Consider the following 115,000-nt stretch of genomic DNA (forward strand, 5'->3'; position numbering starts at 1 on the left):
AAGAGTCTGAGAGTGTTGTGACAAGTCTCTGATTTTCAGTAACTAGCATCAAGTGACACAGTCACCTTGCACACTTTTTCTACTTGAAAACTCCTCCAGCTGAGCAATTTCACAGGCAAGCGAGTGTTAACAGATATTGTCATTAGAGGTCCTTCTGTATTCCCATTTCAAAGCATAATGATTGGATAGAGTGATAGAGGACTGCTGTCTCACTATGGAGCAGATTGAGAAAGGCAGTATAGAGCACAGCAGTGTTGCATAGATTTGGGTTTGCTGCCTGGAACTCCTGTGACTGATTAGAGCTCTGGCCTAGATTGAGTGAAGTTATTTCTGGCACAAATTAACACATGAGGAAAGTATTGCCTCCTGAGCTTTATATCTCCTTCAGTACTGAGAAAAATATTTCAAAGCACAGAAAGAAAACTGGATATCCTATATGAAGAGCAACAGAGGCACAGTAGGAATGAGACTATTGTATGAGGACTTTGAGGAGGGATTTTGTATTTGTAGATGGTAGAGGAGATGGGATGCAGGAATGAAGAGATGGAGAAGCACCCTTCTTTTACCATCCACCCTCACCTCTCCATCTGTAGGTTTACAGCCCCAAAGTATAGCGTCGATTTTACCTTTACCTTCCCCAATTTCTCACAGTGTTATCACTGTTCAAGTCACTTTCTTTTTAAACACTTGATGTGAGTGTGACTTACCACAAATAGCTGTGTGTGTGTGTGTGTGTGTGTGTGTGTGTGTGTGTGTGTGTGTGTGTGTGTGTGTGTGTGTGTGTGTGTGTGTGTGTGTGTGTGTGTGTGTGTGTGTGTGTGTGTGTGTGTGTGTGTGTGTGTGTGTGTGTGGGCAGTCGGGTGTTCAGCACAGCTACAATTTCCACAGGATTGGAAAGTTTATCCACCTGACTGACATGATGAGAGTATCCTTATTCATACTGCTATGCATGGTAGTCTGCCAGCCCCTCCATAAAACTAATTATCAGATACATGGAAGTTCAATTTGGACTCAAAATGTACATACATTTTTAATATGGTCAGCAGGGGTGAATGGGTGTCCGGTCACATTTTGGCTTGGGTTGCTGCTCTACCTGTCTCTCACCTTTGACCCTACCAGACCAACCTGACACTGTGAAGCATTCAATTTTTCTCTAGGTGTGTATATCACGCATGTCTGAGCTGTCTGAGCCATATCATCTAACTTATAGGCTACTATTCATATGTCTCAAACCGTCTTGTTTCAAATATATTAAGGCATTGAAATCTTGGGGGCAAGTTTGAGGCATTGCGTAGTGCACTGTGCAGTTAGAAAAATCCATAATACCTTCTCTGTTGTCACGCATTCTACATTTCTGTGCCATGAATTACTGTTAAAAAAACGTTCAAAAACATGATTTCCTGTGATTATATATATATATTTCCACACTATGAGGTTGAAACAATACTGTGAAATTGTGAACATTATGATAAAGCATTTTTACTGTAAGAGAAAAGACCACACGAAATTTCATCCTGTTTCTCGTGGGATGCCGTTTTGGCTTGCCTAGTGACATCACCAGGCGGTAAATGTGTCAATAGACCAATAAGAAAGAGAGTTCCAAACTTCTCTGCCAGTAACAGCTCATTTTCAGTTTTCCCCTCCCAACTCAGACCACTCCCAGACAGTCCTAGCAAAATTCTTGCTTGAAAATTGCTCTTTGCTAAGAAGCTATTTTTGTTTATTTGACAATTTTAATTGAAAACAATCACAGTAAGGTACTTATTTGTTACACATAAATTATTTGATATTGAGATTTAAAAAAAACAGCTGCATTGGACCTTTAAACGTGTTTTTTTCCCATCTCTTTGTTACACAACAAACACCTACGCGTTTATTAACGGGACAACGGTGTAAATTAAGTTTAATCTTTTTGCATTTTGTTAGAGACAGACAGTTTTACAGTATAGTGATGGTGTAGCCTACGAAGATTGTCTAAAATGACAATTCGAAATTACCCTTAAAACAATACATAAATTCCCATTGAATAAAAAGGGAACTTCTGTAGCGCGCCGTTTTTTGGCAATGGTCGTATGTATTGATAATGACTATTAATCCCCAGTTTAATTTACTTGTTGAATCCTTGTGCTGACTTTGAATGTTTGTTCGAGAGTAATCATGTGTTGTAGTTCTGTCTAGACACGGGACTACTACGTACCTGCCCGAAAACTGATTTCACTATCGGGTGCAGATTGGAGTCATGTTCAGATGGAGCTGTGCTGAGTCTTTTGGAGGTGCGGCTGGTAACGGGGCCGGTAACTGGCGTGGCCGTTGCGGGTGGGACCGAGTTTAAACTCGTGGACGACCCAGTATTTATTCTGTCCTTTGATTCAAAAAAGTACGCAGTATCGTCGGATTGTTTAGTATAGGATGGAGTTGGCGAAGACCTCCGCCCCGGACGTGCGTTGCCGTGGTGATGCGCTGGCGGCAGGTCACATCTTGAGGTGTTGTGGTGGTGGTGGTGGTGGTGGTGGTGTGGGTGTCTAGACGACTTACTGCGGTCTTTCCCGCTCCGATCCATCCGCTCTCTAATTTCTTCCTGGCTGTAGCCGTCATTGTAGTGGCTGCTTTGTTGGTGGGAATGTCCCCGTTTATCACATCCATTCCTGTCTGTCCTGCCACCAGCATGCCTCGGTTGACAAAGGGGTCTGCGTGCGCTTGCCTCGCGCTCATCGGTCCAACACGGCTCGTCAGGTACATCTTTACCTCCGTCGGGTTGGTGGATGTGACTACAGTGGCTGCGCGACCCATGATGCTCAGAATGTTCGGACCTCCGACTCACCGGCACGGCCGAAGCTCTCAGCAGAGAGGTGGTAGATTCGCTTTTGGGAAGAGAGGAGCTCATTGTCGTATGCCGTTCCCTTAATGTATTACTGTGTGCAGATACCAGGACTAGACAGGAGGTCGTTTAAGACAGATGCACCTGTGTGGTCGTGCTGAGCATTTAGCCAGTGTGTAGTCAGGGCAGCCTGTTGGATCACCTCAGAGTAGCCTATTCGCGCGTCTCTAGCCTAGGCGACAATACAAACTAGGAACACCCACCTACACTCTCACTTGTGAAATTATAAAGTTCTGAATGCAACCTGCTCGCGCAATTGTAAAGATGTCCTTACGTGTCAGGCGAAGTGAGGAATCAGTCGCTTCTATAGTAGGGTACTAGGGGGTAACTAGCCCCCCCCCCCCCCCCCCCCTAAGAACAATGTCTAATTGCTGACACAAAAAAAGCACGTTTTGAAAAAAATTGGTATGTGGATGAAGATCATGCTTAGGCGAATACAATATAAAGGGAACTAAATGGCCACAGTTTACACTTTTTTTTTCTATTTCATGAAATGTTTTTAGAAAAGGAGCGTTACCCTGGTAGAAGAATATTTACATTTACGTAATTTAGCAGACGCTCTTATCCAGAGCGACTTACAAGTACATACATTCATACTTTTTTTGTACTGGTCCCCCGTGGGAATCGAACCCACAACCCTGGCGTTGCAAGCGCCATGCTCTACCAACTGAGCCACACGGGAATATGGCATAGAGTTTCACACAAGTGTGTTAAAATCCATTTGATCAGTTTTATTTAGAAATTCTTTAGTAAGTAATACTGAAAATTTATGTCTAGTTGTCTTATTTTAATGATTTACATAAAATATTGGGAGGGGGGTAATGGTGTTGCACATGTCACCATTAATATCCTCACTATGAGGAGATGTGATGTAAAGTCCCTCTATTTAACTCACTTGTACATTCATTTTATTTGTTCTTTCTGTGTTGAACCTTTTCCATGCAATCCATGATGTACAAATACACTAAATATGATTTGAATACTGCAAGATTTTAAATCCCAGCAGTCTTTAAAATTACATTCAGGAGCAAAAGGTTTTGAATAGTTGTTTTTAATTCATATAAAATATATAATATTGGAATGGAATATAAATAATAACGCTGGAATATAACATTTGATTACAATAACTAATTTACTCAGTGTAACATTGATATGGAAACTCTATTATGCTATGCTATTGCACAATTCTAATTTTAAAGACAGGTGGTAAGGGTAGGTAACAACTAGAGGTCGACCGATTATGATTTTTCAACGCCGATACCGATTCTTGGAGGACCCAAAAAAGCCGATACCGATTAATCTGACAATTTTATATATTTATTTATTTGCAATAATGACAATTGCAACAATACTGAATAAACACTTATTTTAACTTAATATAATACATCAATAAACTCAATTTAGCCTCAAATAAATAATGAAACATGTTCAATTTGGTTTAAATAATGCAAAAACAAAGTGTTGGAGAAGAAAGTAAAAGTGCAATATGTGCCATGTGAAAAAGTTAACGTTTAAGTTCCTTGCTCAGAACATGAGAACATATGAAAGCTGGTGGTTCCTTTTAACATGAGTCTTCAATATTCCCAGGTAAGTTTTAGGTTGTAGTTATTATAGGAATTATAGGACTATTTCTCTCTATACCATTTGTATTTCATATACCTTTGACTATTGGATGTTCTTATAGGCACTTTAGTATTGCCAGTGTAACAGTATAGCTTCCGTCCCTCTACTCGCCCCTACCTGGGCTCGAACCAGGAACACATCGACAACAGCCACCCTCGAAGCATCGTTACCCATCGCTCCACAAAAGCTGCGGCCCTTCCAGAGCAAGGGGAACAACTACTTCAAGGTCTCAGAGTGAGTGACGTCACCGATTGAAACGCTATTAGCGCGCACCCCACTAACTAGCTAGCCATTTCACATCGGTTGCACCAGCCTAATCTCGGGAGTTGATAAGCTTGGAGTCATAAACAGCTCAATGCTTGAAGCACAGCGAAGACCTGCAGGCAAACGCACGAAATTGCTGTTTGAATGAATGCTTACGAGCCTGCTGCTGCCTACCATCAGACTGCTCTATCAAATATCAAATCATAGACTTAATTATAGCATAATAACACACAGAAATACGAGCCTTAGGTCATTAATATGGTCAAATCCGGAAACTATCATTTTGAAAACAACACGTTTATTCTTTCAGTGAAATACGGAACCGTTCCGTATTTTATTTAACGGGTGGCATCCCTAAGTCTAAATATTGCTGTTACATTGTACAACCTTCAATGTTATGTCATAATTATGTACAATTCTGGCAAATGAATTACGGTCTTTGTTAGGAATAAATGGTCTTCACACAGTTCGCAACGAGCCAGGCGGCCCAAACAGCTGCATATACCCTGGCTGCTTGCACGGAACGCAAGAGAAGTGACACAATTTCCCTAGTTAAAAGAAATTCATGTTAGCAGGCAATATTAACTAAATATGCAGGTTTAAAAATATATACTTGTGTAGTGATTTTAAAGAAAGGCATTGATGTTTAGGTACATTGGTGCAACAACAGTGCTTTTTTCACGAATGCGCTTGTTAAATTATCACCCGTTTGGCGAAGTAGGCTGTGATTCGATAAGAAATTAACAGGCACCGCATCGATTATATGCAACGCAGGACACGCTAGATAAACTAGTAATATTATCAACCATGTGTAGTTAACTAGTGATTATGTTAAGATGGATTGTTTTTTTATAAGATAAGTTTAATGCTAGCTAGCAACTTACCTTGGCTTCTTGCTTCCCTCGCGTAACAGGTAGTCAGCCTGCCACGCAGGCTCCTCGTGGAGTGCAATGTAAGGTAGGTGGTTAGAGTGTTGGACTAGTAACCTGAAGGTTGCAAGAACGAATCCCCGAGCTGACAAGGTAAAAATCTGTCATTCTGCCCCTGAACAAGGCAGTTAACCCACCGTTCCTAGGCCATCATTGAAAATAAGAATGTGTTCTTAACTGACTTGCCTAGTTAAATAAAAGGTTAAAAAAACAACGTCCACAATCGGTGTCCAAAAATGCCGATTACCGATTGTTATGAAAACTTGAAATCGGCCCTAATTAATCGGCCATTCCGATCAACAACACATCCCCCACGCTGATCCTAAACACGGGGGACGCTCAGGGGTGTGTGCTCATGTCCCTCCTGTACTCCCGGTTCACTCATGACTGCATGGCCAAGCACGACTCCAACACCATCATTAAGTTTACCGATGAAACAACAGGGGCAGGCCTGATCACCGACAATGATGAGACAGCCTATAGTGAGGAGGATAGAGACCTGGCCGTGTGGTGCCAGGATAACAACCTCTCACTCAATTTGATCAGGACAAAGGAGATGATTGTGGACTACAGGAAAAGGAGGACAGAGCACGCCCCCATTCTCATCAACGGGGCTGTAGTGGAGCAGGTTGAGACCTTCCTTGGTGTCCACATCACCAACAAACTATCATGGTCCAAACATACCAAGACAATCATGAAGAGGGCACGACAAAGGCATGGGTCCTCAGATCCTCAAAAAGTTCTACAGCTGCACCATCGAGAGCATCCTGACTGGTTGCATCTCTGCATGGTATGGCAACTGCTCGCCCTCTGACCGCAAGGCACTACAGAGGGTAATGCTTATGGCCCAGTACATCACAGGGGCCAAGCTTCCTGCCATCCAGGACCTCTACCAGGCGGTGTCAGAAGAAGCCCCTAAAAATTGTCAAAGACTACAGCCACCCTAGTCATAGACTGTTCTCTCTGGTACCGCACGGCAAGCGGTATCAGAGCACCAAGTCTAGGTCCAAAAGGCTTCTTAACAGCTAATACCCCCAAGCCATAAGACTCCTGAACAGCTAATCAAATGGCTACCCAGACTATTTGCATTGCCCGCCCCTTTTACGCTGCTGCTACTCTCTGTTTATTATCTGTGCACAGTCACTTTAACTATTACCTCAATTACCTCGACTAACCAGTGCCCCCGCACATTGACTCTGCATTGGTACCCCCTGTATATAGCCTCGCTATTGTTATTTTACTGCTGCTCTTTAATTATTTGTTACTTTTATTTTTTAGATTTTGCGTATCGTTTACTTAACACTTATTTTTCTTAAAACTGCATTGTTGGTTAAGGGCTTGTAAGTCAGCATTTCACCTGTTGTATTCAGCACATGTGACAAATAACATTTGATTTGACCTGTAGGTCACAATTAAAGCTATCCCCAGTAAAATTGGAGCTCATGAGCCCACCTCCTGCACTACTCACACCTAATCCAGTCTCCATCTGTGACTGAAAATGGGGTGAGATACCAATTGAAAAGCTCTCTCTTAAAAACGTAGATAGCTATCTAGCTATATGATATAACATGCTGTGTAAAATAGCTAAACGGCTATGAAGTTGCATTAACTGTAAAGCTATCAGTCACTAGTGGAATCGTTTGCAACTGAAATTAAGTTACATTATCTTTTTTAATGTATTTTACCTCAGACGATTGCTAGCTAGTACTCCTAGTAGCTTATGCTAACTAGCTAGCTGGCTAGCTTTTTACTTCTAATGAAGTTGCTAACTAGCAAGTAGCATAAACAAGCACTAACTGGGCTAGTCATTGTCTAAATGACAGGTAAAAACACATTCATAACCTTAAGGGGGGTAACTGGTCCCCAACACACTCACCCAACATATTACTACTTTACAAAAAAATTCTCAAAATGTTTCTCTCTTTTAACACGTCAATTATTTATCTTAAGGCTTTTTTACTTGTATATTTTAAAAAATATATAGAGATCTAAGTTCATTGGAATATTTATATCTACAACTTTTTCAAAATGGCATTTGTTTTAATCAACTTACCACAAAATCATTTTGTTGAAATATCTCAAAAGGTTGTGATGACACAAAGCACATTTTTTGTTCAGCAAGAACAGTGACAGCCAGGGAAAGTTTTGGGGAAATTATTTTGTGAAATCTTGTGGTCTTTGTGTGAATTTCAGGGGCGGGGGGCAGTTACCCCAGGGGGCTAGTTACCCCCTATTACCCTATACAGTTGCATAATGCATCAGTGAATTTGAGTGCCTTTGGATGGGGATTTATAGTTGCTTCCTATACGGCATGCTGCGCACTATCCTAGCGGAAAGTTTGTTTAGTTCCACGTCAGCACAGATTATAATGAACAGTAAAAGAGTTGTATATCATCAAAATTGGTCACTGCCTGGGGGTCGGGGGGGGTGGACAGTGGTAGAACACTGACCAATCACTGTACAAGTATTTTGGTCAGTTATTGATTATAGGCAACCTAAGTGGGACCTCATCTCTTGGACAAATACATAAGGCCTATTCATGTCAAAGGGAAATACCCTGAACAAAAATATGAACACAACATATAAAGTGTTGGTCCCTTGTTTTATGAGCTGAAATAAAAAATCCCAGACATTTTCCATATGCACAAAAAGCTTATTTCTCTCAAATTTTGTGCACAAATTTGTGTACATCCAGGTAACTGAGCATTTCTCCTTTGCCAAGATATTCCATCCACCTGACATGTGTGGCATATCAAGAAGCTGATTAAACTGCATGATCATTACACAGGTGCACCTTGTGCTGGGGACAATAAAAGACCACTCTAAAATGTGCAGTTTTGTCGCACAACACCGTTTTGAGGGAGGTGCAGTTGGCATGCTGACTGCATGAATGTCCACCAGAGCTATTGCTAGAGAATGTCATGTTCATTCCTCTACCTTAAGCTGCCTTCAATGTCGTTTTAGAGAATTTGGCAGCGTATCCAACTGGCGTCACAACCGCAGACCACGTGTAACCAGTATTTCTGTCTGTAATAAAGCTCTTTCGGGGGGGAAAAACTCATTCTGATTGGCTGGGCCTGGCTCCCTAGTGGGTGGCCTGGATTCCAAGTGGGTGGGCGTATGCCCTCCTAGGCCCATCCATGGCTGCACCCATGTCCAGTCATATGAACTCCATAGATTAAGGCCTAATTTATTTATTTCAATTGACTGATTTCCTCATGTGAACTGTAACTCTTTAAAATCTTTGAAATTGTTGCATATTGCTTTTATATTTTGGTTTGTATACATTAATATCATCACAGTATTCTCAATTTCATAATGGGTCATACTGCAGGGAAGGAATTGTCTCTTCTCTCCTCTACATCTTTTGTCTCGTATCTTTCCGAGGACCTTTGGGAATTGCCATTGTAGCCTTCCACAGTAGAAAGTTGACAGCCTGCAAGGAATTCCGAGCCAAACTCCCCCTCCCCAGTCCTATCTAACTATATCCCAGCTTTCCATACATCTTGTATAGCCTAGCCTACACTAAACATGTTCAAATGATCGAGCTGGTGAAACCCTAGAGGCTCAATGGCCTCAAAAAAAATCTATATATTCATTTTCATCCACAATGTCTAAATAGGCTATTACCACTCCTGTTGGCAGATTGCTCTTTTTTCAGTGACCTCAGTCATTCTCTGGCCTCTCCCCCTGTGTGCTCCCACTTTCTCTCTAGGGTAAACAGATGCTCTCAAGCTGAAAGTCTTATGTAACATTGTACCTTCACCTTTCAACCCAATTTCCACACTGTAAAACATATTTGTTGACTCAATTTACAAAAGTTTGTTATAAGTCCAATCAGGATTTCATGTTGAGGTAGCTTAATCTAAAGTTACTTCAACCTAGTAAAGTAAGTGGAACTGACACATTTGGATTTAATAGCTTGTTGAGTGATCATGATACTTGTAGTCAAATCAATGTGCTTCAACTGTTTGTTTTAGTTGTGCTAACAAAGTTACTTAAGTTGTTTTGGCAAATTACTTGGTGTAAAGGGCAAGTATTTGCTAGTCAGAAAAAAAAAACTATTAGTTGTTTCAACTCACCAAAGTTTGTCACAATGCTGCCTTACCATTTTAAGTTGTGTCAACTTCCAAAACAGTTAAAACAACAACTTTTTTTAAATTACACATTTCTGAACTGGGCTGAAATCTTTTAAATAATATAATAGTGATTTCAGTAGGGAACATAATGCTCCCATCTGTCTCTTGCTCATGTGTGAGCATTTTCACCCGTTTCAAAACTGACAGTGAACTCAGTAATGTCAACTAACCAACACCACTTTAACTACAACATGCTAAGTAACCGTTACAGAAATGTTTTACTTGTTCGTTTTAACGTGGTTGTTTAACTACCTTCATTGAATTTTGACATTGCTCTGGATAAAATCTGAATTAGACATTTGTTATGTTGCTTCAGTTGATTTGACTTCTTAGTTTTCAATTTATAAGTTGCGTAAACATATCGTTTTTTGCTAACTCAACTTGAGGTCATAAATTAAGACTATTTGATGCGTTGTAGTTATCTTAACTTGACATTTCTGTTCAGTTCACATAGCCTTTATAAAGGCCTCCTTAATGTAAAGTGCTTTTGAACAGCACCATTTACTCAGTATGAGTGTGTCAAAATTATGGAATTCACAATACATTCTTGACCGTAAGTATTTAATGAGAGACCAGAAGATACAACAGGTGAGGGACAGTAGATATAAAGCTCTTTATCATAAGCAGTTCTTCAGATAAGAAACGTATAACCTATTTCTGTTTATGATTGCATCATTACATAATGAAAGAAAAACTATGCTGTTTAGCCAGATAGTTGCAGTAAAACCTGACAGTCTTGCAGACCCATCTGCATGCCCATGGTCTTGAATCAGAGCAGATGTCCAGGGATTCAGGGCAGAAGTACATATGTGAAGGATTTTTATATAGAGACCCAATTAGACATACAACCTCTCCCTCCTAACTGTGTTTGAGTGTGCAGTCCTAATCCAGGCTCTTGTCATCTCCTTTCTAGACTACTGCAACTCTATGTTAGCTTGTGCCATCAAACCCTTGTAACTTATCACGAACACTGCAGCCCGCCTGGTGTTCATTCTTCCCAAGTTCTCCCATGTCACCCGCGCCTCCGCACACTCCACTGGCTTCCAGTCGAAGCTTGCATCTACGACAAGCCCATGGTTCTTGCCTATGGAGCAGCAAGGGGAACTGCCCCTCCCTACCTAGGCTATGTTCAAACCCTAAACCCGAGCATTCCGTTTTGCCACCTCTGGTCTCTTGGCTGTCCAACCCTTACGGGTCAGTTCCCGCTCAGCCCAGTCAAAGCTCTTCTCTGTCCTGGCACCCTAATGGTGGAACCAGCTTCCCCCTGAAGCTAGGAAAACAGAGTCTCTGCCCATCTTCTGAAAACATCTGAAACCCTACCTCTTCAAACAGTATCTTAAATGACCCCACCCCCCCACAAAAAAATATATATATTCCTACTGGCACTGACTTTGCTGATAACTACTTTGTTGAGTGGAAATGTACTTGCTATGTCTGTAGTATGTGGTTGTCTCACCTAGCTATCTTAAGAGGAATACGATCTGGATAAGAGTGTCTGCTAAATGACTAAAATGTCAATGTAAACTGTAAATGGACTCTGTCTCCTCCATCCTCCTTCCCTCTGCCCCCTGTCTCTCTGACATCTGTTTCTCTGTCTCCATCCTCCTTCCCTCTGCCCCCTGTCTCTCTGACATCTGTTTCTCTGTCTCCTCCATCCTCCTTCCCTCTGCCCCCTGTCTCTCTGACATCTGTTTCTCTGTCTCCTCCATCCTCCTTCCCTCTGCCCCCTGTCTCTCTGACATCTGTTTCTCTGTCTCCTCCATCCTCCTTCCCTCTGCCCCCTGTCTCTCTGACATCTGTTTCTCTGTCTCCTCCATCCTCCTTCCCTCTGCCCCCTGTCTCTCTGACATCTGTTTCTCTGTCTCCTCCATCCTCCTTCCCTCTGCCCCCTGTCTCTCTGACATCTGTTTCTCTGTCTCCTCCATCCTCCTTCCCTCTGCCCCCTGTCTCTCTGACATCTGTTTCTCTGTCTCCTCCATCCTCCTTCCCTCTGCCCCCTGTCTCTCTGACATCTGTTTCTCTGTCTCCCCTGCTCCAGGGATAGGCAGCAGAATATCTCGCTTATCTTTTCGTCTCTTTCCCATCCCCTGTTTTCCTCACCTTTTCCTGTTCTTGTTCATGCTATTTCTAATTTTGTCATCCTCTCACCCGCACTGTCCTGTTTCTATGTGTCCTTCTTTCTTTGTAGAAAGTCTACAGCCCCCTTGGAGTTCTTCATATTTTATTGTGTTGTAAAGTGGGATTAAAATCGATTTAATTGTCTTTTTTTCCAACGATCTACATAAAATGCTCTGTAATGTCAAAGTGGAAGAAGAATTCTAACATTTTGTAAAAAATGTATGAAATACAAAACACGAATATACAGTGGGGCAAAAAAGTATTTAGTCAGCCACCAATTGTGCAAGTTCTCCCACTTAAAAAGATGAGAGAGGCCTGTAATTTTCATCATAGGTACACTTCAACTATGACAGACAAAATGAGAAAAGAAAATCCAGAAAATCACAGTGTAGGATTTTTAATGAATTTATTTGCAAATTATGGTGGAAAATAAGTATTTGGTCAATAACAAACAAGCAAGATTTCTGTCTCTCACAGACCTGTAACTTCTTCTGGTGGTAAATTACCTTTTAATGGCGTCAGACCGAGGCTCTGCATCTGTCATCGTGCTACTAGACCTTAGTGCTGCCTTTGATTATTATTTGACCATGCTTGTCATTTATGAACATTTTGAAAATCTTGGCTCTCTCTAATTCTCTCCTTCTCTCTTTCTTTCTCTCTCTCAGAGGACCTGAGCCCTAGGACCATACGTCAGGACTACCGGGCATGATGACTCCTTGCTGTCCCCAGTCCGCCTGGCCTTGCTGCTATTCCAGTTTCAACTGTTCTGCCTGCGGTTACGGAACCCCTACCTGTCCCAGACCTGCTGTTTTCAACTCTTAATGATCGGCTATGAAAAGCCAACTGAAAATTATTCATGATTATTATTTGACCATGCTTGTCACTTATGAACATTTTGAACATCTTGGCATAGTTCTGTTATAATCTCCACCCGGCACAGCCAGAAGAGGACTGGCCACCCCTCATAGCCTGGTTCCTCTCTAGGTTTCTTCCTAGGTTTTGGCCTTTCTAGGGAGTTTTTCCTAGCCACCGTGCTTCTACACCTGCATTGCTTGCTGTTTGGGGTTTTAGACTGGGTTTCTGTACAGCACTTCGAGATATTAGCTGATGTACGAAGGGCTATATAAAATAAACTTGATTGATTGATTCTTGGTAAGCAACTCCAGTGTAGATTTGGCTTTGGTATGATTCCAGGCTGTATCACAACCGGCCGTGATTGGGAGTCCCATAGGGTGGCGCACAATTCGCCCAGCATCGTCTGAGTTAGGGTTTGGCCAGTGTAGGCCGTCATTGTAAATACAAATTTGTTCTTAACTGACTTGCCTAGTTAAATAAAGGTTAAATAATAAATTCTTTAAAAATATATAGTTATGTGTGGTGGATGGTACAGTATGTGTGGATGGTGTTCGTTGTTGTCCATGTAGCCCTCTCCCTGCTGTCTGTCTCTTATCTCTGACCACATTTTGCACCCCCATTAACCCAGTCCCCTGGTACAGTTTGCACCCCCATTAACCCAGTCCCCTGGCGCAGTTTGCACCCCTGAAACATTTATCAGTTGCTTTATTAATTAACCACACACAAGCTTATGGCATATACAATGAGGACAGAATGTGAATGAACGCTCTTATCTGATACTTTGCTTCTCTGGTAGAAGCAAATCTCTACAGGTTGAAAAGACACTGTCACTGAAAGTGACATTATTACTAAGTGCCTGCATGTGCTCACAAATAATGATTACTGCAATATAATCTACTGATTAGTTTAGAGGGTTTTAGTTTCTATTGTACTATATCATGATTTATAATTGAATAAACTTTTACTTTTTACTTCTACTTAAAATCCTTTTTAGTTCAGTCCTCCAATAGCTTGTTATTTCTTTCACACTGTTTTGTGTACTCTGTTTCTCCACTGCCCCAGGTTCTAATCTTTCCCCCTCTCTCTCGCTCTCTCTTTCTTTCCAGGAGGGATTCAATTGGATAAATATTCTTTCGGAACTGTATTTCCGCCTCAATGGACGAAAAGCTGATTTTCACTCATCCGTTTGGCTGTTTATCTGCTTCCAAGTATACTCTAAAGTAATGCTTGTTGGCATCTCATTAAAAAAGATCCCAAATTCCCAGAAAAACAAAAGAGCAAACAACATTTTTAAGTGTTGAAGAGAGGAGAAAGTGGTATATTATTTAGGATTAACGGAAGAAGTGAAGGGTGATTGAAAACTGACATCTAAAGGAGAGGTGGGTAAGAAAGGGGGGTTGGTGGAGATTTGGAATGCAGAATAATAACTAGTGCTATTTATAGAATCACAGAGACCTTTATCTCTGCTAAAACACATCCTACCCCGTCTCTGGGTGTTCTTTTGAATGGTAAATAATGCATGGGGCTTGCAGATACCCTCGTTTTAATGATACTAGGTTAACACATGGGCAATTTACTTTGTAATTATACTATTATAAGGGCTTAATTACAATATTTACTTCAATTGAAAGATTTTTGTTGAACGAAATCCTCCAATCACTCTGTAAAAATATCAGCCTTAAATTGTAAGGTGCAGATCACCATCTTGTGCATGTTCCAATTACAAAGCTACACACCATCTCCCCCTGGTGTCAAGATCCCATTTAAGAGTAGTCCAACAGAGAAATACAGTACAGGTCCGTGGGGCGACGCACAATTGGCATAGCGTCGTCCGGGTTAGGGAGGGTTTGGCCGGTAGGGATATCCTTGTCTCAGTATGTAAAAATGTAATAAAATGTATGCACTCTACTGTAAGTCGCTCTGGATAAGAGCATCTGCTAAATGACTAAAATGTAAATGTAAATATAGGTAACTGACAAAATAATGGAAACACTTGCATAAATGAGGGCTACGAAGTATACTGAATGCAGGTGCTTCGACACAGGTGTGATTCCTGAGTTAATTAAGCAATTAACATCCCATCATGCTTAGGGTCATGTATAAAAATGCTGGGCAGGCCAATACTTTGGCTTCCATGGCTGTGCCCCCATAGTATGACAACGAACCCATCCACAGGGCACGAGTGGGCACTGAATGGTTTGATGAGCATGTTAAGATAATATGCCAAGGCCGACTCAGTGAGCAGTTCTCAACCCAATTGAACCCTTGTGGGAGATTCTGGAGCGGCGCCAGAGATAGCGTTTTCCACCACCATCAACAAAACACAAAATTATTGAATTTCTCATGGAAGAATGATGTCGCATCCCTCCAACAGTTCCAGACAATTGTAGAATCTATGCCAAGGTGCATTGATGTTGACGTCATTAAAAATATATATATTCTCCTCTTTTCTACCGTAGCTATATAATTCAAATGTTTTTTATTCTGTTGTTGCTAGCGATATTCATATATATAATATATGTATTTATTTATTTTTCGCGGACCTCCTGCAGTGCTTCCGTCTGCGGACCACCGGTTGAACACCCTGGTTTAAAACATGGATGAAGATAAGCCTATGACATGTATAATATGCCACATTCCCTATAATGTCATCAAATATCTGACATGTCTCAAGAGAATACCACATTTACTTGAACTTCTTGAGCACTGATTTCTTTTTTTTTTACGTGTGGGGGAGGGGGATTTGGTGCATAATAAAGAGGGCTCATTGGCTACTGTACCACGCGCTCCTGTGACGGGCCTATACAATACCATTCTCCGCTGGGCAGAAAGTGTTATTGGAAAAGTTTTACTCCTGAAAGTATGGCCAGATATAAGCCCTGGCAGTTTGGTTGCTGTCTCTGTATTGGCTTATTGGGTGCTATAATATCCATTTGTCTCTGCATAGCCTTCGATGTATTTATCCACCGAGGATGCTCGGAGGACACCTTCAAGAACGCAGCAGTTTCTGCGGACTCTCAACTTTGCTCAGAGATTGGCAGGTAAAGTAGAGTACGGTTGCTTTGCTTAGTTAGATACGCTCTTAGAACAAAGAGTTCCAAAACGGTTCTTCAGCTGTCCCCATTGGAGAATCATTTTTGGTTTCAAGTAGAACCCATTTTGGTTCCAGGTAGAACTCTTTAGGGTTCCATGTAGAACCCTTTCCACAGAGACTACATGGAACCGAAAAGGGTTCTTCCTGGAACCAAAAATAGTTATTCAAAAGGTTATCCTATGGGGACAGCTGATAAACCTTTTTAGGTTCGAGATAGCACCCTTTTTTCTAAGAAGGTACAGTTTATGAGGATTTATTTTAAACATCTTATTTGAAGTTTTCACTGTTATCAAAAGGTGTTTGGTCTAAACAGGTGTTTGATGGCTCTGTAAAATGTCTCAACTGGTCTCTTTAGGCTACAGGTTCAAGCCATGTGCGTATCCTGTACTGTACAACATAAATTGAAATGTCAATATTGCAGGGATACTCATTCTTTACTGCGGGGATTAGAATCTTTGTAGACTATTTATTTTCAACCGAGCCAAGGTGCAGTGAGATATAAAATGTAGACTAGTGAACAGTAAACGGATTAAGAGATTTGATAGGCTGTCATGGAGATTATGGGCTGAAGAACATTTCATTGTATTGCATTGAACCCAAGTGACTTGATTCAACTGTGACTGATCAGATCTATAGCTTTACTTGTATTACAAAAAAAAAACAAATTTAAGTGTGCCAGTCAACGGCAATGTCTGCAAATTCAGAAAATGTACTACAATAAACATCTGTTCTGTTTTTTTATCTGTGACTTTTTCCATGTATTTTACGCACACTGACATGTTTTGTGTATTCAGTTGCTTGAGCTATACGTTCCTTCGATATTATCCCTAATTTGGCATGACCATTTTGTAAATGTGAGGGCTACCATGACCTTAAATAAGTAGCATCAAATCAAGCTTGAAGTCAGCTCCCCAAGCAACAGAAAATATTCAGCTTTGTTAGCCGAACAGGTAGTGGTAGAGCACACACCATGCTTTTCTGTGTTGAAGGCCATAATATGTCCCCTATTGGCGAGATGCATCCCCTGAGCAAATAATTACAGGAAAGAAAATTAGGAAAGGAAAGGAAGAAGGAAAGGAAGCAAGGAAAGGTGGAAGGAGCTTGAAAAGAAAGGAGATACGGAAAGAGAGTTAGGGAAGGAGGAGAGAAAAGGGAGGTAGGGAAGATGAAAAAGTTTGAGATCCCATGCTTTAAAACGCTCTGGATAAATTATGTAAATGAGTTCTCATGTATGTGATAGGGATTAACCACAGCCAGTAAATGCCGATATTATAGTTTTTAGTGACAGGCTAGTTTTAGTGACAGGTTGCTGCGGGGCTGCAGCTAGATACTATTACTATCGGCTTCAAAAGTTGTCGCTCTTCATCAATCCATTTCCTTCTTCAGTTGTGTGAAACGATCTTTATCCTTCGCAAACAATGAGACATGAAGACACTCTAGGGGTACAGATTACCCAACATGCACCACCTGACTGGAGGAGAGAGGATGTAAGGACTGTTATAGTTGGACATACTTCTGTCTGGTGGGACAGTCCCACTGAATGTATATGTACAAGCCAAACAAGCTGTGTGATGACTCCATGGCCTCAGATCCCCATACTGTCCCCTCTATTGTTGTTTAACAAAGAGAGGAAATGAGAAAGGACTCAAGGCTTTTAATACCTGGGTCATAATATTTTTATGACCCTATTTTAATGACCCAGAAAAGTCCCGCCAGACATCAATAAGGGGTACTGGCTTTCATCTGGATTCACTTGGTCAGTCTTTATCATGGAAAGAGCTCGTGTTCTTATTGTTTTGTATGCTCAGTGCAGATGCAGGATCTGTTTGTGAGCGAGCCCATGCCAAAAATGATGTTCCATTAACAGGAAATGGCGAGACAACAGTAGAAACAGATAGAATTGCAGTGAATGCTTCACTTGACCCTGTGTTCTTAGACTGAGGAGAAAAGTCTTCAAAAGTTTTGAATTCTACTCCCATAGAGAGAGGTTATATAGGCATATTCAATTATTTTACTGGGTCCTCTTTGCTTTCTATCTGAAAGATATATATATATTTTTCATTCAATGACCCCCAGGCAAATTCATCAGTTGGCAAATGTTTGTCATCCTCAGTGATTATGACCATCTTTAATGTAACCCTGATCCAACCTCTGATTTAAAATATCCATATGTAAAATAAAAAGATTAAATAAAATCCTCAAGCGACCAAAGTGAAAACAAGGACCCATATAAAAGTAACGTGTTAGATATGATGAGTAGTATTCAGAAATAGTCGGTTTCCTCTGTTAGCTGTGCTCTGGGGGTTGAGACATGGTGCATGGCCCAAACTTGCCTCTTGGCATGGGATTTGACATTCTGACTTTCCCTTGAACTTAATAACATAACTTAAGTTTCAGTAAAATTACTCAACTACAGGAAGCTGTGACATGTGTGTGTGTGTGTGTGTATGTGTGTGTGTGTAGCCGTTGCACACACAGTCAGTGTTATCCTGTCAAGTATTGTTTATAGTGGAGCATTGAAGTTATACTGTAATGCAGTGTTTCCCAAACTCTGTCCTCAGGACCCCAAGCGGTGCATGTTTTGGTTTTTGCCCTAGCACTACACAGCTAATCAACTAATCATCAAGCTTTGATAATTTAAATCAACTGTGTAGTGTGTCGTGGAAATTCTAACCAATAAGAAGAGACTTTGTTATTTCTTCAAACAATCATACTTTAATATCGATTAATTATTGCAATAATGAAGCTGGTCAACGAACCACCCATAGGTGATTCGTCGAGAGCCCGAGAGCCCGATGATACAGGAAATGATGATGTGTTATATAGTAGACCTAAAAATGCTTAGTCATGGCTCGTTCCACCCCTCGCCAGCAGATCAGGGCATCATAAGCTACCTTGTTTTCTTCTTGTGGCTGTGTGTATCTGGTGTGTGAGGTCATAGCGTACGAACAAGTGACAACGTTAGTTCTGTTACTCCTCTCTGTTCAAGCAGCCTCTGTTCACCTCATATCTCCACACAGAGTCAAAGTGAAAAAATGCCAGCTCCTTCTTACAAGACAGTGGAAATGTACAGGTTTAAGGCTCATACAGCGCATGTGCATAACAAAGTTAACCAGTAAGAAATATGAAATTCATTATTCATTACACTGTCTCTGCTAAACAAGCTTAAAGAGCTTATACAGGATTTTTCGCCTTACAAGTGTTAGGGCAAAAACCAAAACATGCACCCCTTGGAGTCCTGAGGACCGAGTTTGGGAAAAGCTGCTGTAATATGTGCTGTGTTTCCAGAGACATACTGCTACAAGGAGGGTCGGCAGTAGATGGGGCCATTGCAGCTCTGTTGTGCACCTCACTGGTCAACCCTCAGAGCATGGGCCTGGGAGGAGGCTCTATATTTACTGTTAGGGATACAGTTGGTGAGTCTGTTCTTTACTGTTCTTTGCTTCTGTGTTACTGTACCGTGTAGGGTTTAGCCAATAATGTTTGTGGTGGAATTGTGTTACCTCTACATCTCTTTATCAATCTATTCTCAGGTAAGGTGAAAACCTTCAGTTCGAGAGAGACTGTCCCACAGTTATTCAAAGCTGACCTGCTGAAGCGATGTCCCACATCTGTCACATTTATCACAGGTAGGTAGACTTGCCAATCGATGGAGGAATTAATGAATGGATTGATGGAAGGATCAGTATACAGTATGAATATGTAAACATTGCATGACAACAACAACTGATTCAAATTCAAATTACTCCAAGACCACTAAAGTAGTAATGTCTTCTAGTCTTTCTAACATCAAATGTGAACAAACCACAAGCCCATGTCTGTACAACTTTAATTTTGCTCTCTGTCCTGGAGTGTAGCATCACATATCTCTTTTTGCTCGTGCTTTACACCTCTTCTGCCTCTGTGGCCCCTGGTAGGTAGTCAATGGATTGGCGTTCCTGGAGAGTTGCGTGGGTATGAGGTGGTTCACAGACAGTATGGGAAGCTGCCCTGGGCCAAGCTGTTTGAGCCCACCATTAGACTGGCCAGAGAGGGATTCCCTCTGCCGCCCTACCTGGGACGCCTCCTTAACTTCCCAATCATAGAAAACCTGGTGAAAGCAACATCACTCTGGTAGTACAACATCTCACACTGACACACAGGAACTCAAATGTGTTCCATTTGTTTTCATTCTAACTGTACTGCTACCTAAAACAGGCATTTTCCCAAATGAGAAGTCAACAAAGTTGTTTCAAAGTGCATGCATGTATCTCAGTCAGAGAAGTCCAGATATCCTGTCCTATTACCCTAGCAATGAAGCTAATAATAAACTTGCTCTGCTGTAGTCTTTATCTGTTGGCTCAGACCAAGTTCTCATCCGTATGGTTGTGCGGTACTATACACAGACAGACTGCAGAGGCTTTCCTAAAGCCCAGCCCTGGGATTAACATCAAAGGGGGTTGTCTCCCCTCAGCTCCCCGCTCTCCTCCCCTCTCTCCTCCTCTTACATAACAGAAGTCTAAGCAGTAGCACAAGATCTGCATAGAGAAAGTGCCCTTGGCACCCCAGCAGATGGACAGGGGGATTCACATATACTCAGGGATCATTTGAGATGCTAATGGGATTCCACAAACTGCTTAGGGAGGGAGATATTTATGAAATGAGGTGGTAAACAGAGATGTAATGTTTGTTGGCGGTAGCTACTTCTCTGTTCTATCTCTGTAATCCAGTGAAGTCGCGTAATAGGCTATGGCATTGGCTACATGTGCATGTTTATGTTTGTTCTCTTGTCTTTTCCCAGATTATGGTTGCTATGGTATAATGAACGCATTCCCCTCTTACAGTGAGGTGTTCTGCAACAAGAACAAAACGGTGCTGGGCATGGGGGACATATTGAAGTTCCCTAAGCTGGCGGAAACCATGGAAACCATTGCAGAACAAGGAGCAGATGCCTTTTACACTGGCCAAATTGGACTTGACTTGATCCAAGATGTAAAAGCAGCAGGTGGGTGAGGTTTGTATGTGTAATTGAGAGAGAGTGAGTGAGAGAGCGAGAGAGAGAGAGATAAAGAAGGAACAAACTATATCCCCCAAAAATGTATATGAAAACTCCAGCTTGTTATTTTTTCTTGTCTGGATTGCTCACATGGATAGACATACTTTGTTCCCCATTATATTCTAGGTGGGACCCTAACCATGGAGGATCTGAAGTCATTCCAAGTCAGAGTGGAAGATGCCTGGACTGTTCCTCTGGGAGATTACCAGATGCACATCCCTCCACCTCCAGCAGGGGGAGCCATGCTAGCCTTTATTCTCAACATCATTAAAGGTGCATGATCAAATACTTTCTCAAGTCTTTCAACTAAAATCATCGTGGTAGCTCACAAGCATTGAACAGCTCCAAAATGTCCCTTCATCGGGTAGTAGAGATTTGAATGGCTGTTTGTGACCTTTCCCAGGGTTTAATCTCACCCCCAGGTCCATGGAGGGGGACCAGAAGGTCCTGACCTATCACTGCTACATTGAGGCAGCTAAATTTGCTAGTGGACAGAGGAGACGCGTCCGCGATCCTGTCTTCAACCCTAAAAAAGTAAGGATCTGAGAAGAACTGCCTCTCGTTAAGTGTATTCTGTACTTTTCACCCACTTATATGTGAAATATTTTTTTTCATGTAGGATGCATCGTATATGGTGGACTCAGATTTTGCTGATCGGATCAGGGTATTGATCAGTAAAAACCGTACCTATAACAACTCCTACTACAACATCACACCTTCCCCTGACCGCTTTGGGACCACACACGTGTCAGTCCTGGCTGAAGATGGATCTGCAGTCTCTGTCACAAGCACCATCAACCAAATGTGAACCTTTACCTTCGCTGAGATAGAAAACATTGCAGAACAGTAGCTACATCCCTCTAAATAGAACACTGTCTACTGTATTAGAACACAATCTCCTTCTAAATATGAATATGATGGCAGTCCTGACGGCAAACAAACCAGCTAATACTGCAGCTTTTGGAGTTGTGTACTCTTCACTTGGCTAACAAAACAGTCTTTCTTTCTCTCCTCGCAGTTTTGGTGCAGCGATTTACTCTCCTAGAACAGGCATCATCCTCAACAACGAGCTGGCGGACTTCTGTTTTAGAGCAGAGAGAGTCAGTGCAGGTAGATTAAATGTTTTTAAATGAATGTATCACTTAGGCCTACCTGTCTAACCTCTAACTGGTATTCATGGGGTGATATCTTATCATATAAGTCTATAGGGGATATCTGTGTATATGATTCTATCTAATTTCTCACAGGTGAACAACCTCCCTCTTCAATGGCTCCAGCTATACTGAGCTCCAGCTCTGGAAAAAATACCCTTGTAATTGGGGGATCAGGGGGCAGCATGATCACCACAGCCATGGCCCTGGTGAGTCTAGATTCAATTTCTACCAATTTCACAAGTCTGACTGTTCCTTCTCAACCCATTACCAACTGAAAAACTGAGAAAGGGATCCAAAGGGCCTCATCAACTCTCTCTCGCTCTCTCTCGCTCTCACACTCTCTCTCTTGCTCTCTCTCTTTCTTTCTTTCTCTCTCCTTTCAGTCAATCATGAACCACCTTTGGTTGGGGATGAGTTTGAAAGAGGCCATTGCTGCTCCTGTAGTGTTTGTTGACGGCAACAACAACGTGAACTTTGAGCCTGCCTTTGATAAGGTAATTCCCATGTTCGTATCCTCTCAGTAAACCAATGAAAATGACAGCCAAGGTTACTGTAATTGACTGCCTGAGAGCAGTGACCATTTGAGAAATGTACGGAACTTGTATGTCGGCCCTGTATTAAAGAACATAAATGGTTAAAGAAAAGTGTGATAAATAAAAACATATACCAATTTCATTTAAGGACCATAAAACTGACAGCTGTGCCATATAAATTGCAAAATAGTTGGGAAGAGATTTTCGATGTACCCATTCCATGGCACATGGTTTATGAATTGATACGCAAAACAACGCCGGATTCAAAACTTCAAATTTTTCAATATAAATTACTGTACAAAATTCTTGCAACCAATAGAATGTTATATATATGGGGGATACAATCTTCCCAGCTCTGCAGATTCTAATGTGAGGAGGCAGAGTCATTAGATCATTTATTTTTGTATTGTCCATATGTAGCTCGTTTTTGGTCATATGGCAAATAGAAATCCAAAATGGATGATGTTGAGAGATAGATGGGAGGGGTTGAACGGAGCTGAAGGGTGGTACTAATAACCAATGTAAAACATACGGGGTCTGTAAAATGTATATAGGTTCAGAACTTTTGTGAAATAGCACAGTTACAAATAGAAATCAAACTGGATGAACATCAGAAATAGAGGAAGGACTAAAAACAAACAAAATATAACTATTGTAAAATAGATTGGGTCTGTAACATGTGTATAAGATATATAAACTGAAGGTAGAAGCCTAAGTGTTTATTGGTTTACACCAATTGGGGGAAGGGTGGTAGGGTTTGCGGGGAATAATAAAGGTAAAATCAACAAAAAAAGGTATGTCTATACATGTGTATATGTATATGTATGCATGCATGTATCTTAATGGATATATATTTACCCCAAAATATATGGGGGATTGGAAATTATGCAGACAATTACATTGATGGAAGCAACATTCTCTCCACAATATTAAGCTGATCCACCCCTAAAATTCTTTTGCAAAAATAAAAATGTACACTGAGTAAGTGTTGCTTCATCGCAATCAAACCATGACGTGGAATAGATAAGGATTGCGGGTGGTGCTTGTTTTACCCTGACTAACTATCTGTCTGTGCTTTCAGTCTGTGATAGAGGCCCTAAAGGTAATTGGACACAGAGTGACAGACTACCCATACTTCTTCAACGTGGTCAATGCTGTGGCCAAGGAGGACAGATGCATCACAGCCGTGTCAGACGGCAGGAAGCAGGGCAAAGCTGCTGGCTACTGACCATAAGAAAACCAGAACATTAAGAGGTTACCAAGACCAGGTCTTCCCTTACTCAGGTCTACAGCCAAGTAGTGGGCCTCAGGACACTGCAGTAGATCCAAGGGGATCATCATTTTAGTGAGATGTAATTTTATAGTTCATTTATCTTTATATATTAACTATTTTTCTAAACCAACAGTCCAAAAGCCTTAAGAAGAATCAAATGTGCCTCTTGACAAAATAGTTTGAGCTTTTTTGGGGCCTCTCACTTTGGCACTCAAATGGATAGAGTTTTACATTTTACAAAGTACATATAGTACATGTTTGTTCTTTCAGGACTTACTGTACAGTACGCATACAGTATAGTGAGGTCCTGAAGGAACTGACATGGGAACAGAAGGTCAGTACAGCCTGTCAGCCTGTGGTAACACGGGGCTCTTGCTGTGACCACAAGGACCTGTCAGATTCAGGCAGAACATGTAACAACACAATCCTCCAAGTTAATTTATTAGTCCTTCTCTGGAGTGTAGTAGCAGTACTATGAGACTCACACATTCATAAAGATTAAACAGGCTTTCTGCGGCCCCTTTCACAGTGCATTGTAATAGAATCAACATCTGAAATAGCAAGTAAATCGGTTAAAGGGGCTGAATGAATACTGGTGCAATCTTACAAAAGCTATAATGGCACATATTACCAAAATGTGAAAAGTAATGTGCACTGATGTTGATACTGTGAGAGTACTGTGTTAGCTTTTTATGTATTTAATTGACCTCACCAGGGCCTGTTGTCACAAATGTACAGATTTATATAGGTCCCCTCCAGGTCTATTAAAACTTCAACCAGTGTTAACTTTCAGCATGTTGTGTCTGAGATGAATACTAATTAGATCTACTTTTTCTGTTTGCCCTAAAAGAGGTGAGAACAGCTTTCCCACCCCCAACGGAGACAAAGGCAATAGTAATGAGATGTGTTTCAATAGTGGAGCTTATGAATGAGTAATGATCTCCGAAGTGGATCCTCCCAGGCGCTAGATGTGAATTATGAAAACATGCAAATCTGCTACCCAGTGTTAGGTGCTAGTGTCTGGTGTTCATGTGGGATCATTTGGAGTAAAGGAGCTCAGTCTTTGGTATGTGGCAGAGGGTTTCATCAGGTTTAGCTGAATGATAATAAGGCTCTCGTGAATCAGACCATCTCGAACACTCGTGGAAATGCTTGACTAAAGCCTTAGTTAATCAACTCTCCAATACAGCATATTCTCTGTCCAGAACATGCCAAAGCTGTAAAATAGTTGTTAAAAGCTTTGCCTCATCGTTTTGTATCCTGCTCTCCAAACGTTTAAGTGCTTTATGTTCCTTTGCCTCCAATAATACAGTGAGAGATGTGGTATGACCCTGTCTGAAGAGACAGTATTGTTGAGGTCATGTCATGAGCGTTTACTGAACTCTTGTTGGTGGGAAATGATTGTTACAGTCATAAACTGTAGCTCTGCAGCACATGCTGTTCCCACGTTCACTTTGCCCGTTGACCGTAGTATGTCACATAGACTATGTCCAAAACATGACGCTAAAGACAATAGACACAGGTTCAATATTTTCTGACAGACCGTGTCCCTTTCTGTTTGCTATATTTGGTCGTAGAGTATATGGTCTATGTTACGCATTCACTATATCCCTGAGTGGCACTGAGAATAGTTTCAGGTTTGGTTTACATTAGTTTTCTTGTTATCCTCTATGCCATTATGACATAATGGTTTCATGTTTACTGTCCAAATAACATGCATCAAGTAAACACATGCAATATATCGTTTTTTTTTAAAGTGTGGGAAAAAGTTACGTAACACTTAGCCTTACAAGATAAAAAATGATCATCAATAAATATGTTGTCATGGTATAGGCAATGTGATGCAGAAATGTTGGTGGTTTAGCCAATAGATTTCTGGTAGCTTATACAGTGCTTTTGGAAAGTATTCAGACCCCTTGACTTCTTCCACATTTCTTAACGTAATAGCCTTATTTAAAATGTATTAAAAAGTTTTTCCCCTCATCAATCTACACACAATACCCCATAATGACGAAGCAAAAATAGGTTTTTAGAAATGTTTGTAAATGTAAAAACTCAAATATCACATTAACATAAGTATTCAGACCCTTTACTCAGTACTTTGTTGAAGCACCTTTGGCAGCGATTACAGCCTTGAGTCTTCTTGGGTATGACGCTACAAGCTTGGCACACCCGTATTTGGGGAGTTTCTCCCATTCTTCTTTGCAGATCCTCTCAGGCTCTGCCAGGTTGGATGGGGAGTGTCACTGCACAGCCATTGTCAGGTCTCTCCAGAGATGGTAGATCGGGTTCAAGTCCAGGCTCTGGCTGGGCCACTCAGGGACATTCAGAGACGTATTCCGAAACCGCATTGTCTTGGCTTTGGGCTTAGTGTCGTTGTCCCGTTGTAAGGTGAACATTCGCACCAGTCTGAGCGCTCTGGAGCAGGTTTTCATCAAGGATCTCTCTGTACTTTGCTCTGTTCATCTTTCCCTCGATCCTGACTAGTCTCCCAGTCCCTACTGCTGAAAAACATCCCCACAGTATGATGCTGCCACCAACATGCTTCAGCATAGGGATGGTGCCAGGTTTCCTCCAGATGTGACGCTTGGTATTCAGACCATAGAATTCAATCTTGGTTTCATCAGACCAGAGAATCTTGTTTCTCATGGTCTGAGAGTCCTTTCGGTGACTTTTGGCAAACTCCAAGTGATGCCATGTGCATTTTACTGAGGAGTGGCTTCCGTCTGGACACTACCATAAAGACCTGATTGGTGGAGTGCTGCAGTGATTGTTGTCCTTCTGGAAGGTTCTCCCATCTCCACAGAGGAACTCTGTAGCTGTCAGTGACCATTGGGTTCTTGGTAATCTCCCTGACCAATGCCTTTCTCCCCCGATTGCTCAGCTCTAGGAAGAGTCTTGGTGGTTCAAAACTTCTTCCATTTAAGAATAATGGAGGCCACTGTGTTCTTGGGGACCTTCAATGCTGCAGAAATGTTTTGGTACCCTTCCCCAGATCTGTGCCTCATCAAAATCCTGTCTCGGAGCTCTACGGACAATTCCTTCAACCTCATGGCTTTGTTTTTGCTCTGACATGCACTGTCAGCTGTGGGACCTTATATAGACAGGTGTGTGAATTTACCACAGATGGACTCCAATCAAGTTGTAGAAACATCTCAAGGATGATCAATGGAAACAGGATGCACCTGAACTCAATTTCGAGTCTCATAGCAAAGGGTCTGAATACTTATTTAAATATGGTATTTCTGTTTTTTTATGATTTATATAATCAATTTTAGAATAAGACTGTGTGCGACTCTTTATTAGTATAGCCTACATGGTGTATTTGACCAACATAAATTAACAAATGGCAAACAAACATTGCACTTTGCAGTCGTGTCATGAGAACAATTGAACCATGAAGTAAGCCCTCTTTTATTATTTGAAATTTGTTTCTGTCTTCCTGTGTTTTCATTGTTGGTCAATGCTTATAATATTGTTGCAGTCTTACATCATAAAACTTTTATATGGGTATGGCTTGTGAATTATTAATCTTGAACCAATAGCATGTCTTCTCAAAAGTAACACAAATAATATACATTTTTTTACTGAATATAACATTTGGTTTAAGGCAAACAGTGATTATAATAATATATTATCTCAAAATGAAAATCCTGACTGAAAATCCATGAAAGATTGCAGTGAAAGAAAAACATTGATATAGTGTTGGCACAGTTACTTTGAATAAGAAATATTGAGATGGTACACATAGTACCGCATTGTAAAGCAGAGTGGAGGAGGACTGTGGAGAATGAATAGCTCTATCTCAGCATCTGGATCTCAGACTGAGGCACTGGAGGGATAGGAGACGTTGGAGGGTAGCTTCTCTCCACTTTCTTATGACACCAACGAGGGAGAAAGGTGACCCTGGTTTACCAGAGAGGACTAAGGTCATACTGTAGGTCGTAGGTCTTTGCTGAGATGACAGGAATCTGAATGTTTTTCTCTTGGTTTGTAATATAGTCTATAGAGTAGGGCCAGGACGATACCAGTATCGCAAAGCGGATTAACTTCTTCAGGAAAACAGGCCTAATGTTGGAAACAACCATCATTATGTTGTCATCCAGAGTCACATGTATATGTTTCCATCTACAGCACACAATATTTTACATACAGTACAGCAGGTTTTTAAAGGACCAAAGAGATCTGCTTCGTGTATTCATTTTTGCCATGGAAAAAATATTGCGATACTGGTATTGTCACAGCCCTATTGTAGAGGTGGCTTTCATCTGAATCAGAAGCCCAATCAGCCAGCCTGTCTGTGGGAGCAGAGGTGTGTGGTTTGCCTCAGTTCGTGGGAGCTGGGGTCTGTGGTTGGTCTCAGTACCCAGCAGCGTAGCCCCATTTCCTGGGGTCGGATTCAGCATGGAGCCGGTCCCCCTGGCGCACCACTGCCTGAACCACAGCCCCTGTGGCTGTCAGGAACTCTGTCTCATGGTTCTTCAAAGCCAGACCTGCCATCACCATCTGAAGGAAAGCATACTCATTGTGACACTCCTTTTTATGCACTGTAGAGTATGTGAATTCACTGTCGTCAGTCATCTAACCCACCTCGTCAAACCCGGGCTCTCCCAGTGTGGTGTTGGGACTCAGCTGGTTGTGGATTCTGGGATCTGCCACAGCTTTCTTCAGGTCGTAGTTAAAGAACAGTGTGTTGAGAATCACCTGCAGAATGAACAGCCAACAATTCAGTCACAGACGACAACTTGGTAGAATGCAAAGAAAGTATTAGAGTACTTTCACACAGCGATGAAAGGGCATTGTAGCCTGATGTACCGTGGCAGTTGACGTGGTGATCTTTGTTCCTCCTGAGCCCCCCACCACCATCTTGACATTGTTGCTCCTCTTGTCAAAAAGAATGGCTGGACACATAGAAGACAAGGGCCTCTTACCTGGGGAGAGATAACAGGGCAGTTAGGCCCATCCTTACCCACCATCAAGTACCAATTTCTGGCTATTAGAGCCGGGTGGTGAACTGAAAAGTGTGGCGTCTGTACAGATGTAGCCCTTACCTGGTCTGATGAAGTTGTTTGGTGAAGGAGGCACTCCAAAGCCATTGGTGATGAGGGGGGAGCTGAAGTCATCCATCTCATTGTTGAGGAGGATTCCTGTAGATCGTGACATGACTTTGGAGCCAAAACTAGGGAGGAAATAGAAAATAATGATAATGAGGACTAGCTCCAGTTCATTTTTCCAATCAAATGTTTAACTGGGACATGATTCCTACAATTGGTTGATGGTGCTGGTGGCTGCCACTGCACTCCCGTCCTCTGCCACCACAGACAGATGTGCTGTCCCGTGGTTCTCGGGGACAAAGTACTCCGGCTCATAGTAGTTCATGTGATGGGTGGTATCATCTGTAATCTTCTGACGGAGGGCATCGGCAAAGTAATCTGAGGTCATGTTGCGGATGAGCTGAAGAGGCGAGGGGACAGGAGAATGAGTCTTAAATGAATGCCAAATAATAAAAATAACCATTTAGAACAGTCTAAAATGACGAAGCTGTGCTGGTTTGCATGTACAGAAATTTCAACATAGCAGCTGTACAAATAGTCTCTTGGCAGACAGAAGTTCATTTCAATCAATAATCCAATCAACTCTCTTATATGAGCATATTTAATAAAAGGGCTTACCAAGAAAACAGGATTTTACCATTAAATCCATAATGTTGCTTCATCTATGATTAGGCTATTAGCTGGCCAAATGTAGGCTACATTAAAAGTGCAATACATTTAATATAACCATGTATTAGTGTGGGTTTTCAGTGAATTTATGTAAATCACGAAGCTCGTCTGTATTTCCTTTGGTGCAGGTGTAACCGATGTGAAATGGCTAGCTAGTTAGCGGTGGTGCGCGCTAATAGAGTTTCAATCGGTGAAGTCACTCGCTCTGAGACCTGAAGTAGTTGTTCCCCTTGCTCTGCAAGAGTCTCGGCTTTTGTGGCGCGTTGTGTAACGATGCTTCGGGGGTGGGTGACTGTTGTCTGTGTGCAGAAGGTCCCTGGTTCGGGGACGGATGAAAGCTATAATGTTACTGTTACACAGGAATAGAGGTTAAACTACGATTTTTCATTGTCCTCGTTTCCATAATGTTGCCATGATTTTTTGGGTCTCTCTACCGCTGTTTTCACAGACACCCAAATATCACCTTTGTTCATTTTGATATGGCCTATTAATCAACGAGACACCTGATATTTGTTACTATTATTTTGTGTTAGTATTAGCCATTGACACTGTTATGTTTAATTTCACATTTGTTTCTCAATAGGCCACTAGGCTAAAAATAGGAGTTGAGTGCAATTGTTGGGTCAGTCACCTGTAACTACTCATCCAATGGATTAAAGCTGAGAAAAATAAATCCCTGCCTTTTTTGTTGAGTGCTCCAACTCCTTTCTACTTGAATTAGTCCTTTTGTAAGTTTTTCTTGGCAAGCCCTTTTGTTGGATTTTTTTACATTGTTGCCAAGCATCCCTCTTACCTTTATTTACTTGCTGTAGCTCGGAGGCCTACCTGAAATCATATCCATATTAACTGTCTCCAATGAACATGAACTTATTGACCCATGACATTCCAACACATACAGTACTATGAGCCGTTGATTGAATATGATCAGTAAGTGATTGAGAGTACTATTGAATATAAACTCTGATAAGATGGGGGTGAGACTTACATCAGAGATGTTGAGGAAGTTTGGATCTCCCAGCATGCTTCGCTTGGCGTAAGCAAATCGGAAGGCCTCGACCATGCGGTGGTACGTGAGGATCTTCTTCTCAGTGCTGGAGACACTGTCTGAGGTGAAGTTGTATCCTGAAAACAGTAACCAGTGTAACCATAGCCACCATCTTTACATTTATTAAACAATAATACAGCACATTACATTTGATCAGGTGAAGTTGACATTCAAAGGGTTTACTCTCAATATCAAAGTTCTGTTCATTCTGTTTCCCTATTCCAGACTATCACTGTTAGAACTGTTTTAGCTCACAGCCATAGAGGAGGAGAGGATGGAGAAAAACGAAAGAGAACTGTAACCAAATGGAATTGTTTGATGAATTTCAGCTGACAGGCAGTAGCAGAAGTCATGGTGAACTGTCAGGATGAAGGGCTTGAGCGGGCCCTGGCATGCCAGTGTTATGTGATTCCCCCACCACTCGTCGGTGTCCAATTAGAGGTAAATTGGTCAGATTATTGTTTGCGGTAGAGGCAGAGAGCCACTGTTAAGTGGGGCGGCCAGGCAGAGGAGCCACAGGAAGAGACGGTTTAGTTTAATTAGGGAGTTTAAATACTCTGGAATAAAGTTTCCATCTAATCCCCCGACAGACACTGTCATATTATATAGCTACTGTACTGGGAACCAGCAGAGAGAGGGAGTCTGGAGGAAGTACTCTATTGACTAGATATCCAATAGACTCCGGGCATTAATGTGAAGCTGAAACAGAGCTGGGGATGAGAAGAGGAGATGTATTTCTACACCCCAATTACTGGTCAGTCAGCAGCACCACCACCGAACAGAAGGTGGTTATTTATCTGAATATGCATTATCAAGAGAGAGACATGGAGCATACAGTAACGGGATGCGATAGACCAGGGCTGCTATAATGGTAATGAACAGTTCAGCATCATTTTCCGCAGTTAACAGTGCTGACGGAGCACCAGGCCTGCAGAGCAGAGCGCCTCGGGTGTGATGGCTCAGAAAACAATTATCTTTGGTTCTTAATTACTCCTATCTTGAGCAGCTGCCACATCTCTAATACATTTGTACTGTAGCACGAGAGTGACAGGCTGTCCAAATGTGACTCAAATATTTTTCCAAACCTCCTTAAATAGAACAGACACAGTTTGATGTTGAATACAACTCTCTGTCATCAGGCTTACCATCCAGAATGTTGAGTATGAGGGACAGGACAGGGCCACTGGCTGGGGCGTTGGGCACATACATGATGTACTCCCCCACATTAGTATTGAGAGGACTCTCATCCAAAAAAGGCTTGTAGTTCTTTAGGTCATCCAGTGTGATGATACCATCTGAAACACATACCGGTAAACAGACAATAAGACACTGTTTGTGTTAAGATGTTCAGCCAGCAGACCCTGAATGAAATTCTATCAAAATTGCAGCTTGTTAATATTTGGTAGATATAAGGGAGAAGCCAACCTGCTGACTGAATGTCCCTCACAAGGTTCTCTGCCAGTGGGCCTTCGTAAAAAGCATTAGGTCCCTTATTTGCTATTGTTTCATAGGTGTCAGCAAGTTTAGTAAAGGTGATGGTGTCGTTTTCCTTCAGGATGGCACCATTTTTGTCACAAAACACCTCACTTAAAGAGAGATCAAAAACAGAGATGTCAGAGACAACATATGAGACACTGAGCTCTCATGTTTGGGAATAAGGGCAAAAATCATCTTAAAAGGGAAGTATCTCCTCATGTGAAAACTTGACCCTCTGTACAGTAACTCAGATCACCACTCCATATTATGTCTCCTTTCTAGGCATTCTTACCATAAAGCGGTGTCACCAGTGATGGTTTCCCTGTTCTTGGAGATAGCAGTTGCCAATGCCCTGCCCAAAGGAAAGCCTTTCCGTGCCAACTGGATTGCAGGCTGGAACAGCTCTCTCCATGGCAATTTTCCATGGCGATTGTGTGCCAGCTCGTACCCACGGATCTCCCCTGGTATGGCGATGGACAACCCTCCTGCCAAACGTTACTGCCAAACATTACTGCCAAACGTTCCTATCAACTCTTACCTCTGTATCTTTGACTATCGCAAGGCCATCACTCATCGTAAACGTATGCCTTTCATCCATTTTCTGGTGTTAGGTAACTGGTAAAACATTACCTTTCTTGGCTAACTGGGTGCTATTGCCAAACATGTTCTCTGTCGCGTTGGCGGGAGCCGTCTCCCTGGAATCAATGGTCTCTACCTTTCCTTTGAAGGAAGTCAAAATCATCTTTACAACATCACACCAAGGTTTTACATCTCCTGTTTTTAGTTCAGGTGTCGTTGTTGGAATTGTTGACATCATTAAAGATAAATATGGTGTAGTTTTAAGTCAAGGATTAGGGCTCTGACTGTACCAGTTTTGGCATCATAGATAGTGAAGAAGAGTCCTCCTCCAATGCCCATGCTGTGGGCGTTCATCAGCCCAACACACAGCAAGGCAGCAATAGATGCATCCACTGCAGAGCCACCTTTCTGCAACGTGTCTCTGAGATTTACAGACACACCCACGCCGAAAAAAGTTTATATTCAGTGGCCCTAATTTGCATACAAATGCACTAGTTCATAAAGAAACAGCAGGCAGTTTACACAGACAGAATGAATTATCATGACAAAACGGGAAGGATTTGAGATGACGGAGGAACATAAATAGACTCAGAAGCAGGAGCATATTTGTATGTTCAGACCAAGAAAAACTTGAGCCTGGTTTCTGCTATTAGGCCTGCTTGGAACAGTATGCTTTGAAACCGGTATCTTTGTGTCTGGATGTCTACAAAAACATTTAAATGAGTAATTTGTGTGTGTAGAAATGTTTGAGACTGGTACTGTATATACTTTATGTGTTTGTGTGAGAGTTCTTACCTGCCGATTTCTGAGCATGGGCCAGCATCAGCTGCCACGGCAGCCCTGGAGTAGGGATGGTCATTTGAGGTCGACCTGCTGCCCAGCCCAAAGAACACACCCACGAAGGTGCTCACGGCAGCCACCAGCAGCACCACCAGACCCACCACTATGGACTTATGGACCATCTTTCTGTCAGGGAAACACAGGAAATCCTATTACAGTCAATCTCAATTGAAGGGAGTTATATAAACACATAGAAACACCCCCACACAAACGTACTCTCAAAATTGCAAAACACATGAGCAAAGGCAAAAGTCAGTGCAACACAATTGTACAGTGTGAGTTGATGATCAATTCTTACATTCTGTTCAGGTATGAAACCATGCCATTACTACTCACCTCACTCCTCACTGACACAAATGACTGATGATTGGCTAAAATGCATTTATAATAATACGATTGTGGTAGCTTTTTTGTTGGACTTTAGTGCAGCTTTTGATATTATTGATAATAACCTATTGCTGAAAACACTTAAGTGTTATGGCTTTACATCCTCTGCCTTATCATGGATTGAGAGTTAACTATCTAACAGAGCACATAGGGTTTTCGTTAATGGAAGCCTCTCTAATGCAATTAAAGTTGAGTGGTGTACCGCATGGCAGCAGGCTTGGGCCATTATTGTTTTTCTGTTTTTACTAATGACCTTCCGCTGACCTTGAATAAAGCCAGTGTGTCTATGTACACTGACAACTTAACAGCATACATGTCGGCTACGACATTAAAATAAATAACTGACACCCTTAACATAGAGCTCCAGTCACTTTTAGAATGGGTAACTAGCAATATGCTGGTGCTAAATATATTTTAAAAAGCAACATTTTTGGAACAAATCACTCACTCAAACCTAAACCTCTAGATATATATCTAGATATATTATTGAATAATGTGGTGATTGAGCAAGTTGAGGAGACTAAACTGCTGGGTGTAACCCTAGATAGCAAGATGTCATATAGACTCAGTGGTTGCTAAAATGAGAAGAGGTCTGTCCATGATAAGGCTTGCTTTGCTTTCTTCACATTGCTTTCTTCACATCTCAGTCAACCTATTTTTGTCGCACCTGGCCTACTGCCCAGTTGAAGAAGGACATAGGCAAACTGCAGTTGATCCAGAACAGAGCAGCAGGTATTGCACTTAGAATTAGTAACATGAGAGCGAATGTCAGTAACATGCATGTCAATCTCTCCTGGCTCAAAGTTGAGGAGAGATTGACCGCATCACTATTGCTCTTTGTGCGACGTGTTGATATGTTGAAGGTACCGATCTGTCTGTTAAAGCAGTTGGCACACAGTTCAGACACTAGTCTGTACCACACAAAACATACAACCTGAGGTCTCTTCTAAGACCCCAGGTCCAGAACAGAGGCTGGAAAACGCACAGTATTAAATAAAGCCATGACTACATGAAACTCTCTGCCACCCGAGGTAACTCAAGCAAGCATTAAAAACAGATTCAAAAACAGATAAAAGAACTCCTTACGGCACGATGGGGACTGTGAAGAGACACAGATATTTTTATGTATTTTGTATTCTATTATGTATTGTAATGATATGTGATACTTGGTTGTCTCACCTGGCTATCTTGAGATGGGAGCATCTGCTAAATTACTAAATTGTGATGTAAATGTAGTGCAATGCACACTCATCTATTTCATTTGTTTTGTTTTGAGTTCTGTTTGCCTCGGCAGCAGCTAATTGGAGATCCTAATAAATACTAATACTACTACTATTCAACAGTGTCCTAACCTTATCTAGAGAGTAAACACAATAGTACTCCTTTCAGTATATCAACCCAACAAGATACACTTTTCCCCTAACTACACTGAACAAAAATATAAACGCAGCATGTAAAGTGTTGGTCCCATGTTTCATGATCTGAAATAAAAGATGCTATAAATGTGCACCTTGTACACAGGTGCACCTTGTGCTGGGGACAATAAAAGGCCACTCTAAAATGTGCAGTTTTGTCACACAACACAATGCCACAGAAGTCTCAAGTTTTGAGGGAGTGTGCAATTGGCATGCTGACTGCAGGAATGTCCACCAGATCTGTTGCCAGAGAATTTAATGTTAATTTCTCTACCATAAGCCGCCTTTAACGTAATTTAGACAATTTGGCAGCACGTCCAACTGGCCTCAAAAACGCAGACCACTCGTAACCACGCCACCCCAGAACTTCCACATCTGGCTTCTTCACCTGCAGGATCGTCTGAGACCAGCCACCCGGACAGCTGATGAACCAAAGGAGTATTTCTGTCTGTAATAAAACCCTTTTGTTGGAAAACAATAATTCTGACTGGCTGAGCCTGGTTTCAAAGTGGGTGAGCATGGCCCCCAAATGGGTGGGCCTATGCTCTCCCAGGCCCACACATGGCTGTACCCCTGTCCATTCATGTAAAATCGCTAGATTAGGGCCTATTTAATCTATATAAATTGACTGATTTCATTAAATGAACTGTAACAGTAAAATCATTGAAATTGTTGCTTGATGTGTTTATATTTTGTTCAGCATAATTTATTTTGTTGAAATCTGTGACTGGGTTTACACAGGCATCCCAACTCTGATTTCTTTGCCTAAATATTTGCAAAAGATCTGATCTGATTGGTCAGAAGACCAATTATTGGCAAAGATCGGAATTTGTCTGCCTGTGTAAATGAGGTCCACTTATTGAGGGCAAGGTTCACTTGACTAAAGAATGTAATAAAAAGAGGCATATTTATTTAAAAACAGGCATAAACATTTAATACAATTTGATTCTGACCTTGGGGCAATGCTAATAACAAGCTTTGACATGTTGCGATAAGAAAGTTAAACATATTTATATTAAACAGTCACACATTGGTGAGAGGGTAGTCTCTACCTTTTGAAAAGGAAGGTTGTTTTTGAAAAAAATATATATCTAGCTGGTTGGAAATTTAAATTCAGATAAGAGCCTTTTGATGTACTTAATGAGAATTTTCCAGAGCTTTTTAAAATTTATTTTTATTTAACCTATATTTAACTAAGCAAGTCAGTTCAGAACAAATTCTTATTTACAACGACGGCCTAGGAATAGTGGGTTAATTTCCTTGTTCCGGGGAAGAACATGTCAGGGTTGTGTGCGGCGAAGTAGCAGAGTCAAATGCAGGACACAGGTGTTGAGCGAAACACAAAACGTTTACTCAAAAATCACAGCAAAATTCCACAAAGGGAATAATAAGAAATAACAACAACCACTAACGTAACAAACAATCAAGGACAAAACAGAAATGAAAGCCAGAGGGTTAAATAGGGAACATAATAGGGGAATTGAAACCAGGTGTCTAATTATGCAGACCAAACAAAACGAAACAGAAAAATGGATCGATGGTGACTAGAAAGCCGGCGACGTCGACCGCCAAACACCACCCGAACAAGGAGAAGGGCCGACTTCGGCGGAAGTCGTGACAGAACAACAGATTTTTACCTTGTCAGCTCGGGGATTCGATCTAGGCAACCTTTCGGTTACTGGCCCAACGCTCTAGCCACTAGGCTACCTGCCGCCACAGCTTGCACTGTACTGTATGGATATTGTACATACAGTGCATTCGGAAAGTATTCAGACCCTTTCCTTTATCCATATTTTGTTACGTTACAGCCTAATTCTAAAATGGATTAAATATTTTTTTCCCTCATCACACACAATACCCCATAATGACAAAGCGAAAGTGTATTATTATTTATTTTTTTATACAGTATTTACACAAATATTCAGACACTGTGCTATGAGACTTGAAATTGAGCTCATGTGCATCCTGTTTCCATTGGTCATCCTTGAGATGTTTCTACAACTTGACTGGAGTCCACATGTGGAAAATTCAATTGATTGGACATGATTTGGAAAGGCACACCTGTCTTTGTAAGGTCCCACAGTTGACAGTGCAAGCCAGAGCAAAAAACAAGCAATGAGGTTGAAGGAATTGTCCGTAGAGCTCAGAGACAGGATTGTGTCGATGGTCAGATCTGGGGAAGGGTACCAAAAAATGTCTGCAGCATTGAAAGGTCCCCAAGAACACAATGGCCTCAATAATTCTTAAATGGAAGAAGTTTGGAACCACCAAGACTCTTCCTATAGCTGAATGTCTGTGTCTGTGTTGAATACAGAGCAGATTTGATACATTAACAACAACAGTCGATGAAAATGATGCTCTTTATCGCTGAATCAACACCCCAGTGTGTCAACACCCTAGTGTGTCACATTCATCAGTAGATACTAGCACCAGGTATAGGTGAGTTACTGTTGAATGTAGAATGATAAATTCACATACAGACACATCTCAGCTTCAGTGGGCAACACTAAACAGTCACCCACGCACCAAACTGCCCATCTAGTGTTGCCAAAAGATATGACCCGTTCTAGCTGACCATAACTCTCTCACCATTGCACATGATCACAACTCACATACACAACCCCCATAGTTAAATATTGTCATCTACAATGCTTTAAATAACATACAAACACATTATGTTTTCAAACCCTTTTTATTTTACAAATGTCATATCATAAGCTACGAATTACCCATCATTGTTAAGGAAGAATATTTCCACTGAGATGCAGACTTTTTACAAGGACTGACTGACACTATTAGCTATTTAGTTAAGGACATTTGGTAAATATATTGACACTGAATCATTTATTGACTTGACTGTTTCCCAGTAACAGAGAGACCTGTTAATTGTTAGAGAAGCGCGGATGTGTTGCCTGCATCAAACCCTACCTCACTGCAGAACTGTAGCTACAATATATGTGAGCACACTGTAATGCAGCACATCCCTCTTTGTGAAGCTTGTGCTGCCTGCGGCCAACAAAATTAAACCAGCAACACAAAAGACTGGAATTTCTCAGCCAGATAATACCTCCCTTCAGTGCTATGTATTTACTGCCATGCAAATTCCTCAGCCTTCAAAGCAACAGCGTTCAATGCGTGTAACATCTCTGGACACTTTCTTTAGCTTATGCAGCACAGGTGCGGTTGATGAAAATACACAAACCAATCAGACTGAATTATTCCCTGTCCTCACTCTTTATAGCATTTTCGTTGTTGTTGTTGCAACGATTGAGCTGTCCATCACCCAAATAGTAAAAGATCAGATCCTTCTCTTACCTTGGTGTCTCTCAGGCCTCTGGAACAGACTGGTTGCCAGTGGGTTTCTCACAGTCCTCTGAGCAAGTTTGAGCAGTACATAGCACCATGTAGGCAATAGCTCTCAATGTGTAACTATTACAATGCCATTAAACATTAACCTACGCCTCCATAAAAGCACCTCATCGGTGGTACTGTGGCAAAAGCAGACAAGAACATTCAGAAAACATTAAAATAAGACCCACCTCTCTTATGAGGGAAATCATTTACAAGTTAACATCAACATAAAACCATCTATGATGCCGTTTTGTTGCCCCAGAGACTGGATGTCTGACCAATAGGACAAATTATCTCTTTAACAAATAGACTGCTCTTGTGCATAGCTACACACATGGAAGATTAACCACATGAAGCAAAATGGTTGTTGGAGATGAATTCAAACAGGTTAACTGCCATGATTTGAATGTGTAATGTGCTTCTAGAAGCGCTATCTTTTAGCACATTACCAATGCAGCAATCTACCACATGAAAAGGCATAGCAGTGTGGTACATTGCTTGTAGATCTCTTCTCTTGTAGTCTTTTCTGAGAACAACACAGCTGGATTGGTTTTAATGTTTAAGTTCAATGGGTGCAACAAAGGTTGAGATAGTATAAAAATCTTTAATAACACTCCTATATTGCTGAGTTTTATAGATTCTTCATTTTTTTCATTCGAGAATGACAACATCACCTCATTTCACAACAGAATTGTGGTTTTATTTCTTCTTGACACGTAGAATATATTATACAGTAACTGCATAATTGATTTTCTCTTTAGGTTTAACTCGCTCATTAAATGTGATTACCAATAGTTAGTTAAATTATTTTACTTTTACATATTGACTGCATGGGAGTCTCATTCCCAGCCTGATTTACAGCTCATAATAAACATTCATTTATATTATGTCAGTATGTAATACTCTGGAAATACCCAACTAGCTAAATAAAAAGGTTGGTGAGGAAGAGAGTGAGATAGAGAGAGAGAAAGAATCTGAAAAGAATCTGCAGTGTAGGTCTGTAAGACAATATATAAAGAACGGAGGACGGAGCGAAAGACACATTTCCTTTATATTGTACCTTGTATGCATTGTTGTACTGTATAAACAAAACAAAAATATATACATTGATTAGCCTATGTGATAATATGGATTATGATCATTAAATTAATATCACAATTTACATTCCTGCACTCTAAAAAAGTCTGGGTAAAAAACAACCCGATTTGGGTTATTTGGTAACCCAGCGCTGGGTAAATTATGGACAGAACACACGCTGGTTATTTTTACATGGATTACCCAAATGGTTCATTTAACCAACAGTTTTTTTTAACCATCTGTTGGGTCGACCCAGCAGCTAGGTCTTTTTTAATGTAATCAATCGGTTATTTCAGGGGGCGTGGCCTAGTAGGGCCGTAGCTTTCACATTATTATTTTTGGCCACCCGTAAGAGTAAATGTTATTCCTGTTCATCATTTTAAAGGTGCTACACCTAGAATCTCTCTTAATTTCTCCCCTATGTGGAAGCTAGGTGAATTGCAACAGCACTAGGCTACTTTCAAAACAAATCTCCCCCTAGTCAGCATCCCATTTCCCGTAACATGGTGGAGACTCGTGCTTGAGCCTTTTACTTTCGGTTTTGTTCCACCAGCTTCAAACAGCTGTTAAAACTATATTTGTTGTTATTGAAAATATAATTCACAGCGATTTAGATGGTACAATGATTCCCTACACTATTTAGTGATTGTTTTCTCACCAGGAAATTAGTGATTTCTACATTGGCCACTCAACCTAATTTCCACTAGATAACACAGCCACAAAGTCAAAACAGATTTTCCATTTTGACAACAGATGCCGTGCCGGCGGGAGAAATCAATAGGCAAATATCACACCCAATCACAACACTGGCAGGTAAGTAATACCGTGAAACACTATAATTCCACTGTTACTGCAGATATATTATGGACATTTTCTGAAAATACAATGCAAAATGTAATATATCCTATATGTAGCACCTTTAAGTTTGTACACTGCAAATTTCAATTTTCCTTTAATATTTTTGCACATAACATATTATAATATAACATTCATAACATTATTATTTACATATCCCAACACTGGGATATGCATAGGCTCCTGATTCAGAATTAGGAAACGTACGCATTTCCTATTCAAGTCTTTCCTATGCACTTCTCAGTAGTTGGTTTTCAGACTTACCTTAGGCAGGTGCGTAATGGGCTTTGCAGACATGGTTTCCTTGCGTGCGCTGAATAAACCCTCCCACTTGCTGGCCAACAGATTTTCTTGTGGAGTTTTTATTCAATAGTGTTTTCACTACATTTATCTAAAGCCATCCCTTTGAAATTGGTGTACCTTTAATTCGAATTTTCTCACCAGACTCACTAGAATATATGGAGAGAACGGTTCAGAATTCAAGGATCAGTGAAAGAAAGCCATCTAAATATACGCATATTCGTCTCCGTTTCAGCATTTCAGATTTAAAATACTCTGATTTTGTAGATTATTTGGGCAAATTTCAGGGTTAGGAAAGTATGTATGAATCATAAAATCATTGTTTGGAGAGCCTTTGCGCATGACATATATTGATGAATCAAATATATTGATGAATCAAATATACAGTGGTTTGATTCATCTTGAAAGTTGCCATATTCAAGTTTAATCCATTAAATATTGTAAGGTGTAAAAAAGAGTACAATAGAGGTTTAACCATAGTCCTATAAATCTGGTGTCCTGTGTGATTTTATGTATGCTCCCATTAATTCTCCCATCTCTCTCTCTCATCCCTGGAGGACCTGAGCCCCAGGACCATGCTTCAGGACTACCTGGCCTGACGACTCTTGGCTGTCCCCGTCCCCAGTCCACCTGGTCATGCTGCTTCTGCTGTTCGAAACCTGCTGTTTCGACCCTCACTCTCTCTCTCTTCTCCCCCGCACCTGCTGTCTCGACCTCTGAATTCTCAGTTATGAAAAGCCAACTGACATTTATTCCTGAGGTGCTGCCCTGTCACACCCTCTATAAACGCTGTGATTATTATTTGACCCTGCTGGTCATCTATGAACGTATGAACATCTAGAAGAACAATCTGGCCTTAATGGCCATCTACTCTTATACTCTCCACCCAGCACAGCCAGAAGAGGATACACTACCGGTCAAAAGTTTTAAAACACCAACTCATTCAATCATTTTTCTTGATTTTTACTATTTTCTACTTTGCAGAATAGTGAAGACGTCAAAACTATGAAATAACACATATGGAATCATGTAGTAACCAAAAAAGTGCTCAACAAATCAAAATATATTTTATATTTGAGATTCCTCACAAATCCACCCTTTGTCTTGATGACAGCTTTGCACACTCTTGTCATTCTCTCAACCAGCTTCACCTGGAATGCTTTTCCAAAAATCTTGAAGGAGTTCCAACATATGCTGAGCACATGTTGGCTGCTTTTCCTTCACTCTGCGGTTAGACTCATTCTAAACCATCTCAATTTGGTTGAGGTCAGGGAATTGTGGAGGCCAGGTCATCTGAACTCCAGGTCATCTGCGCCCCATCACTCTCCTTCTTGGCAAAACACCCCTTACACAGCTTGGAGGTGTGTTGGGTCATTGTCCTGTTGAAAAACAAATGATAGTCCCACTAAGACCAAACCAAATAGGATGACATATTGCTGTAGAATGCTGTGGTAGTCATGCTGGTTAAGTGTGTCTTGAATTCTAAATAAATCACAGACAGTCTCACCAGCAAAGCACGCCCACACCATAACACCTCCTCCTCCATGCGTTAAGGTGGGAAATTCACACCAACCAAAAATCTCAAATTTGGACTCCAGACCAAAGGACAAATTTCCTCCGGTCTAATGTCCGTTGCTCGTGTTTCTTGGCTCAATCAAGTCTCTTCTTATTATTGGTGTCCTTTAGTAGTGTTTTCTTTGCAGAACCTCGACAATGAAGGCCTGATTCACAAGGTCTCATCTGAACAGTTGATGTTGAGATGTGTCTGTTACTTGAACTCTTTGAAGCATTTATTTGGGCTGCAATTTCTGAGGCTGGTAACTCTAATGAACTTATCCTCTGCAGCAGAGGTAACTCTGGGTCTTCCATTCCTGTGGCGGTCATCTTGAGAGACAGTTTCGTCATAGCGCTTGATGGTTTTTGCGACCTTCATGTCTTAAAGTAATGATGGACTGTCGTTTCTCTTTGCTTATTTGAGCTGTTCTTGCCATAATGAAGCTGGTTGAGAGAATGCCAAGAGTGTGAAAAGCTGTCATCAAGGCAAAGGGTGGATATTTGAAGAATCTCAAATATTGTAATGGTCGTCGTAATGTGGAAGAGAGGAGGACCAAAGCGCAGCGTGGTAAGTGTTCATGTCTTTAATATAAATCCCAAAAACTGAACACAGGAACAAAAACAATAAACGATGATCAAACGAAACAGTACCGTGTGGCGACAAACACTGACACGGAAACAAACACCCACAAACCAAAAGTGAAACCCAGGCTACCTAAGTATGATTCTCAATCAGGGACAACGATTGACAGCTGCCTCTGATTGAGAATCATACCAGGCCGAACACAAAACCCCAACATAGAAAAACACACATAGACTGCCCACCCCAACTCACGCCCTAACCATACTAAATAAAGACAAAACAAAGGAAATAAAGGTCAGAACGTGACAAATATAAAATATATTTTTATTTGTTTAACACTTTTTTGGTTACTACATGATTCCATATGTGTTATTTCATAGTTTTTATGTCTTCACTATTATTCTACAATGTAGAAGATAGTAAAATGATGAAACCCTTGAATGAGTAGGTGTTCTAAAACGTTTGACCGGTAGCGTATCTAAAGCCCCACAGAGCAAGAGAGCAAGCAATGCAATTGTATAAGCACGGATGCTAGGAAAAACTCCCTAGAAAGGCAGGAACCTAGGAAGAAACCTAGAGAGGAATCAGGCTCTGAGGTCAACCCTCAGGGCCTGGTTCCATTCTATGTTACTCCCTAGGTTCTGTCTTTTCCAGGGAGTTTTTCCTAGACACCATGCTTCTGCATTGCTTGATCTCTGGGGTTTTAGGTTCAGTTTCTGTTTAAGCACTTTGTGACAACTGCTGATTTAAAAACGGCTTTATAATACATTGGATTGATTGGTTGATTGAGGACCACCTACCAGCGAAATAGTCATGATTCCACAAGCCTCTCGTTCACATGTCATTCCTCATAAAGGGCTTATTGGAGCTGTCATTTGTGATTGAGACTGTAAAAGCGTGCTTTAAACAATGTACATTTGTTGATTGCTAGGCCTACAAATATGATTATTTCTTGGTACATTTGATGAGATTGTAAACGACTCATGGCGGAATGCATTGCATGACTGCTGTGAGGGTGATAAGCACAATATCGTTGGTGAACTGCAGCACCCCAAACAATTTGTTCTCAAATTCGGGTTTGTTGAGCAAAGGCTGTGTAGGTTTAGGTTCTACAAAGCTGTGTATATCATAACATTCAAAAAATAATGAATTGCATTCATTCTTGCACAATGCGATCAATTATCAACCCAGAGCTTGAAGAAGTACCATGTGTAAATATTGAACAATCCAGGTATGAATTTAGAGATTTACCCAGAAAGACTCACAGTTGTAATCACTGCCAAAGGTGATTCTAACATGTATTATGAACTGGGTGGTTCGAGCCCTGAATGCTGATTGGCTGACAGCCGTGGCATATCAGACTGTATACCACGGTTATGACAAAACATATTTTGTTACTGCTCTAATTACGTTGGTAAACAGTTTATAATAGCAATAAGGCACTTCTGTGGTTTGTGGTATATGGCCAATATACCAGGGCTAAGGGCCGTATCCAGGCACTCCGCATTGGGTCGTGCTTAAGAATAGCCTTTAGCCGTGGTATACTGGCCTTATACCATTATTGCTTAATTGACTCAGGGGTGTGCATACTTATGCAAATTAGATATTTCTGTATTTCCTTTTCAATACATTTGCAAAAATGTCTAAAAACATGTTTTCACTTTGTCATTATAGGGTATTGTGTGTAGATGGGTGAGAAAAAAGATTGAATACATTTTTAATTCAGGCTGTAACACAACAGAATGTGGAATAAGTCAAGGGGTATAAATACTTTCTGAAGGCACTGTATGACAAGACAGTTGACCGTCAGAGCACGTCTCCACAGAGGAGCATGCATAGACATAGACAAGTTAGCTGACAACATCACGAAAATGATGAGTGTGCTGCAATGGGTGTTGTTGTGATTCTGGATGGCCAGATAGCTACTGTAGCAACAATGCCAAGAATCTGCCATGCAGGGAATCGTAGGAGGCTCGTTTCAGCAAGTTTTATCTTGTCTTGATACCATGTCTTATTTTGATGTGTTTTGTATGTGATAATATGGCAACAATTCTCTAGCTAGCTAACCAACAACTGTAACGATGTATTTGAGACAAGTTCTCATTGTGAAAATGTATTTATGTTTTCAATAAATATTGGAGACGAAGTATAGTTTACATGTTGACAACAATCTAGGCCAATTATGTCTGTTTTGCCCCATAGTTGCGCACCCGTCGGTTTTGTTACTAAACAACCTATCAATTAATCATGCTGTAGAATTCATTGCAGCCAAGCAGGTCAAACGAAGGACTGAACGAGTCCCTCAGAAAACCGAATCACGCCTCTCAGTCACTAAAAAGAGTCTTCAAAAAGAAGAAATCGTTCACGACCTACACATCACAACTCAATAACCCAGCATCAATAACCTAGCACCCAGCATCAATAACACAGCACTCTTTAAAGAAAACAGCCAAACTAAGTGACCCATAGCCTGCAACCCAGCAGTTGGGTCAACCAAACAACCATGCATTTTTGTGTGTACAAAATGTAAAAGCATTGAGTCAGATCTCTTAAATCGAGTTAGTTCATCATGAGCTAAACAACAAAATTAGCCTTGGACCTGTATGAAGAGAGAGTAATCGCGCGACTCTGATCTGGGCAGCGCGGGTTCTGATTGGAAGCAAAGACCACGAGCTCCGTGTGATGTTGTATTACTGCACGAGCTCTGCTGTGGCAGTGCGTGGTTATTACTGCAAGACGATGGAAACTATTTGAAGACGAATTACGAATAGAAAGCTATGCAATACTGACGGTGGGATTCTCTATATTTAATATAATAGATAATATAGTAATTTATCAACCTCTGCTTATATCTTCTTCCTTTGTTTTCATACTGTAAAGATTAAAGTACATGCGTGCGTTATTCAATTTCCAAGTTTAGGCTACTGTGCAACTGTTATGGCTACATTCTGCCAAACGTTAATGTTACATAGTGTCAAGGAGCCGTTGTTCAAGTGAAACATTATTCTGTGAAGTAATGGGTTCTAAATTGACCAGGCAGAGTAGTCTGGACCAAATAGAAACCACATTTTCCAAGAGGAGACGCCAGCGGCATGACAGCTCCAGAGAAACCGAGAGGAGTGGAGGCAATGGTGGCGGAGAGTTCTTGTTTACATCCCTGATGCTAAAGTCCGACAAGCTTCCAGGGATGCTGCGAAAAACCAACCACAGCCCCTACGTGAGACGGGTGGCGTGGATCCGGGAAATACAGAAGCTTATCCGAGAAGAGAAACAAGAACAAGCAGTCGAAGTGCTCAAATTGCTAAGAAAGGTAAGAGAGAACGTTTAACACTGAATAATAACTTCTTAACTTCTCAAAGACGTGCTCTCTGTAAGTCACCTGCTGCACCTGTAGAATATGATGCTGTTTGTTCAGCAGTATCCACAGGTTGTCACTCAAGTCAGTGCCTGATAAATTATTACAAATGTACTGGTAAAAATGCTGCATCTATTATTAGTATTAGATTATTATACTGTAGGTTTGTTTTTACGTTAGTTGGGTTCCTTCTTATTTTGGGGTTTCCCCGCTTTAAATTATTTTCTGTTTGTCTTTAAATGTTTTGGTTCATTTCATTGTCAACAATTATTAAGTGTCTTAGCTTTATAGTTTACTTTGTTCCAGGGTACAATTATTCAGTGGCTTGGCCCTTATATAATCTCAGAGCAAAGGTGTAACTGTCACGCCCTGACCTTAGAGATCCTTTTAATGTCTCTATTTTGGTTGGTCAGGGTGTGAGTTGGGGTGGGCATTCTATGTTTTTGTTCTATGTTTTCTATTTCTATGTGTTTGGCGGTTGTGGTTCTCAATCAGAGGCAGCTGTCTATCGTCTCTGATTGAGAACCATACTTAGGTAGCCTTTTCCCACCTGTGTTTTGTGGGCAGTTGTTTTCTGTCTTTGTGTCTGTACCAGACAGGACTGTTTCGTTTCATTCTCTTTGATATTTTTTTTAGTGTTCTGTTTTAATAAATTAACATGAACACTTACCACCCTGCGCTTTGGTCCGATGATTCCTCATCTTCAGACGGTAACTGCTTTGTCAGATTGCTTGCCTCAGGCTCAGGTACAGTGCCTTCAGAAAGTATCAATTTTAACATTTTGGTTATTTAGCAGATGCTCTCATTCACACCCGTTGACTTTTTCCACATGTTGTGTTACAGCCTGAATTTAAAATGGATTAAATTCAGATTTTTGGTCACTGGCCTAAACACAATACCCCATAATGTCAAAGTGGAATTATGTTTTTCAGAATTTTTACTAATTAAAAATGAAAAGCTGAAATGTCTTGAGGCAATGAGTGTTCCACCCCTTTGTTATGGCAAGCCTAAATCAATTCAGGAGTAAAGACTAGCTTAACAAGTCACATAAATTGCACGAACTCACTGAAAAACAGCTTCTATCTCAAGGCCATCAGACTGTTAAATAGCCATTACTAGCCAGCTACCACCCTGTTACTCAACCCTGCACCTTAGAGGCTGCTGCCCTATATACATAGACATGGAATCACTAGTCACTTTAATAATGTTTACATACTGATTTACTCATTTCATATGTATATATGTCACGATCGTCGTATGGTGGAAGAGAGGATGACCAAAGCACAGCGTGGTTAGAATACATTCTTCTATTTATTGTAGATGAAAATGAATAACACTATACAAACTAATCAAAACAATAACCGAGGAACGTGAAGCTATATAAACAATGTTCAAACATGCAACATAGACAATCACCCACGAACTACCTAATGAATATGGCTGCCTAAATATGGTTCCCAATCAGAGACAACGATAGACAGCTGTCTCTAATTGAGAACCAATCTAGGCAACCATAGACATACATACACCTAGACTAGACACTGCCCCATAAACATACAATAACCCCTAGACAATACAAAACACATACACCCCCCATGTCACACCATGACCTAACTAAAATAATAAAGAAAACAAAGATAACTAAGGCCAGGGCGTGACAATATACTGTATTCTATTCTACTGTATTTTAGTCAATGTCACTCCAACATTGCTTGTCATAATATTTTATATATTTCTTAATTCCATTATTTTACTTTTAGATTTGTGTGTATTGTTGTGAATTGTTAGTTATTACTGCACTGTTGGAGCTAGGAACACAAGCATTTCGCTACACCCGCAATAACATGTGATATATGTAAATGTGACCAATAACATTTGATTTGTGTGCAATAGTGTTTAACATGATTTCTGAATAACTACATCATCTCTGTACCCCACGCATACACATCTTGAAGGTCCCTCACTTGAGCAGTGAATTTCAACCACAAAGACCAGGGAGGTCGCAAAGAAGGGCACCTATTGGTAGATGGGTATAAAAAAAGCATACATTGAATATCCCTTTGACCATGGTGAAGTTATTAGTTACACTTTGGATGGTGTATTAATACACCCAGTCACTACAAAGATACAGGCGTCCTTCCTAACTCAGTTGCCGGAGTGGAAGGAAACTACTCAGCGATTTCACCATGAGGCCAATGGTGACTTTAAAACAGTTACATAAGTTAATGGCTGTGATAGAATTAAACTGATGATGGAGCAAGAACGTTGTAGTTACTAACCAAATTGACAGAGTGGAAAGAAGGATGCTTGTACAGAATAACATTTTTCCAAAACATGCATCCTGTTTGCAACAAGGCGCTAAAGTAATACTGCAAAAAATGCGGCAAAGCAATTCCCTTTTTGTCCTGAATATAAAGTGTTATGTTTGAGGCAAATCCAATACAACACATTACTGAGTACCACTCAGCATACTGGTGGCTGCATCATGTTATCTGTATTCTTGTAATTGTTAAGGACTGGCGAGTTTTTCAGGATAAAAAAGAAACGTAATGGAGCTAAGCACAGGCAAAATCCTTGAGGAAAACCTGGTTCAGTGTAATGTCGACGCAGGGAGTCAGGAAGCAGGTGTAATTAGTGAGTTTAATATGAACGAACATAGAACGATACAACACAAGAGACACATCTGACAAGGAAACAACCAATAGCGCCTGATGGGAAATAAGACGGAGTGTGTGATGGCGCAGGTGTGCGTAATGAAGGGTTGCCAGGACGGGTGGTTTGTAAACCGACGTGCGGCTCCAGGAGGAGCGGGCCGGATGATCTCAGATGATGTTGGGATCTAGAATGTTGTCCACCGGGACCCAACACCGCTCCTCTGGACCAGTCCACCAGGTACTGGAGCCGTCCCCCACAACGTCTGGAGTCCAGGAGGGATCTGACGGCATAGCCGGGACCTCCCTCGATGTCCAGCGGAGGTGGAGGGGTGTCGTGAGGGACGGCCTCAGCCAGGATCCGTCGCCCTGAGGAGAGAAACATGAAAGGAAGGTGAGATCCAATACTCAGTGGGGAGCTGTAATCTGTATGTCACCTCATTAACCCTCTAGGGGACCTTGAACGGCCCCACAAACCGGGGTCTCAGCTTCTTGAAGGGCAGGCGAAGTGGGAAGTTCCTGGTGGAGAGCCAGACGCGATCACCAGGATGAAACACGGGCGCCTCACTGCGGTGGCGATCAGCCTGCTCCTTCTGGCGGCGGACGGAGGGCTAGAGCCTCACGTGGACATCACTCCACACCCCTCTGTGCACTGGAACCATTCGTCCACCGCAGGGGCTTTGGTCTTTCTTCTATGGAGACCCAGGACACACCAGCTCCTGGTTCATCTTCTTCACCTGCCTGTTGGAATGAGGCTGGTACCCGGAAGTGAGGCTGACCATGACACCCAGTTTTTCCATACCCGTGATGTGAATTGGGGGTCACGTCGGAGACGATGTCCTCCGGAAGGCCATAGTACAGGAACACCTGCTGAAAGTGCCTCAGCTACCTGGAGAGCGGTAGGGAGACTAGAGGAATGAGGATGACTTTGTGCATGGGTGCAGTGATGAGGAAGGGAAGGCTTTCCTGGTGTCACAGTGAGGGTGAGTGGTGCTGTGATGGGTGTGACATTTCCAGATCCCAGTGCTCGACCATTCAACGCCTGAACCGGAAATGGAGAGAAGAGCGGGTATGAGGGGATGTTAAGTGAGGAGGCAAGGGCCTGGTCAATGAAATTTCCTGCGGCACCGGAGTCCACTAGAGCAGTAGATACAACATATGAGGGACAGCCAGCTAGTGATATTGATACTAGAAACGGTTTGGCGGAAAGTGAGGATGGTGGAACATTCACGCCAAACCCAGGAGAGGGATGATTACGGGACCGTCCCTCTGCTCTTGTGAACCCCGGGTTGGGACATTTCGGACACGGCTGAAGCTGATGCCCCTCTTGTCCGCAATAGGGACAGAGCCCCAGCTGTCTCTGGCAGTGTTGCTCAGCCACGGGGAGGCACGTGGACCCTACCTCCATGGGTTCAGGCTCTGACTCAGATTGGTCAATGAAGGAGGCAGAGCGGTGATGGTGGTTCCGACGCTCCTGCAGAAGGTTATCCAGACGGATGGCCATCACGATAAGTGCGTCCAAGAGAGTGTGTCCTCTTGGCACGCCAACTCTGTCTGGATCTCCTCGTGCAATCCTCTTTGGAATAGGGTGCAGAGCGCTGGCTCATTCCATCCACTGGATACTGCCACTGTCCTGAAGGTGAGGGCGTACTCCGCAGTGGTCTGGTCTTCCTGCCATAGGTGGAGTAAGCGCTCACCTCCATCTCTGCCCTCTGGTGGATGGTCAAAGACCTGAACAGAGCCATGAACCCTTCATACGAATCCAGCTCCTCCTCTCTTTTCTCCCAGATGGCCGTAGCCCACTCCAACTCACGTCCAATCAGCAGGGAAATAACCATGGCAACCTTGGACCTCTCGGTGGTGGGTGCTCCCATCTGAAGAGCGGAAATAGAGGGAGCACTGGATTAGAAAGCCACGGCATTTTGATGGAGTCCCATCGTATTTGTCCGAGAGGGACAAACTGACCTCTCTGACCTGGACGGACTGCTGGATGGGCTGGGATGCTGGCTGACTGGGTCGACACATAAGAAAGAATCCTCCGCCCGAGGGAGGTGACGCCCTTTGGGCAACGTCGAGACATTGAAGAACACGGAGGATCTTATCCATAGCTGTCCCCATTTGAGCCAGCTGGTCGTGGTGTTGGCGAAGTATGTCTCCCTGTTCGCTGACCATCTGGAAGATGCCTTGATCAACTACTACTTCCATGTGGTGAGGCATTATTCTGTAACGTCGACGCAGGGAGTCAGGAAGCAGGTGCAGTTAGTGAGTTTAATATGAACGAACATAGAACGATACAAAACAAGAGACACGTCTGACAAGGAAACAAGCAATAACGCCTGATGGGAAATAACAACGGAGTGATATATATATATATAAGGGGAGTAATCACGGAAGTGATAAGGTCCAGGTGTGCCTGATGATGAGCCACAGGTATGTGTAATGAAGGGTTGCCAGGACCGGTGGTTAGTAAACCAACGACGTCGAACACCCGTGGGGAGGAGCAGGAGTAGACATGACATTCAATCTGCTTTCCACCAGACGCTCTGAAATGACTTCACCTTTCAGCAGAACAATAACCTAAAACACAAAGCCAAATCTACACTGGAGTTGCTTACCAAGAAGACGGTGAATGTTCCTGAGCGGCCGAGTTACAGCTTTGACTTAAATCTGCTTGAAAATCTAAGTCAAGACCTGAAAATGGTTGTCTAGCAATGATAAACAATCAATTTAACAGAGTTTGAAGAATTTAGAAAATAATAGGCAAATATTGCACAATCCAGGTGTAGAAAGCTCTTAGAGACTTACCCATAAAGCACAGGAGGTTGGTGGAATCTTAATTGGGAAGGACAGGCTTGTGGTAATGGCTGGAGTGGAAATAGTAGAATGGTATCAAATACATCAAACATGGTTTCCATGTGTTTGATGCCATTCCATTCGTTCCATCCAGCCACTATTTTGAGCCGTCCTCCCCTCAGCATTCTCCTGTGCCAGAAGACACACAGCTGTAATCTCTGAAAAAAGTGTTTGTAACGCTCGTCGTTGGAATGAGAAGAGGAGGATCAATATACAGCGTGGTAAGTATCCATTTTAATAAGAATACTTGAACAATGAACAAAAACAATAAACTGACAAACAACTGAGACAGTTCCATATGGTGAAACACAGACACAGAAAATAACCACCCACAAAACACAAAGAAACAGGCTACCTAAATAGGGCTCCCAATCAGAGACAACAACTGACACCTGCCTCTGATTGGGAACCATACTAGGCCAAACACAGCAATAGACAACCTAGACATACAACATAGAATACCCATCCACATCACGCCCTGACCAAACAAAACATAGAAACATACAAAGCAAACTATGGTCAGGGCGTGACAGTACCCCCCCCCCCCCAAAAGGTGCGGACCCCGGCCGCAAAACCTGAACCTATAGGGGAGGGTCTGGGTGGGCATCTGTCCGCGGTGGTGGCTCTGGCGCGGGACGTGGACCCCACTCCACCATAGTCTTAGCCCACTTAAGTGGCGTCTTTGACACGGCGACCCTCGCCGCCGACCTAGGACTGGGGACCCTAATAAAGGGCACCACTGGACTGAGGAGCGCTTCTGGACTGAGGGGCGCCTCTGGCGGCTCCGGACTGAAGGGCGGCTCAGGCGCCTCCGGACTGAAGGGCGGCTCAGGACAGACGGGCAGCTCAGGCGGCTCAGGACAGACGGGCGGCTCAGGACAGACGGGCGGCTCAGGCGGTTAAGGACAGACGGGCGGCTCAGGACAGACGGGAGGCTCTGGAGCGTCCGGACTGGAAGGACACACAGGAAACTTGGAAACACAGGAAACACAGTACTCACCAGGCTGGAGAGATCTACTGGAGGCCTGGTCCTTGGACGAGGCACAGGATAGACCGGTCCGTGGAGGCACACTGGAAGTCTCGAACTAAGGACCTACACAACCCGTCCTGGCTGGATGTTGATTTTAGCCCGGTACTTCCGGGGCGCAGGCACAGGACGCACTGGGCTGTGCAGACCCACGGGAGACACAGTGCGTAGGGCTGGTGCCATATAACACGGACCGAGGAGATGTACTGGAGACCAGATGCGCTGAGCAGGCTTCATCGCACCTGGCTCGATGCCCACTCTAGCCCGGCCGATACGAGGATTGGCAATGTAGCGCACCGGGCTATGCGTGCGCACTGGGGATATTGTGTGCTTCTCCGCATAACACGGTGCCTGCCTGGACCACTTCACTCCACGGAAAGCACGGGAAGTTGGCTCAGGTTTCCTACCTGACTTAGCCACACTCCCCGTGTGCCACCCCCAAGAAATTTTTGGCGCTGCCTCTCGTCCCAGCCGCGCTGCCGTGCTGCCTCCTCATACCAACGCCGCTCAGCTTTCGCTGCCTCCAGCTCTGCCTTGGGGCGGCGATATTCCCCTGCCTGTGCCCAGGGTCCCTTTCCTTGCAGAATCTCCTCCCATGTCCATGAGTCCAGAACTCGCTGCTGCCCGATACCACGCTGCTTGGTCCTTTTTTGGTGGGTGGTTCTGTAACAGATTTCCTCTTCGTCTGAAGAGGAGTAGCAAGGATCGGACCAATGTGCAGCCTGGTAAGTGTCCATAATAGATTTTTAATAAATCAAAATGAACACAGAACAAAAATAACAAAACACGAACAAACAACCGAAACAGCCTCGTATGGTGCAAACCCTGAAACAGGAAACAACCACCCACAAAACTATATACTATCTGGCTATATACTGCGATTTCAGAGTACTCTCGCGTCTGAGTGCAAAAAATATTAATTAAATTGTTGCCAGCAGCACCGTTGCAGTCACCAACGCCCTGGATAACTTAAAAACAGCCAAACCAGCTCTGCTAGTGCAATTAAAATGGTCAGAGTGAGCTGTTCTCTCATTTGTATCCGGAAGTAGCTAGCAAGCTAAGCTAGCCAACGTTAGCCAGTTAGCTTGTTCGCGCTGAACGCTCCGAGAGCGAAACACTCTGAAATTATGAACAGACAATCTGACAACGCTCTTGAGTTTACAAATGCCCAGAGCACACGCAGGTACTCCTGATTAAATTTACGAACACACCAGTTGTAACGGCTTTCCTCTTCCTCTTCATCAGAAGAGGAGGAGCAGGGATTGAACCAATATGCAGCGGAGTTTGAAGACATATTTATTAAAGAAAACACGAACTCGATTATACACTAACAAAACAACAAACGACGTAGACGCACCTGAACATAAGAACTTACATATAACGAAGAACGCATGAAACAGGAACAGACTACATAAACCGAAAAACAAACAAACCGAAAACAGTCCCGTGTGGCGCAACGACATACACAGACACAGGAGACAACCACCCACCACGAACACTGTGAAAACACCTACCTAAATATGACTCTTAATTAGAGGAACGCCAAACACCTGCCTCTAATTAAGAGCCATACCAGGCAACCCATTAACCAACATAGAAACAGAAAACATAGAATGCCCACCCAAACTCACGTCCTGACCAACTAACACATACAACAAACTAACAGAAATAGGTCAGGAACTTGACATAACCCCCCCCCCCCATAAGGTGCAAACTCCGGGCGCACCAGCACAAAGTCTAGGGGAGGGTCTGGGTGGGCATCTGACCACGGTGGTGGCTCAGGCTCCGGGCGAGGTCCCCACCCCACCATAGTCAGTCCCAGCTTCCATTTCCCCCTATGAATGTCCACCCTCATCTTACCCCCACTAAATCCTTTTGGTAACATCGACAACAGGGGCAGCACCGGGACAGAGGGATAGCTCAGGACAGAGGGACAGCTCAAGAAAGAGGGACAGCTCAAGACAGAGGGATAGATCAGGATAGAGAGGTAGCTCAGGATAGAGAGGTAGCTCAGGATAGAGGGGCAACTCCGGACTGAAAGGCAGCTCCGGACAGAGAGACAGCTCTGGACTGAGAGGCAGTTCTGAATAAATAGCCGCTCTGGGCTGAGGGACAGCTCATGACTGGCTGACGGCTCTGGACGCTCATGGCTGGCTGAAGGCTCTGGACGCTCATTGGTGGCTGAAGGCTCTGGACGCTCATGGCTCACTGACGGCTCTGGCAGATCCTGTCTGGTTGGCGGCTCTGGCAGATCCTGTCTGGTTGGCGGCTCTGGCAGATCCTGTCTGGTTGGCGGCTCTGGCAGATCCTGACTGACGACTGGCTCTAGCGGCTCCTGACTGACTATCGGCTCTGACGGCTCGGGACAGACGGGCGGCTCTAATGGCTCGGGACAGACGGATGGCTCAGACGGCGCTGGGGAGACGGATGGCTCAGACGGCGCTGGGGAGACGGATGGCTCAGACGGCGCTGGGGAGACGGATGGCTCAGACTGCTCCTGTCTGGCGGAAGGCTCTGGCTGCTCCTGTCTGGTGGAAGGCTCTGTAGGCTCATGGCAGACGGGCAGCTTTGCAGGCTCATGGCAGACAGGCAGTTCATGCGCCGTTGGGCAGACGGCAGACTCTGGCCGGCTGAGACGCACTGTAGGCTTGGTGCGTGGTGCCGGAACTGGAGGCACCTGACTGAGGACACGCACTTCAAGCCTAGTGCGGGGAGCAGGGACAGGGCACACTGACCTCTCGAAGCGCACTATATGCCTGGTGCGTGGTACCGGACTGAGGGCACGCACCTCAGGACGAGTGCGGGGAGAAACAACAGTGTGCACAGGACTTAGGAGACGCACAGGTGGCTTAGTGCGCGGTGCCGGAACTGGAGGCACCGGGCTGGAGACACGCACCATAGGGAGAGTGCGTGGAGGAGGAACAGGGCTCTGGAAACGCACTGGAAGCCTGGTGCGTAGTGTAGGCACTGGGGTTACTGGGCTGGGGCGGGAAGGTAGTGCCGGATATACCGGACCGTGAAGGCGTACTGGCTCCACTGAGCACCGAGCGTGCCCAACCTCAACTGGTTGAATGGTCCCCGTCGCCAGACCAGTGCGGGAAGGTGGAATAACCCGCACCGGGCTATGTAGGCGAACCGGGAACACCATGCGTAAGGCTGGTGCCATGTAAGCCGGCCCGAGGAGACGCACTGGAGACCAGACGCGTTGAGCCGGCCTCATGACACCTGGCTCAATGCCCAATCTAGCCCTACCAGTGCGGGGAGGTGGAATAACCCGCACTGGGCTATGCACTCGTACAGGAGACACCGTGCGCTCTACTGCGTAACACGGCGCCTGCCCGTACTCCCGCTCTCCACGGTAAGCCTGGGAAGTGGGCGCAGGTCTCCTACCTGCCCTTGACCCACTACCTCTTAGCCCCCTCCAAGAAATTTTTGGGGTCTCCTCTCGGGCTTCCAGCCACGTCTCCTTGCTGCCTCCTCATACCACCGCTCTTGGGCTCTCGCTGCCTCCATCTCCTCACGAGCGCGGCGATATTCCCCAATGTGAGCCCAGTGTCCTTTACCTTCCAATACTTCCTCCCAAGTCCATGATTCCTGTGTAGTATTCTGCTCGACTTCGCGCCGCTTGGTTCTGGATCGGTGGGTGGTTCTGTAACGGTTTTCCTCTTCATCAGAAGAGGAGGAGCAGGGATTGAACCAATATGCAGCGGAGTTTGAAGACATATTTATTAAAGAAAACACGAACTCGATTATACACTAACAAAACAACAAACGACGTAGACGCACCTGAACATAAGAACTTACATATAACGAAGAACGCATGAAACAGGAACAGACTACATAAACCGAAAAACAAACAAACCGAAAACAGTCCCGTGTGGCGCAACGACATACACAGACACAGGAGACAACCACCCACCACGAACACTGTGAAAACACCTACCTAAATATGACTCTTAATTAGAGGAACGCCAAACACCTGCCTCTAATTAAGAGCCATACCAGGCAACCCATTAACCAACATAGAAACAGAAAACATAGAATGCCCACCCAAACTCACGTCCTGACCAACTAACACATACAACAAACTAACAGAAATAGGTCAGGAACGTGACACCAGTAGTATAAACCAGACTTTAGTCTTAAAATGTTTGGTTGTTTAGTACATAGCCTCACATGTGAATCCTTTAAGAGATGCTTAAGAGGGTGTGAGCGATGCTGAATAGGTGTAGACAAAGAAGACCTCTCCAGTATGCCTAGTTAAATAAAGGTTAAATAAAATAACAATGTAAAATATATGTACCAAAACATTCAAGGGCCATTTTCTCAAGTTTATCAACTTTCAAAGCAGAATTACTTTCCCAATGTTCCTCAATTGAGTTTCTATAGTCTATACTTTTATCCAAAGTAAAAAACACAATTTCAAATTTTGCTACATAAGACCGAATGGAGCCGATTGTACAAATAAAAAAAATGACAGTCCCACAAAAAATGCAACCAAGTGCCTATGCAAAGCCCTCATTCTCACTCCAACCTGGTCTCAGAGCATTTCATATTATTAAAAAATCGTGCCCAATTTAAACGGCCTCGTACTCTATTCTAGATCAAACAATATGCATATTATTATTATTACTATTGGATAGAAAACACTCTCAAGTTTCTAAAACTGTTTGAATTATATCTGTGAGTAAAACATAACTCATTTTGCAGCAAACTTCCAGACAGGAAGTGAAAATTCTGAAAATGGGGCTCTGTTTCAGGGCCTGCCTATTCAACTGGCTTATATTTATCGATAAACATGCACTTCATACGCCTTCCACTAGATGTCAACAGGCACTGGAAGGTAGAATGGGGTGTCTAGCTTGATCTGAGGTCGAACAAGAGCTTTTGGAGTGGCAGGTCAGGAATTTCCTTTCTCTACCTAGGCGCGCGAAGCACCTCGATATTGTCTTCTGATAAGCGTTCGGTTTACACGGCGGTTCTTACTTTTGCTCAGCAAAAGTAAGAACAATTTATGATGTTATTTCGTATTTCTGTGGAAAATGTTGATTCCCATTCTCTGCTGTTTTGGCGAGCACTGTCTCGCAATAACGCAAGCTGTTTGTTATGGTAAAGTTATTTTTTAAAAATCTAACACGGCGGTTGCATTAAGAACCAGTGTATCTTTCATTTGCCATACAACAAGTATTTTTATGTAAAGTTTATGATGAGTTCTTTGGTCAGATTAGGTGAGTGTCCAAAATATCTCTGGAGATTCTGGTGAATCGATGCTACGTATTCACAATGTATAATCAGGATTTGTAGCTCTAAATATACACATTTTTTAACAAAACATAAGTGTATTGTATAACCTGATGTTATAAGACTGTCATCTGAGTTGTTCAAGGTTAGTGATTAATTTTATCTCTATTCTGTCGGTTTTGTGCAAGCTATTTTGGCGGAGAGTAAATTGTGTTGTGTGTTTGGCTACTGTAGTGAGCTAATAGAAATATATATTGTGTTTTCGCTGTAAAACACTTAAAAAATCGGAAATATTGGCTGGATTCACAAGATGTTTATCTTTCATTTGCTGTATTGGACTTGTGATTTCATGAAAATTATATTATATGATATCCCTGTCCCATTAGGCTAGGCTATGCTAGTCAGCTTTTTTGATGAGGATGCTCCCGGATCCGGGATGGGTATCACTGAAAGGTTAAATCCGATAAACTACATTTTGTATGATATGTTACATTTGGTATGGTTACAGAAGACAGATAGTTACTTAAGGCAAAACCCAAAGGAGGGTGGTTGGATGGGTGTATAACGTGAATGTCTAGCAACCCAAAGGTTGTGAGTTCAAATCTCATCACAATGCCAACTTTAGCATTTTAGCAACTTTTCAACTACTTACAACTTTTTATCTACTTTGCAACAACTTACCATGTTAGCTTACTCTTCGCCTAACCCTAACCTTAACCCTTTTAGCTAAGCTTTCTAGAATTGGGTAGTATACCGTATACTGGGGTATTTGTAAATAACCACAGGATGGTTTTTAAATACTGTCAAAACCGTTGAAACTATTTCTTTGAAGTTTTTCAAAACATTGTAATATTTTAAAGTAAATGCCTGCAGTCAACTTGTGCGATGAGTTAGGAGATAAAGCAGATTGTGTTCTTATTTCACCTGTCACATTGTTTTACATTATGAAGCTTACTTAGGCAGTCACGTGTTTGTTTGTAAATAGTACAACAGGAGAAAGCGGGAGCATTTGAGTCCAGCGGTTTATTGACAGGGGTTGCGTTTTATTTTGAAAGTCAACAGTGTTTTTTTTGCTTCAATAGATGATCAGAGACGTGCAACTATAGTTTTCCTTAACAAAAAATACATTCTGCATAAAATAGCTTAATTTTCATCAGATGACAACAGAAGTGCAACGCTATTTGGTTGGCAGCCACGCAAGTAAATGATCTGACAATGAAAAAGCTAAAATTATGCATGGCCTTCGTATTTCTAATGTGTAGGCCCTTCATAGCCTGCTACATTTCTTAATGTTTTGCCTTTTCACATGTGGGTTCCAAATATATCTTAATTAACGGTCGCCCCCAGCGTGAGTTGTTTTATGCACGAGATGTCAGAATGCACTCACTGTTCCAAAATGTGATTGTTACGCAACAGGAAAGTTAACACGTGCTGCCTGATAATTATCAATAGGCTATCTTTCAGTTTGTCAATTTCAAATTATTTTCTAACAAATGTTATTTTCTAACAACAGTTTGAATTAAGGTGTGTTCCGCCTCATTAATTCAGATAGAAGTCGCCCATTTCACTATAGCGAACAATTTATGTTTAAAATATTTACTGAGCCGGACAAACTTCTTCTCTCTTCAACTCAAAGAGAGCCTAAGCACCTCCCCAGTGTTTCCACAGATCAAGTATACAGACTTTTGCTCAGTCTTGCACGAACTGGCACATTTTCTGGCCTTCTTTGTTGCTTTCCTTACAAATAATAACTTTGGACATGTGTGAGTTCCTTTCAAAGTAAGTGCCTTATTTTCTGTATATTGTGTTGGCGTTTCTACTGGAGTATGTATGTATGGAGCATAATGTATTTACAGATTTTTCACGTTTTCAAGTACTGGTGACAAATAATGCATTCTGATTATTGCATAGATTTTATTGGACACCTATGATGTGTGTAAAATACCTTTTTGAAGGTTGCATTGATTATGATGAGCTAATACTAAAATATTTATCAGCTATGTGTGGCACCATGTTTGTTGACATTTTACAATGCGTTCTTGGTTGTCACGTAACATAACTTTGTAAGTACTGTGTTTGTGCAAAATGTTTCTTTGAAAAAACAGTGTGGCCAGCTCAATCGCTGACCGTTGCGTCAATCGAAACTGGACCCTCTAAATAAGCTTTCTAATCACACCGGTTTGAGCGTACGCTGCAGGAACCACTGTAGAATGATCACACCCATTTGTTGGTACATGTGAAAAGGTTAATCTTGCATTTTACCAGAGAAATATAGGCTGGCTACACGAGAAAAGTATTGGAGGAAAGTAGCTACACATCAGTCAGAGCTCTGTCTGCTGATAGAATTCCCATTCATAAATTCTCATCCGAGTTTAGAAGTGCAAGTGAAGCACAACATTAGTCTGATGCTGAGCAGAAATTACAATAAGAAGCCTTTTTGATCTGTGTTTACAAAACGCAGCAAGATATTTTGTATGCATAAAAAAAAATCCTGTTTGGAAAATGCAGAATTATGTGTTAACACGACCCTGAGTTTAACTTGCTATCTAAGCAATTGGCTGAATCATTAAGGTGACGAGGCATCATATTTTGTTAACTTTCTGCCGTGCTTGAGAAGGCAAAGTCCTTTGGATGAGTTATTTGACCAGCTGCCACTTATATCTTGATTTTCATGCGTTTTCTCTCATCTTTGTTCTCGGCCCGTCTGCTCCTCCTCCATCATTTCCAAGCATAGCAGGCCTGTGACTCAGACTCCACACAGACACAGCGTGTAGACATGCTGCTGGAGAGCCATTACTGCATGCGTCAAAACTTTGTTAGTTTGTACAATGTCTATCGTTCACATTCGCTTGTAAATGTCCAAAATCACAATAAATGACATTCGGTAGTAGCTCCTAACTATATATGTATAACTTTATGAGCTGGATTGCCTGACTTTGCAATTCATTTATTTTTGTTTGGACTCGTTAGCATATTTAGCTAGCAGCCTCCATGTAAATGTGCTATTACTTGTGTAAATGTTGTTAGCATTCTGGTAATAGATGCCTAATGTGCTTTTTGCTGAGTTTTCTGGCGCCCCCTTGTGTATTAAACCGGTAATACCATATATCCCGGGGTGAGAGAAGGGCGATATGGAAATGTGGACACCGCCCAACCTGAAACCCTTCCCCTAACCTTTACCATTTAACCTAACTCCTAAACTTAATCCTAACCCCTAGCCTAGCTAATGTTAGCCACCTAGCCACCTATCTAGAAATTCATAACATATCATATATTATGCAAATTTGTAACATAATATACATTTGCAAATTCGTAATATATTGTACATTTTGTAAATTCGTAACATATACTGTAATACGAATTGTAATCTCTGACATATCATACGAAATGGGTGATGAAAATTCTCAAATTCATACATACCATACGAAACGTAACATATACTAAATGGAGTGGGCATATTTACGTACAGAATAATACGAAATGCTCTGAGACCAGGTTGGTCACACAAATCTTTGCCAGTGTGTGTGCATGTGTAGGCTACCTGCCCCTCGCTCTCTCCCCACCCGCAAAGTTTAAGTAGCATCTCGCGCCCTACACTTGTCTGACCATCACGTATGTAAACAACTAGCATGCATGTTCCATAGCAAACTGCTCTATCCACACTGATTGGTGAAGTAATTTAATGAGCTAAATGGAAAAAACTGTAGATTTCACAGGTTTAAAAGGAAAAGAAAGGAACAATATAAACCAGTCCTTTTTTGGGGTTCAAACCGGTTCAGAACTTTATTTTGCTGGTCGGAACAGTGGAACGGAACGGAAAAATTGTGGTTCTGTTCAGAACGAAACGATTGGAAAGTTTTGGTTCCAACCCCTGATTGAGTTGCCATGCAGAATGGGGCATGTCTATTGCACAAATTAGTAAACTATATCTGAGCCAAGTGCCACACATCAAACCTTAGCACCAGCAAAAAGCATAACCTTGTCTAAAGGACGTCACGCACTGACACTTCAGGCTGAATCATTTTCACACACCCCCTGCGCTACATTCACCCCTCAAACTTACTCAACAGTGACCCCAGCATTGAGCTGAGTGTAACTGTAAATCCGGCTCACGGCACCACTGTAAAGGACGTCACACTGCTTGCTTAGCGTGTACCACATCCTCCTGATTCAGCTCACGCTGAGGCTCAGACCTTGGACCTCTGCCTTGCTAGCACACGAGACCGCCCTCCTAAAGCGTCTTACCAGTCAGCGAGACACTTCAGGCTGAGTTTCACACATCCACATGTGCTACACTTGCACTGATCTGCTTCCCTGAAGTTACATTAATTAAAACATGCTCAGCTGCACCTTCTCTTGTCAAGTCCTTACTTTTCACAGATTCGCCACACAACTAACAGTGGGTATTTAAAGTCAGTGTCTGTAATTAATGGATCTGGGCCTTGCTGTGGGTTTTATTGCCCTTGGGTAGCCACTTATATTGATCTTACAGGAAAGCCTCTTAAAGTTCAGAGAAACACGTGCTTGATCAAGACAACTCCCTGTTGAGAAGACTCCCTCCCATCATTAACATACCACAGAGGAGACTAAATAGTACTGTACTGCCATACAGTATATCTCCCTATCTGAAGAATACTATACATCTATTAGGCAGGGCAAACATATTATCACGATTTCACATACACTGTATTTCATGAAAATCAATACATTATAGCACGTTTTTTTTGTCTCATTCAGTAGTTTATACCAAATTAAGTAGAGTTATTTATATTTCTAAAACATAAGTTTAACATGATACTGTGGCTGCTTCCTGTTTTCATGAATAATAGATGTATAGCCCAGTGTCAAAACATCGGTTTTAGATGTCCAAATTCAAAATCAATATGTTGAAATAAACTGTGATATGTTGAAGACAAGGAAAATTACCCTACACACACACGTCACTCTTGTAAATTCGTACCTTGTAAACTGCTTTCGCACCCATTTTTACCAGGGGGCCACTCTAGATTGGAATTGATGAGCTTGTTCTACTGTAATCAATAGCGTGTGCATATTAATCACAAACATCAATATTTGTATTGAAATCAATGAAACTGGTAAAGAAAAGCGTAGATATGTACCGCTTGCGCTCTTCTAACAGGCAAAACTCAATGGACTACATATACCAGCAGATAAATGAGAGCCTGTAGCAGCCATTTATTAACTCATATCTCTGTGAGAAAATGTTTACGGCAGACAGCCAATAAGAATAAGGTATCACAACACTCACTTTTTGACTGAACAATTTCAAGGAAATCAACACCTCACATTGGTTTCTAAATAGCGACAGGGGTTGGCTTTCATTTGAATGATAGCTTAACCCTCAAATCTGCAAATTCATGTGAGGCCAGAGATGTTTATCTAATATTTTCTTGCCACTATGGCCTTAAAGTCCCACTACAGACAGAAACACTTGTACTAAACCAAAGACATTGATTTGTTTTTGTAAGATTATGATGATTATTAACTTTTATACTAACACCACCAATCTGAGGTAAAAATGATATGTATTTCCTGTCATTTTTGTGTGGTGATTGTACTAAGACGTTCTGTCTACCATGGGGAAATTAGCCTACTAATTATTTTTTACGTATGTCAAAATAATTTAATATTTAGATTTAAGATTAATCACACTCACAGTTGTACATCTATTTCTTACTACTTTAACATGGAGAGAGTTTAAAAATGCTCCTAACCACAATTTAACAGGGCACTTCTAGACTAGCGCTTCCATAGTGATTGTGCAGCAGGCTGAACGTTTGACATCTCTATATCTATTCTGTACAACATAGATAGACAGTTAGTCTCTTCCCACTTGCTGTTTCGACCCATTACACTTTTGATCCGATGATAGATCATTTTAATGAACACATCAATGCAACTTGATAAGAAAACCGCCCACTAGATAAAAACACTGGTCCAGTCAGGTGGGAATGAAACCTATATCAACTCACACTGTTCCACTGATCCACTTTAACAACACAGTAGTTCTTGTAGCTCTGCTGTTTTTCCTCAATGAGTGGAAAAGCTGTTTTTTCTTTCAGGGAAGGCTGGATTTGGAGTTAACGCTTTGAGTCTGTATTTTAGTGCTTGTAACCCCTTTTAAACATCTATTTATTTTGCTTCCGCGGATACCAACCATTAGCGTGTGCGATTAACAGGGGCTGAAAGAGAGCGTTGTTTGTGAGACACGGGAGGATGTCCAATGATCTTCTATGTAAAATAACCCTTACCTTCTAACGACTCTTGTGTGGCTTGTGAGCGTCATAGAGCAAGACAGACGTGCGTGTTTTGTGAAAATGAAAAGCTGAGATTCTCACAAAACACGCACGTCTGTCTTGCTCTATGATGCTCACAAGCCGCACAATGGTCGTTAGAAGGTAAGGGTTCTTTTACATAGAAGATCATTGGACATCCCATGACCAAGTGTCTATCATACTGTCGTGCTTTATGTACAGTACCAGTCAAAAGTTTGGACACACCTACTCATTCAAGGTGTTTTCTTTATTTTTTATTATTTTCTACATTATAGAATAATAGTGAAGACATCAATACTATGAAATAACAGATATGGAATCATGTAGTATCCGAAAAAGAGTTAAACAAATCTAAATGTATTTTATATTTGAGGTTCTTCGAAGTAGCAAGCCTTTGCCTTGATGATAGCTTTGCAAACTCTTGGCATTCTCTCAACCAGTTTCATGAGGTAGTCACCTAGAATAAATTGATGAAAACGTTTTTGGGATAGGGGGCAGTATTTTCACGTCCGGATGAAAAGTGTGCACAGAGTAAACTGCCTGCTACTCAAGACCAGAAGCTAGGATATGCATATTATTAGTAGATTTGGATAGGAAACACTGAAGTTTCTAAAACTGTTTGAAGGATGTCTGTGAGTATAACAGAACTCATATGGCAGGCGAAAACCTGGAAAAATCCAACCAGGAAGTGGGAAATCTGAGGTTTGTAGTTTTTCAAGTGATTGACTATCCAATATCCAGTGTAAATGGGGTCAGATTGCACTTCCTACGGCTTCCAGTAGATGTCAACAGTCTTTAGAAAGTTGTTTCAGGCTTCTATTGTGAAAGGGGAGCGAATAAGAGCTGTTTCAACAAGTGGTCAGCCTGAAAGCCATTAGTTGTGTCTCGCGCGTGGCCGTGAGCGCGACGGTCATTCTCTTTGCTTTCTATTGACAACTGAATTGTCCGGTTGGAATATTATTGAAGATTTATGATAAAAACATCCTAAAGATTGATTATATACATCGTTTGACATGTTTCTACGAACTTTAATGGAACTTTTTTGACTTTTCGTCTGGACTTAGTGCATTTGGATTAGTGAACTGAACGCGCAAACAAAAAGGAGGTATTTGGACATAAAGATGGACTTTATCGAACAAAACGAAAAAAAATTGTGAAACTGGGATTCCTGGGAGTGCATTCCGATGAAGATCATCAAAGGTAAGTGAATATTTATAACGCTATTTCTAACTTTTGTTGACTCCACAACTTGGCGTTAACGGGATTTGATCCCTAAGAAGTTTTAACAGGTGTGCCTTGTTAAAAGTTAATTTATGGAATTTCTTTCCTTCTTAATGTGTTTTAGCCAATCAGTTGTGTTGTGACAAGGTAGGGGTGGTACAGAAGATAGCCCTATTTGGTAAAAGACCATATTATGGCAAGAACCGCTCAAATAAGCAAAGAGAAATGACAGTCCATCATTACTTTAAGACATGAAGGTCAGTCAATGTGGAAAATTTCAAGAACTTTGCAAGTTTCTTCAAGTGCAGTTGCAAAAACCATCAAGCGCAATGATGAAACTGGCCCTCATGAGGACCGCCACAGGAAAGGAAGACCCAGAGTTACTTCTGCTGCAGGAGATAAGTTCATTAGAGTTAACTGCACCTCAGATTGAAGCACAAATAAATGCTTCACAGAGTTCAAGTAACAGACACATCTCAACATCAACTGTTCAGAGGAGACTGTGTGAATCAGGCCTTCATGGTTGAATTGCTGCAAATAAACCACTACTAAAGGACACCAATAAGAAGAAGAGATTTGCTTGGGCCAAGAAACACGAGCAATGGACATTTTACCGGTGGAAATCTGTCCTTTGGTCTGATGAGTCCAAATTTGAGATTTTTGGTTGCAAACGCCTTGTCTTTGTGAGATGCAGAGCAGGTGAACAGATGATCTCCGCATGTGCGGTTCCCACCGGGAAACATGGAGGAGGAGGTGTAATGGTGTGTGGATGCTTTTCTGGTGACACTGTCTGGGATTTATTTAGAATTCAAGGAACACTTAACCAGCATGGCTACCACAGCATTCTGCAGCAATATGCCATCCCATCTGGTTTGCGCTTAGTGGGACTATCATTTGTTTTTCAACAGGACAATGACCCAAACACACCTCCAGGCTGTGTAAGGGCTATTTGACCAAGGAGAGTGATGGAGTGCTGCATCAGATGACCTGGCCTCCACAATCACCCGACCTCAATCCAATTGAGATGGTTTGGGATGAGTTGGATCGCAGAGTGAAGGAAAAGCATCCAACAAGTGCTCAGCATATGTGGGAACTCCTTCAAGACTGTTGGAAACGCATTCCTCATGAAACTGGTTGAGAATGCCAAGAGTGTGCAAAGCTGTCATCAAGGCAAAGGGTGGCTACTTTGAAAAATGTGTTTAACACTTTTTTGGTTACTACATGATTCAATATGTGTTCTTTCATAGTTTTGAGGTCTTCACTATTATTCTACAATGTAGAAAATAGAAAAAATCAAGAAAACCCCTTGAATGAGTAGGTGAGTCCAAACCTTTGACTGGTACTGTAGATGTTATTTATCTCTCTATATTGCTCCTATGGAATGCTAGCCTAGACATAGCAAGCTAGCTAGACGGCTGGTGGTGTCCTGTTAGAGAAGGTAGTGAGAAATACTCAGGACAGGAGGCGTAGAGTGACACAACAGATATAAGGTTCTCGAATAATATCGGTTTACTGACAGATGCGTTGGTACAGAACATTGGTGTTGCTCTTGCTCTAGTATCACGTGTTATCACAGATCGACCGGGATCAGAGCTAATACGAGCACACACCATTATTGTTTCATCCTAAATCACCTAAATCACACAACAATACTGTAATACGTTCACATAGTTGCTATCACAAACTCCACACAGTTGTCACTGAGTAGTTAGATATTCATTTCCAACTTATCCAACAATTTCTGTACTTACAGCATTCTTATACATGTATTTTCTATCAGGCAGACCTTATTTTTAGATTTACATTTGTTAATTAAACTCATGAATGCAACTGTTTATGTCAAATTGGTGTGTGTTCTACTTGTAGCCCTGGTTGTCCTGAAAATAAAATGGTAAAACACTTCAATGTGAGGCTAAATGAGGGCAGAGCAAGCAGATAAATTAAAGTAATGCATTTCAGGTTTTTCACTTAGGTATTGCCTGGGTCTAATAAGGTTTTAATCTACTTGAGATGGTGGATGATATTGGAGCATGCCTGATGTCTCCTTCAGAGCACAGCACAGCACAGCACACAGGAAGTCATTACACAGAGGAGATGCACAGAGGAATCAATGAGACCGGACTCTTATCTCCATCTCCAATCTCTCTTCTGGGCTATTAATGTTAATTACTTTGGACTTTTCTCTATGTTCGTCAGTAAACAAGGAATCAGCAAGCAGGCATTACGATTAAAAGCATTAACACAGAATATGTTTAGTGATGCAGGAAGCAAATACTAAAGTGCCCTTGAGGTTATAAAAGGCTAGATAAAATGACCATTGGAATGAGACTTAATAGGGCATCATTTTACTACCTCAGTTGTGTTTGAGAGGATTAGTGAGTCATTGTTGTTTGAAACGTAATGTGAGGTGCCACTTCTCCTGATAGTTAGATGTTAAGGAATAGGCTACCTACTAATCATGTATTATACATATGTACAGTACATTCGGAAATTATTCACATTTTGTTATGTTACAGCCTTATTCTAAAATGTAATGAATTACGTTTTTTCATCATCAATCTACACACAATACCCCATAATGACAAAGTGAAAAGTTTTTTTTTAATGTTTGCACATTTATTACAAATAAAAATACCTTATTTACATACTGTATATCATACACTACAGTTGAGGAACAATGGGAAAGTAATTCTGCTTTGAAATTTGACACATTTGTAACCTCTCTTTTAAGAACTGGAGAGCTCTTCTTTGTCTACACCCATTCATCATCGTTCACACCCTCTTAAGCTTTAGCCCCGCCCATCTCTTTAAGGATTCACATGTGAGGCTATGTACTAAACAACCAAAGATTTCAAGACTAAAGCCTGGTTTATACTATGTATATACACACCGTTTGTAAATTTGACCTGGAGTGCCAGAGTGTGCGCTGGCCATTCGTAAACTCAGAGTGATGTCAGATTGTCTGTTCCTAAATTCAGTGTGTTTCGCTCTCAGAGCGTTCAGAGCGCACACTGGACACTCTGGCCTAGGAGTAAGGTTGATCCGAGCATTCTGACCTAACAGCAGTCAAGCACCCAAGCTAACTGGCTAACGTTGGCTAGCTTGCTACCTATTTCCAGACACAAATGAGAGAACAGCTCACCATTTTACTCGCCCTAGCAGAGCTGGTTTGGCTGTTTTTATGTTATCCAGAGTGTTGGTGACTGCAACTGTGCTGCTGGCAACAATTTAATTACGCTTTTTTGCCAACTTTTACTGACACCGGCCATATTCAACGGGTGTTGAGCTTTCGTAAATGTGTCAATTATTCTGCGCTCTGGCACAATCAGACGAGAGTGCTCTGAAATCGGAGTAGATAGCCAGAATTGACCAGCTACAGCTATCGACAGTTGTCGCAGTGACATCATAAACATTCTATTGAAATAGTTACTTGCATAGCGGAGTCTTTTGTTTAGACATGTAGCTAGCTAATCAATGAACCATAATCCCAACTCATAACGTTACTACCCTGCATGAATCTGCAGGTAGCTAACCAACCAGGTTCAATGTTAGCTAGCTAACATCAGGCTATAGCTAGCCAAGCAAATGGCTCTGAGATATGAATAATATTACTACACAGATCTTACACGTAACATTAGATAGCTAGCCAGCCAGCTAAAATTAGCCAGATAACTAACAATACACTTTAACTTGAAATTAAAACACTTTCTGACAAAATTTGAAATGTGTAATATCTGAAAATGTAGCTAGCTACACTATCTTACCCATATGCATGAATGGACACTTCTCCCTCTCTATCATGGATGCCATGGTTGCCCTTAGTTTGAATATGTAATCTGGAGACAGGTGTTTTATACAACAGCCTTCTGTGTGATCTCTTTTCAACACTGTCTGCATATTTGCAATCAAACAGCAGAATTTTCTCCATCTCCTTAGCTATCATACTCTAATTCCACTGATTTCAAAACTCAGTCCTCCAGAAAGTGAAGAGCAACACTTATGCAGTTGTACTACGTGATATCTTTCAAAAAAGCAGCATTTTAAAGGATTACCTACACATACTGAGCAGCTTGTGTTTTAGACAGGAGCGTGCTACATGGCAGACCAATTCAAACTCATCTCTCGCATGTCCAGCCCACTCATTATCTCAGCCAATCATGGCTAGCGGAAAGGTTGCTGACTTTTTCTGTAGATAACCCAACTAGGCTTGTTTTTCTGTGGCTAACCCATCTAGGTTCGTAATTTAACTTTTTTCCCCACGTATTTACAGATGGCATACAAGTTTGTTATTAAGGAACATGATAGTTCACACGTTCCAGAAGGCATTTCTGCCAAAAAACGCATTTCAAATTTAAAAAAAGTTTACGTTCAAATGGTGCTCCTGTGAAGTCGTGACGTGCCTAGTTTCCTGAAACGAGTCACAAATTAGATATTTCAGTTGTTGTTTTTTATTATTTTGATAACATTTCTAAAAACCTGTTTAGCTTTGTCATTATGGGGTATTGTGTGTAGATTGATGAGGGAGAAAATATAATTTAATAATAATATAATAAAAATAAGGCTGTAAGTGTAACGGCGTTCCTCTCTCTCTTCAACTTCGGAATAGGAGGAATAGTGATCGAACCAAGGCGCAGCAGGTTGTGAATACATAATGATTTGTTAAATAAACAAAATAGACAAAGACGAAAACGAACTATACTGGATATAACTAACAAAATAACAAAACGATGTAGACAGACCTGAACAAACGAACTTACATATACACGAAGCACGCTGACACAGGAACAGACTACATAAACGCACGAAACAAACCGAAACAATCCCGTATGGTGTAACATCGACACAGACACAGGAGACAATCACCCACAAACAAACAGTGAGAACACCCTACCTAAATATGACTCTTAATTAGAGGAGAACGCAAAACACCTGCCTCTAATTAAGAGCCATACCAGGCAACCAAAACCAACATAGAAACAGATAACATAGACTGCCCACCCAAAACACATGCCCTGACCTAAACACATACAAAAACAACATAAAACAGGTCAGGACCGTTACAGTAAGTAACAAATTGTGGAAAAAGTCAAGTCGTCTGACTACTTTCCGAATGCACTGGATATTAAATGTCTATATTATACATCTCTCATATGGAGGCCAAATTGGACTGGTGTGGAGATTACGACTCTTGCTCTCTTCTATGTTGCACCACAATCAGTTACATTTAATTCCTTGCTCTAATGATCTGTCAGTGTTTGTTTAATGTTTATTTGGTAGCCTTCTGCCATTCATCCACAATTAAAGACTTGGTTGTATGAAAATGTACTCTTTCAGAACACAGAAAGTGTCACAGTGTTTTATGTTGTTATTCCCTTTTATTCGTTGTTTTTGAAAGGCAAGTGTTAGATGTGAGCAATTTTAGAGGATTATTATGTCTAATAATCCCACTTGTCAAATTGTCAAAGAAAACTCAAAGCAGGCAACAGACTCCGGGACTGGTTGTGGGGCCCTATCCAATACGTTTTAATAGGTTCCTAATGAGCTGTGGATGTGGGATGGGTGTTCTCAAATTCCAAACTCTCAGCACTCAATTCTTGGTTGAAAAGACAGCAATCATATTAGATATGCAGGCAGCCTACGGAGCAGGCTTTGTGGAGTGATCTGAAGACAACTTTCATGCAGAGACATCGACGCAGACACACTGTCAGTGACAAAATGAAACACCCTTCACACAGAGATGGTGGAACATGAGAGACGCAGTGGCACGTCAGTTATTCTGTCAAATTAACCCATGCAGTGTTGAGCCGCCACACCAATGCAGACATCACACAATGTTGTTTACTGTGAACCCAGAGAAAAAACATACCTAGCGTAATAGATTTAGAACCATGGCATTTTCTTCAAGGCTGTGCTGGGGTTCTTCCAATATTACACAAAATTGGTCATAGTTGACCTACTTGATGATTGAACACATTTTCAACATACTAATTTGAAAATGATCTACTATATAGGCCTATCTCTATGCTGTTGTTGTTTGGGACTTGTTTACTGTATTTTGTTGGGGTATGTTTCCCTGTCATAAAGGGAGCACTGGAGAATGGCCCGGAGTCAGGGAATCCCAGAGAGCTCAAGTGTAATAAATCAGCCAGAAAGCTGGAGGAGGAGTAGAAAGTGCTGATGGGAATTTGCCTCAGAGCTTTCACTGTAGCCTTCAGTGTTTGGCCTGTCAGAGTGTAGGTTTTGCTTAACATAGCATGAGTCCCCAGCCTCCTCCTATACAGCCTCTTTGCAGCAGTTTACATGTATATGCCCTCGCCTGATACTGTCTTCACATTGCATGTCCAGCAAGTAAACAGTCTACCAAGTAAACAGATTTACAGCAGCTTTGCACATACTGTAGAACAGAAGAGGAGAAAATAACATTTTGTATAATTTTTCTTGATATTATATAGCCCCCACATTTGATGCTGAACACATTAGTAAACCAAGTTATAAGCAAGAGGAGGAGAAATATTTTCCAAATTTCGTTTTTGTCCTCTGCTCTACTCCGCCTTAACCTTTCATTGTGGTGGATGTTTTGTTTTTGTCCTCTGCTCTACTCCGCCTTAACCTTTCATTGTGGTGGATGTTTTGTTTTTGTCCTCTGCTCTACTCCGCCTTAACCTTTCATTGTGGTGGATGTTTTGTTTTTGTCCTCTGCTCTACTCCGCCTTAACCTTTCATTGTGGTGGATGTTTTGTTTTTGTCCTCTGCTCTACTCCGCCTTAACCTTTCATTGTGGTGGATGTTTTGTTTTTGTCCTCTCCTTCACATATTGCCTGCGGTTTCAGCTCATTTGTTTCAGGACTTGCTGTGTCTGTTTGGTTGATGTCATCCTCCTCGGTAGGGCAGGTGGGTGAGGGCTACGTCGAAGACCCTTTGATGTGTCTCAAAGCGTTACATCTCAAACTCGGGTTCCCGATGACATCCCTCACCAGCAGCAGCCCTCAGAGCATTACCTGAAGTTGCAGATTCCTTTGCCTCAATATATTTACACTGTCACTGCAAGTAGCAGCCACCCTGCAGATTATACTAGTAAGAACAACCTCTGGGGATGTTTTCTCTTTCCTCATTTTATTAAACCAGTCTGCACATCACACCCGCCTGCCATTTGAATTCCAGAGAAGACGGTGAGGAACTGGAGTTCTGTAGACTTGAACCATTTCTCTCTAAGTGCCTGCGTCGTGTTTTTAGAGGATGTTCTTAGATAACTGGAGTGTGTTCAGTGCAGTATGTGTAAAGACCCAGGGCTTTAGGGGTGAATGACGGTACAGCACATCACTTTAGTTATGTATCTGTTGAAATGTTATTTGGGGAGAAAATGTCCTGCTTTATTAACCCCACATACCCCTCATGCCACACCCCAGCCCTCCCTGTGCCTTGTCCCATGTGACACTCTTACTGTAAAATCCTCAGCTTGATAAGTGAACATCATGAGGCAAGTGGATGATGAAATGATTATGTAAATACATTGACAATCTGTTACCATTAAGCAGTCCATGTCATGTCAGTTGAATGCATGACTTTCACTTTAAAAATATTGAAATTCACACTCTGTTGGACTTTGGAATGATTGAAAGGAAACACTAATGATTGATTCTTCTCTCCTTCTCTGTGTTCCCACAGGACTTGGGACTCCAGGGAACATCCCTTAATGATATCCTCTATAAGAACGCAGCCTTTCTCAACCTGGTGGATCCGATCTCCCATGAGCTCCTGCTCAGCCTGGCCAAAGACATGCAGTGCCCAAAGAGGGTAAGCCCGTCGTACCGTCTGGCTGTTCATCTGTCTGTCTGTCTATTTGTCTCGACCTCCTCAGCCGTGCTGTTGTCAGGGAACATCAAATGAGATCAGGCACAGAAAATAGAACGTTTAGGAATCCACAGCTGCAAGGGTCAATTCAAGAGCAAGTACATGACGGTCAGTCTTTTCGAAATGTGACTGCTAGGCTAGTTGGTTTGGTTCCAGCCTTCCAACTGCTGCCAGTATCCATACAGTCGTTATGATTAGGCTCTAAACGATGCCTGTGTGTGTGCACGTGTTCACTCTTGGGGTGCCGGAGACATGGGCACCTATTTATAACTAATGGCCAGAAGTAGGTCAGTCACAGTGTGGTGTCATTTCAACAAAGTACACAACTTACAACACAGTATCTTCTGTTTCTTGTTACTTTTTATTCAGTATTCACTTGCATGAAAACAGGTAATAGTGGACAATTGATCTAAAATAATGACTTTACTGCCAGGAAAAAATTAAGCAGACAATAGCTCATATAGTTTTCGGCCAGAAGTGTTTGCTCCTTCCTAAAAGACTTTGTTTTCATCATCTTCTAGTCTAAATGAATTTGCTGGGAGCTTGAATCTCTCAGATTGATGTGGTTGACCTTTCCCTTGCTTTAAAGATGTACCAGGCATCTTTTGATAAGCTCTTTTCCCAATAAATGGCTTCCCAGAAGAATATGCAGGGAAGGGGCTCACTTTCCAATAATAACAAAGACAGACAGCTGTGCCCAGCTAATAGGCTCATCTTGTTTAAACTGGTGCCCAGAGAGATCTAGCAACACATTGTGAAATACAGTAGATAGAAAAGTTGAACTATGAAGCACTTCTTCTCTTTAACAGATTATGAAAAATACTTTTGAAAAAAGGCTACTTTGAAATCAGATCATTCAATAAGGGCAGCATACCTATGGTGGTGTGTATTGTATTTTTGTATTTTTGGGGTGGTGAGTGGGTGATGAGGGGTTGGCAGGGGTGTTCTCCGCTGTGACCGCCTGGCTTCCCACTGGGAACAAATTGGTTGAATCAACGTTGATGCAACGTAATTTGTCAACGTATAATGACATGGAATCTATGTGTCATCATGGTAACCAAATTTTAACATAGACAACCTTGTATAAAATATGTTTACTTTTGTAGCTTTAAAACAACGTGAGATGTTCAACATTAAATCCACTATCAGAAGAAAAAAATAATAAGCTCAGCATTACCTCTTGCTGGAGAATTGATCTATCTACAGCTACCCTTTGGACTCCCATCCAGGGTTTTAACCAGGTCAAATGAAATGTGATGAAATGTGCATTTTCACATATGAAATTTGATACCCTGGTTTGGTTTCCTGGAGCGTTTGTGAGAATTCTACAGTATACGTTAACCATTTCAGGGTTTGATTAGCAAGACGCAAATTCTACATGACGTTATTGAGCTATCTTGTTTACAACGGGCAAAAAAGTTCCAAATACCTGCTACTTTTGTCCTGGATCTTGGACCCACTAGTCACGCAGGTCCAGGATTCGTTTGCGTTTCACACATGCTCTATAGCGTGGATCAGGGTACCAACCGGTCCAGGAAACAGATCAGAAGGGGATGTGTGGAAGCGCCCTTTATCACTCATATAACATCAATGATGCTATCTTTAACATCAATGATGCTATCTAGGCCTATATAGCATTTGCAAAGTCATCAACAGCTATTGTTTCAATTCAACCCAGAATTCAACACACAAAAAACAATACAATAGACCAAGGGTTTAAACCCCTGATTTCAAATGTTATGATATTCAGTGATATTGAATTGTGTTTGGTTGTCAACGCAACCAAACATCAACATTTGAAGGAGATGTATCTTCTGCTTGGATAGTTCCATCTGTTCCACTGACTTAGTCTGGCTTTAATTCCAGTTTGTCTACAAATTCATAATTGATATGTTGGATTCATGTCTCCATCTCAACCAAATATCTAAGTTAAATAATAGAAGTCATTCAAATCAAACTTGATTTTAAAGTGCATTTAAAGTTTGATTTCATTAGATGTATTTATATTCTTTAACTTAGATTTTTGGTTGAGATGGAGACATGATGTTGAAATGTTGCGTTGTCAACCAAACACAATTCAATATTACTTTTGCTAATACAGTAAATGGCCTAAAGTTAAGGCAAACTACAAACTAATGTAACATTCAACCTTAAAATAAGTCACACATCCATGGTCACATTTTGAGATTACTACACATTTCTTCTTATGTAATCATATAAGACGTGCATATTCAGGAAAGCATGCATAGGATATTGCAGGTCTATAGAGATCTTCACAATTGCTGTAATAATCTGCACAGAATCTGGAACGGCATTCATCACATGTAATCTCAACTGCAATCCAGGTCATTTGGTTGTGCTATTAGATGAAGCACAGTGATAACACATTAAGCTGTTGTATAAATAAACAAAATATCTGATTTGAACTTTGCTGTGCTTTTAAATGGTTGAAAGTGCAGTGATAACACATTGGAAATTCAACAAACTTTTGGCTGTCTTTTTGAGTGGGTGAATATAGGTTGTAGTCTCATTGATGAACGTCTCGACCAAAAAATGACATAATTATCTTGAAATGACGTGGTATGCCTAGGGGGTGGTGCCTTGGCAGGGTTAGTGAAATGTGACAGGGATTTAGTGAGTTGGTCTGCTGTGGCTCAGGGCCTCAGCTGCAGGTCCAGTCACGGTTCTTCCTCTACCTCTATGCTTCAAGGGATTGACAATCAAATGCAAACAACAACTCATCAAAACGCTTCACTGCTTCATTACTATTATTGTGCATTCAACTATAGAACTGTATATCTAACTCAAGAGCCCTGTGGTCGTCTAAGTCTATGAATATTCAGAATCGTGTTGAATTTGAGTGAAAAACATGTTTTGAACAATGTTAAACAGATTCCATGTTGACAATGCCCAAATTCACATCAAAGAGAAGAACATGTTATTTCCAGATTAGAGTCAATAGCTCGTCTAAGACTACTTCCATTCAGTTAACCCCTTTCCCACCAAGATTTAACATAACAAATACTGTAATGGTGTTCTCACTGTCATTTCATTGCCTGAAACGAAACGCCGGAAGGTTGGAAGTGTATGAGGCATGTTTTGTGCCACACAGAGTGGGAGGAGTGGGAATGGTTAATCGCCTGAAGTAAATTGCCCCTGTCTTTTTTCTCTTTTGCTGCATTGCCTCTTTCTTGTTGTTGTGTTGTACCATTAATTAGATTTACCCTGCTCTGCTCAACCCAATCCGTTTAAAGTCTTTGACAGAGGAAGGGAGAGCAAGAGAGAGAGAGAGGAGGGGGGGTGGAGAGAGAGGTAGCAAGAGCTGGAGCGAGACCAAGGAGGAAAAGAGAGGGAGACTGACAGAGATGCTAAAGCATATTTTTATGTATAAAATGCTCGAGGCAACCATGTTGGATGGACAAATGAGAAGAGCCTTGAGATCATTTGGTGAAAGCAGTCAAAAGGTTGGATTATTTGTAGAGTGATAAGTGAAGGGGATCAGACAATTATAAATAACTACCTTTTAAACCAACATTCTAGGAACAAAGGAAACAGCCCCCTCTCCACAGCTCAATGTGTCATAATAGGGGTTGCAAGGCCGTAAGTGATACAATGGTCCGTTGAAATATGTGTATCCAATATGTTCTGCCTTGGGCTTCTAAATGTATAAATTCATTCTATGGAGTCACAAGTTTACCTGTTGTGCTAAATGTGGTTAAGACTACCTTGAAATCAGAACAACAGATGCATTTGTTGTAAACACATTCCTAAGAGTTTTCAATCTCTTGCAATATATTCAGCACTGTATAATATGGATACGGTCATTCGATTGGATATGATTTAGTAAAGTTATGTACTTTATACATATACAATGTACATCACCTGGGATATTGAACCAATTCTCAACAAAGGGGTCAAATTCAGTTGTTCATGATGTCGGAAAGGAAAATAAGCATGTTTTCATTACATGAATTCACTTCAGAAAGTCAAATAGAGCAGTCATTTGATTATTCCTCTATTTGAAAGCCTGACACTTTTTAAGCCCTTTGAAACCTTTTGAGGCATTTTTTCAGCTGTAGCCGCCAGCAAAGGAGATTAAAGTGTGTGGGTTTGTGGGTTTTTGTATATGTGTGTATTACAGGAGAAGGACACCCTGAAGTCGTCCGACAAGATCTGCAGACAGCTGATATTCCATCTGACCCCTCACTCCAAGTGGATGAGACAGAGCGTGCCCAGGAGGAAGTCGCAGGCCTGGTGAGTCCGTCCGTCTGCCCGTTTGCACATCCACACACCGGGACAGCTACTGCCATAACACCGATGCAAACGAATAAACAGCTAACAGCAAACTGACATCAGAGCAGTGATACGGTACGCATGCCCTAGAACCTTCTACACCCACTAGCATCTCTAAAACAAGACAGTCTCGTGTTTAGTGTGTGTCAGAGATAAGTCACTCCTGACATTGGGCTAAGGCGCTTTACTATACAATACCTGCTAAGATTTAATGTGCTAGATCAGGGCTCTCCAACCCTGTCCCTGGAGAGCTACCCTTCTGTAAGTTTTCATTCCAACCCCACTTGTAACGAACCTGACTCAGCTTATCAACCAGCTAATTTGTAGAAGCAGGTGCACTAAATTAGGGTTGGGAGTGAAAACCTAGAGGATGGTAGCTCTCCAGGAACATGGTTGGAGAGCCCTGTGTTAGATAATTATACAGCAGCACCAGCTGCCACAAAGTCTAATAAGTTATTGTATTGGGGTCCTATAATATAGACCTGTGTAGTAGCCTATTGTTTGGGGCAGGATATCATGTTCACTTGGTCAGTTTCAGTTTCTTGGGGAGTGTACTGTCGCCTCACTGCACAGCTTGACAACTGCCATGGTGCCGTAGACTTATCTCACCCAGAAATAAATGAACAAATCAATCATAATGAATAACAGAAAGGTTTTAATGAAATAAAACATCAGACAGATTCGGCTGGAGAAACGCTGTGTAAAGAATAGACAGAACTGCAAATGGTCTCCAGCTCTAATTGCCAAGCAGGTGCATTTGAGGGGAAGGAGGAAGAAAACAATCTAATGATCTTCATGTGTTTCTATCTCCCTGAGCAATTAAACTAGTTTGTGAGATGTTTGACAGCCCCAGTCGAACCTCCTAGCCCGTCTCCTTGTTGCAACGTTTCAAAAGATGTCAACAATAACGAGGCTGGCTCTCCCACTGTGTTCATTAGCAGACTCTGCTCTGGCAGCAGGCTCCTCGCTGTAAACCGTCCTTCTTCTCATAGCCTCAACCCTCTTAGCAGACAGCCTCTCTTCTCACTACCTCAACCCTAACTAATTACCCAGACAGACAGCCTCTATCCTCACTGCCTCAACCCTAACTAACTACCCAGCCAGGCAGCTATTCTTCTCACTGCCTCAACCCTCACTAATTACCCAGCCAGACAGCCCCGCTCCTCACTGCCTCAATCCTCACTAATTACCCAGCCAGACAGCCTCTCTCCTCACTGCCTCAACCCTGACTACCCAGCCAGGCAGCCTCTCTCCTCACTGCCTCAATCCTAACTAATTACCCATCCAGACAGCCTCGCTCCTCACTGCCTCAATCCTCACTAATTACCCAGCCAGGCAGCCTTTCTCCTCACTGCCTCAACCCTGACTACCCAGCCAGGCAGCCTCTCTCCTCATTGCCTCAATCTTAACTAACTACCCAGCCAGGCAGCCTCTCTCCTCACTGCCTCAACCCTAACTAACTACCCTTGCCAGGCAACTTCTCTTCTCACTGACTCAACCCTCACTAATTACCCAGCCAGACAGCCTCGCTCCTCACTGCCTCCTCTCACTAATTACCCAGCCAGGCAGCCTCTCTCCGTACTGCCTCAACCCTCACTAATTACCCAGCCAGACAGCCTCGCTCCTCACTGCCTCAATCCTCACTAACTACCCAGCCAGGCAGCCTCTCTCCTCACTTATTCAACCCTCACTAACTATCCAGCCAGGCAGCCTCTCTCCTCACTTCTTCAACCCTAACTAACTATCCAGCCAGGCAGCCTCTCTCATCACTTCTTCAACCCTAACTAACTAACCAGCCAGGCAGCCTCTCTCATCACTTCTTCAACCATAACTAACTACCCAGCCAGGCAGCCTCTCTCATCACCTCTTCAACCATAACTAACTACCCAGCCAGGCAGCCTCTCTCATCACTTCTTCAACCATAACTAACTACCCAGCCAGGCAGCCTCTCTCATCACTTCTTCAACCATAACTAACTACCCAGCCAGGCAGCCTCTCTCATCACTTCTTCAACCATAACTAACTATCCAGCCAGGCAGCCTCTCTCATCACTGCCTCATTCCTAACTAACTACCCAGCCAGGCAGCCTCTCTCATCACCTCTTCAACCATAACTAACTACCCAGCCAGGCAGCCTCTCTCATCACTTCTTCAACCATAACTAACTACCCAGCCAGGCAGCCTCTCTCATCACTTCTTCAACCATAACTAACTACCCAGCCAGGCAGCCTCTCTCATCACTGCCTCATTCCTAACTAACTACCCAGTCAGACAGACTCTCTCCTCACTTCTTCAACCCTAACTAACTACCCAGCCAGACAGCCTCAGCCATACTGCGAAGGAACCCCATCAACCATGGTTCCGTTAGCTGGTAATAGCCGCATTTTGACCGATAAAAAATTGAAAAGCCGATAAATTACACCCGATAAATAAAATTGGTGGCGACCAATTGTCCGGGAGAAGAAGAAAAAATCTCATTGCGAAATGATGCTTTTTAGCCTATTCATTGATGGAAATACCAGTCAATGTACTTTAAATACATTTGACTGGTCATGTTTATTGGTGTATAGGTTAATTTGCATAATTTAGTGGAATTAAATTGGCACGTGTACAGTATATTGGTTATGTATCTTATTTATCACATGCGTACAGCATACAAATACAGAGCCTTTGAGTGGAAAATCTCAAACAGCAAATGCACAGGCAACAGAAGGCAGGCCTCATCAGCATCACACACCACTTTGCAATGAACTGGAGGCAGAATGCATTTTGAAAACATATACTGAATCGTTTGAAACCTGATCGTTTTAATACATAAACTCAGTAAAAAAAAGAAACGTTCCATTTTCAGGACCCTGTCTTTCAAACATAATTCCTAAAAATCCAAATAACTTCACAGATCTTCATTGTAAAGGGTTTAAACACTGTTTCCCATGCTTGTTCAATGAACCATAAACAATTAATGAACATGTACCCGTGGAACGGTCGTTAGACACTAACAGCTTACAGACGGTAGGCAATTAAGGTCACAGTTATGAAAACTTAGGACACTAAAGAGGCATTTCTACTGACTCTGAAAAACACCAAAAAACAGATGCCCAGGGTCCCTGCTCATCTGGGTGAACGTGCCTTAGGCATGCTGCAAGGAGGCATGAGGACTGCAGATGTGGCCAGGGCAATAAATTGCAATGTCCGTACTGTGAGACACACAAGACAGCACTACAGGGAGACAGGACAGACAGCTGATCGTCCTCGCAGTGGAAGACCACGTGTAACAACACCTGCACAGGATTGGTACATCCGAGCATCACACCTGCGGAACAGGTACAGGATGGCAACAACAACTGCCTGAGTTACACCAGGAACGCACAATCCCTCCATCAGTACTCAGACTGTCTGCAATAGGCTAAGAGAGGCTGGACTGAGGGCTTGGAGGCCTGTTGTAAGGCAGGTCCTCACCAGACATCACCGGTAACAACGTCGCCCATCTCAATCCCATTAAGTACATCTGGGACCTGTTGGATCCGAGGGTGAGGGCTAGGGCCATTCCTTCCAGAAATGTCCGGGAACTTGCAGGTGCCTTGGTGGAAGAGTGGGGTAACATCTCACAGCAAGAACTGGCAAATCTGGTGCAGTCCATGAGGAGGAGTACTTAATGCAGCTGGTGGCCACACCAGATTCTGACTGTTACTTTTGACCTAATTTTGACCCCCCATTTGTTCGGGGACATATTATTCAATTTCTGTTAGTCACATGTCTGTGGAACTTGTTCAGTTTATATCTCAGTTGTTGAATCTTGTTATGTTCATACAAATATTTACACATGTTAAGTTTCCTGAAAATAAACGCAGTTGACAGTGAGAGGACGTTTCTTTTTTTGATGAGTTTATTATGAGGCATGTCTTACCTTGCTTTCAAATAACCTAGCCAAAGTCATACCATATCCGTGGACAATGATTTAATATCAACTTTCTTTCATTGTCTTGTAGCCAAAGGCACAATACTAGTCCTATTAGCAACCCATGCTAGTTGTTGCATATTAGATCTCCCCTCTTTCTAAATGATATCTCTGTCACATGAAACCACATGCACGGTGCCCTTTTTAAAACTGTGTTTTCCCGCTAATTGCATTATGGAACAAACATTGCAGTGTGCATCACTGCGCTTAGCTATAATGTGAAGAAAGAATAATTGATCAACATTTTAAGCTAAACTTTCTGATCTGTTGCATCAGATTTTTTGCTATTTAATATGTAACCTAGGCCCACTGGTTGTATGAATTTGGGCACTATCGTCCCACAACTGTTCCAGAGTCTGTTTGGAATAGGCTATTTCTTTCTCCACAAACTGAACAATAGAATATGTCGATTTTGTTCTATGGGGGATAGTAGATTGACATAGGCTAGTGATTTTGCTGTTCATTACTCATCTTGTTGGCTGGGGGAAAGTAAATGTGGAAAGGAATTCTAACGTCTTCAAAGTGTACATCAGAATTCGGTAAGAAGTATCGCACATCGTTGCATCCTCGACTTGTATGTCCTGTTCATATGAATTACCATAATCAAAATGGGATTTCTGTTATTCTGAGCACCCTGGATGGACGCCCTAATCAGGTTACGCACCAAATGCATATGGGTCCGGTACATTTCTCAAGTGTGCGGTAAATGAAAATGCTGCCAGCGCCACCCTGCCGTCAACCCATTTCTATTCAAGTACATTTCCAGGCTTAATGAAAAATCTCAGAAGACTTTGAAAGAGTTTGTGCTGTGAATATACTAGTAGCATTTAGAATTCATAATGGTTTCACTGTTTCAATGATAATAGGTATTTAACAATGTTTGATAATAGGTATACTTTACATAAAGTGATGCTTTTCCTCAATTGATGTCTTTATGATTTTGAGTAATCTTCCCCTTTTATCCTCTTTATCTCTCTCTCTCTCTCTCTCTCTCTCTCTCTCTCTCTCTCTCTCTGTTTCTCTCACGCTCCCTCTCTCTCGCTCCCTCTCAGGTTGGTCCTATTTTAAAATCCTTTTTCGCACATCGATTTTTTTCTTTCTTTTAAGAGTCCATTTTGTTCAACAGTTTCCTCACAGAGAGAACAGAGTAGGTCTGAGCTGGGGCTCTAGGGAAAACCTTCTGTCATAGAGAGAGAGATGAGGGAGGGAAAGAAAGAGAGAGGGTGGGTGGGTGGGAGAAGGGAGGGGGCACTACAAGGTTACCCATTAGAACCCCTGTGTTTCTTTCATTCCTCCCACCTCGTCTTACAGTAAACAGGTTACAGCTATAGATCTGTTCTCTCATGTATAGGAAAGAAAATACTTATTACATGTGCAATAGCCTGCTTTCCAGCCACAGGAAATGTCATTATTTTCACAGAAGAGATGGAATAGAATCCATTGTATTCCTTTCAGAGCTCATGCATAAAATGTATTATTTCAGTCAGCTCAGTCCTAGAGCACTGTATAAGGTACAGAGCCATTTTGTCCTTTATTGTTTGGAATCGTGTCCCAGGAGAGTTGAAAGTCTATTTGATTAGTGTCCGCAATAGCATGTTATAGTGTCCTCCTTATAATAAATCACTGAGTCTCGCTGAACATGTTTATAAAGTTTTCTACATTTGCATTGGATTTCAAATTAATCAACTCCATATTCTTTAATACCCTGAAATTGCTCTTACAGCACAATCGGAGGAGAATTTGCTCATATAGCAGATGTTATTTCATTACTTATCTTTACTTCCAGGCAATCACTGACGCCGTCGCCGTCATCTGAGGTCTTAATAACGACATCCAGTGATGAATCTAGCTCAGTAAAAATAGGAAGAAGCCCTGCCTGCAGCCAATTAAGTGGATACCGTAAGACAACATTCCCCATGTAGTAATAAACGCATTGCACAGTACTAGCTGATGAGGGTTTGAAGTTATAAAGGAAGTCAGTGAATATGAGTTAAATGCTCTATGCTGTGTGTGCATGCTCAGTAAATAAATACTACTTCTACTTCTAACCCAATTGATACTTATTTTTATCCCTTTATATGGTACTACACTCATACTAAACTCATCATTCAGAAGCATTATCAGCTGCATGGGTCAACGGTTATCCAAGCAGCTCAATAGAAAGCATTATTAGCTTTAGGTCAATGGTTAAAAGAGTAAGATACTGGCGTTCAGTGCTTTAATGGCTGTTGGGCTGTTAGCAAATCAAATCAAATTGTATTGGTCACATACACATGGTTAGCAAATGTTAATGTGAGTGTAGCGAAATGCTTGTGCTTCTAGTTCCGACAGTGCAGTAATGTCTAACAAGTAATCGAACAACTACCTAATACACACAAATCTAAAGGGATGGAATAAGAATATGTACATACAGTTGAAGTCGGAAGTTTACATACACTTCGGTTGGAGTCATTAAAACTCGTTTTTCAAGCATTCCACAAATTTCTTGTTAACAAACTATAGTTTTGGCAAGTCGGTTAGGACATCTACTGTGTGCATGACACAAGTAAGTTTTCCAACAATTGTTTACGGACAGATCATTTCACTTATAATTCACTGTGTCACAATTCCAGTGGGTCAGAAGTTTACATACACTAAGTTGACTATGCCTTTAAACAGCATGGAAAATTCCAGAATATTATGTCATAGCTTTAGAAGCTTCTGATAGGCTAATTTACATAATTTGAGTCAATTGGAGGTGTACCTGTGGATGTGCCTCCAAAGATGTGGCAAAATGACTTAAGGACAAAAAAGCCAAGGTATTGGAGTGGTCATCACAAAACCCTGACCTCAATCCTATAGAACATTTGTGGGCAGAACTGAAAGGTGCGAGCAAGGAGGCCTACAAACCTGACTCAGTTACACCAGCTCTGTCAGGAGGAATGGGCCAAAATTCACCCAACTTATTGTGGGAAGCTTGTGGAAGGCTACCCGAAACGTTTGACCCAAGTTAAACAATTTAAAGGCAATGCTACCAAATACTAATTGAGTGTATGTAAACTTCTGACACACTGGGAATGTGATGAAAGAAATAAAACCTGAAATAAATAATTCTCTCTACTATTATTCTGACACTTCACATTCTTCAAATAAAGTGGTGATCCTAACTGACCTAAGACAGGGAATTTTTACTAGGATTAAATGTCAGGAATTGTGAAAAACTGAGTTGAAATGTATTTGGCTAAGGGTTATGTAAACTTCCGACTTCAACTGTATAAATATATTGATGAGCGATGGCCGAGCGGCATAGGGTAGGTGCAATAGATGGTATAAGGTACAGTATATACATATGTCGTGTCTTTGCTATCGTTAAATTGAAGACTTATAGTTTTTATAAAAGATTCCTGTAATTGGGGATTACGCTATCACTTGAGTAATAACGTAACTAATTAACTATGAATTCGAGGGCACCAGGGAAAGTTATTAGATTACAAAGTTATAATTTCCCAATATAACCTTTCAGATATTTTCATATCTGATCAATAGTCTTCTAATTAATGATGTATTTACTCTACCTCACGTTAGTCTCATTCCAAACGTCGTAAATTGTTGATTATCTGCACGAACACAGTCTTCACTATGAGTCATCCATACATCAATTGTCTTAAATCATTTATTTATTACTAACTAATTACTAAATGCATAAACAAACAAACAAACAAGCTTAAAATAGTTACATGAAATGATGGGAGCAATATGCCCTAGTGGGCTGAACCGGCATTGCGGCTGTTAGACAAAGGGAAAATGGCGTTCGACTAAGAATTCACTACAGAGTCCATAATTATAACAATTGACATGCTAATCCTTACACATGAACGCTCACTCATTCGGGAACAATTGCAATCAATATATACACTGCTCAAAAAATAAAGGGAACACTTAAACAACACAATGTAACTCCAAGTCAATCACACTTCTGTGAAATCAAACTGTCCACTTAGGAAGCAACACTGATTGACAATAAATTTCACATGCTGTTGTGCAAATGGAATAGACAAAAGGTGGAAATTATAGGCAATTAGTAAGACACCCCCAAAAAAGGAATGGTTCTACAGGTGGTGACCACACACCACTTCTCAATTCCTATGCTTCCTGGCTGATGTTTTGGTCACTTTTGAATGCTGGCGGTGCTTTCACTCTAGTGGTAGCATGAGACGGAGTCTACAACCCACACAAGTGGCTCAGGTAGTGCAGTTCATCCAGGATGGCACATCAATGCGAGCTGTGGCAAAAAGGTTTGTTGTGTCTGTCAGCGTAGTGTCCAGAGCATGGAGGCGCTACCAGGAGACAGGCCAGTACATCAGGAGACGTGGAGGAGGCCGTAGGAGGGCAACAACCCAGCAGCAGGACCGCTACCTTCGCCTTTGTGCAAGGAGGTGCACTGCCAGAGCCCTGCAAAATGACCTCCAGCAGGCCACAAATGTGCATGTGTCAGCATATGGTCTCACAAGGGGTCTGAGGATCTCATATCGGTACCTAATGGCAGTCAGGCTACCTCTGGCGAGCACATGGAGGGCTGTGCGGCCCCACAAAGAAATGCCACCCCACACCATGACTGACCCACCGCCAAACCGGTCATGCTGGGGGATGTTGCAGGCAGCAGAACGTTCTCCACGGCGTCTCCAGACTCTGTCACGTCTGTCACATGTGCTCCGTGTGAACCTGCTTTCATTTGTGAAGAGCACAGGGCGCCAGTGGCGAATTTGCCAATCTTGGTGTTCTCTGGCAAATGCCAAACGTCCTGCACGGTGTTGGGCTATAAGCACAACCCCCACCTGTGGACGTCGGGCCCTCATACCACCCTCATGGAGTCTGTTTCTGACCGTTTGAGCAGACACATGCACATTTGTGGCCTGCTGGAGGTCATTTTGCAGGGCTCTGGCAGTGCACCTCCTTGCACAAAGGCGGAGGTAGCGGTCCTGCTGCTGGGTTGTTGCCCTCCTACGGCCTCCTCCACGTCTCCTAATGTACCGGCCTGTCTCCTGGTAGCGCCTCCATGCTCTGGACACTACGCTGACAGACACAGCAAACCTTTTTGCCACAGCTCGCATTGATGTGCCATCCTGGATGAGCTGCACTACCTGAGCCACTTGTGTGGGTTGTAGACTCCGTCTCATGCTACCACTAGAGTGAAAGCACCGCCAGCATTCAAAAGTGACCAAAACATCAGCCAGGAAGCATAGGAACTGAGAAGTGGTGTGTGGTCACCACCTGTAGAACCATTCCTTTTTTGGGTGTGTCTTACTAATTGCCTATAATTTCCACATTTTGTCTATTCCATTTGCACAACAGCATGTGAAATTTATTGTCAATCAGTGTTGCTTCCTAAGTGGACAGTTTGATTTCACAGAAGTGTGATTGACTTGGAGTTACATTGTGTTGTTTAAGTGTTCCCTTTATTTTTTTGAGCAGTGTATATATATTTACGCTCGGTGTGTTGTCTTGATCGTTGGAGAGAAGTTTGTTTTGTTGGAGTTCCTTCTGTCGTAGTTATTGTGGAGAGTTCAGAGTGACATTCGTTATAGAATGGATGTTTCGGCGGTTGTCTTTCTTCGCGTCCAATGATACCGAATTCCTAGCTGCAGACTAGTAGTCAATATCAAAACGTGTTATTATTAGTATAAGAGTTTTAACCACGTGGTATGGTTAAAGATTCAGCAATGTTACATTAACCTTCGTTCTCCCCATTGAGGATAAACATGGTCTAAATGGTAATTTCTTAGAGTTGGCTTTTATTCAGATAGCAGAGAGGGGTGGTGCCATGGTCTCTGACCCAACTGGCTCAGGGCGGTCCTTGGATTTAGTTCAAATACAACAGGGATTTGTATTTTCCTTCATTAAACAGTTCAAAATCATATTACACAATTATACAAACAGTATCATACTCACTCATTCATTTTATACAACAAACAGGTGTAAACCTCATATCTGAGGTTATTATATAAACAGCGGTATGGTAATGTGGTCCCACAGTCTCTCCTGAGTTTCCCACATGGGGACAAATGGACATGTTAATAGCTGGGATCTTCACCGATCTTTCCTACTTTTGCAGGAACATGAAATATGTTCGTACCTCAAGTTCTGTGAGGTGGAAGAGAATTCCTTTGTCCTGAAAGTTTACCCTCTGTCTATAATACTGTTGGCCATGAGGAGATTCTCAGGAATTTACGACATCTCTCTGTGATCACCGCATGGGTTGTGGTAGGAAAGGGAGAGGCAGGGAGAGGGGGATGGGGTTTGCAGTACCCAAGCAGGCAACATCATGACACATATGAGATGAGTAATGTTAGATATGTTAACATTATTATAGTGGCACTGTTTAAAGTGACTAGTGATATATTTATTAAAGTGGCCAGTGATTTGAGTGTCTATCTAGGCAGCAGCCTCTCTGAGTTAGTGATTGCTGTTTAGCAGTCTGATGGCCTTGAGATAGAAGCTGTTTTTCAGTCTCTCGGTCCCAGCTTTGATGGACCTGTACTGACCTCACACAGGTCTTATCAGCTGTGCATGTGGGTGAATATATCCACTCTGACTCGATCTTTCTGCTACACGTGAGGCTGTCCACCAGGGGCTCTGATATCTGACCCAGACACAGGCTACAGAATCAGACGATTAGGTTACATATAGTACCAACCACGCATTTGACAGCCTGTTCCTCACTGCTATCCCTAGCACACTGCTGGCACTCTTACCTTTGCACACACAAACCTTTGCACAGACACACCCACACATCTAGACACTTCCACATACACTCTGGCTGTGACACGAGGTAACAGGTTTATCCAAGGCAGGTGGAGTAGGTAGGGTTTCAGTCAACTCAGCACGTGTCAAGCCCCGTTTGATTGACTGTCAATTTCACACTGATCCAAAGGTGTGAAACGACTTGATACAGTGCGAAAAAAAAGATACTGCCAAGGTTACTTTTGCACATCCCAAGCAATGTAACTTCATTGGTCTTTCTTGCCTATTTCTGTCCCTCAAATTCACTCATACACTCACAAGGACATTGTAGTATGCTTTTCATTGGCTTGCTTGTTCAGCTAAGCATGCAGTATTGTATACAGGTTGACGTTGGTTTACTCAGGCAGTTCAGGTTAATTAGCTACCCTGCTCAGGAGCACAACAGCGTTCTGTCATTCTATTGCTACCTGTTGTGTCACTACCATTGTTCAGTGACTCCAGTAGACTTGTGAGTCTAGGACAAAGTTGTTCATGATACTGAAGCACTTCTCCTTCATTGATTTATTTACATCACTCATCTGCCTGTTTTCCCGGTGTCAGCTGTTTCAATGTGTTTAACCTATTTCCAGAGAGTCTCGGCAGGCATCCCCTGAGGTCTCTCTACAAAAAGGTCATGACAACTCTGACTCATCCCTCCTGACCCTTTAATAACCTGAGAGACATGCTCAAGGTGAGAAAAGGAGGTGAAATGAGTAAACAACATGTGGGAGGAAAATATACATCTAAATATAGACTTCCTTTTAGAGTCGAGTGAAATGCTTACTTAGAATGAAATAGAGAATGAAAAAGGGAAATGTCTTATCAGGTCACAGAGTGGTATGTCATTGTAAGTACCTTATCTGAGAACATTGCCTCATGTTGTCCCTCCCCTACCCATTTGATTGAGTATAAAAGTCTCCTCCTCATAGATTAAGTAGTCGGTCTAGTTTCTTGTATACTCTAGGTAATCCAATCAATCTCTCATTGTTCTTTGCCAGCAGCATACCACCCTGCATCCCACTGCTGGCTTGCTTCTGAAGCTAAGCAGGTTTGGTCCCTGGATGGGAGACCAGATGCTACTGGAAGTGGTGTTGGAGGGCCAGTAGGAAGCACGCTTTCCTCTGGTCTAAAACAATATCCCATTGCCCTGTGTAGGGTGCTGCCTTTTGGATGGGAAGTTAAACAGGTGTCCTGCCTCTTTATGGTCACTAAAAAGCCCATGGCACTAATCGTAAGAGTAGAGGTGTTAACCCTGGTGTCCTGGCTACATTCCCAATCTGGCCTTCATACCATCATGGTCACCTAATCATCCCCAGTTTGCATTTTCCGCTGTAACTATTCCCCAGGTCATTGCTGTAAATGAGAATGTTTTCTCAGTCAACTTACCTGGTAAAATAATGGTTAAAATGTCTAGCCTCCACCTTGTAGAGAAATTAAAGGAGTCATCCATGGTCCTTATCCATAATGAATGGCACATTTCCCAATGAGCCCAGCATCGTAGGGCCTCTTTACACTACACTTCTTTGACGACACAAACTAGGTCCAGGAGAGATACTTGTGTAGTCTAAAGAGACAGATCTAGATTCAAATCTCTCTTGAAGAGATGTCTCCCACACTACCTCTGGAGATAGTGTGGGAGACAACTACACCACATACTCCCCTCTGAGTGGTAGGGCTCTCCCACACCACATGTACCTGCAAGAATGACCTTGATTACCTTAATACCAGTAGACAGCATTTTTGCTCTGTTAGCCAAATTCTAAATTAGGATATTCACATTCTCTGTGGTTTTGATCCATTGATTATATCTGTGAAAACATATTGATTTGATATTAGAGCTTTTGATTTGGGCCTTGCGTAAAAAAAACATTGGGGATTACAGGAAAATATGGAGGGAGAGAACCTGAAGAATGAATCAAAGAGCATTTTTGTTGCTGCCTGGTCTGACTTTTACACAGAGCAAATCCCTTTTGCCTCCCAACTACCATCAAGCACCACTGTGTTCCTTTGGAACACTGCACTCTAATGTTGGTTTCATAATCGGGCCTTGACATTGCAGACAGGGGCACAGTCTTCCATGATTTAGTATTCAGTATTTTATCAGGATAAAGCAGCAGCTACTCTTCCTGGTGTCCAGTTACAGTTATGTAATGCAAACCCTTTTCCATGGAAACTGAAAACATGGCAAATAGTGTAGATTTTCTAAGAGTGTAGAATACATGCTCACAGAGATATGTCTTAACACCTGTAGCTCTAGATACTGAGTAAGCAACTGTCAATGATTAACTTTATTAATGATTCACTTCATACATTCAATGAAAAAAACAACCAGCGAGTCTGGGAGAAAGGTTATTATGGTTTATAGTTCAGGGCTTTGCCTTACCTTGAATTGTGTTATTGTACGTGTGTTCCTTCATGTTGTGTTCTGTACCCTCACGTTGTTGTGTTGTGGTGCGTGTCGTTGCACACTGCGCTGAGCTGCCACTCCAGCCTGTGTTAGGGGAACACCGTGTTAGCGGTGGCGTGCTGGTGTCAGGAGGGCCCATGAGAAGTGGCTGATTGGCGGATTAGTAGAGGGAAGGAGGCGTTGGTTGGCACTGATACAGTCTGCTCCTCTCCTCCCTCTGAGACCTCAGTGCCCTTCTCTGGGCTAATTAAAGCACCCTAGCATACACCTGTGGAGAAGTCTGGGGGTCTCATAGAGCTGGATCATGAAGGGTTGGTGGGAGGAGAGGACTCCTTCAGAGGCTGTTGGAAGAGGCTTACTTAGCCGTGGGTTTAGTGGTGAAAGCCTGTGTGTATGTTTGTATGCGTGCCCAATCGGAATGATAGCTTGGCTCCAACCAAACATGTTGCTGGATGTTAGCTTCCAAGGCCCTGTGGCAAAGTTCTGAATCACTGCATGCACATCCATTTGTGCAACGGGCCCAGCAGCACTACTAAAATGTTGTCAAATATTTTCACTCTGAAAAGCTTCTCTGTGGTGTCCCCTTTTTAAACCACCCAGGCCTGGGAATCTGTGCCCTATCTCGCCAATAGACATGTGTCACGCCCTGACCTTAGAGAGCCTTTTTATTTCTCTATTTGGTTAGGTCAGGGTATGATTAGGGTGGGCATTCTAGGTTTTCTGTTTCTATGTTGGTGTGTTTGATTCCTAATCAGAGGCAGCTGTCTATCATTGTCTCTGATTGGGAATCAGATATAAGTTGTCAGTTTCCTTTTGGGTTTTGTGGGATCTTGTCTTTGTGTTGTTGCTTTAGGCACGACTAGCTTTACGTTCGGTTTGTGTTCATTGATTTCTCCTGGTGTTACGTTTTCAAATAAAGAGAGAATGTACGCCTACCACGCTGCACCTTGGTCCGGTCATTTATCATCCGACGACGAGCGTAACAGAAGATCCCACCAACGGACCAAGCAGCGTGTCCCGGAGAGGAGGACATCATGGACATGGGAGGAGGTAATGGCAGGGCATGAGAGCCTGCCGTGGAAACAGGCGGAAGCAGCGAGGGAGGAACGGCCCGGTGCGGTCTGTGCTAGCTCCCCGCATTTGCCGTGCTAGAGTGGGCATTCAGCCAGGACGGATTGTGCCGGCTCAGCGCTCCTGGTACTGTCACGCCCTGACCTTAGAGCCTTTTTATTTCTCTATTTGGTTAGGTCAGGGTGTGATTAGGGTGGGCATTCTAGGTTTTCTGTTTCTATGTTGGTGTGTTTGATTCCCAATCGGAGGCAGCTGTCTATCGGATCTTGTCTTTGTTTTGTTGCTTTAGGCACCACTAACTTTACTTTCGGTTTGTGTTCATTGTTTTTTCCCGGTGTTACGTTTTCAAATAAAGAGAGAATGTATGCCTACCATGCTGCACCTTGGTCCGGTCATTTATCATCCGACGACGAGCGTAACAACATGACACAGACTGAAAGAAAGAATAACATACAGCACAATGAGAGAATTCCACACCTGGTTTGGTGTTGAAAGAATAGATTAGTTAGCAGAAAGCCCTGGTTCTCGCAAGGCTCAGCCAACCTAGACCATCCATCATGTATAATACAGATACCCAGACCATTCATCATGTTTAATACAGATACCCAGACCATTCATCATGTTTAATACAGATACCCAGACCATTCATCATGTTTAATACAGATACCCAGACCATTCATCATGTTTAATACAGATACCCAGACCATTCATCATGTTTAATACAGATACCCAGACCATTCATCATGTTTAATACAGATACCCAGACCATTCATCATGTTTAATACAGATACCCAGACCATTCATCATGTTTAATACAGATACCCAGACCATTCATCATGTATAATACAGATACCCAGACCATTCATCATGTTTAATACAGATACCCAGACCATTCATCATGTATAATACAGATACCCAGACCATTCATCATGTATAATACAGATACCCAGACCATTCATCATGTATAATACAGATACCCAGACCATTCATCATGTATAATACAGATACCCAGACCATTCATCATGTTTAATACAGATACCCAGACCATTCATCATGTTTAATACAGATACCCAGAGGCAAAACAGCCTGCATCCATATCCTGAATAAACAACTCAGGACCAAAGCGTTGATGAAGCAGACATTGATCCAGCTGGATCCACCGGGCCTCTGGGATCGCATCCACGTCCAATGTTTCTCAAGTGCCTTTATTTCATTTGGCTGACATGAGTCGCGTGTGTCTTTGCATGCTCAGCTGAAGTTTAGCCGACTGGAGGACATTCTAATTAGTATTACCTAGTTAGGCCCTCTTCCCAGTTCCCTGAGAGACTCACATAGTGCATATTATTTATGCCTGAGCACCTTTTCGAGCATATTGCTGGAGTGTCCTGCTACGCTGGCAGGTAGCCTAGCGGTTAAGAGTGTTGGGTCAGTAACCAAAAGGTCACAGGTTTGAATCCCTGAGCCGACTAGGTGAAAAATCTGTCTGTGCCCTTGAACAAGGCACTTAACCCTAATTTCTCCTGTAAATCGCTTTGGATAAGAGTGTCTGGTAAATGACTAAGTGTGAGTTTCTGTAAGTCCACATCCATCATGGCAAGTCCTTACATTTACCATATGAGACTGAGTCATCCCACCATTGAGAGTAGATTTGGATATTTAAGTGCACAAAAACCGGTCAGTATGAATTAGTCTATATCCACTGAAAAACTATAACTCTACTCCCAGGCTCTCTATACTGATTTGTGGGGGTAAATGAAGGGGAATGTGTATTCTGTGGTTGGACAGATTTCAAGATTCCCTCGACATTTGCATTTATCACTCACCACCCACCCCCAGACGCTTTAGGTGTTGTGTGAAAAGTGTCTGGTAAAAGTTAACCACATTTCTTTCCAAATCAAGTTTTCAGTGGTGACAGAAATGTTCATCCCCCACTTTCCCATTTCAAGATAGATTGCGTACCTTGAGAGAGTTAAGTCGTGCCAGGGTTTTCCCAGGGAGAAATAATTGGGAGGGACAAAGAAGGCCAATGCTGATGACCACTTACCTTCTGTCCACCAGGAGAGCAGCTACACTGAACATAGCCATTAGCCTCAATGGGTCTAAAACTACCCTGACAGACAGTAGTAGAGTGGTAGAGATTAAAGGAGAGGATGAGAAAGGGTGAAGGTAAAGAAAGAAATCAATGTGTCTGCTAAGGTCTTTACTGGAGTTGCTATCACTGCAGCCAGGAAGAGTTTAAGTGACCAGAATTAACTTAACTACCAGAGTTTAAAAGCAACACTTACACAGTACACAAATACACATGCTAACCAACATCCTGAATACAAATTCAGATGAATGTTGATGTGCTCTGAAATAGGGAATAGGGGTTGCATGAAGAGAGCTCCTCTGGCTGAGACATGAGTTGACGTTATGTTATCTGTGCTGTCGCGGCTCGCTCTGTAAATCTTTGGATTTGTGGCGGCAGGTCTTGAAATGGATGTTGCCATAACTTAGCCTGTATGATCTCAACCCAGAGCTGTTTAAACTGACACTAAATCATATGTGATGGCCTCGCCCTATTTCACTGAATGGTTTGTTTGTTCAGAGCTTTTGAAGCTGATAAAGATCTGCCTTTAGTTCTGACCTACCATCTCAGCTTTATACACCAATGTTTGAGGATATTTTACCGTAGACTCTACAGCCCTTTTCCTCAATAGATAACATAGATTGTCTTATAATGAAAATGAGTGCCCATAGACATCCATATTAAAAAGATGATTATTTCCTGTAGGAAAGAACAGGCAATCAGCCAGAGCAGCTGTTAAATGTTAACCTGTTAAATGTAATATCAAAATGTAGATTTCCGCATAAATAGACAAAACCAATCATTTTTTATCATGAGAGGGCCGTAAACAATACCAAGTAATGCTTATACTGCCAGACAGATTGAATTGCTGAGGTGTAGTCACTTTTAAGGACAGAAGCTCAAGAACACAGTACAAATATGAAAATGTGAATAATCGTATGATTTTTCTTCTCCCTATTCAACAAAAGCGGGGAAATAGGGCTTGAAATTATTGAAGTGCTTTATAGTTATATTTGTTTATACTAATTGCTCAGGGAAAGACATTTGTTTCAGAAGTAATAAAAACATGGATGGGTTCCAAAATATTGACACCCCTAAATATTCTTAGAAATAAAGTAGTCAAAATGTTAGTATTTGGTCCCATATTCCTAGCAATGATTACATGAATGGTGTCTCTGTTATTGGAAATGGTGAGATGTTAGCATGTCTTGGGGGTATGATCGTTGACCCTCTGTAACTTTCTCACTCATCGTTATTCACGATTCATTGAGGATTATCCATAATCATGGTAGAATTCACATTAATGTAGAAGTGTTAAGAAACATATTATATTCTTATTTACAATAAAAGTGACTACAAAATGACACAATATATTATTTACCATTAATTTCTATTGGGCACAAAATAATCTGAAATAGAGGAGAGGGGGTTCAAACCCCAGGCAAACAGGACCCACTAAGAGGAGAGGAGGTTCAAACCCCAGGCAAACAGGACCCACTAAGAGGAGAGGGGGTTCAAACCCCAGGCAAACAGGGCCCACTAAGAGGAGATAGGGTTCAAACCCCAGGCTAACAGGACCCACTAAGAGGAGAGCGGGTTCAAACCCCAGGCAAACAGCACTCACTAAGAGGAGAGGGGGTTCAAACCCCAGGCAAACAGCACTCACTAAGAGGAGAGAGGGTTCAAACCCCAGGCAAACAGGACCCACTAAGAGGAGAGGGGGTTCAAACCCCAGGCAAACAGGACCCACTAAGAGGAGAGGGGGTTCAAACCCCAGGCAAACAGGACCCACTAAGAGGAGAGGGGGTTCAAACCCCAGGCAAACAGGACCCACTAAGAGGAGAGGGCGTTCAAACCCCAGGCAAACAGCACCCACTAAGAGGAGAGGGGGTTCAAACCCCAGGCAAACAGCACCCACTAAGAGGAGAGGGGGTTCAAACCCCAGGCAAACAGGACCCACTAAGAGGAGAGGGGGTTCAAACCCCAGGCAAACAGGACCCACTAAGAGGAGAGGGGGTTCAAACCCCAGGCAAACAGGACCCACTAAGAGGAGAGGGGGTTCAAACCCCAGGCAAACAGGACCCACTAAGAGGAGAGAGGGTTCAAACCCCAGGGAAACAGGACCCACTAAGAGGAGAGGGGGTTCAAACCCCAGGCAAACAGGACCCACTAAGAGGAGAGGGGGTTCAAACCCCAGGCAAACAGGACCCACTAAGAGGAGAGGGGGTTCAAACCCCAGGCAAACAGGACTGACTAAGAGGAGAGGGGGTTCAAACCCCAGGCAAACAGCACTCACTAAGAGGAGAGAGGGTTCAAACCCCAGGCAAACAGGACCCACTAAGAGGAGAGGGGGTTCAAACCCCAGGCAAACAGGACCCACTAAGAGGAGAGGGGGTTCAAACCCCAGGCAAACAGGACCCACTAAGAGGAGAGGGGGTTCAAACCCCAGGCAAACAGGACCCACTAAGAGGAGAGAGGGTTCAAACCCCAGGCAAACAGGACCCACTAAGAGGAGAGGGGGTTCAAACCCCAGGCAAACAGGACCCACTAAGAGGAGAGGGGGTTCAAACCCCAGGCAAACAGCACTCACTAAGAGGAGAGAGGGTTCAAACCCCAGGCAAACAGGACTGACTAAGAGGAGAGGAGGTTCAAACCCCAGGCAAACAGGACTGACTAAGAGGAGAGAGGGTTCAAACCCCAGGCAAACAGGACTGTAACTAAGAGGAGAGGAGGTTCAAACCCCAGGCAAACAGGACTGACTAAGAGGAGAGGAGGTTCAAACCCCAGGCAAACAGGACTGACTAAGAGGAGAGAGGGTTCAAACCCCAGGCAAACAGGACTGTAACTAAGAGGAGAGGAGGTTCAAACCCCAGGCAAACAGGACCCACTAAGAGGAGAGAGGGTTCAAACCCCAGGCAAACAGCACTCACTATGAGGAGAGGGGGTTCAAACCCCAGGCAAACAGCACTCACTATGAGGAGAGAGGGTTCAAACCCCAGGCAAACAGCACTCACTATGAGGAGACAGGGGCTAATGTGTACATGTCTGTAGTGTAACCTACAGTGGTTGCTCCACTAAACGTTTTGTGATTATGCTGCTGGATTTAGAGGTAATTTGTTGTTTAGTACGGTACCCTGCGTCACCACTTTATTGCTCCAGACAAGCGCAAGGTAGAGTTAGAGCACTGATTATGCTTTTGGGTCCTACTGTGTCTCTAACTGACAATGAATGGGCGACCATAAACCTAAATAGGAACTGCTAATTGTACACGACTTCAGTTTTACTTACTAAAACAGTTGTTATACTAAGGTTTTTATTTTTTTAATTTGTTAGGGTTATTTTGCTCTTACTGTAGTACTGTAGCCCACTCCTGACCGATCATGTTGTGAGTGGTGCAATTGTCTAAACACTATATAGCAGTGCAAGCTGTGTTGTTACCAATGCTGGTTCAATACCCGTGCCGGCCTCGACTGGGAGACCCATGAGATGACTGTAGGTTTTTGGTTTCTCTCCCTGTAAAAACAGAAATAAATAGAAATAAATAATTCTAAATAACAAACTGGCTTTATTTACAAATTAGTAACAATGTTTCACCCACACCACATTTGTGGCCTGCTGGAGGTCATTTTGCAGGGCTCTGGCAGTGCACCTCCTTGCACAAAGGCGGAGGTAGCGGTCCTGCTGCTGGGTTGTTGCCCTCCTACGGCCTCCTCCACGTCTCCTGATGTACTGGCCTGTCTCCTGGTAGCGCCTCCATGCTCTGGACACTACGCTGACAGACACAGCAAACCTTTTTGCCACAGCTCGCATTGATGTGCCATCCTGGATGAACTGCACTACCTGAGCCACTTGTGTGGGTTGTAGACTCCGTCTCATGCTACCACTAGAGTGAGAGCACCGCCAGCATTCAAAAGTGACCAAAACATCAGCCAGGAAGCATAGGAACTGAGAAGTGGTCTGTGGTCACCACCTGCAGAATCACTCCTTTTTTGGGGGTGCCTTGCTAATTGCCTATAATTTCCACCTTTTGTCTATTCCATTTGCACAACAGCATGTGAAATTTATTGTCAATCAGTGTTGCTTCCTAAGTGGACAGTTTGATTTCACAGAAGTGTGATTGACTTGGAGTTACATTGTGTTGTTTAAGTGTTCCCTTTATTTTTTTGAGCAGTGTATATTATCAAGTTGATTGCACAGTCATATAGCTCGGCACCTATATAAAGCTGAGTGACTCACTCATTCATGGCTTTGGATCAAAATAAATAAGTACCAAAATTCTTTCTGATAGTTTTTAATAAATACATGTTTTGGTTATCCTGACCTGGGCACAAATTCTTATTTACAAGGACAGCCTACTCCTTCCTCCGCATCAGGGAATTGAACCCCGGCATCCCACGTGCCCGCACAACACGGTGATTCTTTAGCTAAATAGCCTAGTACTGTAGCCTACTCCCGACCGTCACGTTGTACAGCGCCATATTTTCCATTCCATCCTAATGGAAACCCAGAGGGTTTTTAGTTTTTCTTGGAATAGAAACACCATAAAATGAATCAAATTAATTAACCTTTCTAGGACACACGTTCCGCTAGCGGAACCCCTGACAACATTCCGCTGAAAAGGCAGCGTGGGAAATTCAAAAATATTTTTGGGAAATATGTAACTTTCACACATTAACAAGTCCAATACAGCAAATGAAAGATAAACATCTTGTTAATCTACCCATCGTGTCCGATTTTAAAAATGCTTTACAGCAAAAACAACATGATTATGTTAGATCACCGTCAAGTCCAAAAAACACACAGCTATTTTCCCAGCCAAAGTTAGGAGTCACAAAAAACAGAAATAGAGATAAAATGAATCACTAACCTTTGATCATCATCAGCTGACACTCATAGGACATCATGTCACACAATACATGTATGTTTTGTTCGATAATGTGCATATTTACATCCAAAAATCCCAGTTTACATTGTAAGTTTACATGTTCAGAAATGACTCCAAAATATCCGGAGAAATTGCAGAGACCCATCAAATAACAGAAATTATCATCATAAACTTTGATGAAAGATACATGTTTCACATAGAACTAAAGATACAATTGCTTTTAATGCAAGCGCTGTGTCAGATTTCTAAAAAAACTTTACGGAAAAAGCAAACCATGCAATAATCTGAGACAGCGCTCAGATAGAAACAACATTTCTCCGCCATGTTGGAGTCAACAGAAATACGAAATTACATGATAAGTATTCCCTTACCTTTGATGATCTTCATCAGAATGCCCTCCCAGGAATCCTAGTTCGACCAATAAATTGTTGTTTTGTTCTATAATGTCCATTATTTATATCCAAGTAGCTACTTTTGTTAGCACGTTTAGTACGCATATCCAAAACGCTCGTGCAGGTCCAGGCGAACATCGGACGAAAACTTCAAAAAGTTATATTAGTTGTCGAATAAACTTGGCAAACTAAGTATAGAATCAATCTTTAGGATGTTGTTATCATAAATATTCAATAACGTTCCAATCGGAGAATTCCTTTGTGTCTGTAGAAGTAATGGAACGCAAGTCGATATCATGTGGAATACGCGTGACCAGGACCTGGCACTCTGCCAGACCACTGACTCAAACAGCTCCCATCCAGCTCAACATCACAGTAGAAGCTTCATTCAACGTTCTACAGACGGTTGACATCTAGTGGAAGGCGTAGGAAGTACAAACAGATCCATATCCCACTGGGATTTCAATAGGCGATGAGTTGAAAATCGACCAGCCTCAGAATTCTCACTTCCTGTTTGGATTTTTTCTCAGGTTTTTGCCTGCCATATGAGTTCTGTTATACTCACAGACATCATTCAAACAGTTTTATAAACCAGAGTGTTTTATATCCAATAGTAATAATAATATGCATATATTAGCATCTGGGACAGAGTAGGAGGCAGTTCACTCTGGGCACGCTATTCATCCAAAGGGAAAATGCTGCCCCCTATCCCTAAAAAGTTAAGCAAAACTTCTTTAAATCTGTCCCATATACTATGTTCTTACAAAAATTGGTTTGAAATTCTCTAGTACAGCCACTATTGAAGGCTATCAAATGCTTCTCAAAGATGCCCTCTGGTGGTGAAACTAGCACTAACTAGCATTAATGGTACGCTGCAACTTTTAAAGGACGAACCACTGTAGTACATCCTCCCAGCGAACTACAGAAATGTTGGTTGTGTTGTGCCCAATATAAATAAATTGTAAATATTGTATTGTGTCATTTTGTAGTCACTTTTATTGTAAATAAGAATATAATATGTTTCTTAACACTTCTACATTAATGTGAATTCTACCATGATTATGGATAATCCTCAATGAATCGTGAATAACGATGAGTGAGAAAGTTACAGAGGGTCAACGATCATACCCCCAAGACATGCTAACATCTCACCATTTCCAATAACAGAGACGCCATTCTAATGGCAGATGACTCGATATAATTTTAGCTTTAAGCACGAAGGGATTTCGTCCCTCTGTGACCAAGAGAAAGTGGTCTTGTTTCAATTTGACTCAATTATTTGGTCTTTTTTCATGTTGTGAGCTCTAAATCCATCTGAGAACATTACAGTGAGATGAGACCACTTTATCTGTAATCGCTAGGCTCCGTTTCATATGCAGTATTGCAAGCGGAGCTGCAAGGTTCACAGCCAGAGGAAATCGATCATTTGTCTGGCTATGCCAGAAAATGTGACGTGTCGCTCCCTATGCAAATGAGGTGTCAGATTTCACATACTGCATGTCAGCTGAGAGCGGAGAGCGGCATGAGAAGAGGGACAACCAGAACTTTCACGGAGTACACAGCAATTGATGTTGCGCCGTTCACAGAGAGCTCTGTACACAAAAATGTTGTCCGGAACCGGTCCAGAACTGCTCAAAGTCCCCTAAATAAGGGACTTAACCAGCTAATATCTTTACGAAGGGGACTCCATTCTCATTTAGGTTCCTATGCTGCATAATCAATTCCCTCTTGCTGGAGTGGATAGATGAATATCCCTCGCTCATTTGCTGTTAAATGAGACCTAATACAGGAAAAGCTTAGTGTTCTTGAGATGCATCTTGCTTATTATGCAGACAGAATCTGGCTGCCTTTGAAGTCCTTAGTTTATGTTGCAGAAATTGCAGGTCCAAGTAAAATGATACTGCTGGCCACAGGCAAAGTGGGTGCACTAAATTAGAACAAGAGAGAAGACTTTTTGTTGTTATTTTATCTTTTCATGGTAACGTTCAGTGAGAAAGGTTGGTTGTGCCCATAAGTCTGAACCAAGCGGAGCCCTAGGCCTGTGGGTGGCATTCTGCCCACCTTGCTAGGAGGCAGTGGATTTGGATGGCGGTCTGAGACCGTCTCTGCTTCTCAGCCTCATTAAAACGATAGTACAGAGAATATTCCCCTACGCCACCCACACGCCCCGTCGCAGTCGAACTGGAACAGGCTTTTTCCTTCTTTATTTATCTCTCTCTCTCTCGCTCTTTCTCTGTACTCTCTTTTTCTCTCTTCCTATCCCCCCTTCGCTCTACTCCCCTTTCTCTCTTTCCTCTCTCTCTCCGCCCACACAGTGAGGTGAGAAAGCTGGCTGCTCCAGCAGGAACTGGGAAATACCCACATCCTCTGAGCCCTCAAGCTGCCAAAATACAGAGCAACACAAAACGAAAGTTGATGGATGGCTCTGTTGGCTCAGAAAGTGTAGCCTACATCTTGCAGATCTTGCACAAAGCAAAAGCCCCAGAGCCACTCGGCTGAGGAGAGCTAGGGAGAGACAGATGGGGCTCCCTGGCATTTAGAGGGGAGAGTGAAAGAGCAACCAGTCAATGCCAATGACGTTAATTACCATATAGAGGAGGTGCAGAGTACACCTTATATTTCTATGGGGAAATCAGCTTGCCATTCTAATCCTTAGGGGTTATTAGAGAGAAAAGGGTAGCAAGATAAAAATAGATCTTACAACATACAGAGCAAAATAACCTGAAAGCAGCCCAGACTGGGATTGCAGAGGAAGGGAGAGCGGGATGGATGGTGATCGAGGGAAGGAGGGAAAGCGAGAGTAGGAAGTAGAGAGAGGGAGTAGAATTATATCCCACTCGAGGAATCAATAACTTCACAAATCTGAGCTCCAGTTAGCTACTGCAGGCCTTTCCCTGGCTGCTCCAGAGCAGAGAGGCTGACAGATGTGAGGACCACAGGCAGCCCATTTATGAAGCTCCTGCTCCCACACAACCTAGGAGCAGGAGGGGAGAGGAGAGGGGGTTCAAATCCCAGGCAAACAGGACTGACTAAGAGGAGAGGAGGTTCAAACCCCAGGCAAACAGGATTGTCTAAGAGGAGAGGAGGTTCAAATCCCAGGCAAACAGGACTGACTAAGAGGAGAGGAGGTTCAAACCCCAGGCAAACAGGACTGACTAAGAGGAGAGGAGGTTCAAACCCCAGGCAAACAGGATTGTCTAAGAGGATAGGAGGTTCAAACCCCAGGCAAACAGGACTGTGACTAAGAGGAGATGAGGTTCAAATCCCAGGCAAACAGGACTGTGACTAAAAGGAGAGGAGGTTCAAACCCCAGGCAAACAGGACTGTGACTAAGAGGAGATGAGGTTCAAACCCCAGGGAAACAGGACTGTGACTAAGAGGAGAGGAGGTTCAAACCCCAGGCAAACAGGACTGACTAAGAGGAGAGGAGGTTCAAACCCCAGGCTAACAGGACTGTGACTAAGAGGAGAGGAGGTTCAAACCCCAGGCAAACAGGACTGACTAAGAGGAGAGGAGGTTCAAACCCCAGGCAAACAGGACTGACTAAGAGGAGAGAGGGGCTAATGGATACACGTCTGGAGTGTAACCTAGTACATTCTCCCAGCGAACTACAGAAATGCTGTGTGTGTATGTAAATCTCTCTCCATGCCCACTTTGTCATTGTCAATTGTTTTAAAGACTTCCTCCCCCTGACTTCCTCCTACTGTAATGTCCTGCTGGAGGCTAGAGAAAGGAGCTCAACCCTCTCCCCAAATCCATAACATATTCTTCCATGGCACATCTAGAGTCCTGCACTCCAGTGCCACCTCCGCACGGTACAGCTGCCTCAGAGCTTTCAAATGAATTTTTAATCAGACTATGGCAGGGAGCAGGTTTTTGTTTAGTGCTTCTATTCTGCCTAGTCTCAGAGCTAGTGAGGGATGTGATTATTCACCATGACAGAGTCAAAGGTCCAGTAGCACCACTCTTAATTCTACATACACTTTTATTTTTTATTTCACTAGTCCAGTCATTTGAAGATTGGTATGATCATTAAATGCCATATCCTTAATTTGCCATCACCACAGATTCCATCCTCTTTTAAAACAGATTGCTCTTCTACTATATGCAGAGATAGAGTTTAGTAAATCACATTGTCGGTAGTGCCAGTTTGATGCCTCTTTGCCCACTGACAGCTCTGTGGAAAAGGGACAATATAGCCAATGTCAGCCGTGCCCTGTGGAACGTGACATTTGGCATTTTTTGGGCTGTTCTGACAGAAGAAGGGAGGGAGAGAGAGAAACACACACGAATACATGACATTCACCAAAAACCCTTCTCAAAACAATTGTCCCAGTTCTCTTATCTGTTTTTACTGCCTGGTTGCAGTGGGACCTCTGATCCCATGTCAAGTTAAACAACATCCATAGTCCCCCATAACAGGGCTCTCTGTACATCGATAAAGACAGGCTCATTAAGTTAAGATAATTTGTTTCTACACGCTAGAGGATACCTAACTGCCAATATAGGATGCTTGGTCTCAGCTTTGTTATCATGTATACTAAATGGCTATTCCGCGCTCTAGAGTCTGAGAACCAAAACCAAACAATATTGGCTTTTCAATTCTATTCTCTGTTTCTAACAGTCTCTGATCTTTCCTTTCACAGTCTTAAAACCACACTGAAGAGGAAACTGACCAACGATGTGGTCAACCTGTCTGGCATCCCTCTGTCTGGCCGAGACGTCCACCGGGTGGCCTACTACCTCCGAAGTAATGGCGACTCTGTGTCGGCCGTGGACCTCAGCTTCACCGAGCTGCAGGACGAGAGCCTGTGCCTGCTGCTACCCCACCTGGGCTCCATGCCCAAACTCACCACCCTGGCCATAAACGGCAACCGTCTGACGGTGGGCGTGCTGAAGGACCTGACGGAGATGGTGAAGAACCCCCTGCAGTTCCCCAGCTTGGCCTGGGTGGACCTGGGCAACAACGTGGACATCTTCACCGTGCCACAGCCTCTCCTAGTGGCCCTGCGCAGACGCTTTGGCCTCCGGAGCAGCCTGCCCACAATCTATGAGTACAGTGAGGTGCAGGCCTATAGTAGTTATACCCTGGAGACCTCTATTGAAGAACCCAGCCTGTATGAAGAGGAGGAGGGGGGAAAGAGGGAGGAGGAGGAGGGGGAAGAGGATGAGGATAAGCTGGAGCTGGAGGCGTGGGGTGTTGGGGAGAAGCTTGGGGGGAAGGTTGTATCCACGAATGTGGCTCTGCACTACTGTGAGAGGTGAATGGTCAGAGCCAGCATTGTGTATTGACAAATCTTTGTACCCTACTGTACCCTCACCTTGCCCTGAGTCCTGCCTCCCGTGTCAGCATGCGTCATCATGACAGGAGAAGCTTGGGGTCACCAATTTCATAAAACACCCACTAGGAGAAAACACTGTGTTGTGTTGTCCCTTTGTATGTTCCGATTGCAGAGAGCTAAAGACAGTTTCAGGAAAATGTACAGTTCTTTTGTTGGTACAGACGTTGGTATCCTAGGCACTGCAGTGACGTTGTTACTGAGTCGTCCTCCGAATGTCATTATTTATGAGCAAAGGAATCTTCAACAACAGGAACAAGACAGATTAGATTTCACCTGACTGTTTTGGCTTTCTAATGTCAAGTACTTTTTTTCTAATGTTTTGAGGTACTTTCATGTAGCACATGCAGACTGGATCACACAGTGGGAGGGTTTGTTTGCATAAATATGCTGCTGTGTTTTATTGCACAACACACAACATTGACTAAACGCTGATTTCAGAACAGATGGTTTTAATTCACCAGAATCCCATTCATCAAAGAAGAGTTTTTATTTTCCAAGTAGAGCAGCCCCGATGAGGCTGTGAACCTCTGAGTGAGCCTCAGCTGGCGAGTTCTGGGTCGGGCTGCCCTGGGCTGGGAGCTGGGGAGATGACACCCAGTCTGTCTGGGAGGGTTTGGGCAGCTGATGAACTGATTGCCTCCTCTGTCAGGTCATGTTAGAGGTGACCAGAGACAGATGCTGAGGAGATTCACCATTTTTCTCATTGCAAAACGGAATGATCTCTCGAGGGCATCTTCCACCTTTGGTTATATGGAAGATTATATTTGTGAATCGTACCATAAATAAATTAAATGTGCCCTACTTGTTCAAATGAAAGGCAAAAATATTGAGATGATGAATGAATTCGTTTTTTCTTTCCTCTGTACTGCTGTTTGCACACTTAAATGGACTGAATTGTGAATGAGGATCAGAAGAAGCACGTTACAGGTGTCCATCACCTGTTTTCTTTAGATGTTCTGTTCTGTGTTTATTTTGAGCATTATTTTGTATATATTTTTTTAACTGACATGACTGTTTACTGCAGCTCAACAATAGTCTGCAGAGATAAAGTTTTAAATAAATTATTTATAGTGTGTGTGTACTTGTTTGTGCACTCGTGTGGTTGTCTATGTGTGTCTGTGTGCACATTTGTGTGGGTGTGGATGTATGTGTTTGTGAGTGCTCTGGACATACCTGGTGTCCTCTAGAAACTGTTGTTTACTCATTCGCACTTTACATACAAGTACAAGTCAATGCCTGTTTAGACTGGCTCTATCCAGTCACAACTCTCTAAATGAATGTCCTCTAGAATGGGTTGATCTTCATCCAAACCGCTGTAGTCACTATGGCTTCCAACATACTGCATTTGTCTCTGCTTCCCACCTCAGTCTACTCTACAGTAACAAATTATAGAATACATGTTATGACTCTTCTTGCTTACTGTAACAAAATAAATACATGTCACAATTCCATGCATGTGGTCATTGTTTTTGTTTGTATAAACTGACGTCATCTCCCCCAAGGCAAGAAGATAAACCAAGAAGGTATTCTGTGTGGCAGTGGCGACGTCATCTTTTTTTAAATTGGGGGGGTTTGCCTGTTTTGCATGTTATTTTGGCATTAATACGTGTCACATATCAGTTTGCAAAAAAAAAATCATTTTGGGGGGTATCATTGAGGTAATAAAGCCACATGCCAACAGGCAGCTCCAAAATACAGGTGTTTCAGCCTAGCTCAGTGCTTTCTGTGGTGGTGGGGCTGTCCAGCAGAAAATGATTGGCTCAGCACTGCACCGTGATTAGCTCAGTGTTCTGTCACTCATGGGGACACTACATTACCCCCCCTTTAGTAAGGGTAGACATCAAGAATGTGAGCCCTTTGGGTGCTGCCATAGAGTTACATTAGAAGTGCCCTTCCGAGAAGACCAATCTTCCGAAGTGCCCTTCCCTTCCCAATTTGTAAGTCGCTCTGGATAAGAGCGTCTGCTAAATGACTTAAATGTAATGTAAATGTAAGACCGACCTTGAGCCTTCCTGGAAGGGCACTTCCAAATCATCTACAGTAGCTTTGATTGGACTGAACATCTTACTTTCAAAATCTTAGCTAGCAGTCATCATCATAAACCAAGTAGACAATCTACTGGCAAATCCTTTTTAATCCTTATCATATGAAGATAAATAATGAAGATAAATTATAGATAAAACATATCAGTGCTCATCGGCCATTGGACATAAACAACAAGTTGGATATCGCAAATTCAACAATGAGTTGTTTGGAAGGAATCGGTGATAGTGGCTAACCCGCAAGCATTGCAACTGGGAGGCCAGACTGGGAAAATCCGTTTTGAACTTTATCTTTGATGACTAAATTTGCTGACAAAGGACTGCCGCATGCACACAAGGTGAGTCCAAAAATGTCTTATATGCTGCTGCATAAATTATGTTATATGCCAGGGAGATATGGTTAGCCATATCAGCAATGTTTTTTAAAAAGGCAGTAAAGGAGGCTGAATGAATTGTTTCGCTGCCAGACAAGGCTCCGCTGATATCCAGGTGTAGCGGTGGTAAGGATTCACTCCATGGTGCTGGAAAGAAAGCTCCGTGTCGGGACAGCTTTATGTAGGCCTGAACCGTTTGTGGGCACCATTTGTGGCCGTTATAGTGCAATTAATGTATTGTTTAGTGTTGTGTTGTGTAGTGTAGTGTCTTTGCTGGCATGCATCTTTTTGAGTTTGCTCCACCAAGATTTACATACTAAAATCGTTACTGGTATAGAGTGACCACATTTAAAATACCCAAATGCGGGACAAAGGGATGATTTTGCGGGACAGTGTCACCTACATTCATTATTTTTTGTGGCAGCAAAAAATCCCCTTTCTGCTGCACCGAAAATAATTGACAGGGGCCTATAGGCTCCTCAGGAGGCTGAAGAAATTTGGCTTGTCACCAAAAGCAGTCACAAACTTTTACAGATGTACAATCGAGAGCATCCTGTCGGGCTATATCACCGCCTGGTACGGCAACTGCTCCGCCCACAACCGTAAGGCTCTCCAGAGGGTAGTGAGGTCTGCACAACACATCACCGGGGGCAAACTACCTGCCCTCCAGGACACCTACACCACCCGATGTCACAGGAAGGCCATAAAGATCATCAAGGATAACAACCACCCGAGCCACTGCCTGTTCACCCCGCTATCATCCAGAAGGCGAGGTCAGTACAGGTGCATCAAAGCAGGGACCGAGAGACTGAAAAACAGCTTCTATCTCAAGGCCATCAGACTGTTAAACAGCCACCACTAACATTGAGTGGCTGCTGCCAACATGCTGACTCAACTCCAGCCACTTTAATAATGGGAATTGATGTAAAAAATGTATCACTAGCCACTTTAAACAATGTCACTTAATACAATGTTTACATACCCTACATTACTCATCTCATATGTATATACTGTACTCTATACCATCTACTGCATCTTGCCATCTTTATGTAATACATGTATCACTAGCCACTTTAAACTATGCCACTTTTATGTTTACATACCCTACATTACTCATCTCATATGTATATACTGTACTCGATACCATCTACTGCATCTTGCCTATGCCGTTCTGTACCATCACTCATTCATATATCTTTATGTACATATTCTTTATCCCTGTGTATAAGGTAGTAGTTGTGGAATTGTTAGGTTAGATTACTTGTTGGTTATTACTGCATTGTCGGAACTAGAAGCACAAGCATTTTGCTACACTCGCATTAACATCTGCTAACCATGTGTATGTGACATATAAAATTTGATTTGATTTGATAGTTTGTTAAATAACCTACAGAAAGAAAAGAACAAACTGTATGTAGACATATCCCATCTTCGCTAAATACGTTTAACATGTTTGCAGTCAAAATGATAAGAAACCTAAATGCATGGCTTCAATATGGAAACGTTTTGTTAAACCTAGCATTCCAACTGTTATAGGGGCTAGGCCTACTTTAAATTGCATTATGTCTGCCATGTCTAAGCAATGGACATGCCAAAGGTTGTCAATAAGCAGGATTAAATGTACTAATGATAAGGCTTAAAAAGACCCACTAGGCACACGCTGGTTGAATCAACATTATTTCCACATCATTTCAATCAGATTACGTTGAACCGAAGTGGAATGGAAGTTGAATTGATGTCTGTGCCCAGTGGGGAGAGTGAATAATCACAGGGGCGCAAGTTTGGTTTTAGAAGTGGGGGGGACATAATTATTATTATTTACTTATTGTATCCTATCAGATAAACACTCCAAACAGCCTACCCAACCGCTCGGAGGCGTCTGCATGGTCCTAAAGCACACCGTTGCCTCGTTTTGTATCACATTCCAATGATAAAACTGGGGGGGATAAAAATGCTATTTCAGAATGTGTGGGGGGGGGGGGGGGGGATGTCCCCCCATATTCATTGAAAGTTGCGCCCCTGGTCAAAGACCATAATTGCTCCCTGTGGGCATATAATATTAAGGTAGACTATGGAGGCGTTTACGCACATCCAAAATAATAAGGGGAGCTGGCTAGAATACTGATTGAAAGAGGATGTCAGCTCACTGTGTTGCTGCTCCCAAACGTGATCTTTTAATAAGCTTTGGTCATTCATATTCATTTCAAAGCAGTCTCACGAGCAAACCCCTTTATTGAGAGACTGCTATTTGGCGATTACATTGGGAAGGACAAAAAAAAAGCCTTTATTGAGGGGAGGGGAGGTTATGCTTTGTTTTTAATCTAAACAACACTATTTCTAATTAGGATGGGGTCAGAAGCTTGATATCATAAATTGCATTTCTCGTTCCATGACACTGTGTGCACACATAGGCTTACATTTCTTTACGCATAACATATGTACATCTATACAAAATATTAGGCTCCTGTCAACTGTATCGTTGCTTATGTGCCTTTGACACTTGCACCTCCTTGGCGCCATACAGACTACTAAGAAAAGAAGAACATTTCCATCCACCCTGATTAGAAAACTTTCAAACAATTTGAGTTTGTTGGAAATGACATCTGTCTCTGTCTTTGTTGTCTCTCTCTCTCTGAGGCTGAGAGGAATGGGACTGTTCTTTCCCCACGTCTCTCTCTGAGGCTGAGAGGAATGGGACTGTTCTTTCCCCATGTCTCTCTCTGAGGCTGAGAGGAATGGGACTGTTCTTTCCCCGTCTCTCTCCGAGGCTGAGAGGAATGGGACTGTTCTTTCCCCATGTCTCTCTCTGAGGCTGAGAGGAATGGAACTGTACTTTCCCCGTCTCTCTCTGAGGCTGAGAGGAATGGGACTGTTCTTTCCCCATGTCTCTCTCTGAGGCTGAGAGGAATGGGACTGTTCTTTCCCCGTCTCTCTCTGAGGCTGAGAGGAATGGGACTGTTCTTTCCCCATGTCTCTCTCTGAGGCTGAGAGGAATGGGACTGTTCTTTCCCCGTCTCTCTCTGAGGCTGAGAGGAATAGGACTGTTCTTTCCCCATGTCTCTCTCTGAGGCTGAGAGGAATAGGACTGTTCTTTCCCCATGTCTCTCTCTGAGGCTGAGAGGAATGGGACTGTTCTTTCCCAATGTCTCTCTCTGAGGCTGAGAGGAATGGGACTGTTCTTTCCCCGTCTCTCTCTGAGGCTGAGAGGAATGGGACTGTTCTTTCCCCGTCTCTCTCTGAGGCTGAGAGGAATAGGACTGTTCTTTCCCCATGTCTCTCTCTGAGGCTGAGAGGTGTGGGACTGTTCTTTCCCCACGTCTCTCTCTGAGGCTGAGAGGAATGGGACTGTTCTTTCCCCACGTCTCTCTCTGAGGCTGAGAGGAATGGAACTGTACTTTCCCCGTGTCTCTCTGAGGCTGAGAGGAATGGGACTGTTCTTTCCCCATCTCTCTCTGAGGCTGAGAAGAATGGGACTGTTCTTTCCCAATGTCTCTCTCTGAGGCTGAGAGGAATGGGACTGTTCTTTCCCCATGTCTCTCTCTGAGGCTGAGAGGAATGGGACTGTTCTTTCCCAATGTCTCTCTCTGAGGCTGAGAGGAATGGGACTGTTCTTTCCCCGTCTCTCTCCGAGGCTGAGAGGAATGGGACTGTTCTTTCCCCGTGTCTCTCTCTGAGGCTGAGAAGAATGGGACTGTTCTTTCCCAATGTCTCTCTCTGAGGCTGAGAGGAATGGGACTGTTCTTTCCCAATGTCTCTCTCCGAGGCTGAGAGGAATGGGACTGTTCTTTCCCAATTTCTCTCTCTGAGGCTGAGAGGAATGGGACTGTTCTTTCCCCATGTCTCTCTCTGAGGCTGAGAGGAATGGGACTGTTCTTTCCCAATGTCTCTCTCTGAGGCTGAGAGGAATGGGACTGTTCTTTCCCAATATCTCTCTCTGAGGCTGAGAGGAATGGGACTGTTCTTTCCCCATGTCTCTCTCTGAGGCTAAGAGGAATGGGACTGTTCTTTCCCAATGTCTCTCTCTGAGGCTGAGAGGAATGGGACTGTTCTTTCCCAATGTCTCTCTCTGAGGCTGAGAGGAATAGGACTGTTCTTTCCCCGTCTCTCTCTGAGGCTGAGAAGAATGGGACTGTTCTTTCCCAATGTCTCTCTCTGAGGCTGAGAGGAATGGGACTGTTCTTTCCCCGTCTCTCTCCGAGGCTGAGAGGAATGGGACTGTTCTTTCCCCATCTCTCTCTGAGGCTGAGAGGAATGGGACTGTTCTTTCCCCGTCTCTCTCTGAGGCTGAGAGGAATGGGACTGTTCTTTCCCCGTCTCTCTCTGAGGCTGAGAGGAATGGGACTGTTCTTTCCCCATCTCTCTCTGAGGCTGAGAAGAATGGGACTGTTCTTTCCCCGTCTCTCTCTGAGGCTGAGAGGAATGGGACTGTTCTTTCCCAATGTCTCTCTCTGAGGCTGAGAGGAATGGGACTGTTCTTTCCCAATGTCTCTCTCTGAGGCTGAGAGGAATGGGACTGTTCTTTCCCCGTCTCTCTCCGAGGCTGAGAGGAATGGGAGATGGTGGAGGGAAGAATGGTTGACGAACCAATTAAATGCAGGGATAGACTACTTGAGAGATGGTTATTAGAAGTAAAGCAATATAAACTCCTGCATTTTGGCTTCAATCAGCATGATGTGTAGTGAGATGGAATGAGACAGTATCAAAACAACAACCAGTGTCTCACATTAGTGTGAGTGGATATCAGATAAAGGCTTGTTGTGTGATTTATACACTGAAGTTGTGTGACTGAATATATGTTTCTGTGTCTCCATATGGAGTTGCTCAATTGCTGTCTCTCTATCTGTAGTTGATCCTGGAACAGCTTATCATATTTGTGTTCAACCAGCAGAGTGGCTGAGGAGTCCAGTGAATTAGGGGAGGAAGTGAGAGAGTGTGTGTTTCTCTGATGTGAGACTGAGTGCCTCCACTATGTCCAGGGTCTGTGGCCCCCACTGGCCCCTGCCGGCCCCTGCTGAAAAGGCTGCCTGTTGACCCTCTGTAGTGACAGAATATTATTTTTGGGAAAGCAGGCTCCAGACCCCCCCCCCATATCCTGGGGAACATATCCTGGGGAACACACACACACACACACACACACACACACACACACATACAGGGCCCACTTTTATGTAGTTAAAAGCATCGACATGGAGGAAACAGGTGGTTAAACAAATATTGGAGTGAGTGAGTGAGTGAGTGAGTGTGTGTGTGTGTGTGTGTGTGTGTGTGTGTGTGTGTGTGTGTGTGTGTGTGTGTGTGTGTGTGTGTGTGTGTGTGTGTGTGTGTGTGTGTGTGTGTGTGTGTGTGTGTGTGTGTGTGTGTGTGTGTTCCCCAGGATATGTTTTAGCAACAGCTTGTCCAACTTTTCCTTGGTAGAAAATCAAGAACAGGACTCAAGGACCTTTATTTGTTCAGCTTCCACAGCTTCAACATGTGGTTTTAGTAGTTGACTATTGTTCCTGATTAATAAATGATTCAATATTATAACATTATTATAACAACCTAATCTATCGATTTAAAGTAACGCAGCTGAGGCTTAAACTTCTGGAATCAATAATCAGAAGTAATTGTTTCTCTGACATCACATCTTCAGTAATCTTTTATTTGAAATTTGGGTTAGAATGATATACACTGAGTGTACAACACATATCATATCCATAGCTACACTGAGTGTACAACACATATCATATCCATAGCTACACTGAGTGTACAACACATATCATATCCATAGCTACACTGAGTGTACAACACATATCATATCCATAGCTACACTGAGTGTACAACACATATCATATCCATAGCTACACTGAGTGTACAACACATATCATATCCATAGCTACACTGAGTGTACAACACATATCATATCCATAGCTACACTGAGTGTACAACACATATCATATCCATAGCTACACTGAGTGTATAACACATATCATATCCATAGCTACACTGAGTGTACAACACATATCATATCCATAGCTACACTGAGTGTATAACACATATCATATCCATAGCTACACTGAGTGTACAACACATATCATATCCATAGCTACACTGAGTGTACAACACATATCATATCCATAGCTACACTGAGTGTACAACACATATCATATCCATAGCTACACTGAGTGTACAACACATATCATATCCATAGCTACACTGAGTGTACAACACATATCATATCCATAGCTACACTGAGTGTATAACACATATCATATCCATAGCTACACTGAGTGTACAACACATATCATATCCATAGCTACACTGACTGTATAACACATATCATATCCATAGCTACACTGAGTGTACAACACATATCATATCCATAGCTACACTGAGTGTACAACACATATCATATCCATAGCTACACTGAGTGTACAACACATATCATATCCATAGCTACACTGAGTGTACAACACATTAAGAACACCTCCCTACTATTGAGTTGCACCCCCTTTTGCCCTCAGAACAGCCTCAATTCGTCGGGGCATGGAGTCTACACGGTGTCGAAAGCATTACAAACCGGTGCGCCTGGCACCTACTACCATATCTCGTTCAATGGCACTTCAAACTTTTGTCTTGCCCCTTCACCCTCAGAATGGTACACAGAGACACTCCATGTCTCAATTGTCTCAAGACTTAAAAATCCTTCTTTAACCTGTCTCCTGCCCTTCATCGATTGAAGAGGATTTAACAGGTGACATCAATAAGGGATCATAGCTTTAACCTAGTCAGTCTATGTCATGGAAAGAGCAGGTGTTCTAAATGTTTTGTACACAGTGTAAGTCTGTTATAGGTATTTAAACATTGCTCTCTGGCTGAGTATGCAATTATATCAGATAGTCATTGACATTTTAGTCATTTAGCAGACACTCTTATCTAGAGCAACTTACAGTAGTGAGAGCATACATTTTCATACTGGTTCACCGTGGGAAACGAATCCACAACCCTGGCGTTGCAAGCGCTATGCTCTACCAACTGAGCTATACGGGACATCATCTCTGGTAGCTTATTAAATCTTGTTAGGGCTATGGTCCTTTTTTCTCAATTCCCGCCTGACTGACATGCCAAAAGTAAACTTCCTGTTGCTCAGGCCCTGAAGCCAGGATATGCATATAATTGGTACCATTGGAAAGAAGACACTTTGACGTTTGTAGAAATGTTAAAACAATGTAGGAGACTATAACACAATAGATATGTTAGGAGAAAATCCAAATAAAAACGAACCCAGGAAAAAATAAATTTGAGAGCCCATGCTCTTCCAATGGAACGTATAGGGAAATAATTAAATCTAGCTCCCAGTATGCAATTCCTATGGCTTCCACTGGATGTCAGTAGTCTTGTTAATGTTTCAGGCTTGTTTCTTCCAAAACAAGTAAGAAATATCAGTTTTACTACAGGGACACAGACTTGGAAATTCGTCTATGCGCGTGCGCACCAGCTAATATCACCTTCCAATTGCACATACTTCTTTCCGTATGAAATATTATAGTTTAATTACATTTTAGGGTATGTGACGGTTCAATAGAAACATATTTTGACTTTTTAAGGGTAGATTTAAGTTTAAGGGTAGATTTTCGGATTCCTGTCTTGGCATGTTGAACGAGTGGATTACTCAAATCGATGGCGCCAACTAAACAAACTTTTTGGGATATAAAGAATGATTTTATCTAACAAAACTACCCTGCATGTTATAGCTGGAACCTTTGGATGACAAATCAGAGGAAGATTTTCAAAAAGTAAGTGATTTTTCTTTTTTTGTGAATTTATGAAACCTGTGCCGGTGGAAAAATATTTTG

The 115,000-nt window shown here is 42.5% G+C and overlaps 4 protein-coding genes and 1 long non-coding RNA gene across 7 annotated transcripts in view; 3 read left to right on the forward strand and 2 right to left on the reverse strand.

The window, feature by feature from the left end:
• The window catches only part of LOC129818591 (calcium-binding protein 1-like), a 19,930-nt gene extending 16,743 nt beyond the window's left edge, over positions 1–3,187 (reverse strand). The window contains exon 1 of one of the 3 annotated variants that reach the window (XM_055874641.1): positions 2,198–3,187. In XM_055874641.1, coding sequence (XP_055730616.1) covers positions 2,198–2,884 — 687 coding nt within the window. In that variant the 5' untranslated portion in view covers positions 2,885–3,187. The remainder of the gene's footprint in view (positions 1–2,197) is intronic. The other 2 variants (XM_055874636.1, XM_055874637.1) reach the window with 2 other exon arrangements.
• LOC129818592 (uncharacterized) overlaps positions 1–13,783 on the forward strand; it is a 32,555-nt gene extending 18,772 nt beyond the window's left edge. Inside the window, exon 3 of the long non-coding RNA XR_008753962.1 lies at positions 12,617–13,783. This is a non-coding gene — a long non-coding RNA (uncharacterized LOC129818592). The remainder of the gene's footprint in view (positions 1–12,616) is intronic.
• A 1,747-nt stretch (positions 13,784–15,530) lies between these two features.
• LOC129818590 (glutathione hydrolase 5 proenzyme-like) lies at positions 15,531–24,687 on the forward strand. Its single transcript, XM_055874635.1, has 12 exons — positions 15,531–15,847; positions 19,189–19,316; positions 19,434–19,529; positions 19,818–20,013; positions 20,724–20,884; positions 21,062–21,208; positions 21,339–21,469; positions 21,555–21,739; positions 21,954–22,045; positions 22,183–22,295; positions 22,473–22,583; positions 23,704–24,687. Exons 1-12 carry the CDS (start codon positions 15,669–15,671, stop codon positions 23,848–23,850), a joined length of 1,686 nt encoding a protein of 561 aa, XP_055730610.1. The 5' UTR covers positions 15,531–15,668; the 3' UTR covers positions 23,851–24,687.
• A 2,493-nt stretch (positions 24,688–27,180) lies between these two features.
• LOC129818589 (glutathione hydrolase 1 proenzyme-like) lies at positions 27,181–38,827 on the reverse strand. The gene is made up of 13 exons (XM_055874634.1): positions 38,676–38,827; positions 33,514–33,684; positions 33,009–33,139; positions 32,770–32,859; positions 32,432–32,624; positions 32,089–32,249; positions 31,809–31,958; positions 30,604–30,740; positions 29,162–29,349; positions 28,947–29,074; positions 28,711–28,826; positions 28,486–28,599; positions 27,181–28,401 (listed from the first exon to the last, which is right to left on the reverse strand). Exons 2-13 carry the CDS (start codon positions 33,678–33,680, stop codon positions 28,255–28,257), a joined length of 1,722 nt encoding a protein of 573 aa, XP_055730609.1. The 5' UTR covers positions 33,681–33,684; positions 38,676–38,827; the 3' UTR covers positions 27,181–28,254.
• Positions 38,828–45,714: 6,887 nt separating this feature from the next.
• Positions 45,715–106,200, forward strand: LOC129818593 (leucine-rich repeat-containing protein 75B-like). Its single transcript, XM_055874642.1, has 4 exons — positions 45,715–46,390; positions 73,390–73,518; positions 77,717–77,829; positions 104,054–106,200. The coding sequence occupies exons 1-4, from the start codon at positions 46,097–46,099 to the stop codon at positions 104,670–104,672; spliced, it is 1,155 nt and encodes a 384-aa protein (XP_055730617.1). The 5' UTR covers positions 45,715–46,096; the 3' UTR covers positions 104,673–106,200.
• The last annotated feature ends 8,800 nt before the right edge of the window (positions 106,201–115,000 follow it).

Source organism: Salvelinus fontinalis, chromosome 21 (genome assembly GCF_029448725.1).
Source record: "Salvelinus fontinalis isolate EN_2023a chromosome 21, ASM2944872v1, whole genome shotgun sequence".
Lineage (NCBI taxonomy): Eukaryota > Metazoa > Chordata > Actinopteri > Salmoniformes > Salmonidae > Salvelinus > Salvelinus fontinalis.

Bases quoted from the DNA above. Each gene is read 5' to 3' on its own strand.
- LOC129818590 (XM_055874635.1), top strand. From the start codon at position 15,669: ATGGCCAGATATAAGCCCTGGCAGTTTGGTTGCTGTCTCTGTATTGGC. The intron at 21,470-21,554 runs GTAAGGATCTGA...TTTTTCATGTAG, and splicing joins CTGTCTTCAACCCTAAAAAA to GATGCATCGTATATGGTGGA. The intron at 22,296-22,472 runs GTGAGTCTAGAT...CTCTCCTTTCAG, and splicing joins TCACCACAGCCATGGCCCTG to TCAATCATGAACCACCTTTG.
- LOC129818589 (XM_055874634.1), bottom strand. From the start codon at position 33,680: ATGGTCCATAAGTCCATAGTGGTGGGTCTGGTGGTGCTGCTGGTGGCT. The intron at 32,250-32,431 runs GTAAGAATGCCT...TCTCTCTTTAAG, and splicing joins ACTGGTGACACCGCTTTATG to TGAGGTGTTTTGTGACAAAA. The intron at 28,827-28,946 runs GTAAGGGCTACA...ATCTCTCCCCAG, and splicing joins AAACAACTTCATCAGACCAG to GTAAGAGGCCCTTGTCTTCT.
- LOC129818593 (XM_055874642.1), top strand. From the start codon at position 46,097: ATGGGTTCTAAATTGACCAGGCAGAGTAGTCTGGACCAAATAGAAACC. The intron at 46,391-73,389 runs GTAAGAGAGAAC...GTGTTCCCACAG, and splicing joins TGCTCAAATTGCTAAGAAAG to GACTTGGGACTCCAGGGAAC. The intron at 73,519-77,716 runs GTAAGCCCGTCG...TGTGTATTACAG, and splicing joins ACATGCAGTGCCCAAAGAGG to GAGAAGGACACCCTGAAGTC.